The 114,438-nt window shown below is 44.6% G+C and overlaps 5 protein-coding genes, 1 long non-coding RNA gene and 7 other non-coding genes across 13 annotated transcripts; 6 read left to right on the top strand and 7 right to left on the bottom strand.

Annotated features, from left to right (window-relative positions):
• The first annotated feature begins 20,114 nt into the window (after nucleotides 1–20,114).
• Nucleotides 20,115–53,948, top strand: OSBP (oxysterol binding protein). The gene is made up of 14 exons (XM_026012805.2): nucleotides 20,115–20,617; nucleotides 24,957–25,165; nucleotides 27,212–27,462; nucleotides 32,384–32,582; nucleotides 32,797–32,899; nucleotides 33,220–33,274; nucleotides 33,459–33,590; nucleotides 38,427–38,672; nucleotides 38,946–39,066; nucleotides 47,215–47,318; nucleotides 49,168–49,263; nucleotides 50,031–50,212; nucleotides 51,300–51,520; nucleotides 51,617–53,948. The coding sequence occupies exons 1-14, from the start codon at nucleotides 20,235–20,237 to the stop codon at nucleotides 51,757–51,759; spliced, it is 2,445 nt and encodes an 814-aa protein (XP_025868590.2). The 5' UTR covers nucleotides 20,115–20,234; the 3' UTR covers nucleotides 51,760–53,948.
• A 3,785-nt stretch (nucleotides 53,949–57,733) lies between these two features.
• On the top strand, nucleotides 57,734–57,806 carry TRNAF-GAA (transfer RNA phenylalanine (anticodon GAA)). Its single transcript has one exon. It is a non-coding gene; the product is annotated as a tRNA-Phe (tRNA).
• A 3,619-nt stretch (nucleotides 57,807–61,425) lies between these two features.
• Nucleotides 61,426–61,498, top strand: TRNAK-UUU (transfer RNA lysine (anticodon UUU)). Its single transcript has one exon. It is a non-coding gene; the product is annotated as a tRNA-Lys (tRNA).
• Nucleotides 61,499–63,616: 2,118 nt separating this feature from the next.
• Nucleotides 63,617–63,689, top strand: TRNAF-GAA (transfer RNA phenylalanine (anticodon GAA)). Its single transcript has one exon. It is a non-coding gene; the product is annotated as a tRNA-Phe (tRNA).
• A 984-nt stretch (nucleotides 63,690–64,673) lies between these two features.
• On the bottom strand, nucleotides 64,674–64,746 carry TRNAK-UUU (transfer RNA lysine (anticodon UUU)). The gene has a single exon. It is a non-coding gene; the product is annotated as a tRNA-Lys (tRNA).
• Nucleotides 64,747–67,813: 3,067 nt separating this feature from the next.
• On the bottom strand, nucleotides 67,814–67,896 carry TRNAL-UAA (transfer RNA leucine (anticodon UAA)). The gene has a single exon. It is a non-coding gene; the product is annotated as a tRNA-Leu (tRNA).
• A 361-nt stretch (nucleotides 67,897–68,257) lies between these two features.
• TRNAR-UCU (transfer RNA arginine (anticodon UCU)) lies at nucleotides 68,258–68,343 on the bottom strand. The gene is given in 2 exon segments: nucleotides 68,258–68,293; nucleotides 68,307–68,343. It is a non-coding gene; the product is annotated as a tRNA-Arg (tRNA).
• Nucleotides 68,344–68,616: 273 nt separating this feature from the next.
• TRNAV-UAC (transfer RNA valine (anticodon UAC)) lies at nucleotides 68,617–68,689 on the top strand. The gene has a single exon. It is a non-coding gene; the product is annotated as a tRNA-Val (tRNA).
• Nucleotides 68,690–68,971: 282 nt separating this feature from the next.
• Nucleotides 68,972–70,026, top strand: LOC140598929 (uncharacterized). The gene is made up of 3 exons (XR_012001454.1): nucleotides 68,972–69,081; nucleotides 69,253–69,326; nucleotides 69,590–70,026. It is a non-coding gene; the product is annotated as an uncharacterized lncRNA (long non-coding RNA).
• A 7,235-nt stretch (nucleotides 70,027–77,261) lies between these two features.
• Nucleotides 77,262–78,197, bottom strand: LOC112930624 (olfactory receptor 4D9-like). The gene has a single exon (XM_026012965.2). It carries the CDS (start codon nucleotides 78,195–78,197, stop codon nucleotides 77,262–77,264), a length of 936 nt encoding a protein of 311 aa, XP_025868750.1.
• Nucleotides 78,198–87,562: 9,365 nt separating this feature from the next.
• LOC112930627 (olfactory receptor 4D9) lies at nucleotides 87,563–88,498 on the bottom strand. Its single transcript, XM_026012968.1, has one exon. The coding sequence runs from the start codon at nucleotides 88,496–88,498 to the stop codon at nucleotides 87,563–87,565; it is 936 nt and encodes a 311-aa protein (XP_025868753.1).
• A 9,314-nt stretch (nucleotides 88,499–97,812) lies between these two features.
• On the bottom strand, nucleotides 97,813–98,748 carry LOC112930512 (olfactory receptor 4D11). Its single transcript, XM_026012864.2, has one exon. It carries the CDS (start codon nucleotides 98,746–98,748, stop codon nucleotides 97,813–97,815), a length of 936 nt encoding a protein of 311 aa, XP_025868649.1.
• A 13,212-nt stretch (nucleotides 98,749–111,960) lies between these two features.
• Nucleotides 111,961–112,896, bottom strand: OR4D10 (olfactory receptor family 4 subfamily D member 10). Its single transcript, XM_026012967.1, has one exon. The coding sequence runs from the start codon at nucleotides 112,894–112,896 to the stop codon at nucleotides 111,961–111,963; it is 936 nt and encodes a 311-aa protein (XP_025868752.1).
• Nucleotides 112,897–114,438: the final 1,542 nt, after the last annotated feature.

The following is a 114,438-nucleotide window of genomic DNA, read 5'->3' as shown; positions in this document are numbered from 1 at the left end:
CTGACGCACTCCAGGTCAGAGATGCGGCCCTCTGCCCTCACTCTGTCCTCGTGGTGTGTGCACCTGACTCTTCCTTGCCACATCTCCTGAGACTTGCAGGATCAAGCAATTTCTGGCCAAAAAATAACAATCATCCCATTCCTCAGTGGGTTGGAATGGAAAGTAGTACTAAAAATTTTCCGAGAGATCCTCTCCGTCTCCAACTGCTCCTCCCCTACTCTCTCCCAAATAAATCTTAAAAAAAGAATCCGTGAATATAATCCTCTAAGAAGGGATATTAAGTAGTAACAGACTTGTGAATAATAATTTTTAAAAAGGGAAATGCAAATGAATAAAACTAAGTTCACCCTCACCCATAATAGAGAAGTAACAAGATACTTTTGTACCTATGAAATTAACAAAATCTTTAAAAATAACGCAAGTGAGAAGAGGCTGCCACTCGAACTGGTAGGAGAAACTACATTTCTGGAAGTGCTGTGGAAGTATTCACAGCCTCTAATTGGGCTTTAGAAATCTAAGGAAAGTCTAAAGGAATGATAACTACCACGATATTTTAATAGAAAAATTACAAGGAACCTAAATACCCAGTCTTGCAATAATGGTTATGTAGATGATCAGCCATGTGTCACAAGAAAGCAGAATATTTAATCATGGAAAGATACCAGATGGGGGAAAAGCGTAAAGTATATATGCTTTTAATCCAATCTTTTTTATAAGATTTTATTCATTCATGAGACACAGGCAGAGGGAGAAGCAGGCTCCCAGCAGGGAGCCCGATGCGGGACTCGATCCCAGGACCCCGGGGTCACACCCTGAGCCAAAGGTAGATGCTCAACCACTGAGCCACCCAGGTGCCTGAACCCAATTATTTTTTAAAGAAAATGCATATACAATGGAAAAAAAATACCTCGGGAGGGGAGGGTATGTTCTGAATGGTTACTGATGTCTGTTTCCAGCTGTGGGAACACAGGAAACAAGTTTTGCTTTTCATTATTTTCTGTAGAGAAAATGCTTTGCTTATATCCTTGGGAGAATTTTTTTTTTTAAGATTTTTTTATTTATTTGAGAGAGAGCAGGGGGAGGAGGAGAGGAGAGGGAAAAGAAGCAGACTCCTTGCTGAGCAGGGAGCTCAATGCGGGGCTCCATCCCAGAACCCTGAGATCATGACGTGACCCGAAAGCAGACATGTAATCCACTGAGCCACCCAGGCGCCCTGGGAGAAATTTTTTTTTTTTTCGGGAGAAATATTTTTAAGAAAAAATCGCTTTTGAAGAGTAACTTTGCCACAGGAAAATACTAAGAATACAGTGTTAAGTGTAAAATAGGTTCTGTATGTGTATGTGTGTGACTTAATATGTATGGAGGGGGGAAAATGGGGAAAAATGCCATCGAAGGTGACAATGTAGCAGTGGTGGCCTTTAAGGAGATGTTTGCAGAGGATCGTGTGCAGGGGTGATTATTCCTTTTTCCATATTTTCCAAATTGTCTTCAGTGACCATGTATTGCTATTCTAGCCAAAAGGGTGCTTCGATTCCTCTCTAAGAACTAAAAATACGAGTAGTCTTCTCTTCCTAGTGAGAAAATAAGTTACAGCAGGGCATCTGATGCGGTCGTGCTGGACTTCAGAGCCAAAGCGTTTGACGTTGCAGCAGCGGATCAATGTGGCCCGGGTCTGAAACCGTTGTGTGAGAGCGAGGTGGTCACCCTGAGAAACGCCGTCATCTCCCTCTAAGAAGGCCTACCATACCAGAGCGTCCACGTGTCCAAGCTGGATCTTCCAGAAGCTTCCTGGTTAAGTGGCACTGGTTTCCAAACTAGCACTGGTTTTCCAAACTAGCACTGGTTTTCCAAACTAGCACTAGGCACTGGTTTCCAAACTTCCAAATCAGGAAGAATCCCGGCTCCATCTCCAGAAAGATGAAGTGTCAGCCAGCTGGCTTGCCCCGAAGTTGCCCGTCTGTCACAAGGAAGACGTGACTCTCTGAATCTGATATGGAGAACTGGCCACCTTCTGCCATCTGCTTGTGGAGGGCAGAGGAGTCCACCGTGGGGGGAGGGCCAGCGGGGAGCTGAAGGCAACTTCTCTTCCTCTAGGCCCAGCTACATTTGAAGTATATGAATGTCGTGACCTTTGGGAGACTACCATGAGGGTGTGTAGGAAGCAGGTCTTTAATCTGAGGAACCAGCATCTGAAAATCACCCAACAGCATGGTTTTGACCCTTCTCCTTCCTGCAGAAGCACAGCTGTGAATCGTTTGTGGGTCTCATAACAGCTTCTGCTTTGCTTTTTGTTTTGCGAATGCTGCACATGAGGCTGTTGGAGTAGCTTGTCTTTATTATTGTCTGTGACTCTGCAAGCTCCCACCTTAGCCACCTTCATTCTCCAAGGCAATGTTACCCTCACTCAGACCTGAGGGCCACGAAACTTCCAGAAGGAAGCTAGGTAATCATTGATGTTTGTCCTTGGCCAGTTGTGAATACAACGCTCTTAAATTGCTTAGATGTTAAGCCAATCTAAAGAAACAGAGAAATCCGGGAAAGTATCTCAGATTCCACCCTCCCCCCAGAAAACATACCACTAACAGTTTAGTATATCATCCTCCAAGTGACTTCTCTATGCATATACATGCATAGTCAGAATTACAAATTTTTTTACCTTGTTTTCTCTCCATAATATATCATGGACATCTTTCTATGTCACTATGTAAGAGCTCCCTTGTTTTGTTTTTTTAAGATTTTTTTTTTAAAGTAATCTCTACACCCAATGTGGGGCTTGAACTCACGACTCTAAGACCAAGCGTCCCATGCTCCACCGACTGAGCCAGGTGGGTGCCCCAGCCACCCTGGCTTTCCAACAGTTGTGTAGTGTTGTGCGTGCCATTGAACCATCATTTATTTAACTGTTCCCCTATTAACAGGATTCAGTCATCAGATACTCTTCATCGTTGTTCATCCAGCAGCACACAAACGTAAACCCACAATGTCACCTGACAGCTATTTTGTAGTGTACAAACAACACTCACACTCATCTTCTTGTCGGTCCTCCCTACAACCTTTTGGAGTGGGATGGGCTATTCTAAGGGTCCCCTGCCAAACTTGTAGCACAGAAGACCATCCAGCAGGTAAGGGTTGACACTGGGATTTAAACTTTACGTTCTAGGCTGCACATCTAGTGTCCTGGCCACTAGAAGGCTCCTGTGCCTAATCCATGCTTTATATAGGAGCAGCTGAAAAGCTACAAGCATTAAGGACACATCTGCAAAGTCTTCTGAGGGGATTTTAACGCCTTCATTCTCAGGCAAACCAAGCAGTTGCCTCTCAGCAACATCAAAAAATGGGGCAACTGAGGTGGTCATTATGGGGCCAGCTGCATTATATAAGGATGAGAGGTACAGCTGTCAGGCATCTGCATGGTCCTTTACTGGAAACAATCGGTCTGCCTGTGTGATGCCTGCTTCAAACTACATTGTCACTCACTTTATCACCACAACCCCTAGGTCAGGAACAATCTGGCAACAAAGGAAGGCCCTGCTCTGGTGCAGCCTGTGATCTCAGGAGGGTACTTACAGGTAATGATGGGTTGCCCAGAGAACAAAGGGCAATGGAGTGGAGTAATGAGAGGATTGGTACTTTGTTGGTGGTGTTTTTTTTTTTTTTTTAAGATTTCATTTATTTATTTGAGAGCCCAAGAGAGAGCACAGGCAGGTGGAGCAGCAGAGGGAGAGGGAGAAGCAGGCTCCTCGCCGAGCAGGGAGCCCGATGTGGGGCTCCATCCAGGACCCCGGGATCGTGACCTGAGCAGAAGGCAGATGCTCAGCCGACTGAGCCACCCAGGTGCCCCGATTGGTACTTTAGATAGTGGTCAGGAAAGGCTTTGCTGAGCAGGCACCATGTGAGTAATGACAAGAGGACAGCCGTGTGAAGGGCTCGGAAGGGCATCCCCAGGCAAAAGGAAGATCGCCAAGGCCCTGAGGAGGATGAGGACCTCAAGGACCACAGAAGGCTGAGGTTGCTGGAATGAAGGGGGGACAGAGTGACCACACAGGGCCTTGGAGGGATTCGCTTTCATTGCAAGGGGAAGCCTCTGCAGAGTGTTTAAGGAAAAAGCACAAAACAAAACAGAATCTGATTTATGCTTTTGAAAATCATTGCAGAGTGGAGCTGGCCACAGGCACAGAGGAGGGGCCGCTTAGAAGAGGGCCTCATAGCACTATTCTGGTCTGCAGAAGACTGAGCCTTAGAAGGCTGTGACCGAGAGAATCTTTTTTTTTTTTTTTTTTTTTTAATTAGATTGAAGACAGCCCTTACCTTTGGGAGTTTAGGGGAATGGGATTCAGATGAAGATGTAGGAAATTGGCTGTTTTGTATTTATGTTGGGTGGTGGATTGGCGGGTACTCATTTCACTCTTGTGTTTCACAGCTTTTGTGTATCATATACATTCTGCGTCTGTTGGGGCCGGATTGTGTCTGTCAAAACTCACATGTTGGAGTCCTAACCCCCAGGGCCTCAGAACGTGGCTGTATTTGGAGATGGCATCTTCAAAGTAAAGAGGTTAAGTGAAAATGAGGCCATTCCAACGCGCACATGAGAAAATGCTCTGCATCACTTGCCACCAGGGAAATACAAATCAAAACCACAATGAGATACCATCTCACACCAGTGAGAATGGGGAAAATGAACAAGGCAGGAAACAACGAATGTTGGAGACGATGTGGAGAAAGGGGAACCCTCTTGCACTGTTGGTGGGAATGTGAACTGGTGCAGCCACTCTGGAAAACTGTGTGGAGGTTCCTCAAAGAGTTAAAAATAGACCTGCCCTATGACCCAGCAATTGCACTGTTGGGGATTTACCCCAAAGATACAGATGCAGTGAAACGCCGGGACACGTGCACCCCGATGTTTCTAGCAGCAATGTCCACAATAGCCAAACTGTGGAAGGAGCCTCGGTGTCCATCTAAAGATGATGGATGAAGAAGATGTGGTTTATGTATACAATGGAATATTACTCAGCCATTAGAAACGATGAATACCCACCATTTTCTTCGACGTGGATGGAACTGGAGGGTATTATGCTGAGTGAAGTAAGTCAATCGGAGAAGGACAAACATTATATGGTCTCATTCATTTGGGGAATATAAATAATAGTGAAAGGGAACAGAAGGGAAGGGAGAAGAAATGGGTAGGAAATATCAGAAAGGGAGACAAAACATGAGAGACTCCTAACTCTGGGAAACGAACAAGGGGTAGTGGAAGGGGAAGTGGGCAGGGGGTGGGGGTGACTGGGTGACGGGCACTGAGGGGGGCACTTGACAGGATGAGCCCTGGGTGTTATGCTATATGTTGGCAAATTGAACGCCAATAAAAAATAAATTAAAAAATAAAAAATAAAATGAAATAGAAAAAAAAAAAGAAAATGAGGCCATTAGGCTGGGCTTGAACCCAGTGTGACCTCAGGACACAGGCACAGAGAGAAGGGCCATGTAAAAGGGAAGGGGAGATCTCAGGAGCCAATCCTGTCCACACCTGCCACTTGATCTCAAACTTCTAGCCTCTAGAATCATAAGAAAATAAATTTCTGGGGCACCTGGGTGGCTCAGTCGGTTAAGAGTCTGCCTTTGGTTCAAGTCGTGATCTCAGGGTCCTGGGATTGAGTCCCACATCAGGCTCCCTGCTCAGCAGGGCATCATCTTCTCTCTCTTCCTCTGCAGCTCCCCCTGCTTATGCTCTCTCTCTCTCTCCTTCTCTTTCTCTCTAAAAAAAGAAAAAAAAACTAAAAAAAAAAAACAGTCACTTCTTAAGAAATGATATGGTTTGGTCAACTTACAATAATCAAACTTTGATAGTGCTGTAAAATTATTTTAAAAAAAAAAGGAGGGGGAAGAAAAGACATTTCCTTTGTTTAAGCCTCCCCCATCTGTGGTCTTTGTTATCATAGCCCTGAAAAACTAGTAAGTAGAGGTGTCAAATATTTTAATATCTTTACAATTTTTAAATTATTTTTTTAAAAAAACATAAGATTGTAGAAGAATACGTATCAAACTGTTAACAATGGTCATCTCTGAAAGGTGTGATGATGGGGGATTTTCATTTTCTGTATTTCCATTTCTGAACCTTTCATATCTTTTATAATGAATATATAATAGGTTTGTTCTCGAAGGAGAAAAAAGAGAGCATGGATATGACTTGGTCAAGGATGCAGTGAGTGGAGGGTCAGAGAAAGAAAACCTGAATTACATATACAACCATCTCCCATTGCTTCTCCATTAACAGAGAAGTAAGCAGGCATGTTGTGTGGGATATCCAAAAATTGCTCCTTGGAAGAGAACCTTTTTCCGCTCCTTCCCTCTTCTCGCTGCCTAGAATGCAGTTATGATGGCTGGAGCTCCAGGAGCCAGCTTGAGGCAAAAGCTAATGTCAACATCAGAAACAATTCACAGTGGAGGAAAAAGAAGTCTGTGTCCATGAAGACTTCAGTGACTCCACCAGCCTGAGCTGCCTATCTCTGGATTTCTTTCATATGTGAGAATAAACTCGTATGTGTTTAAACCCACACAAATGGAGTCCCTGTTACTTGCAAATAAACCAAATCCTAATTATTACACAGTTTTTCAGCCTTTTGGTATTAGAGTTAAGTGCCCCTGGGCGGGGAGGAGAGCAGTTTTTAAAAATATATTTTTTATTTATTTGAGAGAGGGAGAGCACAAATGGTAGGAATGGGCAGAGGAAAAGAGAGAAGCTGACTCCCTGCTGAGCAGGGAGCCCAATGTGGTGCTCAGTCCCAGGACCCTGAGATCAGGACCTGAGCCGAAGGCAGCTGCTCAACCAACTGAGCCACCCAGGTGCCCTGAGAAAAGCAGTTTTGAATAATCTTTTTTAAAGTTATTATAAATTTGAGGGATGGCAAAAATGATATCTTTCCTGGGAGGAACAACAGCAGGGGCAGGCTGGTGATACTTTTTAAAAATAAACGAAACTATGTTTATTTTCTGGTATCAAAAGGAAACCAAATGTCATGTCCTTGTGTTGAGGACACCTGCTGTAACTGTTTGAATCCTTTAAGGTCTCAGAAGAGAAAAAGGTTTTAAAGTCCCTGTTTTGGGGATCCCTGGGTGGCTCAGCAGTTTAGTGCCTGCCTTTGGCCCAGGGCAGGAATCCTGGAGTCCCAGGATCAAGTCCCACATCGGGCTCCCTGCGTGGAGCCTGCTTCTCCCTCTGCCTGTGTCTCCACCTCTCTCTCTGTCTTTGTGTCTCTCATGAATAAATAAATAAAATCTTAAAAAAAAAAAGTCCCTGTTGAATAAAGGACAGCCCCCTTCAGCTGCGAGCCTATTCAAATCTACGGGTGCCGGCTTTGCCCGAACCAGTTACCTATTTGTTTTAAGTCTATTTCCTCATCTGTAAAAGAGATTAAAACAACTGGGGTTGTGACAAAGAATAAGTGCGATTATATCTGTGTGTGAGTGTGCTAGACAATTAGTAAAAGCTGATTCACTTTAGTAAAGTTTCACAATATGCACACACTTCTGCATTATATAAAGTCCCAGTATTTCTAGGCTTCATGATGGCGTGTGTAATACTCCCAGGGAAGTCTTGGGTCCCACTTGGGTTGGCTCTGCTGGGCCAAGATAGTCTTGCATAATTAATAATCACTCACTGATCATTTACTATGTGACAGGCAGATTTCATCCAGGCCTTTTCATTGTATCCTTCTCCCCAAATCTTGAGAAATAGATGTTATCATAGGGTCATAAGGAAACCAGTGAGAGGTTAAGTAAGTAAATCACCCAAGAGCACATTGGCTCAGCTCAAGCAGACAGCAAACCCCAGCGATCAGGGGCCTGAGCCCAACTCATGGCCGTGCTCTAGAGCCCGGGAGCCAATGATGCCTCCCGCCAGCGCGTGAGGGGGTCTCCCGGGCGGTAGGCAGGGTCAGACCATTATTCCCCATGCGATCGTCTGCCCAGTACGTGCAGAATGTGGTCCTGCTTTCCAGGCCCCAAAGCAGAGGTTGCATGGCCTCCGCTGAGTCTGCTGAAGGCCCTGTCCCAGTGCCTCCTGCCCCCGTGGTTCCCACCTCACCTCGGCGTCTCCTGGGTTCAGGCGAGTCCCACCAGTCGGCTGCACACATGCGGTGGAAGTGGAAGAAGAACGGGCCAGGATGAAGTGCTTGCTTCTGGAAAAGTGACAGCAGGTCGGGGGCACCGGGGGACCACCCCTCGGTAGCCTCGGAGAAAACCATTCCCCCTTTCCACGCTCAGCGCAGCACCCAAACTACTGGGCCTAAGGAATCGTGGGGGCAAAGGGCTAACAGGTGACGCAATCACAGTGACAGGCGAACGCCCTGTGCAGGATCTGCAGGTGAGGGGACCGCGTCACCCAGCCCTGACCCCTTGGCCAGGCAGCCTGGCCTCTCCTGCAGGTGAGGGGACCCCATCATCCAAGCCCTGACTCCTTGGCCAGGCGGCCTGGCCTCCTTTCCTGCAGGCGAGGGGACCTCGTCACCCAAGCCCTGACCTCCACCTGGCAGCCTGGCCTCGTTCCCTGCAGGTGAGGGGACCACATCACCCAGCCCTGACCCCTTGACCAGGCCACCTGGCCTTCCCTGCAGGTGAGGGGACTGTGTCACCCAGCCCTGACCCCTTGGCCAGGCAGCTTGGCCTCCTCTCCTGCAGGTGAGGGGACCCCGTCACCCAAGCTCTGACCCCTCTGCCAGGCGGCCTGGCCTCCTCTCCTGCAGGTGAGGGCACCACACCACTCAAGCCCTGACTGTGGGGAATGGTTTTGGGCTGTAGCGGGTGCCTGGGACGTGGCCCCTGTAGGCGCAGGCTGTAGGCGCAGGCTGCAGGCCCGCCTGCTGACCGTCGGAGGCTCGGGGCTCTGGGCTGGGCCTGTCTCCCCCTGGGAGCCGCCCTCACCCCAGGGACATGCAGGGCCCCTTCTTGGGTGCAGCCTGCGGCGGATGGCGGCCCGGGCTGTGCAGCCAGTGCCCAGCCGGTGTCCCGGGGCCCAGGGTGTGCACCCAGCTCCGGCGCTGGTCACTGGGGGCCCCGCGTCCCCTCGGCCCGGCTTCTGGTGCCCACCCGCCCTGAGCCTCTGCACCGGGTCCACTCGCCGCCACCCTCCTCTCGGGCTCCAACGTCTCTTCTAGAAACCTGCATGCGCCCCCCCACTGCTGGCTCTTCTCCCCTCTTGTGACCCCACTAAGACTATTTTAAACAAACATGAGGGTCACTTTAATCTCTAATGGCTGCCATGGCTTCCCATTGGACCTGGAACAGAACCCAAACCCCTCAGGAAGCCCTGCAGGCCTTGTAAGTGTGTGCTGCCCACCCTTCACCCCTCCATCCCACCCCTCCTCCGCTCCCCTCCTCTCCTCCTCAGGACTCCACACAAGAGTGACTATCTCCAGGGCCAGGCCGTGGCTCAATCCAAGGAGCATGTGACTCTTCATCTCAGAGTTGTGAGTTCAAGCCCCATGTTGGAGGTAGAGATTAGTTAAAAATAAAACATCTTTAAAAAAAGAAAGAGACTATCTCTGGGAAGGTAGAGATGACTTAAAAATGAAAAATTAAAAAAAACAAAAAGACTTTCCTCCATTCCCAGATCTCTTAAAGTGAGTTCATCCCTATTTGAATCAGATTACACCTGCTATTCTCTTTCATAGCACCCTGGTTGACCTTCACATTACTGTATGTTTGCCTAGGGTTACATATTTTCTCCATGAAAATACTATATACATATTCATTTCTGTTTCTTATTTAATACCTACCTCTTCCCAAGATCCTCTATGTTCCATGGGAACTAGAATCTATCTGTACATTCACTGCCCTGTCCCCAACACTTGGCTCAAGCTTGCAGATGGTATCGTAGATGCTCAGTAAATATTTGTTACATGGGTGAATAGGCGAGGCTGTGTGCTAACCATCATGAGGGAGCCGAAGATGGCAGATACGCATCCACCGATCACGTGCCAGAGGAACTCTGCCTATAGTAGCTGTGCTATGTCGGGAACACAAATGACTTAAGGCGAGACAACGAATGTCACAGCCAATTCTTCAAGTACTGAGGAGGGAGCATTACCTCTAGGCAGGGAAATTAGAGGAGAGGCTGCGTGGGAATATTGTGCCGGGCATTGAAAGAGGGGAAAGCCTACTCAAAGGCACCAATGTGGGAGAGTGAGGGATGAATGTGCAAAAAGACGTGTGGACCAATTTAATTGGAGCATGGAATACATCAAAACAGAAGACAAGAGACTGGCTGAAAAAGTGACACTGGATTGCCGAGTCACCGAACCTCGTTTGCCAGCCTAAGAGGGGGGCTGTGTTCTGGAGGCAGTGATGGCAGACAATGACTCAACCCAGCCTTTGAAAACATGGGAAAAAAAAACATTTCTTTTCAGATATGCAATAAAGGAAGAAATAATAGTACAATAAACACCCCTACACTTGCCACCAACATTCAACAATTAACATTGGGCCTTATTGCTTTACATAGAGATATATAGATACATAGAATAGAGATGTAGATATAACTGTGTGTGTGTGTGTGCATTTCAAAATATGTATTACTTTTTCTTGGCTCACTCTTTCTTTTTTAATATTTCTTTCCTTTTCTGAACCACTTCAAAGGAAGTTACAGACATTAGGACTCTTTACTCTCAATCATTTCTCCAAATATTAAAGGTGTTTTTCCTTCCTAGTCATCATATCAGTATCACATTGAACAAATCTAATAATTGCCTAACATCATCTACTACCAATCCATTTTCAGATTTCCCCAGTTTTCCCCCAAATGTCTAAAAAGCTATTTTTGTTGTCTTTATTTTCCCCAGAACCAGAACCTAATCAAGCATGTGGTTTTGTCCTTTAAGCTTTTTAAAATTTAGGACCATCATCCACCTGGCCCTTTTTTAATGACATCAATTTCCCTTGATCTTTAAGTCTTGTCTTCTAGAAAACCAGTTGTCTTGTAGAATGCCTCACATTCTTGGTTTATCTGATGGTCTCCTTGGGGGTGTTGTTTGACCAGTTCCTCCAGCTTCTATAAACCGAAGGTTAGATTTGAAGGCTTGATTGTGTTCAGGAGTCAGCATTTACAGCAGGAAAACTTCGTTAGGCAATGCTGTGTGATTCATGCTGCAGCACACCAGGAACCTCATAACAGTATTGATAGTCCCAGGGTGGATGATGTGAAGCTGGATAACTGGGTTAAGGCGGGGACAGCCACATTTCCCTACTGTAAAAGTATCTCATTCTCCATTATCCTTGGCAAATAATCTGAGGGATTTGCTTGTCAATGCAAGTCACATTTTTGTAGCTGTTTAGTTTTAGCAAATATGTTCAAGTGCATTTAATCACAACAGCATCCTGGTACGGTTTTATTACTATTTAAGAGAAGTGAAAGCTGAGGCTTGGACTGATTGAATGACTTTCCCAAAGTCACCGAACCAAACTAAGCAGCAAAAGCAGGACTCAAGCATAAAAAGGGTTCACTTTAAATGTTTTATTTATTTATTTATTTATTTATTTATTTATTTACTTACTTACTTATTGCAAATAGGGCACCTGGGTGGCTCAGTGGGTTAAGCACCTGGCTTTGGCTCAGGTCTTGATCCCAGGGTCCTGGGATGGAGCCCCACGTCAAGGCTCTCTGCTCAGCAGGGAGCCTGCTTCTCCCTCTCCCTGTGCTGTTCCCTCTGCTTGTGCTCTCTCTCTAATAAATAATAAAATATTTTTAAAAACATCATCACAAATAGCCTACATCTAACTGCAGATTTTCCAAGTATATTCTGTCTCCATAATTCAATATTTCTCTCCTTTATAGCCACATTTTCTGAAAAATAGTATTCTTTACGTTCTTGATACCAGAGAGCACAATGCCAAGGAAAAGCAATTTGTTTTACGAGCTTTAACAGGGCTTTCTGTTGTGGGTTTTAAACTAGCAAAATGTAACAGGTGACTGGATTGCCCAAAGCTTGGTTTGTAACAAGAGTTCACACCATCTACTTGTTCAATGAGCTATGAATCTGTGACTTTCACAAACGTGTGAACAAAGTCAATAATGCTAAAGCCATGCCAAAGGACCCTTAGGTCGGGAAGAGACACCCACCTGTAGAAGCACACATATAGGCAGGGCTCTTGAGTCTACGTTCTCCTCACAGCGGGGCCAGCAACTCGTGGGACAGGGTGAGGAGTGTTTGCCACATGGACTGGGAAGACCCGGGCCCTGAAGCCTCCACCTGGCCCATCCCAGGGACGTCCCTGGAGGCTCTTGATCTCACCACAAGAAGGAACTCAAGGACAGACCAGACACAGGGGATGAGCAGTGCAAGCAGGGAAGTTTATTCAAAGTGCACATTTCACTCTGGAGATGTGTGAGCAGGTGGGCTCAAGCACTCTGGGGGTTTGGGTTTCCTTTATTGACAGCTGTTAGCCCAGGGGGTGGAATGTTACTGGAGGCAGAGATTTCTTAGAAGCAGGAATTCGTACCTTTTATTCCTTGTTTGGTCAGGGGTTTCTGGCCTTCTTTGTCAACCAGCTTGGTTTGATCTGGTTTCTTGTGGGTTTGGGAGTGCTGCCAGGACAGGCCTCTGACTTCTTTAATAATGGAACTGGCCACGACTTCCCCTTTTCTGGTCTCCAGGTAACCTGTTAGAACCTAGCTAGCTGCCTAGACTAACACTTTTCACCTCAAGGACTCTGGGCCCTTAAAATATTTTAAATGAACATGAGTGATGATGCAAAGTGCAACATGCTGGTACGGGACATTGGGGAGTCTGCTGGAGGGTTCCAGAAGTCCTTGCTGTCTAAATTTTAGGAAACCTGGATGAATGGTGGGTAGTAGAAGGAAGTCACAGGCTTGGTGCAGAAGGTATTGATAGGTTTCATCTTCACAGAGGATGGGTTGGAATCCCTGGGGCACTATCACTTGTAAATAAAGTTGTGGGGAGTCTGGGAAAGACAAATTTGACAGGAAAATTAAACAAACAAGATCCAAAAAAGCAAAAGTAATAATATAGATGCTAGTGGTCCTAAGAATGGCAAGAGCCAGGTTACGGAGGGAAAGGTCTCATGTACAGCATTCCAAATATCATGAGCGGTGGCAGCCCCTTTGACCCTTGGACGTAGCCATTAGGGTCATATAATTTTGTGATGTTTTCTTCCCCCTGTTCAGTGGTATAGATGTAAGTACGTGTTCTGTTAACGACAACACATACCCCACCTTGTTCAGCCAATAAATAATCTAAAACCAGCCTGTCGTCTACTACCCTGTTGGCTAAAGATGGATAGGACTTGGGAGAGATCAGAGAAATGCGATGCAGTGGGGAAAGCTAGCCTACTATTAGATCTTGCAGGGTGGTGTCGGAATATGCAAGTCGCCAAGGAGCTAAGGCTGCTATTCCAGCCAATAGAACTTCTAGTGCCTTCTGCTTCTCGTGTGGGGGTGGGCAGAGTTGTATACTTAGGCTCCAGGGAGCAAGCGCCCCGATGTTTTAGGTTATCAGCGCATTGAAACTTTCGGGCCAAGGAGGACAAAGTAAAGATTGGCCTCTATAGATTGTGAGAAGAACGACAGATAAGGAGATAGTTGGGAGGGGCACATAGGCTATGGACTCATTTGCTGTTCCCAGTTCCTGGAGCTGTTGGGCCCATCTGGGAGAGTTATTATGCGTGCAGTTGGGGAATTGAGGCCCCCCACCGGCCCCCCCACCTGTATCCTAGGGAACTAGAAAGTGTGGTTGTGAAGGGAGAAATTAAACAGTAATGCTGAGTGGTGACCAGCTAGGCCATGATCCACACCACAGATATACTAGGGATTTATTTGAAAGGGTGGAATTGGCACACACCCATCCTAAGCAGGCTAAGCGTGCCACATTCCATGCTTGGAACTGAGATGAGACACTGGAAAATTGTCTGATGGTCCAAGGGTCATTGGCAACGTGAGGTCCACAGACTACCGCTAGAGGTGATACTGTTGGGCAGCTGGTCATCTTTTAGGTCTGTTTTTATGGGTTGAATCATTGGAGTTATCTGGAAGTGTGGCCTTGGAGCTTAGGAATAATTGGGATCCAATACCTGAAAATATTGGGGTGGTGAGGATAGATAGGCCAACATAGATCCAATTAGGGCTGATGAGACTCCCTTCTAGGGAAGGGGAACTTGGTCCAGTATAGTTTTTTTGATGGAGAGTTATATTAGGAGAATGAGCAGGATAAAACAAGGGGTAAGAAGAGTCTTCCTGGGGATGTAAGTGACAAATCCAGCAGTTGGAAAAGTGATTTCCCTGGGAGATGATGTTGAACCCCTCCGTGGACCTGCCTAGGTTAGAGCAGTAATGAGAATGAGAAAAAATAAGATTTTAAGGGTCATGTCTGAGTGTTAGACTTAATAGGAAAGATGTGTTTTGGTTGGTTTTGTTTGAAGGAGGGGAGTGGTTCAAGGGTGGTGAGAAAAACAATTCAGAGATCCAAGGAGGCAAAGGTTTGCAAGGAGGAGAAACAGTGTAAAGAAAATCCAGATGATAGCTAACAGTATGAACCAAATATTCATAGTAGGATGTCGGTCACTTATCTCTACAAAGACATAGTATAGATTTCCCACAGGCTTCAAAGGAAGAGGACGGAATGTCCTCAGTCTTCAACTGTGACTACTCTGAAGCCACTAGTTTTATTCTAGACAAATGAACCCAGCTAGTTTTATGCCTTAAAGCTTAGCTACTGTTGGGGTGCTAAGAAGAACCTGGTAGGGTCTCTGCCATTTGAGGTCTAATTGATCTGAAGGTAAACCCCTCCTTCTGGGTCTTTAATAAAACCATGTCTGGGCAGGGACAGGTTCTTTCTTGGACACGGGTAAATTTGTATTGCCATAGTTTATGATAACTTGATTACCTGTCCTAGACTGATTAAATGCTTCATAAATTCATGGGTTTCGGGAATCCTTGGGTGGCTCAGCAGTTTAGCGCCTGCCTTCCACCCAGGGCGTAATCCTGGAGTCCCAGGATTGAGTCCCACGTTGGGCTCCCTGCATGGAGCCTGCTTCTTCCTTTGCCTCTCTCTGTGTGTCTTTCATGAAAAAATAAAATCTTTTAAAAAAATTCATGGGTTTCTGAATCAAACAGCAGATCTGCTATTAAGAAAGGCCTCTTACATAGCATTTCAAAGGGGCTGAGTTGGAGAGGTTCCTTGTGGGGCCATTCTCATTTTCAAGAGGGCATGAGTTTTGTCCAGGGTTCTGAGGTTTCCTGACAAAGTTTGGCAAAGATTTTTTTTAAAGATTTTATTTATTCATGAGAGACATAGAGAGGCAGAGAAACAGGCAGAGGGAGAAGCAAGGCTCCCTGTGCGGAGCCCGACGTGGGACTCGACGTGGGACTCGATCCTGGGTCTCCAGAATCAGGCCCTGGGCTGAAGGTGGCGCTAAACTGCTGAGCCACCCGGGGCTGCCCAATTTTTTTTTTAAGGGTTTGATAAACCCTCTTGACTTTCCCGGAGGATTGGGGTCTCCAGGCAGCATGAAGGTGATAATGAAATAATTCCCAATGCAGAAGACACGGCTCGAATCACCCTTGCAATAAAGGATGGGCTGTTATCATTCTGGAGAGACTTTGGAAGCCCAAAGCATAGGATAATTTCCTTTAATAGAGCTTTAATTAGCTCCTGAGCTTTTTCTGTTCAAGCAGGATGAGCCTCTATCCAACCAGTGAAGGTGTCCGCAAAGACCAGGAGGTATTTCTATCCCTGAGATGGGGGCATCTGAGTGACGTCTATCTGCCAATCCTCTCCAGGGTATGTGCCTTGTGTTTGGATGGGCTGGAGAAGTGGAAGTGGTCTAAGCCCTCCCCCAGAGGGGTTCTTATGACATAGGTCACAGGTCCTGGTGGCTTTCTTGATCACCCATGACAGGACAATTCCTGACAAGACTCTATTAAACTAGGTTAATGTGTCTCTTCCAAATGAGAGAATCCCTTGATGATTTTCCATTGGGATGCCTGAGGATACACCATCTTCTGATCCTGTGTCCGCCATCCCTTGGTATATAGTTCGTAGTCTTTCTGCTGACTCCAATTTATTTTCCTTTTTGTATATTGGGGCCTTTGTTGGAAGATTGGCCCATGAAGAAGTAAAGCTGTATTGGGAGTTTGGAGTCCTAAAGGCATCTTTTGGAGTTTTCTACGAATATCTGGAGCTGCCTGGTTTATGAGGTCCCTGGACCAACCAGCCCTTTGGGGTATCTGGATCTACACTGGTGAACTTTCATAGCCTTTCTACCAGATGGGACTAAAAGAATAGGATTGTCATCAGGTCCTTGGGTGATCTCCCTCACCTTATCATAGTTTACTAGCTTGATGATACATCTCTTCATGCTCTTCAGGAGGCATAGTACCATGTGATCCCCGAAGGCTAATCCCTGCTACCCAGGCTGATAATTACAATTAGGGTCTATCTGAGGTACGGTGGTCATTCCAACTGGATATATGTTAGGCTGGGTAGCATGAAGGGCATATACAGGGGTTCTTCTTCTGCCCAGATGTGGAATTGCTCCTCCTCCTCCATATGGCAGCAATGAGAGAGAATGCCCAGAAGGTCATTCCAGGTTAGATCAAAAGATTGGAGTCGGGCTCCTGTATTCCTTAATAAAATTTGCTAAGATCCTCAGAAAATTGGCCTAAGTACTCATGGCACTGTCTGAGGTCTGACATCAAAAAGCGAACATGGCTCTCTGTGGTCCCCTGAGGTCTACCCACCACCTGCTGGAGGGGGCAGAGGAACATTTTCTTCTTGCCTGAGTCCAGTAAAGGAGGGTAGATCAAAAAAAAAAAAAAAAAAAAAGGAGGGTAGACGATTGGAGGGTGGGGGATTGGTTGTTTGGGCTGGAGCCAATGGTGTTGGGGTGTTTCCTGAGGGGAGCTATTGCAAGAATTTCTTTCTGGGGCCAAGGCCTAAATGACCCCTTCCCACTGTTCATGTTTTACATTGTCAGGGTCATTCAGAGAGCCATAAAGGCTTGGATGTAAGGGATCTCTACCTACTTTTCTGTCTCTTATGGAAGAGATGGACTTACAATATGGTTTTATAGTTAAGGCTATCATTTTCTGATCAGACCTCACCTCTAGCTTATATGGTGGCCAAGCAATGTTATGAAAGAAAATAAGCATTTTCGTATTTAGGTTCCTAATGGGAGTTGATCCCAGTGTCTCAAAATACTGGGCTCCTTTGAGGGAAGCCTTTGAGGATGGAGGTGGAATTTCCCATTGTCTTCAGGGAGAGTTGACTCCTATAACAAGTAAAGGAGCAACTAAACCAGGGTTCCTATTTTCAGAAGCCTGGAGTCTTATTTCCCTGAGGAAAGTTAGCTCTCTCTAAGGAAACTGACAGCTCAAATGGGTACTCTTCTAGAGAGTTCCAATGGCAAGTGGACTGTGGGCATTCCCAAACTGCTGTCCATTCACCTCTGTAATCATACCTGTGGCCAGCATGCTCTGTGATGACCCAGCAGCCCTGGCTTCCCTGGAGCCCAAGCCTTTTTCCCACACCTGCAATCCCAGGAGTGACAGCCTTCCTGAAGACTCCAATAGAGACTATGCCTGATAATTAACCCAGATGTCCCAGGATGGATCCCTCTGGAACAGGCATCATTGTGATTTCAAGATCTCTGAAAACCCCACTTCTCTTGTTCTGAGAGGCCTCTTAACTGTTGGTGGCAAACAATAGTCACCAGGGATGGGGGGTCCCTTTGACTGTCTAAATATTTCCTGTCTGACCTGTTGGTTTCTCCCACTTTGTGGTCAGTAATGGTGAAACTAGCCTCTACTTTCCAGTTCTCTTTGCATCCCTGAATTATTGGGGTAGGGTCACATTTAATTAATTGGTGGGTAAGGCATACCCTCAGGGAGAGATCTCGATGAGTGGGGTCCTCTGCCAGGTAGTAAATGACTTGTGGCTATTTTATGGTGATCACTGTCTGAGTTGGCAGTCATGCGGGACCTCTGCGATAGGGGACAGACTGTCTCATAGGTATCCGTCCCCCACCAAGAGCGGAGAGTGCAGAAGTAGGTCCAAGAGGAAGCAGCTGGAGCTAGGCAAGATGGACCGAGAGGCAGATTCCTGCAGAGTCGGCCTAGGAATACCAGACAGTCGTCCAGGGACCAGTGTAGAAGCTCGCGGTGTGCTGTTTGTGTCACTTGCATGAGTGACCATGAAGCACGCTCTTAAATATCTCCATTTCTTCTGCTGGAAGTCTAAGACAATCAGAGGGCTCGGAGCATGGAGGGTCTGCCCTGTGTACATACCCAGATGAGCCAAAGTTTTAATGACCAGTAAGAGGGAAAGCCCCTCCGGGCTGCTGCACGTTCTGGGAAATACTCTCTGACACGTCCATGCAACTTTTGGTCACTTAAGAGTGCCTTTCAACTGCAAGGAGCAAGTGTCCCTTTATTCTTCAGCGCTGAGGAGGAGTCTCTCATAAATGCTAGCAGACCATCGGGTTCCCAGGTAGACCAGAGCGACAGTAGAGCCGAGGAGGAATGGTGATGGACCAAGCAGCTCTCCAGCACAACGGCAGGCGGGCGCTGGGGACTCACCGGTGGAGAGGGTCGCTGGGCGCCGTCACCTCCGCCCGCCTGGCTCCCCCAGACTGCGCCGCCGGTGCACTGGGGAGCCCGGGGCCCTGAGGCCTCAGCCCGGCCCGCTGCAAGGACGCCCCTGGAGGCTCTTGGTCTCATTGCAAGAAAGAATTCAAGGACAGACCAGACACGGTGGATGGGCCGTGCAGGCAGCAAAGTTTACCCGATTGCAAGCACGCTCCGCGGCTGGGAGAGCAGGCGGGCTGGAGGCAGGACCGACGCCGGGGCTTGGGTTTCTACCATTTATTGACAGTTAACGAGGCGGGGATTTCTTGAAAGCAGGGTTTCACGCCTTTTCTTCTGTATTTGCTCGGGCGGGGGTGACAGCGGGGCCGGGGTGGGGGGGTCCAGCCTTCTTTGTCAGCCAGCCGGGGCCAGTCTGGTTTGATCCGGTTTCCTGTGGCTTTGTTTTGGGAGTGCGGCCGGAAGCGGCTCTGCCTTTCCTACAGCTGCGCTGGCCGCGACTTCCCCTTTTCTGGCCTCCAGGTACCTGTTAGAACCCAACCGGCTCTAACAAGAGCCTGCGGACAGTCTAGGGCCCGGAGGGAAGGGGTGTGGTGCGCTGATGAGCAAACCCGGGAAGGGAGTCAGGTGCATCCTGGATCCAGGGGGGAACCGGGGAAGCTGACGGTGGACCCCGCAGGAATCCGGGCCTCCAGCTCCCAGCCGGCTGCCCGGAGGCGGCCCTACACAGGCCGCGGCTAACTGCCGAGAGTCCCTCTTCCAAACAGGAAACCACCGAGGAGTCTTAACTTTGGAGCAGCGACCCCAACACCGCCGCCTACGGGAAAAATCGCTTTGGGGCACAGGACTCGCTTTCGACCTACCCAGACAAGCTGGGAGCGAGCGGGCACGCCCCCTGGCGGGCTTCCCGGATTCTATTGGTTGCCTCCAGCCAGCTCCTCTCTGCTATTGGTCAGCAGCGCCAAGCTCGGTGGTTACAGACAGTATCCGGAACCAATCGTCTCCCAACCCCGTCCGGGCTCTCCGCCAACGTGTGAGTGACGTGCACGCCAACCAATGAGAAAGGCAAGTGAGGCTGTGGCAGCGAGACGCCTTCCCTTTTTCCTCAGCTCGTCCAGCAAATGGCAGCAAAGGCTGAGCGGCTGACACCAACCAACCACCAATCCGTAAGGGCGGAAACAGGGACGCAGCGCAGAGCGACGGGAGGGGGTGACGTGGCAGTGACGGGGTCACAAACTGAAATGAGTGGCGGAAGCCCTGGCCAATGGGTGACCGAATTGGCCGGACACTCTGCGGTCTCGGCTGCGGGAAACCACCAATGGGCTCGCACGCGAGTCTGATTGGCCTTCGCCGAAGCCAATCAGCGGCGCGCCTGGAGGACGCGTCCCACCCCGGGCTCTGACTGGGCGGCGTGCGCTGACAGGCCCGAGAGAAGTGCCAATGTCCTGGGGGCCCTCCGCAAGTGACGCTCAGCGGCGCCAATCGGCTGCCTCCTTCCCGGCGGCCGAGCCCTCCTCCCGCGGCGGGCCTGGCGGGGCGGGGACGCTGTGCGGCCGCGGCTGATGCGCTAGCCGTGTGGGGCGCTCCGGGCGGCGACGGCGGCTCTCGTAGGCGGTTCCGGTCCTGTGTCTCGGGGCGGCGGCGGCTCATGGCGGCGACGGAGCTGAGAGGGGTGGTGGGGCCGGGCCCGGCGGCCATCGCGGCTCCGGGCGGCGGCGGCACCGGTCCCCCCGTGGTGGGAGGCGGCGGCGGCGGCCGCGGAGACTCGGGGCCGGGCTCCGGGGCCGCGCTGGGCACGGTGACCGCGGCGGCGGCGGCGGCGGCGGCGGCGGCGGGCGGCCCGGGCCCGGGCGCCGGGGGAGTGGCGGCTGCGGGCCCGGCCCCTGCGCCGCCGGCGGGGGGCTCCGGCGGCTCGGGCGCCGGGGGCTCGGGCTCGGCTCGAGAGGGCTGGCTCTTCAAATGGACCAATTACATCAAAGGCTACCAGCGGCGGTGGTTCGTGCTGAGCAACGGGCTCCTGAGCTACTACAGGTAACTGCTTCCGGGGCGCCGACCCCACCGCAGCCCCCGGAGCCGGCCCGCCGCCGAGTCGCCCCAGGCCCCTCCGCCACCTGCGCGCGTTGACAGCCGGCGACGCGAGCCCACCCTCGCGACAGCGAACGCCTTGGGCCTTCCCCCTCGGCTGGGTTACCCGCCCTCGGTGCAGTACCTTCCCCTCGATCCCTGGCCTTTCCGATTGTTCGGAGAGCGTCTCCCCTTCCATTGTGTTCCACCGGCACCGCGGTGCAGTGATGAGTTCTGCGAGGAAGGCGCTGTTGTGGGTGCGAAGGGGCGCGTGGAGGAGAGCAAAGCCCAGGCGTGGCTCTCAAGGAACTTAACTGTGAAAAGTCCCAAGCCTTAGCTGTCTCTGCCCAGGCTCCAGAATTCAAGGTTATCAGCAGCCCTTGATGTACCCGCCGTTGCTCTCTCCACCACGTTCAGGCACAAGGACGCCAGGCACAGGGTGGCCTCGGTATCCACCCCTTGTCTCCCTTATCTCTCCCAGACTTGGCATCTGCTTTCACCTTCTGGCCAGCCCGGAGTGGAGATGTGCACTCTAGTGCCGCTTTTATTTACGCTGATCCCACCTCCCCGCCCGTGGGAATGATTTCAGTGGTCTATCCAGTTATTTCTGGAGTCGCTTGGGTGGGTTAGGTTTAAGTTTTATTAAAAGAAGAAGCCGTGTCTTTGGTGTAGTGACTTCTGTTCTACGGTGTTTGTTTTGGAATGTTTCGTATATATTTATGGTGACTCACAGTCTTGCCCTAACTGGAGCATGCTTTTTGGCTACTCGTGTTCCTAGAGACAGGATACAGGGTTTGGGGACAGGACATAAACATTTCCCATGTGCTGGACAGTGTGGATGGTTGCATTGACTCCAAAGGATAATCCTGGGAGTCAGGAGACATTCCCATCTTACTGATGAGGAAACCGAGACCTAGCTGAGCAGCTTCTCCCAAGGATTTGAAACTAGTTCTCTTCACACCAACATAACCTAAAACCCAGGTTAGTGTTACATGAATCAATCAGATAATAGAGATCATTGCCCGCCTATAGCAAGTAAGTTTCTAGATCACATTTACAATGTGTACTTTATGCAAAATGTATAAAAGTCTCCTTTAAGAGAGACGTCTTAATATCATGGCATTCTCTTTGAAGTCTTTTTGTAAAGACCATTCCGTTTGAGACCCCAAACGCTGGTAAGAACACCTCACTCTATTTCTCCTCTTCTGCAGGTAGTTACCGCCGGGAGAGTTAGGGTGAATGGATCTCTTCCATCAACTCCATCGAATCAGCTCTTAGAGAATTTTGAGGGGAAATTGAAGGTGGGAGTTGGAGGGAGTTGAAGTAAGAACACATTCTTATCTAGTCTCTGACAGTGGAAAACGCCTTAGCACGTCCTCACAGCTTCAGCCACATTGTGAACAGTTGTATCATTTACATTATTATATTCAGAACTGATTTTAATTTTAACCTTTCTAAGTACTCATCCAGGATGATCAGTTTAAGATTAGATCACAAATCTAATCTAATCTAATATTTTTAGTGTATTCCAAAGTTTTCCGCTACCTAAGTTCCTGTTTTCCTGTTACACTGACCATCATTCTAATGTTCAATTGATTCATATCCTAACTTATCTTGTAACTCACTATTAACATTGATTGCTTATCTTTAGAAGTTGTGTATCAGCTGAGGGCCTTACTTGTGTGGTCATATTTCCTCATTCAAGTTCTTACCAGGTCCACTTCAGGCCAGTTGATTCTTTGATCAGTACCAGTCTTAATCAATATTGATCTTGGCTGGACATTAAGAACTTGCATGTTGCCATCTCTTCATGTATTTGTAACCACTTTCAACTTCTCTCTTACAAGAGCTAGTGGTACCTGTCTGACTACAGATCAAGCTCCTTCTAAAGCATACCAAACCACATGTTGGGAAATGTGCATAGGCCTGTCTTTGCCAGCTGGGATGGTTCCACCCACAAACCAACCAGGCAACAGGAAACAGTTATCAAATCTGTGTACTACCTTCAAAATCACATCAAAGTACTTCCTACCAACTCTATTGGTAGTTTATTCTTCTTAACAGAATTATTCAGGTCCCCATCTCCTTAGGGCTATTTAGCTAAATTGTCATTCCTCCTGCCTTTCATGCCTCCAAAACCTGTTGTCATATCCTCCATTCACCTTTTACAAAATACTATTTTCTTTTTAACTGACATCCTGTACTTCCAAGACCCATTATCCTGTGATGAATTGTCCTGATGGGCTTTGGCGGGCCACTTCCCTCTTTTTACCCATCCTAGTCTTCCTTATGTACACAGTTACATGGATATCCCATTACTTAAAAACCATATGTACAATTCCAGCTTTCCCAGATGCATAGTGACAGAGCCCTAGCATTCGTTTTCCTGACTAGCTTTCGGAGACTGAGTTATTAATTTGGCTGGCCTTTTAAGGGTGCTTTCTAGTCAGAAAGTACCACTTAATTAATACTGTAGTGCCTGAAGAGCTTACCTTGCACTCTGAAAATCATACCTTTCCAGCCCGTACACTAATCATTTATAAACATAGGTGTATCTGCCCGAACCCAAGAGCCCCTGAGTCAAGCGTGCCTTACTTCTAGGGTTCCTTGGTATTTCTAAAACTGCTACGGACTTTATGTGATTTGAGAAGCTCCTTGGGTTCACGAAGATAACCCAGGCAGAAGAGATTCCCTAGGAAGTGGCTTGTGAAAAGTACCAACAGATTGTGAGGAATGTGGTACAAAGTCCAAGTAGCACCTTTGGAGGAGAAAGCCTGGGTGAGCTGGCCTGTCAGCTGCGGATCTGAAATTCGGCCTGCATTATTCATAATGTAACTGAAGCTTGGGGATGGGGGGGAGGGGAGGTAAGAATAGAAAAAAAAACAGGGATTCACATTACAGTGTGGCAGGTGCAGACGGTAGAAAATGGCTCAGGCCATTGAGGACCCCCCCCCCCCCCCCCGGCCATCCCATACTGCTCATTTGTGCATTTGGGGAAGAAAAACCAGTTTCATGTGACACACTGAACAATAGCAAATCTGTCTTCCTAAGCATAGTAAACACTTTCTCAAACATACCAAGTCTTAGTTTCTGGAGATGGGGTGTGTGTCATTTCTGGCATGCAGGAATTCTGGATGTGCCAGGTGTGTTGGGCCACTTGGCTCCAGTGAAAGGGAAATGGCTCTGCTCTGCACTTTGGCAGTTGGCAAAGGACTTTGACCTCTTTATGGTCCAAGTTGGTCAGGGAAAACTGTGGTCTCAACATGCAGGTTTCTGGGTATAACCAGCAGGTAGTGGGAAAATCAGCTCAGTTTGCAAGGTATACTCAATTGTGCTAACAGCTTGGTGTTTTATGTGAAGTAGCTTGTTGCCACCAAGTAGTGATGCAAAGTTCAAAAGTTAGTCTATTAATAGAACTGTCAGTAGAGATGGGGAAAATTTTTACACCCAATCCTCTGAGAACAGATTTGCTGAATCTTTCTTAGCTATTAATAGGATGGCTTAGGAGTCCCTACCAATAGAGGTCAGTGGATCTTTGGAAAGAACATATTCCCAAAAGATTATACTACCTGGTGACTCTTCTATGATTATTTTTTCTTAACTCCCCCAGAAGGCTAGTTTTTCCTCTTTCATATCATTTGTGCTGTAGTCAATATTTAGTACCCTGAGCATCTCAGTGCTCTTTATGCTTATGCAATATAATTCTAAGCGTAGTGTGACAGTTCTCATTTGGGCTGAGTTGTAGTTAGGGAGGGGGGGGGCAGTGGTTCAGTGTGTGTAAAATGGAGCTATTCTTCCTCTGAGGGGGTGAGATTGTTATAAAAAATTATGTTGCATGAGTTTATAAACCTCTATTTTATAATTATAACTTGCTAAATAAGAAGTAATCCCTGACTACAAAAGGGCACGAGGGAACTTTATGGCATGATGGACATGTTCTATATCTTGGTTGTGGAGGTGGTGACACAATTGTATACATTTGTCAAAACTCACTGCTTTATACACTTAAAATTGCTGAATTAACATTGTATGTCGTTAAACTTCTGTGAAGGCTATTTCTAAAAAGCCGAGGGTGAGAGGAACAGCAGAGCAATACAGTCTGACTCAGAAACCCCACTTAATGTCTGTGAAAGGAAATCCCAACTGGTCGTTTCTGGAACTTTAGGGAGCTGTGTGAGGGAAATCGTAGAGCTTGCTGTTTCCCAAGGCTGCTGTATTTTCGGAAGGCTTAGAGCTACGAGAAGACAAGGAAGGATAAACCACCCATCCACTTTCCACTTGGCTTGCCTTTGTCTCGTTATTGCAGGTCAAAGGCTGAAATGAGACACACCTGCCGGGGTACCATCAACCTCGCCACAGCCAACATCACCGTGGAAGACTCGTGCAACTTCATCATCTCCAACGGGGGCGCTCAGACCTACCATCTGAAGGCCAGCTCGGAAGTGGAGCGGCAGCGCTGGGTCACCGCCCTGGAACTGGCCAAGGCGAAGGCTGTGAAGATGCTGGCAGAATCGGGTAGGGAGCTTCCTATTTGCCCCTCCTAGACACTATCACCATCTCCTAGATGACTCAGGCTTCTCCTCATTATGCAGCATTTCTCCTGGGTTGGTGGTATGCACCTGGGGCCAGTTCTACCCTGCAGGGGTCATCAGGCAGTGTCTGGAGGTGTTTTTGTGGTCATAGCTGAGGGACGGTGGTACTCTGGGCTTCCAGTGAGTGGAAAGGGGAGGCTGCTAAGCCTCCTCCAGTGCCCAGGACAGCCCTCACAACAAAGAGTTATCTGGGCCCAAATGTCAGTCGTACCGAATTTGAGAAACTCTGTCCTAGAGCCATGATGGCTGTCCTTTTGGCTAATGCCATTTGACTATCTTAACATTTCGAGAAAGAAATATTTTATTGCTAGGGCCATCTTATGATTATTACAACTCGTGGTTTGGTTCTATCTTTACTTCTTTTTCTCATGGTGTTTTCTTACTTAAGGATCTTTTAATGGAGTTGAAACAGACAGTCTTTGTAGATTGCGAGAAACATTATATGGGATTCTTTCCATGAAAACTCTTCATTTTGCTACCTTAATTTCACGAAAAAGAGCGATCTAACCAGGTTTTGATTTTTCTTCAAGGAAAATCGTAGGATTTCCCATGCCCCACTTATTGATAGTTTAATCACATTGAGCTCATCCACTCAGCTGACCAGGGTGATTACCTGCAGGTTTTTGTTCATCTCTTGTTTTCTTATCCCCTGTCCTCTCCCACACCGTATTTAGTATCTATTAAACAGTGAAAGGAAAATTCACTGCTTTGTGAGTTTTTTTTTGTAATGGGTTGTATTTTGACTTTAATCCTGCCTCTTGGACTAGCAGATAGGGAAGGCCTTTTCTTCTTTCTTTTGTTTTGGTTTGAGTGCCGATGTTAGCTCCCCCAAAGGAAGTGACATTGCTAGAAAAGCATTTTGCAGTTGCAGAGTGTTGGGTATAAACGTAATAGCGAGAAGTACAACATAGCTCTCTATTTGACATACTGCTTGGAAGGTCCTTTCATAGAAGACCTTGCATTGCTTTCAATGCAGGGGTGGCTTTAGTGTCAAATGAACTCATCACAATGTTCCTGAGGTCTCCTTTGGAGAAGGTAAATTTACTGAGTCTTTTGGTGATGTGGACATTATTTACAAAGCCAGACTGCGATTCTCAACCCACTTCATACAGGGCTTGCCCATCACCCAGTGGATGGTGGTGGATTTGGAAGTAATAATCAGCTTGGACCAGATTGGAATCCTCAGACTTGAGTTACAAGGCTCATTTGTTCATTTCCAATCCCAGGAGCCATTTAGCTTCTCCATTCTGTCTTGCAGGGATCATTGGTTGTCAAACATCAGTGTGCATTGGAATGGCCTGGGCAGCTTATTCAAAATGCAGGTTCCTGGGCCTTGCTTCACATCAGCCAAGTCAATTTCTGGGGTGGGGCCAGAGCCTTGGCACCTTGAAGAAGATCCCCAGGGGTGGGGGATGGGGAAATTGAATGTAGGTGGACAGACTTTTAGTTATAAGTAAATATTGGGGATGTAACATACAACATGATGACTACAGTTAACACTATATGGTATATTTGGTAGTTGCTAAGAGAGTACATTGTAGAAGTTCTTATCACAAGGAAAAAAACATTTTTTCCTTTTTTTGTGTGTCTATATGACAAGATGGATGCTAGTAAATTTTTTGTGGTCATCATTTGGCAATATATGTTGGTCAAATCATTATGCTTATACAGTGCTGTATGTCAGTTATGACTCAATAAAACTGGAAGGAAAAAGAAAAGCATGAGTGAAATACATGCTTGCACTTGTGTGCTCTGGAGGACAAAAAGGAAGGACCACCCTGGGTGTTTGTGGTACAGGTGGGCTGTGGACCACATCCTAGTCATGTTGTCTGGTGACAGCAAGCTCTCAGGTGATCAGAATGCACAGCACGAGGCCTGCTGGTTTAGTTGTGGACAGAGCTGGCAGGATCTGACTCTTAGCTCTGGAGTCACAAAAGGAGCCTTATCACTCACCTTTTGGCTCCTACAGATGAGTCAGGAGATGAAGAGTCTGTCTCACAAACGGACAAGACGGAGCTCCAGAATACCCTCCGGACGCTGTCCAGCAAAGTGGAGGACTTGACCACATGCAACGACCTGATAGCCAAGCACGGCACGGCGCTGCAGCGCTCCCTCAGCGAGCTGGAGGCCCTGCGGTTGCCTGCCGAGAGCAACGAGAAGATCAAGCAGGTCAACGAACGGGCCACGCTCTTTAGGATAACCTCCAATGCCATGATCAACGTAAGTGCAGATGGCGCTTGTGTGGCCTTTTCATTCTTTCCCTCTTACAAGGGTAATTCTCCCCGGATGCCAGGGAAAATTGTCATTGACAAAGCACAGAACAGTAGGTTCTGCTTCACTGCTCAGGGGATTCGAGCCACATTTCTTGTTGCATGAAATAGAACAGGCTGCACCAACGGAATGACTTTCACACTCTGCTCTGACAGTCCACGCCAGCCTGGGAATGAGTGAGGAGTCCGGAGGTTTAGCCTTACTTTTGCAGCCAGCAGGACCTCTGATAGTGATGGGAGTAGAGTCCCCTAACCTCTGTGGGTTGTGGTTTTATTTATTTGTTCTTATCTAACTTGATTTGTTGGATGTGAGTGATCTCCATGGATCCTTTCCACTGCGGTGTGTGAGCTGCAGGTACTTTGCTAGTGCATTCTGGCCTACAGTGTGGTAACTGGGGCCAGCCAGGTTATTAGGGAGAACTTTATAATACTAGTTAGTCCCATCTCTGGTCCTTGATTTCAGAGGTAGTTCTGGGTCCTAGACAAAGTGCTCAAATTTGGGTACTTTGCTTTCAACAAGAAGGGACCGGTGGTTCTGCCTCCTTATGACTCCAGCTTCGGGTGGCTGTTGGTGGCGTGTGGAATGCTTCAGTTGCTTGAGCACTGGGCTCTAGGTAAACTCAGAGCACTGCGGGCATCTGGGATATATTTCAGATACTGGCTGATAGGTATGAAGTGAATACATAGTTTATTTATTTATTTATTTGTTTGTTTGTTTATTTATTTATTTTTGTGAATACATAGTTTAATAAAACACTACTGTCTCAGGGTACCTGAGTGCCTTAGTCAGTTGAGTGTCTGCCTTTGGCTCAGATCATGATTCCGGGATCCTGGGATGGAACCCTTGTCAGGCTCCCTGCTTAGTGAGGAGTCTGCTTCTCTCTCTCCCTCCACCCCTCCTCTTCTGCTTGTACTCTGTCTCTCACTTTCTCTCTCTCTAAAATAAATTAAAAATCTTTTTAAAAAATTAAAATAAGATAAACAGCACTGTTTCTTCTCTACTGGTGACTGATTCTCACCTGGCAAGTTGTTTCAGTTAACTTGCACACAAAAACACCAGAGGATGTGTCCTAAGGCAAGTGAGAAGAGTATTCTGAGAAAGGAGTTATGCTGGATTTTCCCCCTGTCCAATTAAATGGGATGATATTACTTCACTGGGTCCAGATTTTCCCTTGTTCAGGAAGTGATACTAAGACGTCTGCTTGAAACTAGTTTAGTCCACGTGGCTTCTAGAGATCAAAGGTCTTTTCTTGTGACAAGGGGAAAATTCATTTTTTCACACTTAAAACCCCTTTGTTACTCAATAGAAAGTTGTGATGACCTTGACTTTCATATCATTTGCTGAAATGTTGAATGTTTTCTTCAGTGCTCTGATTCACACACCAGGTAGAAGAGACTAATCATTTTTGTCCACTTAAGGAAGCTCACCTATCGCCCAGGACTGGTCTGCCGATCAGCACAACTGCTGGTGTTTCTAATGCCTAATCATGTGCTCTTTTTCCAAATTGTCCCACTTAACTTCCCAGTGACTGTGTGCCTGTTTTTCAGGTCCTCTTATGATCAGGAAAACCTCATAAATCAGACAGGTCAATTGACCAATAGTAAATAAAGGTACTTTTTAAATCGAACAGCTCAGGAGACAACAGTCTCCTGACACTGGATGTTGCCTTTATCCCTGCTTCATGGCAGTTCCTATTCTTCTCTGATGTGGAAAAATTAACTAACTCAAACATCTCTTGATTAAAAAATTTCTCATAAAACTGAAACTCAGTCTGGATTTTTCTTTCAAAGAAAGTTCCATCTTTGTTCCTTGGGGAGTTGTTCTTCCCCGTGTTGTAAATGTTTAGAGTTTGTGTCCAAGATAACGATCCTTGGGCAGCCCCGGTGGTGCAGTGGTTTGGCACCGCCTGCGGCCTGGGGTGTGATCCTGGAGACCTGGAATTGAGTCCCACGTCGGGCTCCCAGCGTGGAGCCTGCTTCTCCCTCTGCCTGTGTCTCTGCCTCTCTCTCTCTGTCTATGAATAAATAAATAAAATCTTTAAAAAAAAAAAAGAGAGATAACGATCCTTCGGAAATCGGAGGTAAGTTCTGTTTTTTTCATTCTCTTCTCTCCAGTGCACTGCCTTTGCCTCCTTCAGAGCTGGTTGCTGCTTGAAATGCATTTTTTATCCTTGTGTTGTTTCCTTGATATCTTTTAGGTGATAGTGCCAAGGCCTCAATGTTAACATGCTAACTTCACCTCTCAAAACAGGCAGTTTTATCAAAGAAGGAATACATTTCACTCAATTTCTTGATTGCCCAGGACATAGCTGTTCTTACTACTAAGAAGAATCTAAGAGTCTAACCAGGGAAATAAATTTGATACTGTTAGTGTACCTATTTGCTTATTCAGCAAACATCTGTTGAGCACCATTTCTGTTCTAGGCACTGTGTGAGGGGATAGAAAGCAAATGTGGCTGTGGCCCTTGCCCTCCAGGAGATTATTCTCTAGCGAAGGGCCAGAGAAGTAAACGGACCATTATAGAGTGTGCCAAGTGCCATGATAGAAAGGAGCACAGGCTGTGATGATGTGGTACATTGGAGGTATTGATCTCAGACCAGGCAGATTAGAGAAGGTTACTCCTCCTCTAAGTTCTGAAAGACAAGAGTCTTCCTATGGAAGAAGACAATGTAGAGCTTGAGGCCCTGAAGTCCAGCTGCCTTAGCTAACTATCTACATAACGAGCTTCCTCTGTGAACTCAATTCCTTTTCTATAAATGGTGATGATACCAGTAGTTGCTCAAAGGATTGTTGAAAGGCTTCTATTAGACAATTACTGTAAAGGGTTCAGCAAAGTGCCTAACGTATCATTGTCTTTTGTCTTTCACTAAACTTTAGTTACGGTCAGTATCCGGTCAGCATCCGTAAAAGAAATGAAGGAGAAGAATTGATCTAGGTAGAGGTGTGGCTTATGTGGATCCCTTTCCTCTCTCCCAAAGTCTGGAAGTGACTAATTGAGGGTTAGAACAAGGAAGTAGCTAGAGATAAGGCTGGCAGGGATTAAGTGTGGGGGAGGGGATGGGGTACAGATCCTACTAAATGGGCTTGGTAGAGTGGATTAGAAGAGGATAAGACCGATTTTGATGCAGGCTTAATTATAATAGCTAACACCTTATTGAACGCTTACTGTGAGCCTCAGATTTCTAAGTGCTTTACACATAAAGCGACAACTCTTTGAGATAGTTGCCATCATTTTTTATTTACAGATGAGGCACAGATGAGTTAAATAAATAACTTGCCCCAAATTCCATAGCTAGATAGTTGGTTGGAGCTGTGATGACAGCCCCAACACCAGCAGAACTCCTCTGGGTGTGGAGGATGGAAAGAAGTGTACACAGACCCCAGAAATATTAAAGAAGAATCAATAAGACTTGATAATCCGAAGTGGGGAGGGAAGAAAAATTAAGAATCCAGGGTGCCTCCTAGTTTACTTGCTTGGGCAGGGGAAAGGGCCCTGGTACTGTTCCTGGCATGGAGAGTAAACACCCAAGGGAGAAGCAGAGTCCGAAAAGGAACGTGGTGAGTTCACTCTGGGATCCAGTGATTTTGAGATCACCTCGAGCCATTGGACAGACAGTTGGATATTCTGCCTCCGTGAATGCAGAGCTGGAATTACTGATTTTGTAATCATTAGCCTATCGGCAAAGGTTGAAACCATGGGAGTAGATAATTGTTTATCTTTTAGTTTCTCCATAACAGGGCATACATAGACTTTTAAGCTTATGTTGCCTCCTTCATTATTAAGCAGATTTTGTCAGGCTCCTAGTATGTACAGAGCAACTAAGTTCAGATTTGGAGAGATGTATATAATTAGGGTATAAATGGTATCTTCAAGTCCCTCATAATCCACCTGGAGAGACAAAATCAGTCACAATGCTGCTGTGGATGATTTAAAACAGAAGTGTACACAAAGTGCTATGGAAATGCACAGGAGAGATTGGCAGCTTACGAAATCATCGAAGAAGTAACATTTGCCATAGATCTTAAAGAATGGAGAGGACTTGGCCAAGTTGAGGAAGTGGGTAGGAAAGGGCATTCCTGGCAACACAACTAGCATATGCGTGCAGTAGCAGGCCCAAAAGAACTGTGTGTCCAGGAGATGGCGAGCCGGTCAGTGTGGCTCCACCATCAGGTGCAGGGGTAGGTCTGGCTGCCTGAGGAGGAGGATCCAAGGCAAGTGGTGGCCACCTGAAGGGCCCTGGACGTTCAACCCAATAGTTAGGTTCTCAGTGGGGAGCCAGTGAAGGGGATAATGTGATCAGGTCTGTGTTTTGTCTGTAGATCCCTTCTTTGATGCCTCAGGTAGGCTTCTAGTTTTTAAGGTTACCTGTTTCTCTTCAAAAATAAAAACCAGTTACTTTTCCCCATTTTGATCTAATTCAAGGCTGACTCCCTGTTCTCAGCATCTGAATTCATCAACTTTGTGACCTGAGTGTGGTCAGGAATATACTGAAAGCAGTTACCCTTTGCTTCTCCTCATCTTTTCCTTTAGTTAGTATTGCTTCTTTTGGTTCAGTTCACATAGTTGTCCTTTGCGATGTTGCCACAAATACTTTGTTTAGGTTTGCTGCTCACTTGGCATTTGTTTAGTCCCATGACCAGGAATATATAAAAGAACCATGACAACCATGTTCAGTTTTTTTTTTTTTTTCCTGCGGTTGACCTTGATTTCATCACGGAGCTGGCTGTCCCTGATACTGTGGAATAACAAGGAGTCTTTTACTGTAATTTGCTAAAATTCCTAGAACAAGGTTACTTAATGGGCTGATAGAGGCCTGAGGGAAATCTCTGACTAGCTGCGTTGAGCTGACACAACCCTTTCTCCACACAGGCCTGTAGAGATTTCCTCATGTTAGCCCAGACCCATAGTAAGAAATGGCAGAAGTCCCTTCAGTATGAAAGAGACCAGCGTATCCGGCTGGAAGAGACCTTGGAGCAACTGGCAAAGCAACACAATCACCTGGAGAGGGCCTTCCGGGGGGCCACTGTGCTGCCGGCAAACACTCCTGGCAGTGCTGGTTCTGGAAAAGGTAGGTCACTATGAGCCAGGTGGTTTTCTGCTGTTGATAGAAGAACTGCAAACTCTCCAGGATGGGTGACCTGTGCCAGGGAATTAGAGCTGTTTATTTCTGGTTCTACCATGTGTTGCCATGTTGGTAGTCAGCATGGTAAAGATCCAAAGTGTTGGATCTCTGTTTTGGTAAACAGAGCCAAAGTAAACAAGTGGTTTTCCTCTCCTTGCAGATCAGTGCTGTTCTGGCAAAGGAGACATGAGTGATGAAGATGATGAGAATGAGTTTTTTGATGCTCCTGAGATCATCACCATGCCTGAAAACTTGGGCCACAAGTAAGTTGTCCGTGACTCACCCCAGAATGAACACATCTTGACCATCAAAGTTGAGAAATGTTTCAGTGGGATTGTTGAAGTTGTCAATGTTAACCAAGATCTGGACCCTTCCTTAAATGAGTGGAAAACTGCCAACTTGTTTACATGAGCAGGTTCTCCAGAGATGTTTAAATTCATGTATATTCTAAGTGTTGTCATTTAGTCACCCGTTCCGAAGTTTGCACAACGTGCTTTGCGTTCCGCTTTGTAGAGACCTGGCGAGGACCCAACTATAGTTCTTGATCTTTGTTCTGATTCTCACATGTTTCCCACCTGTGTAGACGTACTGGCAGCAATATCAGTGGGGCCAGCAGTGACATCAGCCTGGATGAACAGGTGACTCTCATTTGGGTGCCATCGGGTGAGGGACGTGGGTGTGATTCCCAAGGATTTGCTTATAAGGCACTGTGAGATACTGATTCTTTTTTTAATACGGGGGGTGGGGGGTGGGAGGGAAGGTTATAAATACTGGGTATTCTGTTCCTTGTGGATGATTGAATGGCTCTGTTTTTGCCCTTAGTACAAGCATCAGCTGGAAGAGACCAAGAAGGAAAAGAGAACTAGAATACCATACAAGCCAAACTATAGCCTCAATTTATGGAGCATCATGAAGAACTGCATTGGAAAAGAACTCTCAAAGATCCCCATGCCGGTGAGGTTCCTGCACATCTGGGCCTGCCCAGAGAGCCTCTCAGGCCTCTTGGGCCTCAGTGGGAAGAGTGCTGCCGTGACGGTCCCACGCACTTGAGAGGCGGTTTGTGCGTGGCATGGCCTTTGTTACCCTTATAATCATAAACTGTGCCTGAAAATCAGCTGCTTTAATGTAGTCCGTAGATCTGGTGTGTTTCCAGATCACTTAGAATCAGATGCATTTGTTTAATGGCAGTTATATATGAGCAGATTCCTAAGCTCAGTGTGCTGGCGGCATGCACAAATAAATCTAGCACAGTTTTTGTTTTTCTAAAAGCATGTAGCTGAAAACAGAAGTGCAAACAGGTACAGAATTTTACTCTCTATGGTAGCACTAATGGGAAGTGCTGGCCATACACAGCTTGGGAAAGCACAGAAGCATAGAAGCAAAAAACCGTCCGTTCACTATGGGAAGATGAGGACCATCTCCATGATGAAGTTGGTGTTTGGACTGACCTCCTTGCCTCCCGTCTTGCCCTCCTCCAGTCTGTCCACACTGCTGCCAAAAAGACCTTTTTAAAATTACAAACGTAGTCATGTTACTCCTTTGCCTAAAATCCTTAACTGGATCCTTTTTGGCTTTGAGAGTAGTCCAGATTCCTTAGTGGGCCTGGTACTTCCTCCCTTGGACCGGGCTCCACCTACACTGGTGATCTAGTCATTCAGAGTCACGTTCAGGTATGCGGAGGCATCTTGGTTTTTCTCCCCCTTAGGGCATTTGCACAGACTGCTCTTTCTGCCCAAACTTTCATCAGCTCCCCACTCACCCTTGCCGCTTCTCTTTTCCTGTGGCTAATAGCCTTCAGGCTTCAGCTCTACCATTATCTCTTTAGCAAGCTTTCACCCATGCATCCGGTCAGGGTGAGTTGGCTCTGCCTTGTGTTCCAACAGGTTGTGTTCCAACATTGCTCACTCATTACATTAGCATTTACTGAGTGCCTACCGTCTGCCTGGTGTTGTACCAGTGTGTCTGTTACACATAGGATCAATTTAAAGAAGCAAAGCCAAAATCTGTTTGTCTAAACCCAGGGTTTGCAAACTGTGGGCCTCAAGGCCAAATCTGGCTGCTATCTATGCAGTCCGCAAACTAAGAAGGGTTTTTGTATTTTTAAATATTTCAAAAGAATGGAAAAGAGGACATGATGTGAAAATTACCTGAAATTTAGATGTTAGTGCCCCTCAAGTTGTGTTGATAAACGGTGACTGTCGTTCATGCACTTTATTGTCTGTGGCTGCTTTCATCCTATAGCAGTGTTGAGAAGCTATGACAGAGACCATATGGCAGTGTCATATGGGATAGTAAATATTTAGGCTTTGAGGGCCATACAAATATTTACTATCTAACCTTTCACAGAAAAAGCTGGCCAACCCCTGCTTTAAACAAATACTAGCTTAACTCATTCTCATGTTAAAGTCCAGAAGTTGGGGATCCAGGGCTGGTACCATTCTCTACACTCTCAGGACTGGGCTTCTTTCTATCCTGTTGCTCTGCTATCTGTGCCCTCAGTTTCTAAGTCTGAAGTGGCTGCTCCAGCTGGAACCATCAGCGTCTCATTCCAGTCAGCAAAAAGAAGGGAAGAGAAGGGCATGCCCTGTCTTTTACGAGTGCTTCCTGAAAGTTGCATGAACTAGTTTCACTTCAGTCTCTGGCCAGAACTTAGTTATATGGCCACAGCTAGCTGGAAAGGAAGATTCCTACTGTCAGTGGCATGGCCTAGTTAAACATCGGGGGATTCTGTTTTCTTGCAGAAGAAGGAAAGAATGGGGGGGGGGGTAGCATACAGAAAGTATTCTCCTCCCCTCCTGGGTCTCAGGGACCAACGTGGGCTTCTGCCTCTCCACAGACTGCGTTCCTCATGGGTTGGGATTGTGTCTTACTGGTCTTCATATCTTTTTTTAAAAAGATTTTATTTATTTATTCATGAGAGACACACACACACACAGAGGCAGAGACACAGGCAGAGGGAGAAGCAGGCTCCATGCAGGGAGCCCGACGTGGGACCCGATCCCAGGTCTCCAGGATCACACCCTGGGCTGCAGGCGGCGCTAAACCGCTGTGCCACTGGGGCTGCCCTGGTCTTCATATCTTTGATGCTTAGCCAGTGCCTGGCACATATATACTATTTAGCAAATGTTGAAGTAATTAATTAACTGGGTCTTAGAAAACAAATAGATTTATACGGAAGTGTGTAGGACTTTTGTTAGAAAACTGTTAACAAGAAAAGGCCATGAGTTAGCACCCTATAGACACATAAAAGCATTGGTTTACTGGGGGCCTAAAAAGAAGCCCCACTTTCCTGGTGTCTTACAAAAAGTAGTGGGGAGGTGAGTGGGAAAGGCAGTTCCTGCTCAGAAATAGCTTCTGAATATGGGTGACCTCGCTGTCTCCTTTACCACTAGTTCCTTGTTGACATTGCCATGGCAGGTGTGCGGTTCTCTGCCTGTTTGCCCAAAGCTCTAGTCCTCGCCCTCTGCCTGCACTGCGATGCGTCACGGGAGAGCTGGTTCCTCTAGGCTATTTCTCAGGCTTCCGTGCTTTGGCACCTGGCTGGGCTCCATCAGGGTGAGGTGCCAGTAGGAGTTTGCGGGGGACCCTGGCCATGCCTTCTCTCCTGGGCAGTGCTTTGGCAATGGCTGTGTGGCTTTGGTTTCCTTTGGACAGGCCCCCTGAGGCTTCAGCTACTGCCGAGTGCCTCTGGCCTCTGCACCATGGTTCTACCACTGCCTCTCTTTGTTCCTCCAGCCCCGTGCTCATGGCCTCCTGCTGTTGTGATCTCCAAATTGTCTTCCTCGGCCGGCTAAGTCTCCATCAGCCGTGTAATGAATTCCTTCCTTCCTTCTGCTTTAATTCGCGGATTCATTTGTTTCCCTATTGGGCCTCTGGGTGATAAAATGACCAATATGAAAAGCTTGGTGCCTTTAGAGAAACTTGGGTTCCTGAAACAGTTGTTGGTGGCCAGGGCAGTGTGTGAGTGTGTGTGTGAGAGTGTGTGTGTGTGTGTGTGTGTGTGTGTGAGTGTGAAGAAGAGCTAGGGCTTACGGATGCACTGATTGTAGGCCCAGGCTGTGCCCATATGTCTTGTAGCCACCCGTGGAGCACATACCCATCCCATTTTCCTCAACATGCATGCAAGCGTTACTTCACGTGGCCTGAAACTCTGCCAATGAGAGGTTTTGTTGGCGTAGTTTCTAAGTACCTTCCGTAAAAAGACTCTTGAGGATTTGAGCCGTATTAGTCCATTACCCCTCTGTATGCATTTTTTCTTCTACTGTTCTTCTCTAAGTATCTCTCAGTATTGAGAGGGATTTTGTAGTGTGACCCCGTTTTAGTTGAAGCAGGGTAGGTCCTAATGTTGTGTTCTAATGTTGGTGCAGTGGCTCTGCATTCACTGGGAAATTTCTCATGGAGAAATGCTGGGTGTGTTTCTCAGAGAAAAAGCAGACTCTAGCCTGTTTTTTATTTTTTAAATGTATAAATGCATAGAAACAAACATGAAAATATAATGGTTATCTTTGGGTAATGGCATCTCAGATAAATTTTTTCCTTTATACTTTGTAAAGTTTGTTATAGTGGAAATTACAAGATACTTCACAATTGAGAGGGCAGTGAACACTGCGGGGTAGTATGTGGTTCAGGGATTGGTGGGTAGAGGTTGGACAAAAATGCAGAAAAAGAGGTGGGATCGTAGGAAAGAGAAGTGTTTTTGTTTGTTTGTTTTTGCTGAAATATTGCTCTAGGCCAGCTCTATTCAATAGAAAGGGAATTGTTTTCCTCCATCCTCTGTTCTCTGGATACAGGACTCAGGCTAATGATATGCAGGCTTGTTCAGCGAGATTGTTGTATTGTAAAGCTAAAGTAAGCTTTGTGGGCTAGCCTGGGAACCTAACCTGTTTTTACAGTAATTTTTTAAGTAGTAAAGTCATCTTAAATTTCAAATAGGCAATTTAGAAGCTAACTCTTTTTGGAGGGAGTTGGAGAGACAGTGTCTCTTATGTTCACATCTCTTTATACCCAGTGGGTAGTATAGGGTCTGGCACACATGAGGGCTCAATTAAGGGTATAAATGAACATCTTCTCCCCAACAGAAGCACACACACACATACTTGCTTTATCCTGCAGTTGAAAGCCTTAAGTTGGCTTTGAAATGTGAAAGGCAGAAACACTCACAGCCCTAAGTTAACCCCTGTCATGAGCACTCCAGTCCAGAACACAACTGTCCAGCCTCAGAGAAGAAACCAGAATCCTGCCCTGATAGAGATCTGAAATAATCATTAGCAATCATCTTGTCTAGGAATAGAAGCTAACTTTTGTAATGTTTTCTTTTCACCAGTCAGGAAAAGCCTCTACTTATAACTTATTATCCTTTATTTTCTTCCTCAAGAATTTTAAATGCCTCACTCCCTCTCTGGGTATACTTGTGCTAAAATACATTTCTTCTTTTATTTCATTCTTTCTATACCTATTCGATGCTAGTTTCCTATGGGTAAAGCATCGATGGCTCTCAAACATGCAGTGACGAACAAAGAGGCACGGTTCTGATCTCAAAGAGCTTACACTTAGTGAAATAAATGAAAACTGATTTATACTGCTCATTGACATGGACAGTTGGCCAGGGAGAGTGTGTTACTTATAGGTTAGATCTTAGAGGTGGTCTCCTGAGCAAAGCAAAGGCCTCTTTTCTTCCCAGTGATTTGCTTTATCATCTCAACATCTTGATATATCTCTCCACCTGCAGATATTCAGCTGTCTCTTATAGATGTGTGGGCAAAGTTTTTAAATCTGTTCTTTTCCTGACAGGTGAACTTTAATGAGCCCTTATCCATGCTTCAGCGCCTTACTGAAGATCTGGAATACCACGAGCTGTTAGACCGAGCTGCAAAATGTGAGAACTCTCTAGAACAGCTCTGTTATGTTGCAGCTTTCACCGTGTCCTCCTACTCCACTACTGTCTTCCGTACCAGCAAGCCATTCAACCCACTCCTTGGGGAGACCTTTGAGCTAGACCGCTTAGAGGAAAATGGGTACCGTTCCCTCTGTGAGCAGGTAAAGGAGCCTCGGGACTGTGACACATTTACTATTTAAAGAAAGGGATGTCTTTTTGGTTGTTACCCCCGGGGGTTACCGTTTGTAGAAATTCCATGCCTGTCACCCCAGACTGCCTTCTTTTCCTTTAGGGCTTCAACACTGGAGGCCCTGGTACTCACCTACTGTTGTGAATATAAAAATGTCAAGTGTGCACTTTGGGTGTTTATCACCAATTCAGAGGCAGTATCTTTTCCTTCTTCTGTCTGAATCTGAACCACTGATTTCTTCAAGGTGAGTCATCATCCCCCTGCTGCTGCACACCATGCCGAGTCCAAAAATGGCTGGACATTGCGACAGGAAATAAAAATCACCAGCAAGTTCCGAGGCAAATACCTCTCCATCATGCCCCTCGGTAAGGCCTCCGTCTTTTATGAATGAAAGATCTTGATCTTCTGGCATGAAAAAAGTGGTCACTGGGTTAGCAATCAAGGGACTGGAAGTCTGATTGGGGCACTGAACTGTACTTGCTAGCTTGGGGCAGGTCATTTCACTTCTCAGCTCTCAAATGAATGAGGAGGCCTGAGAGTCTTTAAGGAGCCTTTCAGTCATAAATGCTTCTTGTTAGCTATCTCTAATAAATCTCTAAGTGTGATTTTAGAATAGAAAATCTAGCATGCTTAAAACTCTTACTCCTAGCTGGTGGTGTTATCCCCATTACTCGAGCTATCAGTTTCACTCCATGAATCACAGCTCTTGTGACTGCAAGGTTAGGTCTCTTGGACAGTCCCTCCCCTTTTTCTCTCCTTTCTTCCCTCTCTCTTCCACCACTGGGAAGGGTGAGGTATCATTTATATAATGGCTGAACTCCAGGTAAATTGAAACTTCATTTTAAAAGATTTTGTTGCATGACAAGTTAATTGTGCACCAAGATCAAAAAGATCAGGCCTGGGAATAGGAATTCTAATATGCAGTGTTAGAGAGTCTGTACTTTAAGGGAAATGAGATTATTCGCCAAGTGTAGTAGAGATCTCAAGGCTCTCTTGAACCAGAGCAGCCACATTTGGCCATGTGTGTCTAGAAGAGTAATTGCTGAAAAACACAAAGCAGACAGAGAGAAACTCAGTAGCTCCCTAGAGACAGAACCGACAGTAACTGCCTAAGCCCCTGGTGGTGTTCCATTTCCCATTTTAGTCTATCATGAGGCAGCCATAGTGCTGGGCTGGAGTCCTTGTCTTTAGTAAACTCTCCTTTCTCTCAGAAATATAAAATGTAGCAGGTATAGAAATGGGAAATTGTCTAGAAAACAGAAATTAGCCAGAAAACAAATGCAGGAATGTTTGTAATATATGAAAGGAAGAAAAGAAATGAGAGTGTTAGCTCTACTGCCTCGTGGCTAATATGCAAAAGGCTCTTAGATGAAAAGGTGACTGAGTGATTTTGGTCTTGATATTTACTGAGGACCTTAGAAAAGACTCAAATTGCTTAACTGTCTTTGATGATAACGATTTCAGAAGTATTAGGTTAAAAGTAGTAAATCCTGGGATGTTCTCACCTAATTTGCAGAACTAGGATGTTAGTGGTCATATTACAATATGACTTTCATCCATGGAAACATTTCGGAGGCTCCCTGAGGCTCTCCAAAGGGATGGGTTATTTTTAATTCTAAAGAGGGTTGTAGGATGCCTGGGTGGCTCAGCAGTTGAGCATCTGCCTTCAGCTCGGCTTGTGATCCCACAGTTCTGGGATCAAATCCCACATCAGGCTCCCTGCATGGAGCCTGCTCTTCTCCCTCTGCCTCTGTCTCCCCCCCCACCCCGCTCTCTCTTTCTCTCTGTCTTTATAGTTCTCATGAATAAATAAATAAAATCTCTTAAAAAAAAAAAGAGGGTTGTATACATTTTAAAAGTAACGATAAATCTAATAAATAGCAATAAAATAGCAGTAAATCTGTCAGTGATAAGCTATACATTTTCTCTGTGATTTGATGAATCTAGAGTTCCTTAAGGGGCAAGTAACTATATGAACATGATATATGTGGTAGATCTAACTTTTTAGAGTTAAAAAATTATCTTTGATAGGATTCTATTCCTATGGTTATTTAAGGATTCAGGTCACCAGGATGTGTTGTCTTAAGTCCCTCAATCCATTAAATACCAAGTACCTGCCATGTACCAGGCAGGAAGTATAAGTTAACAAAACAAAGATCCCAGCTTTCATAGGGAGATTGAACAAAGAATTAACATAGTGACAGGAAACTGATGTACAGAGAATGGGATTTCCGGGCACTGGTCCTGCAGATGGCTGTATTTAATAGTTTGGATCAGTGACATGGAAGGAGAATCCTGCAGTGAAATTTTCACATTTGCAAGGGCACTCTACTCTCTTAGGGTAAATTGGTAAAACAATAGATGTCACTGAAGAATGATTTATGGACAGGATTGTGAGTAAGCAGATAGTTTTTGGAGGTGGTATAACAAGGAGTCTGAGTCTCCATATAAAATAGACTAGAAAAGTTAGAACCCCTGCAATCTAGAAAGAAGAGTGCTTCTAGAAAACATAATGGAAGTGTGCAAAATGAAAACAGTGGCAGAGAATGCATGTGAATTTGCTCATCAAGTTCCAGGGCACTAGAACCAGGTGGTAGTGCAAAAGGTGAAAGAGACAATTTAAGGCAACTGGGTGGCTCAGTAGGTTAAGCATCTGACTCTTGATTTTGGTTCAAATCATGATCTCAGGGTCATGAAATTGAGTCCTGCATCAGGCTCCTTGCTAAGCATGGAACCTACTTAGGATTCTCAGATTTTCTTTCTCCCTCTCCCTCAGCCCTCTCTTTGCCCTCCTCCACCACTTTACCCTTGTACCTGCTCTCTCTTTTTCTAAATAAAAAAAAGAGACACATTCATATATACAGGTATTTATTTATCTGTTTTAAGGTTTTTAAGTAATAATCTAAATTTCTCTGCACCGATTGTGGGGCTCCAACTCATAGCCAAGAGCCTTATGCTCTATCAGCTGAGCCAGTCAGGTTCCCTAAAGAGACACATTTAAAGGGATATTGTTTTATAGTTTTGGAGCTCTCTAACCCAAGAATCACAAATTGGGAATATGAATGAAACAACCAGTCAGCCTGATGATCTCTGTCAGTGACACTACTGGGTTCCAGGGACCTTGAATTTGCTCCAGTGTGGCATTTTAGTAAAAAAATTCCCCTTACATATTTTATTCATTCTTCCAGTTTCTACTTCTTCATTAGTGATTACTTATAACTAATATAATTACTGATTAGTTACAATTTACATTTGCTATTTTTGCTTTTTGGGGTTTTTTTCTGTATATCTTTTTGTTGTTGTTGTTCCTCTATTAGTTCCTTCTTTTGTATTAGATATTTTTCTAGTTTACCATTTTAATACCCTTGTTATCTCTTTTTACTATATTTTTGAAGGATTGCTTCTCAGCCTTTTGGCTGGATCAAGATCAAGTGTATTTTCGAAGGTATTTTTTTTAGTGGTTATCCCAGGTCATACAATTAATATCTAAGCTTCTTGTTCAGATTAATACCAATTTAGGGGCACTCTGGGTGGCTCAGCAGTTTAGTGCCACTTTTAGCCCAGGGCCTGATCCTGGAGACCCAGGACCGAGTCCCACGTTGGGCTGCTTGCATGGAGCCTGCTTCTCCCTCTGCCTGTGTCTCTGCCTCTCTCTCTCTCTGTCTCTCATGAATAAATAAACTATTAAAAAAAAAGATTAATACCAATTTAATTTCAATAGTATGTAAAAACTTTGCAGATATATGTATCCTGTACTTCTTTCCTCCTTTGTGCTTTTTATCTTTGTGTAAATTATATTTTTATACATTATAATCCCATCAACATAGTTTTATAACTGTTGCTTTATATGAGTGTCTTTTAAATCATGTAGCAGAAAAAAAAGCTGCAAGTAAAAAATACATTAATACTGTTGTTTTATTTTATTATTTTTTTAATACTGTTGTTTTATAGTTTTATAGTTTAATTATAGTTATCTTTACTGGTCTCTTCTTTTTTTTTTTTTAATTTAATGATAGTCACAGAGAGAGAGAGAGGCAGAGACATAGGCAGAGGGAGAAGCAGGCTCCATGCACCGGGAGCCCGATGTGGGACTCGATCCCGGGTCTCCAGGATTGCGCCCTGGGCCAAAGGCAGGCGCCAAACCGCTGTGCCACCCAGGGATCCCTTTACTGGTCTCTTCTAATGTAGATTTAAGTTGCTGTCCACTGTCCTTTCATTTCAGCCCAAAAGACTTCCTTTGGTATATTTCTTGAAGGAAAGATCTAATAGCTATGAATTCTTTCAGTTTTTGTTTGCCTGGAAATGTCTTACGTTTTTTGTTTATGAAGGATAGTTTTGTTGGATATAGAATTCTTGGTTTGATCATTTTTTTCTTTCAGTATTATTGGATATGTCATCCCACTGCCTTCTGGCCTCTGAAGTTTCTGATAATCTTATTGAGGATCATTTATCTTGATGCATCACTTTTCTCTTTACTGCTTCAAGATTCTCTCTTTGTTTTTCGGTATTTTGACTATGATGGGTTCCAGTGTGGTGCTCTTTGAGTTTATCCTATTGGAGTTACACCTCTTGGATATGTAGGTTAATGTTTTTCATCAAATTTGGAATTTGAAGCCATAATATATTTAACTGCTCCAATTGGAGCAGTTGTTTTTGTTTTTTTGTTTTGTTTTGTTTTGTTTTAGAGCGAGAAAGAGAGCAAGCGGGGGGGGGGGGGGGGAGAGGAAAAGAGAGGATTCCAAATCGGCTCCACACTCAGTGTAGAGCCCAACACAGGGCTAATCTCACGACCCTGAGATCGTGACCAGAGCCATAACAAGAAGTCGGACACTCAACCAACTGAGTCACCTCGGGGCCCCCTTAACTGCTCCAGTTATGAACACCACCTCAGGCAGCTGCTATGTTAAACAATTGCCATTGGTGTTTTGCTTGTCACCCCTGGGAAAAGGCTGTTTGAGATGAGCAGGTACTGAGTCAAGTCAAATAAAGGCAAGCCTTGTGATTGGGAACCACCAAATCGGTCAGATAATGACAGTTCCTTGGAGATTGGGCTTTTGGGGAGCTTCATATCGTCTGCTTCCTCCAGTGTTTGCTAAGCTGCTTGCTGCTTTTCACATCTACGGTGATTGTGAAATTGCTGGTTCTCAAGGCTACTGCCAAGCTGGGGAAAGGAAGATGGAAGTACGGCAAGTTAAAATGCCACAAAACTCATTTTTCTTATGCTCAGGATGAAGCAAGAGTTTTGAGTGACACTAGGAGACCACAGAATGGACAATGCAGGTGGCCTCTGGTAGCTGGAAAAGGCAAGAAAGTGGGCCTCCTGTAGACCCTTCAGAGGGAACATAGGCCTTTTGACACCTTGATTTTAGATTTCTGACTTCCAGAAATGTAGCAGTTGAGTAACCACCGTGTTTTAAGCCATAGAGTTTGTGGAAGTTGGTTCCAGCAGCAATAGAAACAAATACAGGGGTAATAGTGCCCGCAGTTGAGGTATCACTAGGTATTTGAGTGCCTACTGTATGCTGGAAACTGTTTTTGGTGCTGTGGGTATGTAATGGTGGACAAAAACCACTTTGCCCTCACTTAGCTTGCATTCTTTTCTTTTAGAGAGTGTGTGTGTGAGCAGGGGAAGAGGGGTGCAGGGAGAGAGAGAGAATCTTAAGCAGGCTTCATGCCCAGCATGGAGCCCAATACAGAGCTCTATCTGACAACCCTGAGATCATGACCTGAGCTGAAATCAAGAGTCGGTGCTTAACTAACTGAGCCACCTGGCGCCCCAGCTTGCATTCTTTTCTTAAGCAGACAAAAAAGTAAACAAACACTTAAATATTATTTTTTGTCTATATTTATTTAATTTTAGACAGTGGTAGTTCTATGAAGAACTAGAGCAAGCAGAGATGGGGTGAATGGTGGAGAAGCGAGTGTGTTAGTGGTTCCTCGGACACGGAAATTCTCTCTGGCGAGGTTACATTTGAGCAGACACCTAACTAATAAAAAGAACCAATCAGAAGATCTGGAGAAGAATGTCCCAGCAGAGACGCCCTTATAGATAAAGGCCCCGAGAGGGGAATAAGCACAGCATGTTTGCTCAAGGAGCACAAAGGCCACAGCTGCTTTCGAGCACAATCCGAGGAGTTGGCCAAGACCAGATCTTTTCCTTTTTTTTTTTTTTTTTAAGATTTTATTTATTTATTCATGAGAGACACACAGAGAGAGGCAGAGACATAGGCAAAGAAAGAAGCAGAGAGAGAAGCAGGCTCCATGCAGGGAGCCCGATTTGGGACTCAATCCTGGGACTCCAGGACCATGCCCTTGGCCGAAGGCAGATGCTTAACTGCTGAGCCACCCAGACATCCCAAGGGCCGGATCTTGTAGGGTTTTGTACATGAGGGAAAGGAGTTGGGTTTGGTTTTCATTGCAGTGGGAAGAAACTAGAGATTTTACACAGTGTGGTAAGTTGACATGACATGTTTTAAACATCACTTTGACTAGAGACTTGAAGGTGACTATGGTGGAAGTGGGACCGAAACAATGTTGTTCACTTCAGGCAAGAGAGGACGGTGGCTTTAGACAGCAGTGGTGGTAGAAGAAGTATTGAGCAGGAGACTTAGCATGTGTGTAGATGGCACAGGTATTTGAAAGGGTGTTGTGAAGATTAAATGAGCTAATAGATGAGGAGAGTGTAGCACGGTACCTAGGACACAACAGGTGCTGTCAGCAGAGCTGTTCCTTTTGTCCTGGGTGTCATTGTCATCACTGCTGCTGCAGCCAACAGGGCTAGTTTAGTCTCATGTACAAGAAAGACACATAATTAGTCTTCTGTTCATTAGTGGTTGCAGAGAGAGCTTAGACTTATACCAGTACTGTAACTGACTGTATTAGTCAACATGTATATAAGGATATACATATAGGGTGTATATATGGATGGCTCTGTCGGTTAAGTGTCTGACTCTTGATTCTGGCTCAGGTCATGATCTCGGTCATGAATTTGAGCCTTGCGTCGGGCTCCACGTGGAGCATGGAGTTTGCTTGGGGTTCTCTCTCCCTCTCCCTCTGCTCCTCTAGCTCACACTTGCATGCTCGCTCTCTTTCTCTGTCTCTCAAAAAAATAAAATCTTTTTTCTAAAAAGATATACATATGTATGTTTATCTTTAAATTTTTTTTATTATTTTGAATCCCTAGGCACTTCTCTTCACCTCACTTTTGGTTTGATATGCAAGATGAACTCACAGGGACAAGAGAAGACTGTATCTCTTGAGCACCCATTATGTTTCAGGCATTGTACTGGCAGATAAACAGTACTGCGTGACAAGGTGTGCTTATCCCAAGTCTACAGATGATAAAGCTGAGACCTAGGGAGATCACAGCATATGCAGGATCTGGTACTCTAGTGCAGTTCTGTTGCTAACCAGCCAGATTCATGCAGACCACATAAGTTAAGGACACCGGCTCCAATAAGACTGCTCTCACCTCAGATGCCAGCTACCAATTTGGGGGGCCCCAGACCCTATGTACTTCTGACGCACTGGCTTTAGTTTAGATAATTTGCTAGGATGACTCATAGAACCCAGGAAAGAACTATCCTCACTATCATAGTTTTATTATAAAAGGTACAAATCAGTACCAGCCAAATGAAGAGATGCATAGAGCAAGGTCTGCAAGTGTCCTGGACGTAGAACTTCTATGACTTCTCCCATGGTATCAGGGCACATTGAGGTGTTCATCAACCAGGAAGCTGCACTAAGCTCCGTCGTCCACAGATTTTATTAGGATTTGATTAGGTGGGCATGATGGAAACATTGGCCACTGAACTGAATTCAGTTTTCAGGCCTCCTTCTTCCCTGGAGGTCCCCTCTGGGACCTCTCACTTGGGAGATTCCAGGGGTTTAGAGGTCCCCTCTCAGGAACCATGGAGAAATACCAGACCAATTCCTTATTACACAATCCAAGGTCACACTTCTAACAAGTGTTGGAGCCAGGATTCAGTCTAGTTCTGCCCTATTCACTACTATGTTATCGTTAAGGCCCTTAGAAAAGCAGGTTACTTAAGGTCATGTGGCTACTTACTAACAAGAGGGCCTCGCCACTGCCATCCTGACTGCCAGCATGTGCTCTTTTCCACAATTCAATTTTATTTTTTTATGTGGGGCAAATTTGACCTGTTCCTGTAAATTTTGCAACTCGCGTGGCAGGCACACTTGGTGAAAAGATTGGAGCTTTTGCTTTCTTTTTTCTCTAATTGCAGAATATCGCTTCCTAGCTAAGCTTTATCAGTTGTCAGTGTTGGTCATCATTTAGTTACAGTTTATTCATAAATTTAAAAATAAGTGAAGAAAAAAATTCAATCAGAGCTTCCAGCATTTAAGAAGATTATAAATCCTTTTTGGTTTATTGTTTTCCTTTTAAAAGTAAGAGATATTGATAGAAGAAAATCAATCCATTGTTATTTGTAGCTAATGTGATGCTGTTGTCCTAATATTTGGCTTGTTTGTGTACCTGTCTCTGTTTCCAGGTAGCATTCACTGTATTTTCCATGCAACTGGGCACCACTACACTTGGAAGAAGGTTACCACCACAGTGCACAACATTATTGTGGGCAAGCTGTGGATAGATCAGGTAAGCAGAGGTGCCCAAAGTGTTCTGAAGTGCAGAAGAAGTATGTTCGTAAGTCCGTCTCTGCAGTATCAAGGGCATGAGAACTGGCCCCAGACAGTTGTTACTGATTTTTCTCATGAATTGCTCTCAGGCAGTAGCGCCCCCCCCAATCCCCGAGTTTCTATCTATCTATTTATTTATTTATTTATTTATTTATTTATTTATTTATTTTTTAAAGATTTTATTTATTTATTCATAGAGACGCAGAGAGAGAGAGAGGCAGAGACACAGGCAGAGGGAGAAGCAGGCACCGTGCAGAAAGCCTGACATGGGACTCAATCCAGGGTCTCCAGGATCATGCCCTGGGCTGCAGGCGGTGCTAAACTGCTGCGCCACCAGGGCTGCCCCTGAGTTTCTATCTATCTATCTATCTATCTATCTATCTATCTATCTATCTATCCATTCATTCATTCATTCATTCATTCATTCATTCATGAGAGACACAAAAGAGAGAGGCAGAGACATAGGCAGAAGGAGAAGCAGGTTCCACGCAGGGAGCCCAATGTGGGACTCAGTCCCGGGACTCCAGGATCATGACCTGGGCCGAAGGCAGGTGCTCAAACGCTGAGCCACCCAGGCGTCCCCTGAGTTTCTATACCACGAATTATTATTTGTAAATGACCAATTTGTAACATTCATTCAGTGACTACTCTCCCAGGACCGTGTTGGCTATTATGAAAGTACAACAAAATAATAAACGTGGCTCCTAGTCTTCCACCTTTCATTATTCATCAGACTTGACTGCTAGGCAGAACACAAAGTCTTGGGGATAAAAAACTAGATAAGACATTGTTCTGCAAAGAGTTATTGTATCATTGGAGATAACATGACAAATATGTATAGATTCAAAAGTATTTAACAAAATACACTAGCATAAGAGCTGTACTAAGATAACATCTAATTAATTATCAGTTGGCTCTTAAGACAATGGTTATAATAAATTTAGAAAAGAAAGGGAGAGTGCCTGGGTGGTTCAGTCGATTAAGTGTCTGCTTTGGTCACAGGTACTGATCCTGGAGTCTCAAGGTCGAGTCCTGAGTCATGTTCCTGGCTCAGCGGGGTATCTGTTGCTCCCTCTCCTCTTCCCCTGACTTGTGCTCTCTCTCTCACTCACTCTCTCAAATAAATAACTAATCTTTAAAAAAGGGGGGAATACTGTCTTGACAAGTCAGGAAAACCTTCACAGTAGATGTGTTAATTAAGCTGAGTCTTTTTTTTTTCTTAAGATTTTATTTATTTATTTATTTATTAGAGAGAGAGAGAGAGTATGAGCAATGGAGGGGTAGAGAGGAAGGGAGAGAATCTCAAGCAGACTCCACAATGAGCACAGAGCCCCATGAGGGACTTGATTTCACGACCTGAACCAAAAACCAAAAGTTGGAGATCATGACCGGAGCCGAAATCAAAAATTGGATGGTTAACCAACTGAGCCACCCATGTGCTCTAAGCTGAGTCTTCAAGTGCTTTGGGATTTAGAAGATAGAAAGAAAATGAAATAAAGTATAGAAAGTTCCGCCATGTATAACCTTGTAATTGTGAGTAGAGTACTTTGATTTAAGCACAGAGTTCATGAAGGGTATGAGTGGGGTGGAAAGATAAATTATTATGTGAATATCAACATATGTGCTGAAAGGCAAATCATGCCGCCTACCAAGGTTTTGAAGGAATTTCATGGCTTCTCAGGGTTGGCTGAGACCAGAACCCTTAAGCAAGGAAGTCTGAGAGTGTACGATGGAAAAGTATAGGGCATGGGGTCTGGCACATATTCAAGTCCTCCAGTCTTAATAAAATGATGCTTTTTATTTTGTAGTCTGGTGAAATCGATATTGTGAACCACAAGACAGGAGACAAGTGCAATCTTAAATTTGTCCCTTACAGCTACTTCTCTCGTGATGTAGCAAGAAAGGTAAGAGAAGTTGGAGTTTTAAATGTTTTTCCTTAGTGTGTATCCCTTAGAAAGCCTACTCTTTAAAAAAAAAAAAAAAAAAAAAGAGAGAAAAGAAAAGAAAAAAAGAAAGCCTACTCTTTGGGGGCTGGTGTGAATGATAGATGAATAGATAGTCTAAATGTATATATCTCCTAAATATTTATGTGGTGATTTGGGGGGGGGGTGGGGAAGGAGAGGTAAAGGAAAAAGTCAGCAGGAAAGGGGACTTAGATTTTGCATTACTAAACCAAATCATTGTCTTTTCTGATCAAAACAATAAGAAAGTGAAAGTCAAGAGCAAGGAGAGATTGCAAATGGGAAACACAGAGGAAGGACCAATAAAAGGATTTCAGGAAGAAGGATGGGTAGTTTGACTGCCGTGAAGTCTAAGTGTGAGTCCTGTATCAATTGCACCATGAGTTTGATGTCAAGTGAAAAAGAGTTGGAGATTCAAATCTGTTTGTGGCTGTCTCTAACTTCCAGAGAGAAGAAAATGCCATAATTCTGAGTACCAGTCGGATCTTTACCCCTCATGTATCATTGCAACAAAAAACCCTATGTAACAAAATGATGAAACTCCAACTTGTGGCTCATTTATTTTAAGCAGCTCAAAAAAATATACCAGAATAATATGGGTGGTTCTATGGTGTTTATTGTAGCAGGATTTAACCAGTATTTACTGTAGGACTTTGGTTTCCAGAGTAGTCAGGTAAGCTAACCCAAAACCCTGCTCTCCGTCCTTGTAGGTGACAGGGGAAGTGACAGATCCATCAGGAAAAGTTCACTTTGCTCTTCTGGGGACATGGGATGAGAAAATGGATTGTTTCAAAGTACAGCCAGTCGTTGGGGAAAATGGGGGTGATGCTCGGCAGAGAGGCCATGAGGCAGAGGAAAGCAGGGTCATGCTGTGGAAAAGGAACCCTTTACCGTGAGTATCAGTATGTATGTTGTCTGTAACACTTTGACCCCAACCTTGGAGCAGTACTGATGGCATTGCTGCCTTCCTTCCCACTTAGGCACGTGAGGAATCAAGCCAGGGAAATCAGAACCTTTGGAGAGATTACCAGAAGGCTGTCACCATATGATTTGAGTTATAATGTGCATTTGCCAAGAAAAATGAAACTAATCAAGTCACATCTGCCAAAAATATTCATTATTTATTTATTTTTAAAGATTTTATTTATGTATTCATGAGAGACACAGAGAGGCGGAGACACAAGTAGAGGCAGAAGCAGGCTTCCCTGCGGGGAGCCTGATGCAGGACTCAATCCCAAGACCCCGTGATCACGACCTGAGCCAAAGGCAGATGCTCAGTCGCTCAGCCACCCAGGTGCCCCAAAATATTCATAATTTAAAGCAAAATGATTCAGGGGTTGATTCCCACATCAGGCTCCCTGTGTGGAGCCTGCTTCTCCCTCTGCCTATGTCTCTGCCTCTCTCTATATGTCTCTCATGAATATGTAACTAAAATCTTTAAAAATAAAAAAAATAATAATAATAAAGCAAAACCATTCAGAAGCAGCTGGACAAGAAACATGCTGACCACCTGTTTACAACTTAGCTTGAGACCCAGCGGCAATATAAAGGTCTCTGAGGTCAAGCAAAGGAATTCCGAAATGAGATGGAGGCTGTTTTTCTCCTGTCCTCTCATATGTTTAGTCTATAGTAACAGCCAAGATTATCCCAGAAAGAGGATAAAGAGAAAGCAAAGGAAATAGGAATAAGGAATTTTCATTTAGTAGAATGTTTCACTCTTCGTAATGAATTCCTTCCTAATCTCCGCAGAGTACAGTACATACCCAGCAAACTCCCGGAGTGAGTGATGCCAGGGGAGGGGCTGGAGAGTGGTCTGGTCTGGGTGTCTTCATGAGGGGACCGTGACCTGGTCCTCGGGTCTGTCCATCTGTAGAACAGCTTTGCAGAGGCCATGTTTTGGCAGTGTGCTTGGCGGTTGTTCCGTAACAAGGGACTGGGCACTGATATCACCCTTCGTCTTTCTCATCCTTGACTTGTAGGAAGAATGCTGAGAACATGTACTACTTCTCTGAGCTTGCCCTGACACTCAACGCCTGGGAAAGTGGCACCGCGCCCACAGACAGCCGATTGCGGCCCGACCAGAGACTGATGGAGAATGGGCGCTGGGATGAAGCCAATGCTGAGAAGCAGCGCCTGGAGGAAAAGCAGAGACTTTCCAGAAAGAAGAGAGAAGCAGAAGCAATGAAAGCCACGGAGGATGGTAATGAACCTGCCTTCCACTCTCTTGATGCGTGGAGAATCATTTTGTGTGTTTCTGGCACTCATTCTGTGTTTCTTAACCCGCCTTCCCCTTTAGGCACACCCTATGATCCCTATAAGGCGCTGTGGTTTGAGCGGAAGAAGGATCCTGTTACCAAGGAGCTAACCCATATTTATAGGGGAGGATACTGGGAGTGTAAAGAAAAACAGGACTGGACCTCATGCCCGGACATTTTCTGAAATGGCAGCAACAAAAAGGAGGAGGATCCAAAGGAGAAGAGGACAGAGGATGTGCGGGAAAGCTAGCGTTTGGGATTCTGACCCAGCGCTTTCCTCCAGTTTGTCTGTCTTAACCAATCATTTTGTCCAAATCAATCACCAGAAGCAGACACCAGTGGTGGTGATTGGCTGGTTGCCTTAGCTGATTGAAACTGAAATCGACTTACTAGGTCCCTGTGTTTGTGGCCGGAAGGTAGCACTGCTCCACCTCTGCACAGCCACGTGTCCTCGGCTCTCTTCGCCCTCCGCCCCCACTTTCAGATGATGTCATTCACCCTCCCCTGTAGCATCCTGCTCGGCCAAGGTCTGTGAGGTCATGATTCCGGGCCATTTTGGTGCTGATCAGGGCGAGAGCTGAATTTAGAGGCTCCTGGAAAGAGCACAGAAGACTTGACCAATGGAGGCATCGTGAATGACTGCGGTGGAGCTTAGGCATGGCTCCCGAAATGGGGTCACACATGGGATCGGTCTCATGGGGCATCGGCCCGGAGATAACTATAGTATCGGAAAAACTGCGAGGGGCCTGTTCTGTAAGATTGGAATACTCAGACTTATGTTTCTTAGAAGTTTGTATGTGCGTTTGCCTATAGACCCCTTGTGCTGTCCTCCTTTGACAGCAACCCAAGCCACTCTGGTGGTCGGTAGGAGGCTTTGTTATCCTTGCAGGGGAATTTTACGGACTTCCTCGGAACGCCGGGGAACTTCTGAGAACAAAAGGCAGGATGGAAAAGACTGCTAGCCACTTTGCTTTCCCAGTTCTTCCTCACCCCATTCTTCATTGCCTTTCTTGCTCCTCCCCGTCTTCCCTCCCCCTTCTCTCTCTCTCCCTCTCCATCTCTCTCTCTCTCAGCGCAATACCTGTTTGGGTCTGTGCCCCAGTGTGGAGCAAAGCATTACCTGTCCCATTCTGATAGACTTCAGAATTTGAGAGAAGGAGTTAATTTTAAACAAAAGTTTCCACCATCTCTCAAGCCCCATGGACTGGAGCCACCTCTCGAATAATGTGTTAAATATCTGTATATTATATATATGTAGAGAAAAATCTAATTTTTTTGGTTTGATTTTCCTTCTTCCCATTCAGAATCTTGTTTTTTTGATATCTTTTGTCTCCCTGGAACTCTCTCTCGGACACACTGATGTGGACTGGAGCCTCCTCTGTTTTCCACCTTTGAGGGGCAGACAGATTCAAAACCTGAGCAGGATCACGTCCAGCAGTTCCTGAACAGGGGCTTGATCCTGGGTCTGTATCATGGAGTGCCCACTGCTGTCGAAATTCCGCTCTCCTAATTACCTGAGTCTCGAGAATGAAATCCTCTTTTTCCCTCTTTTGTTAGGCAGAGTATGGGTAGAGTGTCAGGACAGTAGTTTCCAGTTTAATTCTGCGTCTGCCCAAATGACAGCACATACAGCTAATTCCCAAAAGAAACTTCTTCCTAGGATGTGGAGCTGAAAGTGCCGTCATGTAGGGTGGGTAAGAGAACTGCTCCTGTTGGGCCCTGGCTTCCTTCATTGTGTGTTCCGTATGTGTTTCAGTTGTCTTGTTTAGAAATCTGCCCCTGCGCAGCCCGCCCTTGGTTGAGGATCACAAATTGAGGTGCCTTCCTTGTATGCTTTTTGTTACTGTTTTTCATTTCTGTTCCTTAACTGCTGAGCCTCAGCCAGTGTGGGTCCTGGGGGAAATATCATTCCAGAGGAAGCCATCCCTGCCTGGAAATTGGATTTATACTGGGTAAATTAGTAGTATTCCTTCCTCACCACCCCCCTTCCTAGCTGTGGTGCATTTGAGAGATGGGCATCCACTGGGGAGTTTCCTCTAAGACCCCAATTGCCACCTTAAGTGTGGGATTGTGCTGGGGCTTCTTTCAAGGAGGCCCGGAAAGGCTGTGACCTAATCAGGGGGCTTTAACCAGAGCAGGAATTCCTCAACCAAACAGAACGTCTCTGCTTTATCCCCCACCTTTCTTCCTCCACCATCTGCACTACATTTCCAGCCTGATCCCCAGTCTGATTCCTGCTAATGGAGAAGCTTTGAGTCCTTCAGGTGAAATGAAGTCACATCAAAACAAAATTATATATATTTTCGTTTTTCTTTGCCTTATTGTTTTTTTTTTCCAAGAAAACTACTAAATTAAATAATTTTTAAAAAGTCATATCATTTGTCTGATTCACTTGTACTCCTACTAGGTAAGAAGTGGTGGTGGGAGGAGCTGGAGAACTGACTGGTTTGTTCTAGGGAATCAGGCAGCTGCTCTTGGTGAGAAATTGAAAGAAAAACTGGGCATGGGTTTCCAGATGTTTCCACTACTTGACAGCATTCTAAAGGGCCTGTGGACAGAAGAGTAGTTTTAAGGCCCCTTCTGCTTTAATGGAACATAATTGTCAGTGTCCCACCTTGGCATAGGGGAGTCATTTGTAGTGTTTTTGATGTTGGGCCTGTTTTACCTCAAAAAATAAAATTTTTCTTGAATTCAGTTTCTCTTGCCCATTTAGATTCTCAGATTCTTAGCTGTCTCATGTAGGGATTCAAATTCTGTAGTTTGAAACATAAGTGTTTGTTTGTTTTTAAGATTTTTAAAAATTTATTCAGGAGAGACACAGAGAAGCAAAGACATAGAGTTCCAGGCTCCTCACAGGGAGCCTGATGCCAGACTCCATCCTGGACCCTGGGATCACACTCTGAGCTGAAAGCAGATGCTCAACCACTGAACCACCCAGGCATTCCAACAATTAAGTATTGATTTGGAGGGCTTAGAATTAAGGACTGTGAAGATGCTTGTTGAGGTTTCTACTATAGAGTTCAGGGAGGGGAGGAGATGGGCAAAGGAGTCCAAGGAACCCGGGGAGGGGGAGAGGCTGCACATCAGAGCAAGCACAGGTCCTGCCCTGCGGCTGACCATCTGCTTCTGCGTCCAACATGCTAAGTGTGGAATTCTGAGCGCCGTCTGGCTTATACTTGGACAGTTTTTAAGAGGTAAATGTTAAAGTCATGTGGAATACAAAGGCATTGGAAAAAAACCCTAATTTAAATAAATTCACTAAGGTCACAGCCAGTTGGTTAGTCATGGTGTTGGAATTCAAAGCTGGGTTTGTTTGACCCCCAGAGTGTGTGACCTCTACAACCTTGTGTTCTGAGAGAAACTGGGTTGGAAGGCAGCTGACAGTGAAGTCATTTCCTGCTGGGTGAGGTCACATCGTGCAGTAAGGCACATTTCTGTTTCCAGGGGCTTAGTGATGTGGATAGCGCCCCTTTGGAAGTCCACCCGAAGAAGGAGCATCCTTGAAGGCCAGCCTCCAGGCTCCTTGATTTCTCAGGGCTCTTGTGTCCATAGAATTAGCCACGTTGCCAGATTGTTTTCTTCTAGCCTGGTTCTTGGGAAGGCCTTATTTTTTCTAGCCTGGTTCTTGGGAAAGCCAGTCATCTGTTCAAGTCATTTGCCTGATTTGTATTGCTGGGTTCGTTGGTAAGTATCAGCCCCTGAAGGGTTTTTTGGTTTTTTGGTTTATTGCTTTTTGGCAAGCTAAAAATCATCGCAGTGGACACTTGCCATTTGCAGAGAGCTGCATCTGGCATCTTGACCTGCCCTGTGCCATATAATTTCCTCCGATAGAGGACAGTCAAATGTACCTGAAACATTTTAACAATCCCTCCTTTAGCCCTTTCATGGGCCGCTATGACCCAATGGGTTATGATGTGGATCCCCAAGGGCCTGCCACACTTACTCATGATTCAAAATGATGACCCAGCAAAATTATAATTTAGAACACTTGTCAGGAACTCTCTGAAGTCCCACCAAAATAGTAAACCTTTAAATCTCAGGGCCTACTCTACTTTCAACAAGATAAATGAAAAATAACCCTAAAAAGGAGGTGTAGAAAAATCTTTAGAAGTTATTCACCATAAAGTGTATACTTTGTGAAACTCGTAGGATTGTCATCAAAATGTAGAGCTTGCTTCTCAAAGTGATACAGCTTTTTGTTCCATGATCGGCCCTGCCCCGTGGGAAGCATTCCAAGCCTCTCCTGGCTTTTCCTTCCACGCTCAGACAATAATGTGTAGTTATACTCTCCTCGGGCATTCCTACTAGCTTTTCAGTTCACGCTGATCCCTCAGAGGAAGGATGCAGAGTGGTCTCGTGAGGTATCTTTAAAGGCAAGAACTAAAGACCTTGAGTCGTCTCTAAATAGCCTTGCAGATGTCACATTTGAGTTTAACCAGGTGATTTTATTTTATTTTTTAAGACTTTATTTATTTACTTGAGAGACAGCATGGGGTGAGCAACAGAGGGACAAGAGGGAGAAGCAGGCTCCCCGCTGAGCAGAGAGCCCACTGTGAGGCTCTGTCCCAGGCCCCGGGGATCATGACCTGAGCCAAAGGCAAACGCCCAACTGACTGAGCCACCCAGATGCTCCAACCAGGTGATTTTAAAAGTTAGTACAGAACCAGTTGGCCCAGAGATAGGTTTTCTCTCTCTCTCTCTCTTCTTTGCTTTCTCTCCTTTCTCTCTTTCAACATTGACCCCAGTCTGTTATGTAACATACACAAGTGATACAAAGGACAAGAAAGAGCTCTGATACGTAATTACAGTCTGGTTTGGTGAGTGGTGTGAAGGCACTGGAGAGGGGCAACCAGTCTATGGGGGTGGGGAGGGGTGGGATAGAGACAGGTCAGAGAGGGCTTCTAGAACTAGGAGAATGTATCTGAGTTGAGAGTTGTGTGTTTACTAGGGGCTATGGGGAAGCGCAGTGTATGGGAAGCGGCACGGACAAAGACGCAGAGCCAAGTCTAGGAAAGCCTCCCGGGTTTGGGTGGCTGCGTGAATGGCTGGAGTTCAGAGTCCAGGAGAGACCACTGCACCCGTGCTGCTGAGAGGAAGGGCCCAGGTTATGAGAGTCTATAGCCCATACACAGATAGCAGTCTTGGTGTCTGCTCTGTTAGGGAGCCCGTGAAGGATTTTTAAGCAAGGTGATGGATGCCAGTGTGGATTCCCAGGTAGGAAGACCAAAGAAGAAGTTGGGGAAGATTTAAGAGTGAAGAGAAGTGAAGGATTCCAGAAATACTGAACTGGAATGAACAGCACTTGAGTCTGATGGTAGGTGGAGGGCAGAAGGAGGGAGGGAGGAAATGGTGTTTTTCTGCCTTGGGAAACTTAGATGGAAAGTCGTAGCAAATTTAGAGGGAAAGACGGGTTCATTTTTGGACATTCTGAGCTGGACAGGCCCATGAAGAGATTGAGTAAGCAATTTAAAACATGGGGCTCTTGGTTATAGCTACATTTTGGGGAGACTCAGGAATGGGATGCCGAGAGTGGCTACATGTTAAACTCCCCTGGTCAATTCACAAAACATGCAATCGGGAGCCCCACCTGCAGAGATCTTGATTCAGTTAGGGCTAGGGCTGGTTCAATCGCATATATATGAATGCAAGAGATGCAGAATTATGAAATAGGAGAAGGTGGGATAAAAGCAACCTGTTAAAGGGATATCACTAAACTACAGTCTGCTCCTCAGAGTTTGAGAGAGGTCTCAGCCAACCCCACTTTTTGACAGTGGTCTGTATATTTGAAAGTTTAAAAATGCCAAGGTGGGGGTTATGAAAGTCGAAGTATAGTTTAAAGACTTTGGTTTAGCAAAAAGTGCTTTTAACCTACAAGAGGCAGTGACTCCATCACACCTCCCCTGGAGGTCACATTGAAAAGCCACATCTGAAGCCTTTTGCAAATGGCCTTCCCGTTGGATTCCATACGTTTCTCGAGTCCAGACAACTGAGAAAAGTAAAATTATTTGTCATTTCTAGCTTGTAAACAGAGGCTTGGCTTAGGCATCTTTATGATGTTTGCTGAACGCTTACCTCCAGCTGCACTCGCCCTGACCTCGTGCTACAACCGACCTAGTACTATTTCATTACAGAAATGCGGAAAGCAATGCTCGTGAGCAGCCGAAATAGCTCAGTTGGGAGAGCGTTAGACTGAAGATCTAAAGGTCCCTGGTTCGATCCCGGGTTTCGGCAGTGGTTTTAGATGTCACCACCTGTGCGGTACCATGTCGGCCTCATCATGACAAGAGGGCCCAGCCCCGCTCCGCTGGCTGACCGCCCTCGGGTCACGCTCGGGGTAGACGCGGACGCACCGCTCCCTTTCTTTTTTTCCCCCTCACATCTGGGGAAAAAAGGATTTATGTCGTCGCTTTTCCCGTGCTCAGGATGAAGTCAGGCTCCCTGTCCCTGCGCCTGGCCGAGACCACTCGCGCCCCAGCGCGCGCCGCTCGCTTGCTTCGGGATCGCTCCTCCCGGTTCCCTGTCTCCCACCGCGGTCCAGGAGCCGGGGCGCCGGCACCTGCCTCCGCGGGTCGCGGTCCTGCCCCACCCCCCGGGCTCCGCAGAGCGTGAGGATGCCCCGCAGCCTTCACCTGCGGAGGGCGGGGCGGGGGGGGGCGCAGCCCGGGCCCCCTCTCGGCCGGAGAACCCCTCGACTTCGGTTTGCTCCAGCTGGTTTACCGGTAACAGAGATCTGGCTATAGGACAGCTGGTGAGTATGGAAAGCCCTGTCTGGTTCACGTCTACACCCGGGTTACCGGATCAAACACCGGACGCTCAGTTAAATTAGGATTTCCAAGAAACAACGATTTTCTTTTCTTTCTTTCTTTCTTTCTTTCTTTCTTTCTTTCTTTGTTTCTTTTTCTTTCTTTCTTTGTTTCTTTCTTTGTTTCTTTTTCTTTCTTTTTTTCTTTTTTTCTTTCTTTCTTTCTTTCTTTCTTTCTTTCTTTCTTTCTTTCTTCTTCTTATTTTTTTGGGGGTATAAGTACGTCTCAAATTATTGCGTGCAACATACAAAGCACACGCTCGTTGTTTTTCAGAGATTTAACTGAATTTTTATTTGCCAAATCGCAAGCCACCGTTGTGTATGCATGTATACGTCCCTGCGCTCCGAGCGCGATGCGCCCCCGGCCACACTGCGCCCCAGCAAACACACTGGGAAACTACCGTCAGGACGATCCGGATTCCAGAACAGACTGATCGTTTCTTGTTCGCCAAGTACAAAACGCGTTTGCGTCCATCAGCACCGGAGCAGACCATGGCACAGACCCCCAGGGACCCCGCATCCCACCTGGTCCGGGCTTCCAGAGCTGTTTATACTGGTCTGGGCTGGGGGGGCTGGGGGGTGGACGACAGGGGAATCTGGAGGCTCTGGGGTGGATCCTAACAGTAATAATAACAAGTATTATTATTACTACTTTATTGTTATAACAGTAATAGGTATAATAATACTTATATATTATACAACATATATTTATATTATTATATATAGATAATATATCAAATATAATCTATAACATTATATATTAATATTACACTTATGTATTTATATTCTATTTATGTTATATAAGTAACATGATCTATAACATATATAATATTGCATAATATATTTGTTATATTATTATATAAATAATACATTATCAGAACATATACTCTATATTATACATAATAATATAAAGGAGATAATAATACTTATTATTATTATACTTATTACTTGTTAAGATGAATCGCTCTATCAAGGTAGTGCAAAGGAACAACACACACTTGGGGATGCCCTTTTATTGGCTGGACACCAGGCTGGGACATGGGAAGAGAGAAAAGAAATTCTCAGTCCTCACATTCTAAAAACCTTAGGTGTGGTGAAAGACAAAATGGAGAAATACTGCTTTGGGACCTATTTATATGCCCTCCCCTTTCTGTTCCTCTGTGCCAATACACTAGCTAAAGAAGTGTCCCCCCAAATCTTTGGGTTCTTGGGTAGAGGGATGAATTCCGATGAAATGTGAAGATGGTCAAAAGGAAGGAAAATGATGTACTACTAAATTGGGCAGTTCAAAGTCTGCATGATGTATGCCAGCATGTGTGACAGGGAATTTTATAGGTCACCTTGGCTAGGCCGTGGTGCGGTGCCCAGTTGTTTAATCAAACACCAGTCTAGATGCTGCTGTGAAGGTGTTTAGTAGATGTGATGAAGGTGTAAATCATAGACTTTGAGTGAAGCATATTATCCTCTGTAATGTGGCTGGGCCTCATCCAAGCATCTGAAGGTTTGAGAGCAAAGACTGGGGTTTCCTGATGAAGAAGGAATTCTCCTCAAAGATGGTAAACAGAAGATCTGCCTAGTCTCCAGCTTGCTGCCTCACTGAAGTTGAACTCTTACCTGAATGTTGTCTGTCGGTCTGCCCGACAGACTTCAAATTTGCCAGCTCCCACAACTGTGAGCCAATTCCTTAAAATCTCACTCTCAGACTCATAACTCTGGGAAACGAACTAGGGGTGGTGGAAGGGGAGGTGGGGGGGGGGTGGGGGTGACTGGGTGACGGGCACTTGATGGGATGAGCACTGGGTGTTATTCTATATGTTGGCAAATTGAACACCAATAAAAAATAAATTTATATATTAAAAAAATCTCACTCTCAGTGTTGGGCTTTCTCAGTTTGCAGCCTGAAGAAAAAGGGGAGAATTCCCAAGGGAAGCACTTGGGGTACAAGCAAGAAGCTTGGAGAAGATGGGGTGTCTCTGCCTCAATCACCATTCTTGCCCCCGTGACACACACCTACTCAGTTTTCAGTCTTTTTTTTCTCTGCCAGGTTCTACTCGGCCCGCCTTCTAGTATTCATATTGTCCTTAGAGCCCCGAGTGCGAGGCTCTCGGAGGTTGGCCCCCCGCATGCTTGCCTTCGGGACCTGTAGCAGATCCTCAGTGCAGGGGAGCTGAGGACCAGGGACCCTGTGGTCACCAGGAGGTACCTCCCAGGCTGGATGGCGGGTCAACTGAGTTCCCAAAGGTGCTGGGGACGGGCGATGGGGGAGGAGGGGGGGGAGGTGAGACGCCTGTTAGAGGGGACAGCCTGTGTAAAGGCCCGGAGGACCGAAAGGCAGGAGGGGATCTGCAACGTGCGGATGGGGTGTCCCTGAGGGAGGCGGGGGGAGGCGGGGTCGCCCTCGCAGGAGGGAGGGATTGCGCGTGCGCGGAGGCCCGGCCAGCGGGGGCGTGGCGGGGGCGTGGCGGGGGGCGTGGCGAGGGGCGTGGCGGGCGGGAGGGGCCGTGCTCTCACGGCGCAGCCCGGGGGCCGAGGCGGCTTCCAGCGCAGCAGGCCGGAGCCCGCGTCGTCTCGTTTAGCTAATCCGCTTCGCACGTCTTTTACGGTGGACACCTGAGATGGCACCAGAAGTGGTGCTTCTCGGCAGAAGGGGCACCTGACCTGCGGTCTCCGCCCCTGTGCTCTTTGCTTTTAGAGCAAAGATAGGCGTGGCGGGCCGGGGGGCGGGGGGAGACCGTGAGTAAACGCCTTCTCCTCCTGCAGGCTTTTGCAGAGCTCAATATTCACGCTTGCCAAGGAGTTTCGTTATTAGTTATTTAGAAAAATAACTTTCTGAATAAAAGGGGGCGCGTTTTATTTTGTTGCTTTGTTTAAGGAATCTGCATGGGGCTGCCGAAGGACGACCTGACACCTTCCCCGCAGGGTCCGTGGGTCGGAACGGGTCAAAGCACACTCGGAGGAGGAGTCGGGAGCCCGCCCGGCGCGGAGCTGTTAGCTCACAGCGCACACAGGACGAGGCCTTCAGCCACCGGAGGGAAGCGCTGCCTGCGAGCCCGGATAGCTCAGTCGGTAGAGCATCAGACTTTTAATCTGAGGGTCCAGGGTTCAAGTCCCTGTTCGGGCGGCGCTTCCCCTTTTTTCCTAAATAATTTAAAAATGAGAACAGCTTTCATAATCGGGTGCCTGTAGAGACGGCAGTAAAGTCGTGGAGCGTGTAGGCTGCGAGTCCAGCCGCTGTCTCTGAAAAGCCTGGTCCCCGCGACGACGGACACTACGAACCTTTGTGCAAAGGCCCCGGGAAAACTTGCGGTGCGTTGCTCGGGGGAGTTCAAGGGGCTGCTTTATTCTGCAACCTCGGGCCGGGCCCGGGGTCCCAACTGCTGACGGCTGCATTCACAGCAAGGGGAACGGTTGCTTCGAGGCACCGCCCCCATCCATCACTGTTCTAGGCTGACCCTCCCTCTGGGGTTCCCTTCCCGCCAAGTGTCTGCGGACATGCCGTGGGTCCTGCACCTACACGCCACCTTCCTTTACCTCCAAAGGATATTTTTGCATTCTGAAACAGAAGACAGGACCGTCTAGAAATCCATGCACCAGACAGAGTGCATGGAGTGATACGGTTCCCTCTATGGGGAAGTCTTCTCTCTACCCTCCCGCCCCCAAAGTGTGACCCTGAACACAGGGAGGTGTTGAGGCCGAGATGGCAGCTTCTGCTATGGGAGGAAGAGGGTTGTATTGGACAGAGTGCCTTCAAGGGGCTGGAATGGGACAAGTCCTGGTGTTGGAAAAACAGTAGTCAGCTGGCACCGACTACTGACAAGGGAAGGATTCAGCTCCTGAAAGATACTGCCGAAGCCGGGTTGTGGAGCCAAGAGCAGCTTAGGCTGCGGTTCACTAAGACTAAAACTAATTTCCTTGGGAGATAGAGGGAAGGTGCATCCTGGTTTCACTAGAGATTGAGCCTTCCTTGCTTCCGTCAGGCAACAAAGGAGGGGGGATCCTGATCTCCTTAGCAGGATGGAGGTGGAGGTTGACTGAGGCAGCCGCCCTCTTAGCTGATGGACTGTGGTACCCAGGGAGTCCGGATTAGTGGGGCCCGGCAGGGCCAGGCTGGAGGGAGCACTCAAGCCGGAGCCTAGGCCTTCATCCTCCACGCTGGAGTGCCTTACCCTGGGTCTACACAGACCCACAATCACCTCCAACTCTCCAAAGCGCAGCTTCCTCAGCAGGAGAAAGGGGATGCGGGCAATAGCATCCATCTTATGAACTTGTGATTTAATGAGGTCGTAAGGCATGCACAGTGCTTAGTGGGGTTTTGCCCCAAGGTAAACATTCAACACATTGTAGCAATGACCATTATTACTATTATTCAATATTCAGCAAAATTGTGATTATTTTCAATCTGGGAAGGAAACAAAAAACCTTTCGAAACAGGTAAGGAACCATTCTGGAGAAACATACTCCCAACATGCCCAAGATCAGAAGCCTGTCCACATTCATGTGACTGTGTCAGTTGGTATACTGCTGAAGGGTCAGCCCTGGTCACGATCCACGTGAGGGCGCAGGGCACTGGGGGGGTGGGGTGGGGTGGGGCAGTCAGGCTTCTTTGAAGACAGCGAATTGAGGGGCTCAGATGGCACCCCAGGGAGAGAAACAAGGTGGCAATTTTTCTTCTCTCTGGGGGAGTCCTTTGGAAAGTGATCAAGTGCACCTTTGGCAACCTTGAAAAGTGAAGTGTCTTTGAAGGAGCAGAGTGAGCTGGGACGTGGAGAGGAGGACGGAGTGGAGATCATGGAGGCCTCCTACTTCCTCCCTCCTCACCCCGAGGTCACTCCCTCTGTCTTTCATCAAAGGGGGAAAAGAGGGAAAAAAAACCAACAACCCAAAAAACCCTATGCCTGTCTTGACCAACATTTCTGGACTTTGGGGCCGGAGGGCTCTGGTTCAATTCTGGATGATTTGAGATGCACCAGGTATTTCATTTAGAAATTATCATATGAACATCCTCACGGCAGGGGTGAGGCGGGTGGGGATCGAGTGAGACCAAGTGGGTCATGTGCTGGGCGCACAGCAGGCCCTCGGTAAGAGGCTGTCTTTATCAGGGAGGTTCCTGGGGAGAGGTGGAGAAAGCATGAGGATGGATAAACATGCTCAATTTTCCTCACATAGTTTTCTGGGGCTTTTTTTTTCTTGCTTTCTTTTAAAAAATTTCCTTAACTGGGTAGCACCAGCTCTCGTCTTCGCCGAAATAGCTCAGTTGGGAGAGCGTTAGACTGAAGATCTAAAGGTCCCTGGTTCGATCCCGGGTTTCGGCAGGGTTTTTGCCGACACGCACCCCACAACCAAGAGTGCCTCCCCGCCCAGTGCGCCTGCGCAGCGGCCGCGCGGGTCTCTTGGTGCGCGTGCGCAGCGGCCTGGGTGGATGGGCGGTAGGTGCCTGTCTCCTATCGCGTGGACCCTCTCCCGCGCGTGCGCAGCGGCAGCGCAGGGGGGGCTCTCGGCTCCCGTACCCTCCTGTGCGCGTGCGCGACCGGGAGGAGGGTCCCGGGAGGGCTGCATCCCCGCTGGGAGCTCCGGAGCCTCGGGGCGCCCGGCGCCCAGTCCCACGGCGGCGCGCTAGGTTCCCTGAGCGGTCAGCTCGCCGGGCTCGCATGTTTTTCTCGTGGGCGACAGACGTGCAGACCCACAGCCTTAAATATTGTCTCTACAGCCAGAACCGAAAGCCCGGGCCCGTCGGCGGGTCAGAAACCGGGTAAAGGATGGTTCCCAGCCGGAGATGTGACTCATAAGCGCCCGGGTCGATCCGAGAGCCCTTGGGAGCTGTTTTCTCACCGCGCCTTTTTTTTTTTTTTTCAGTTTTTTAATTTTTGGCTTCTGGGGCTCACCGCGCTTTTAATACATGGGGCGCACTAACCGCCAGGAGCATCACTATCGCGACTGACGGGGTCGGGGGGCGGCTTTCTTGGTTATGGGTCTTTTGATGTTCCGGATGTAAAAGGAAGTTTCAAGGAAAAAAAAAAACCCATCTCCGGGCAAAGTGACATTCCAAAGTTGGAAGAGAAAGTGCTGGGCTTGGAAGGCTCGCTGGTAGGCGCTCTGCGCATGCGCAGAGCCCCCGTGGGGGCTGGGGTCCAGGTGGGAACCCGCGCCTACCCAGCGCTGGACCCCGTGTGCTGCGCGGGTCGGGTCGCCCCCCCCCCCAGGGGGCCCCGTCCCCCGTCCCCCATGTCTTCCTCCTGCTGCTAGTCAAGAGAGGTGAACAAAGTGTCAAATTTATCCTTGGAGCTTAAAATAACCTCCGCCCGAACAGGGACTTGAACCCTGGACCCTCAGATTAAAAGTCTGATGCTCTACCGACTGAGCTATCCGGGCTCGCAAGAGGGGCCTCTTCCCGGCCCTATCCGCGGTGAAATAGGCCACGTGGCCGCTGTCTTTTTAACGTTCTGAGTCTTTTTTACTGATTCCCCGGGAGGTGAAACGGCAAAATGAAGATCTAGTGGGTGTCTGGCAGAATGCAGCCCGTTCTCTCCCATCAGAGACTGTAAAGAAAATCCCTGCCTGCCTTAGCTCCTCGCAGCTGGACAGCAACCCCCCTCCCCGCGAAGTGCTAGCACCCTAAGGGGAGCATCCCCAGGGGAATCCTCAGGTTTAGGACCTCTGGGCGTGCTTCTGGGTGAGCAGCGGGGTTTTTAATGCCAGCGTTGGACGTTGAAGAGCCCCGGAGCGTGTCGTGGGTGGGAATTATGAATAATTGATTAGGTTTCCAATAATCTATTCAACAGACATTCACCCAGTGGATGCCGCTCTTCAGCATTTAAGCAAACTTAGGCTGCGAAGACCCAGTCCCGGTCCTCGGGGCTGCGACAAGGCACACTTCCAGAAGCACCCAGTGTGGCGCTTTGGCGGTGGGAAGCTGGCTTTTGCAGCGTCACCTGGCTGACCCCAGAAGTAAGGGGCAGACAAGGCTTCCAGGAGCTGGTGAAGCCTGAACTGAGCCGTGAATGGTGACTGCCGAGGCCCCCGTAGACTTGGAAAGCAGAGGGAAGAGCTAACAGAACGCACGTTCTCCAGGGAATCTCAACATTTTGCTGGAGCTCCCATTGAAAGATTTTGATCAGGTGGGATTTTATATCTTTTGGCAGTCCTGTTTACCCTGACACCTGTGTCCCGGACACAGTTAATCTTTTCCTAAATTCTGCTCCCTGGTTGCCATGTCATTCCTTGAGGCATTGGGTAGGATCCCTTGAAAGGAAGGGAATCCTATGAGGTGGAACCTCACAATAGTTTTAGCCCTCCTTGGAGTTCAGAGACATTGCACCAAGGGGTCCCGGGAGGAATTGAGGCCTGCATTCTTTGATGAAATGTATATGATCGGGAATGTATCAGGAATGAAATGTATCGGGGAAGTAGGAGCAAAGTTTAAATAGGTAACACCTGTAATGGAAAGATATCCATGTTATGGGAAGCAAAAACACAAGGCGCTAAACAATACTTATGGGATAATATTTGTGGAAAACTGCAAGGGTCTTTATATGAATATATATTCTTTAATTATACATTTTGTATATTTGGGGTTTGCATGGTCATAAGAGATGCTTAAGGATAGAAAACAATTCAATAAAACAGCTACTTTTTGGGGAATGGCAAGGAGGTGTCTAAGAGAAGGCTCTTACCACTTCCTTTAGGTACGTCTGTTACTGGATTTAAAAAATGTGTTTTCATAATAAAATAAAGGAAGAAAAAAATGTAATGTGTTACACGAGTCCACCCTTTTGGGATCACACAGGCAACCCTTCAGATCAAAGCATCCCTGATCCTGTGTTTTCTACAGATCCCAGCAGAGAGCAGTTAAAAGCACAAATTTTCTTTCCAGTGTGTGTGTGTGGGGGGTGTTCCCTCTACGTTTCATGGTTTGGGAGGAGAATTGCTTATTAGTATTGAAAAATCACAAATGAATAAGGTACAGTTTTCACAAAAGAAGATGTGGATTCCCTATGAATCAGATGGCATGTCTAGGTTCCACCAAGAAAACTAAAACCAGCCCCCCCCCCCCCCCCCCCCGGAGCTGCCTGGGCCACGAAGTCAGTCCTGGGGGAGTTAGTGAGCCTCCAGCCTCACAACAACAGAACCAGGGTCATGGCGCCTGCTGAGTGCGGGACAACACGAGGATTTGTTTCCTGTTCTCCTAGGACAAGACTAAATTGACAGGTACCAAAGACTGAGAACCAAAGTCTCAAACTGTATACAATCAAGTGGTTTTTTTTTTTTTTTCCAATCAAGTGTTAACTGACTTAATCAGCATAGAGAGAGTTCACTGCAGCTGTTTATATTTAGTGCTTTTTTCCCAATGGTTCTCCACCCCCCCCCAACGACCCCCCTCCCATCCCCTCCTCTTGAAATGCCGTCCTCTTCCCACTTTCCAAGTTTGTTTGGTTTGGGAAGTGCCCTGTGATCTTTAAAGACAGGGATGAGGACCTGCCCCAGAGATCCCGGCTTGATCCTCTCGGGATGGGGTTAGGTACTGGGCCTCTGAACCTGTCATTATTGCTCTGCCTGCCACAACATCCCTCTGGCTCCTGCATAATGGGTGTGTCTTTCCTCCTAGAACGTGTCTGCAGCGAGGCCGATAGACCCTCTATGTCCCCAATGCCTGGTCAGTGGCTGGCACAGATCAAGCTCTCAAAAACTGCTGTGAAATGAATGAGGGCCATGGGTCAGGGAAAGCTTTGAGTGAAGGCTCAGACAGCAGAATTGGTTCTTTGGACAAAGTTTTATTTGGCAGAGAGAGGAGAACACTCCTGTCACGATGAATGATTTCCACAAAAGGGATCAATTTGCCCTGAAAACGTTCTATGCCACTCTGTTGTGCCACCCTGTATAATTTACTTTATAGCACTTAATTGCCACCAGAAATTCAGTTTATTTGCTTGTTAATAAACCATCTCTTCTCTCTGTCACTGTGATTTAAGTGCTGCTGGTGAGGACCTTGTCTTTTTTCTCGTCCTTATTTGTTTACTTTTTCTTAAAAAAAAAAAAAAAAGTTTGCATTCCCATAACCGCAGCATTTAGAACAGTCCACCGCACGTAGCGGGATCTTAATTAACTGTTGCAAAGAGTGAAGGTTTCTATTGCAGAAATGCACACCCCCCCAACCCCCCAGGTAGTATAGTTTTACACAGACCTTTTCTTTCAGTTTTCTAAACCATCAGTTCTTAATTTGTGGCTACACGTTCTGTGGCGAAAATACTAACATTCAGATTAAAATGCCATTGCCAAGTAACCCTTCAAGCTGTCTCGGTTCTCGGTTGCTCTCATCCATCATCCTGTCTCAGCCTAAAATTGCAAAAACACCCAGCCTAAAATTGCAAAATTACCGTTCACCATCGCTCAGAGAAGGGTTTCTTTTTATTTTCATTTTTTGGAAAGGCAGAAAAGTCTTTACCAGAAGTGGGGTTCGAACCCACGAGGATATGAATCCATTGGATCTTAAGTCCAACGCCTTAACCACTCGGCCATTCTGGTATCCCGCGGGCTTCCGCTCACTTTTAGACAACGTGAACAACACCGAGCTGCTGAAGTCTAGGGTTTGTTTTTTTTTTTTTTTTTCCTGCTAACGTCAAAGCGATATGGGGGAGGAGGGGAAACCCCAGTGACTTCTCGCACCTCCCGCGTCTCATCACAGACCCTGGGGCCCCGAAGGCGACGGAGAACCAGGCTCAGGTGGCGGGACTCCCAACAGCGTCGAGCGAGAGGGCACAGCCGGGGGTTGGCGTGAGCTTCTTCCCTTCCCCCCAGTGGGGCGGGGGGGGGGGGGGGATGCGGACTTTGAAAGGGGGTCAGGTGTTTGCTTTCCGTTGCCTGCTGTCCCTTACCAAAACAAAAGCGACTCTGGTGGGACTCGAACCCACAACCTTTGAATGCCTCCATCTGTCTAGAAGTCCAATGCGCTATCCATTGCGCCACAGAGCCAGGCACTGGCGCCCCCTCCGCGCTGCTTACATCAAGGCAGGCGCCGCGCCGACCCGGACGCTGGCGGGGGCCCAGGCCGCGGCCGCCTGCGGGGAGCGCTGGGTGCGGCCGCCGAGCGGGGGCGCGCGGGGGGCGTGCGCGGGGGGCGCGCCGGGCAGCCGGGGGCCTGGGCAAGGCCTCCCCTGGGCCCTCGCGGAGAGCAGCCCGCTCCGGGCGCGGCGGGCGGGGCCTGCGTGTGCACTTCCTCCGCCCCGGAGGCCCGCCGCTGCGCGCGGTTCCATAGTGTAGCGGTTAGCACGTCTGCTTTACGCGCAGAAGGTCCTGGGTTCGAGCCCCAGTGGAACCAGGGGGCCGCGGCTCTGCCTTTTTGCTTCGGGTTTCCCCTTTGCCAGCCAGACGCGGAGTTCCGCTGGGGCGGGCGAGGGGCGCCGCGGGCGGGCGAGGGCCTCCGCACCCGGCTCCGCGCTCCGCCCCCCGCCCCCCGCCCCGCCGGCCGCGTGGGCCCCAGTCCCGCCGGCGCCTGCGCACCTCGGCCGGCGACGCTGCCCCCGTGTGGCGGCTCTGCGGAGGTGCAGGCGGCCCGCCCGGCTCGGGTCGCGGCGGCGTCTCTCCGCTCGGAGGCGGTTCTTCTGTGACCCTCGGGCGGGGGCGGGGGCGGGGGCGGCTTTGCATCCTCCAGTACAGATGCTCATTCCCTTTATTGGCCACTTAGGATTTTTGTGCAAAAGATAGCGTACGGTAGGTACGCCCCCCCGCCCCCCCCCCCGCCCCAACGATATTCTGGAGATCTTGGTCTCCCGGCAAGTGCGCGCATCCTTTCGCTCCCCTTGCCGGGATGTATCGCGGCGGTTAATGGGCGCTGCCTGGTGACCTTGTGTCCCATCAGTGACCTTGTGTCCCATCTTACAGGCCATGCCGTGGTGGATTCCTTCGGACTTGGCTGTGGGGTGGATCCGCATAAGGAGCAAGCACAGCAACTCCCCGTAGGTGTTGCCTAGGTGCCGGGGCGGGGTCGTGCTGGCGCGGGGAGCGCGCAAGGTCGCTGATGCTCTGGACCACCTGGACCCGGGAAGACGCGCAGGCAGGCCAGGTGGCCGCCAGGGCCACGCCCGCAGGGCACAGCAGTCTCAACCTCCGCAGCCTTTTTTGCCTTAGAGAAGGGATTGCTAGGTATATATATATATATATATATATATATATATATATATATATATATATATTTTTTTTTTTTTTTTCCTCCTTCTAGGAATATTGCGACTTTCACCTCCAAAGAGCTCGGTCGATGCTATACTCCCACCAGCAGCACGCTGCTTGCTTCCCTTCAGTCTCTCAGATAAAATGCATTAACAGGCTTTGGGGTCTCTTTGCCTTTTGAAAGGGGAAAAATGTTTTAATTCATATGTCTTTTATCAGAGTAAGGTTGAATATTTTTTCATATACTTACAAAACATTCTCTTTCCTCCCTATCGTCCTTTCTTCCCTCCCACCCTACTATCTTTTCAATCTTTTTGTCCGAATTTCTATTATATTGGTAATGTTTCCTTATTGATTTTTAGGTGCTTTTCATAAATACCGATTTAGAGATGTTTTGCGAATGTATTTCCCAGACTTACCGTTTGCCCCTTTTCTTTTGAGATTTTTGTGTTATGCAGAAATGTAAAACTTTTAATGTCGTCAAATTGATTATCCGTTTGTTTATTTTTGAGGAGGGGCTTTAAAATTTCTTGCTTAGAAAATGTTTCTCTATTCTGAGATTATATTCCAAAAATGATGCTATATTTTCTCCAGATTATTATTTACTTAAAATTTATCTGTTACATTTTTGGTCTTTTTGAAATCTAACTGGGTGCTATGTTCTGAATGTTTTTGTTTATTTTTATTTATTTATTTTTTAATATATATTTTTTAAATTTTCCTTTATTTATGATAGTCACACAGAGAGAGAGGGAGAGAGGCAGAGACACAGGCAGAGGGAGAAGCAGGCTCCATGCACCGGGAGCCCGACGTGGGATTTGATCCTGGGTCTCCAGGATTGCGCCCTGGGCCAAAGGCAGGTGCCAAACCGCTGCGCCACCCAGGGATCCCTTTTTGTTTTTTTTTTTTTTTTAAAGATTTTATTTATTTATTTATTTATTTATTTATTTATTTATTTGACACACACACACACACACACACACACACACACACAGAGGCAGAGACATAGGCAGGAGGAGAGGAAGGCTCCCTGTGAGGAGCCTGATGCAGACTTAATCCCAGAATCTAGGGATTGGGACCTGAGTTGAAGGCAGATGCTTAACCACTGAGCTACCCTGGTGCCCCTGAAGTTAAGGTATTTCTAAGGAAAGGGCCTTTAGAATAGTGGCATTTTAAATTTTTGCTTTTCTTGTGAGTTAAATTTAATTCGGTTTCCTTTGTAACTTTTCCATCAAAGAGGAAGCTCAGCCTTTTTTGGAGTTTGTCTCTCAAGGTTTTTAAATAGAGCACCCACCTTGCAGGGGAATGTCTTGTCATAAATCACCATATTTCAAGCTTCAAAAAGATAGGTTTTTTTTATAGGCCTGAAACTGTCAAGTATTTTTTTCTGGAAAATATAAGAGAAAATCTTTGTGACTACTGTTTAGGCAAAAAAAATTCTTAAATAGGCCATGAAAAGTGTCCCTAAGACTAACAATAAATTTAACCCCCAAACTTCTACTTGTCTAAAAATACTCTTAAAGGAAAAGACTTGTCACAGATTGGGAGAAAAATATTTGCCAAAATCTTATCTGATAATTCTTGTATTCGGAATTTGTTAAAAACAAAAACAAAAACAAAAAACCTCTTATGTTGCAATAATAAGAAAACAAACAACCTAATACAAAACTGGTTACAGATCTGAACAGACATTTTCCCAAAGAAGAAATACAAATGGCAGGCAAGTACATAGAAAGATACTCAACATTATTAGCCATTCGGAAAATGCATTGTAAAATTATACTACACACCTGTTAGAATGCTTAAAAAACAAAATCTTAATGCTAACAATACGAAGTGCTGACAGGGATGAGACGTAACCAAGAACTCCCGTATGTTGCTGGTGGGAATGCACATGGTATCACCACTTAGGAAAAGAGTTTAGAAATTTCTGTAAAAGTAAACACACTTATTTTGCCAGCAACCCAATTTTTAGGTATTTGTCCAAGAGATGCGAAAACACACGTTTACCCAGAGATCTACGTGTAAATGTTCATAGCAACATTAGTCATCATCTCCAAAAACTGGAAGCAAGCGAAATGTCCTTGACTGGTGAGTGGGGGAAGCAGCCAAGCCATGGAAAACCATCAACATGAGGAAGGAATGAGCTCCTGATGCCCCTGGGAACAGGGTACATTTCAGAAGTGTCATGTGGAGTGGCATAAGCCATATGGGGAGATAGCCTTATGGCTTTCTGGAAAAGGGAAAACTGTAAGCACAGAAGACAGACCAGAGACAGCATTCTGGGAGCCTGAGAGGACTTCACATGATGCCCCAAGATCTCACATCACTGAGGACATTTTGCCTGTGGAGGTAGAGAGCAGTGTGGGTGCAAAGTGGCACAAGGGAACTTTCCGAGGTGATGGAAATACTCAAAATCTTGATTATAATGGTGGTTACATGACTTTATGCCTTAGTCAAGTCTCATAGGACTATATACCTTACAACGGTGAATATCACTGTATATAAATTATACCTCAATAGATAAAAAAGGTCAGGTTTCTAGCACAGTGCAGGCTTTCAGTAATGGAAACGGAATTAACCATCAAACATAAAAAAGTACTTATTGGAGGAATGATAGAATGGAGTGGAGACTGGAATTCAGATTGAGATCATTAACAGTTTTATGTGAACTCTGGATAATTTTTTTTTGCAGTCTTTTTCCATTTCTTGGGGGATAGTGGGCTAATAGAAGCTGAGTGATAGAGCAGGCTAAGTCGCAGGTGTGTCAAACCTCCAGATCCAGAAAGAGGTCTCTATGTGATTGTGTCTAAAGACACAGAGGAAATTTTTTTTTTTTTTGTAATTTTAAGGAAAAAAAATTAACTTCGCAGGGGATAAGGAGAAGGAATGGGTTCAAGGCATCAGAAGCTCCACATCATTTTTCAAACTATTAATGGGAAGCGAGAAGTGAAAGACAGGTTAATGAAGTGAGAATTGTAGGGCCACTTAGGGGCTGCCCTAAGTACCCTAACTTGAGAGCAAGCAGAGTTTGGAGACCACACTAGTCCCCTCCTCATCCTGAGTCAGGGGTGAGCAGGGAGACGCACGCAGAGGAGAAATTTTAGAAGAAATCAGACACGAAAAAAAGGATGAGGGGGAGAGAAGAGAGAAACAGTGGGAGCCTAGAGAAGGAAAAGAAGATGGAGGAAGAGGAGGAAGGCAGGAAGGGAAGAAAGAAGGCAAAAAGAAGGAAATGAAGAAGGGAGATGTCACCGTAAAGGGAAGTGTTGAGTGTCCTCTGCAGTTACTTCTGGTGTCACCCATTGTACCAGTTTTTAACAAACTTGCCTCTGAGGTCTTGGTCTTCAGGGTTGATGTTTCTTTTGACAAGTTCTATGTTAAAAAGGATGTAAACAATAACTGCTTTAACATGGTCTGGTGCACATTTTCATTTCTTTAGCAAAGGTGCGTGTTGCCTTGGATGTCAGTTCTTTCTCAAAGGCATGGGATTTTTGCAAAGTGATTTTTCAGTGTTGTGAGGTTGGTCCAGCATGTGGGGCTGAGGAGGATGGGAGACCCTCCACCTTTTGGGACCCCTACCGTTGCCCACTTCTGTGGACTTTCAGCCTTCTAGAATTTCCTGGTTTATTCAGACAGGCCCACTGACCTTCAGGATTCAGAACATGTCTCCTCCTGTCACCTGTTCCCTGCGTGCTGACATTGGGCAGCGGTGGGAAAGGGACTGGAGCCGAGCTCAAGGCCTGCTGTTCCATATTGATGGGTCTGAGGGTTTGGTAACTGGAACTGATGGTTTGGGGGCTTCACAAAGTCCACGCAGACAGTACGCCCTGCCCAGTGGTTTTCAAGCTTTTTTTCACTGAAGCACCTGCAAATAACTATGTTTTATTTACATCAAGACCACTATACTCAAGGACATATCCGAAATAACATTTTGAGGAAACAATGCTTTTTTACTATTTGAAGAATTCTATGCTCTTTTATTCTCCCCTTGACTATTCAATTTCATTAAAAAAAAATGCATGTGCAGACCTACTAATGACATCACACCCCTTAGAGTTGCTGTAGTCCGTGTGGTGAGACAGAGGCCCTTCACACCAGGGCCGCCCAGAAGTGGGTGCGGATTCCTGGTATCCGTGACAACTCTTGGATCTCCTGGAGATGGTGCCTGGGATGTTTGCATTTTAACTTAACAGCTCAGTGATTCGATGCCCACTGAAGTTGCAGAACCACTGGCTCCGGGGAGCACACAGGCTGCTCCTCGCAGAGATTTCCAACTCTTATCTGTGGAGCCCTGAAGATGACTGCGGATGAACTCAGGGGGACATCTACAGAGCTGCTCCTCTTGATCTGTGCAAGAGTTCACGTGCAACATCGTTTCTGTTTTCAGATCAACTCGGATCTCAGAAAGATCTGAGATTTGGGGGAAAGAAAATACATGTGATAAAGGTTTTGAGACTTCATCTCGGGAAATAAGAATCTCAGTTAAGTTCTGTCTACCAAAGGGAGAGTCACAGAAATGGAAGGACTCCCTTTAGGGGTAAGGAAACATAGAACATTTTGCTTCATAGACACTCATCCTAAATCAAGAGGAGCTTCTTTAGAAATACAGCTTCCCAATGTGGGAGATATTGAACAATTTAGCAAAAACTTAAATGTTTTACATTAGAATCCACATGTTAAAAAATTGTTGTCAAGCAAAACATGCTCATCACCTTGAAGGAAAAGAAACATATTTTCTTGGGAAAGGGATTTTAATATATTCCACTTGACTCTAAAGTACTATAGTCCTTTTTTCTTTTTTTTTTTTTTTAAGATTTTATTTATTTAGGGCAGCCTGGGTGGCTCAGTAGTTTAGCGCCGCCTTCAGCCCAGGGCATGATCCTGGAGACCCTGGATCGAGTCCCATGTTGGGCTCCCTGCTTGGAGCCTGCTTCTCCCTCTACCTGTGTCTCTGCCTCTCTCTCTCTCTCTCTCTCTCTGTGTGTCTCTCATGAATAAATAAATAAAATTTAAAAAAAAAAAAAGCTTGAGTTAAAAAAACTCCTTAAAAAAAAGATTTTATTTATTCGTTTGTTTAGAGAGTATGCAGGAGTGGGGCAGAGGGAGAGGGAGAGAGAGAATATCAAGCAGAAACTGTGCTCAATATGGAGCCGGATGTGGCGCTTGATCTCAAAACCCTGAGGTCATGACCTGAGCCTAAATCAAGAGTTGGACACTTAACCAGCTGAGCCCCCTGGGCGTCCCTAAAGTATCATAGTCTTGGGATGCTGACTGGCTCAGTCAGAAGAGCATATGACTCTTGATTTCCAGGTTGTGAGTATGAGCCTTACATTGGGGGTAACGATTATTTAAATAAATAAATGAATCTTAAAAAAAAAAAAGTACCATAGTCTTGAGAACACTACAATCAATAGTCTCTTAAAAGTAAGTGTGTGTGTTTTAACATTAACAACATGCTACATGTTGTTTTCTTGTACTAAACAGTCTATATGTAAACACACATGTGTACATACAGGACATACACATATATACGTTTTGTTTTGTTTTTTTTTTTTTTTTTGTCTTGTGAATCCTCAATTCATTATTTGCCTCTGGAAGGTAAAGACTAAATGCTAAAAAAAATATACAAGGAAGGGAAAGTTTAATTTTTAAGAAAAGTATTTCTTTTTTGTAATAAAAAATGATTTATAAGGGCAGGGAGGAGGATGAGCAAGCTTCCAGTTATAGAGTGAATACGTCACCGAGATGAAAAGTGTAGTGTAGGGCATAGAGTCACTAATACTGTAGTAACTTTTTATGGTGACAGATGGTGAGGACACTTCTTGTGGTGAGCATTGCTTGATGTACAGAATTGTAGAATCACTAGTTGGTGCCCCTGTAACTATTATAACATTGTATATCCACCATACTTAAATAAAAGTTTTGAAAAATGCTTTGCAAGGAAGTCATATGTTCTTATCCAGAGTAGATAAGAACATATGACTTCGGGCACAGTGTGATTCTGTATTCTGGTTCAAAGGGAAGTTTGAACTGTCCTTGCCGTTTCTGTTATGTCAGTGATTAGATACCAAAGTCAAAGCTGAAGTCAAAAGTGAGGTGAATGATTTTACTTCTAGGCAGGAAGTCACAACCACCCCAAAGAAGCAAATGCAAATTTTCAAAAGATCTTCCAAGTCTTCACACTTTAATAAAGCACCATGCGTCGAGGATCTGGTATAAACGAATGTGAATTTTGTTCATCGTGTCCGCCTTGCTGTGTTGTGCTGAAATGTTCCATCCTTCCAAACCTGGGTCTGTCGGGCTACCTTTGACAGCCTGGGCTTGGACTCACCTCCTCACATGCACCCAACGCAGCTTTCCTGTTCTACATCTCCTTTATTCTAGGAGGACACCTGGTGCCTTTGACTAGTCCATAGAGATACCACTGAGAATAGACTCAGAGCTGCTCCCTCTCCACCATCACCACCAGCAGATTGCCACAGCCCTCCAGAGATATATCTAACTTCTGAAGTTGTGGTGTTCTATCTAGCTTGTCTCTCATGAACTGTGTCTCACTTATGAAATAAGTGAGATTTTGGGCAGGGATTTGGGGCCAGCATCAAGGGAGGACTATGAAGTGGTGATAGAGATGTTTGGGATGGGCTATATTTTGGAGCAGGTTTCCCTTGCTTGTGTTTTTCTTAGAATCAGGCTATGTAAGTGACTCTTTGCTTCCCTTACTTCATGCATCCGTTAGAGATTGCGTGGGAGAAAAGATTGGGATCCAAATGCAATCCAAATTTTAGTTGACTACCAATTTCATCTATTTGCTTGACAAATTAATAGGTTGCCAGGAGACCAACTCAAATATAATATTGCATTCTATTCTCTTAAAGAGGAGGTCTAGATGATGAAAAGTCTATTTATTCTTCAGCCTTTGCTCCCTGTGGACTTGAGTCAGGCACATTCTAGCAATGCATACAGGATAGGGTTCCTTCCTCTGGAAGGGTGGCTGGGAATGAATGGCTGAAAAATGATGTTGAAATTCTTAGAGGGGCCTGAAGCTTTAAAGTATCTACTCCTTGGTCAGATAAAGACAAGCAAGCACCTTTTGTAATACTACAATAGAGGAGAAATTTTTGTGGATGAGCTTGTTTCAGACCCTATCAAATCCAGAATGAAGCAGCAGGAGTAGTAAAACATGCACTTAACTGAGGCTCAGATATCTCAGAGCCTGAGATAAAACATGGAACTTAGCTCCTGCAAAGGAAACTCAGAGGCTTCCCTAGAAAGATGCAACCTGGATCCTCCACGGTTCACAATGGAAAATGATTTCCTCAGAGGGAGGGGTGGCTGGGCTTTCCAGCCTGGACTCCTGCTCCCTGGATATCATTTTACTAATTACTGATTAGGCAACAACAACCACAACTCAAGAACTGAGAGGTAACTTTCTCTCAGGCCTTATTTCCTCACCTGTAAACCTCACCTGAGGTGTTTGGGCCATGTAAGCTTTGGAGTCTCATTAAGAGCTAACAATTTATGGATCCGAGACCCTTAGTGATCAACAATCTCTCCAGAGAAAACCTTTCAGAGAAGATTGTTTTGGACCACCACCCTTTTCGGGGACACTGCTGTAGGACAAAGGGAGAACTTTGGCCAAGATGGCCTATGGATCGGGGTCTTCTACTCTGTGTTGAGAAAATACTTTTCAGTTCTGACTTTCAGTCTGGACTTCATAGGATCTATTCTTTTTTAGAAGGTCCAAGTCTTCTCTTCAGTCTCCTCATGGCTGACTTCATCTCCTGGTTCCTCAGGGTGTAGATCATGGGGTTCAGAACAGGGATGATGACTGTGAAGGTGATGGAAACAGCTCTGTCCATGGGGAGGGCAGTGAAAGGCCGGGCATAGACATAGATGCAGGGCACAAAGTGAAGGGTCACCACAGTGATGTGGGAAGTGCAGGTGGAGATGGCTTTCCTCCTGCCCTCCCCAGCATGAGACCTCAGCATCGTCAGAATGACTGTGTAGGACACGAGGAGGAAGACAAACCATAGTGTAGAGATTAAGCCATTATTGGAAATCATTAAGACCTCAAGAACCAAGGTGTCAGTGCAGGCAAGTTTGAGGACCTGGGGGACATCACAGTAGAAGCCATCAACAACATTAGGCCCACAGAAGGGGAGGGGCAGCAACAGGGAAATCTGCACGATGGAGTGGACAAAGCCCCCCACCCAGGAGGCCACAATGAGGGCAGTGCATCGCCCCCTACTCATGATGGTCACGTAGTGCAAGGGTTTGGAGATGGCCATGTAGCGGTCAAAGGCCATCACAGAGAGAGAAAAAATGTCTGCCCCACCGAGAAGGTGGAAGAAGAACATCTGAGTGATGCAACCATTGAAGGAGATGGTCTTTGTCCTTGACAGAAGGTCCACGAGGACCTTGGGAGCAGTGATGGAGGAGAAGCAGATGTCCAAGACTGAGAGGTTGCGGAGCAGGAAGTACATGGGGGTGTGAAGGCGGGACTCACAGGTCACAGTGACCATGATGAGGAGGTTTCCCATCACAGTTGATGTGTACACCAAAAATAAAAAAAGAAATAAGACCAAGCTCAGCTCTTGAGACTGGGTCAGTCCTTGAAAAATAAATTCTTTCACTCTGGTATAATTTCCCTGCTCCATTGTGTCATGTGTTTTCTCCTTCAACTACCTGGGGAAAAAATAGAAGATAGAAAGTATATCATTAAAAACAAAAGGAACGTGAGTTATAGAACTGGAGTGTCTCGGGGGTTATTTTTACAATTATTTTCCTTTTGGGGAGGGATGCCTGCAATTCAGTGAGTTATCCCCAGTAGTGGGGTTTTTTAAGTTCTTTCAGAGCAAACCAAAGAGTGGATTTCCAATGGATGCTTAATCGAAGCACCTAAATCAGTATGCTATTAAATTCTTAGAGGATCATAAGGGAAGGGAAGTAAAATGGAATGGAAAGTCATCAGAGAGGGAGAAAAGCTATGAGAGACTCTTAACTCTAGGAAACAAACTGAGGGTTGAAGGAGGGGAGGTGGGGGTGGGTGGGGTAACTGGGTAATGGGCATTAAGGGGGGCACGTGATGTGATGAGCACTGGGAGTCCTATGCAACTGATAAATCATTGAACACTACATGTGAAACTAAGTGTGTACTTAATGTTGGCTAATTAAATTGAAATAAAAACATTTTTTTACACTTGCATAATTTTACATATTCTATATCCCCTCTTGAAAAGTCACTAGATGGTCTGAAAAGTGAGGAGAATAGTTTTGTTTTGCAACAAATACTCCTGTATCTAATCATTAGGAAGTGGGAAACACACAGGGGAGAGGTATAAAACAGCCTGTGGCTCTCATGGAAGCTTAGAGAGGCTTCTCTCATCATCTTCCACAGCAGACAATCTGTTGGGCATAGTCTGTGCAAAATTTCATGGTACTTGATGATCAGCACTGAGGTAAGGTCAGAAAAAGCCGTTTCCTGTGTGCCCCCCCCCCCCCAGGACAAACAGGTTTGCAGTAGCTAATACAGTTCAAGCATATGCTGCTTTTGCTCTCAGTTTTTCTTCTCTTTGGTGTCTTGTTCTCTTTTGTCCATGGGACTTGGCAAGTGGTAGCTATCGTCCCTGCTCTGGGTGATGCTCTTGGCAAACACTTCATCGCCCAGCACACCAGACAAATGGCTGTCTTTTCTTGGGCTCCCTCCCTTTGCATCACCTACATTTGGATGACGCTTCCCCTCATCTCACTATTTGTAGAGGTTTCAGTTTTGTGCAAAAAGCACAGATTTTGGAACCGGTAGATCTGAATTTGAATATAAATTCAGTATTAATTGAGCAAGTGGCTCAATTAGTAGATGACTCTGAGCTTGTGTCTCATCAGTAGAAGTGGGTATAATCATGTTTGTGTCATAAGGTTGTGAAGTTTGAATGGACTTGTTTCATTCTTAAATCTGAGTCCCCACAGACTACATGTTCCCTCATATAGAAGCTCCTGGCATTTTGCAGGGCCGGTCTTCTCTACAACATTATCTGGGAGATGCTGTTACACTTTCCCTATAAAAGAGAGTTTTTTGAAATAATTGCAACAATGATCAAATGCAGCATTTAAAAAGCAGATACATTCCATACAATGGAATATTATTCAGTTATAATAAGAAATGAGCTATCGAGGCCCTGATGAGAATACAAAGAGGGTCCTTAAATGCATATTGCTAAGTGAAAGAAGGTCATCTGAAAAGGTACACACTGTATGACTCCAACTCTATGTCATTCTGGAAAAGGCCAAATTGTAGTAGAAAGATTAGTGGTTGCCAGGGGCTGAGGTGTGCAGGTAGGGAAGGATGAGAAGGGGAGGCATAGGGGATATTTGGAGATTTTTAAATCATGGATACGTGGCATTATGCATTTGTTAAATCTACAGAATGCACAACACTCAGACTGAACACTGATGCATACTAAGGACTTTAGTCAATAAACGTTTCCAGCTTGGTCCCTCCGTTGTTGATGAATGTAGCACACACGCATGCAAGGTGTTAATAATGGAGAAACTGCTGGGAATAGGGAATGTGCAGAGCTCTCTGTACTTCCCTGTTTAATGTTTCTGTAAACCTAAACTGCTCTAAGAACTAAAATCTATTAGTTTCTTAAAAAGCAGATAAAACTTGAGAACATTTACATTTTGTAAAGAAACACATTTTTGGAAAATCTTTTATTACCAAGCTTCACTTTCTGTAAATGCGAATTCAATGCTTTCCTCTTGCTTCCCAGCCTGTTGTAAAGAGAACATCTACAATAAGTACTGCTTTGGGTGGTTGGTGACAGGCATCTGGCTTTTGTGATTTTATCAACCGTTTACAATAAAATCTCCCTTTGCAACTCTTTCTCTTAAAAAAAAAAGCTCTTTCTCTTAAAAAGAAAAAGAAAATCAGGTTTGTTACAGTGTAACTTGCATGTGAGAAGGTGCATACATTTAAGGGCACAAGGTGATGCCTTTTGACGTATCAGACCTGGAAGCCATCCCTACAATCAGGATAAGGAACATTTCATCTGCCCCCCAAAAGCCTCCCGTGCCCTAGAGAGCCGTGGAACTCTTGGTGCGGAATGACTCTGCCCAGAGCTCTGCACTGAGACAGGACCCACGTCTATCAGGGCCCCGGGAGCAGACGAACGTGTCCCTAGGATGGCCCCAGCCCCCCGGTAAGATGCCAGCCTGGGAGCCCAGAGTGCCAGGAGCATTTGCTGTGCTGCAGGGCACACATGCCCTAGGCCCCTGAGAGCACTTTCTCGGTGCACTTACTAAAAAGGGCTTGCAGTGGTGCACATGGATTTCTTGCAATGCAGTTTTTCTCAATGCAGTTTTTCCTGAGAACTGTTCCCCTGAACGTGAACACCGGGCAGGACGGCCTCTGTCTCTCTGTCTGTGTGCGAGGTCCCCCGAAGCCTGACTTCCCTGATGGCCGGCCAGCAGCGACCAGAGCAGGCCTCGTCTCTGTGACGCTGACCAGCCCTCTTGCCATCTCCTGGGATACTCTCCTCTGCTCAGGGCCCGGTCCTCTCTGTTAAAATCAGGATGCAACTCCTCTTCCCCACTGCCAGCACTTACTGGACAGTCCTTGTCCCCAGTGGAAGGAATGTCGGGGCGGATACCCTTTCGTGTCACTGGCACTCCCTCCCTCCGTGTTGGGTCCTCACTGGAAGCCAGCGCGGGCCTGCCAGGCTCTGCAGGGCCCTCTGACCGCTCTGTACTCGCTCGCTCATTTTCTCATTGCAACAGAACATCCTCCTCACCAGCTTCGCCTTCTCTTTCCTTTGAAGCCCAAGCCACAGAAGTTAATGGTCTAGGCTTCCTGCCACTGATCTGTGGCCCCATCCATCACTCTCAGACAGTTTCATTGCCTTCAAACCTTTTTCATTTTTAAAGGGGTCAGACATTTCCTTCTGAGTAAAGATTAAAAAAAAAATTAGAGATAAAATGATTAGAACACATGCAGTGTGTTAGATAATGCACGGAGGATTTTGTTTTGTTTGTATTTTGAATGATGGCAGGAAGCACTATGGTGCAAAGGAAAGACGCCAGCTTGGGGGACAGGAGCTCTGGTGCCTTCAGAGAGACGGTGGAATCTTTGAAGACAGGAAACCCCCGGAAGGTCAGTCTTTTCATCAGTGAAATGGGAGCATTTGCTGCCTTCAGTCCTTTTGAAAGTAGGCGAGGTCTGCATGGCACAGAGCAATATTAAGGGGACTCATTGATGTGGGCGATTTCTAGGCCTTTGGAGCTTGAATGCTGAATTGGTTTAAATAATATTGCCTCAATTGCCTTATGACTAGTCAAGCCTGGGTACTGCTCATTGCCTACCAGCAGTCAAATCTCAATAAACCTCAGGTTGTTTCTTGATATTTAACTCTAAGGTGATGGGTGGTGGTTAGAAAAATGGTTGACATCCAGAATTCCCAGGGGCCATTTGTCATAGGGGTCGAGAGAATGGGCTTTGAAACTCATGTGGATGGGGTTCTATGCAGAAATTAGTCACGAATGTGACCAAGTCACCCAGACCACCAAGAAAGACCCAAAATGGTGCTCTTCTGGGCACAAAAGGGATGTGCAACTAGGAAAGTAAAACACAGAGGCTAAAAGAGAGTCCTTTTGTATCAACGTGTCTGTTTGGAACAAAAAAGAAGGAAAACAGACAAGTATCGTTTATGAGTTGGCCTTTGGTTTTGTTTCTGGCCAGAACAAACTCAAGATCCCGAGCACTTCTTCAGAAACATGTCTGGGTAGACAGGCTTGTTGAGCTTCACAGAATCCTCAGCTGAGGGAAACCCCAGCCTAACTGCCCAGCATGCAGGTGTCACCCCATCTCTTTGCAAGCTGATTTCCCGGTATGCTCTTCAAGTCACCTTCCTAATGTTGAAGAATGAGTTCCCCTTCTTAGCATGACTTCTAGCTTTCATATACATAATTATCAGTATTCAGAACACTTCTGTAATTCATGGTGATGTTTCAAAATTGGCTGTGCATGGGCACACAGGCACAGACTCACAGTCAGATATATGAGCACACACCAAAGAGCCCTCATAACAGAATTACCTCATTAAAGGTCCCAAACTCAAGTCCCTACCTGAGAAGTAGAGCTGGCCATTTGGTTGCATATACTGACCTTAGGAGACACTGGCACTGGTTATCAAGGAATATTCTCTTTTAAGGCAGACATGCATCTGAGGATGGGTTGGGTCAGTTTCTTCTTTCCTACTGTCAGAGGCAAAGGGCAGTTCCAAGAATTGCCTCCGCATCTTCCCACCACAGTCCTATCACGCTGCTCTGTGGTGTCCCTGACATGAAGCAGTCTCCCAGCCTCAGACCCACAGAAGCTCACCGAAGGGAATTATTTTTGGCTGTGACTGCTCACTCGAGTAGCCAGACTTTCCTTTTGGGATGAAGCTCCCTTGAGTGTTATTAAGAAGTCATGCAGTGGAGGATGTATGCAAACACACACACTTTGGCTTTGTAGTTTTCCTAATGTAGGAGAGGAGGTGAATCCTCCTAGACCTTGGGCTTAGAGCCCAAATATCTTTGCCTGAAGGGCTCATAGGGGACAAACAGGAGTCTTCCTCTTTAAGATGTAGGAACTCAGGGAAAATGAACAGAACTCCCGGTAGAGTGTGTTTCAGACCATTCCAATTTTTTCTTTCTAGGCAGATGGTTTGCTTGTTGTCCTATTGATATGCATCATCAGAATCATCATAAAGTTTGGGAAATGCATTTTCTCCTTGTTTCCCACCAAACTTCTCATACCAAGAGGGAATATAAGCAGATAGAAGATATGTTGGTACTATCATTCATCAAATATCCAATTGCAAAGTATTTTGTGAGCATCTACCATGTTCCAGGCCCTATGATTCCAGATCCTGAAAGCGGAGAGTTGCAGGTTGCTCCTCATCTCGTTCCCTGTATCATTTTTGAAACCTTGTCTCTCACCATCGATCTAAGGATGGTCTCACTTGACTATTGCATACCTCCAACTTAAAATGTCTATAGTAGCAGGTCCTGGCTGGTTCAGTTGGTAAAGCATGTGACTCTTGATCTTGGGGTTGTGAGTTAAAGCCTCATGTTGGGTGTAGGGATTACTTAAAAATAAAATCTTTTAAAAAAGTTGATCCGAGGTGTGCCTGGTTGGCTCAGTCAGAGGAGCATGCAATTCTTGATCTTGGGGTCATGAGTTTGAGCCTTGCATTGGTATAAAGATTACTTAAATACTTAAAATTTTAAAACAAATAAAAAAGTTGATCTAGTCTGATATTTTGATCTGATCATTATTATTAATAAATAATTCTCTTGCTGTCTCTGGCACTATTATTCTGCTTGTCATAAGGGCCCAATACATCTGAATTACCTTGGACATTTCTTACTACCCACTTTTTTTGGTCCTTTGTAGCCTTCTCTGAACAAATTAATTTTAGGTTTCTTTCATAATTTGCAATAATTGTTCATAATTTACTTCTAGAACTTGCCAGTCCTGGACCTGATATTCATGCTCCTGTGCAATCCCCTCCTTTTGTGTGTGGACTGAATTTAGTGACTTGCTTCTAATGAATAGAGTACAGCAAATGTGATAGGATGTCACTTCCAAGATTAGGCTATAAAAGACTGACTTCTATTTTGCTGCACATTCTTTTGCCTTGATTTTTCACTCTGATGAAGGAAGCTGCCATGCTGGAGAGGTTCACATGGCAAGGACCTGAGGGTGGCCTCCAGCAGCAGCCAGTAGGGAACTGAAGCCCTCAGTCCAATAGCTCATGGTTCTGGCCAGCAATCATGTGAGTGAAGTTGGAAGCAGATCCTTCCCTAGTTGAGCCTTGAGATGAGACAGCAGCTCTCAGCTGACACATTGATTGTCATCTTGTGAGAGACCCTGAAGCAGAAGACTTAGTTAAGCCATGCCTGGTTCCCAACATACACAAATGTGTTGTTTTAAGCCACTAAGTTTTGGAGTAATAGATTACTAACACAGTACTGAACTAATAGTCTTCTTTATTGAATAAGAGCTATGTTGACAACTCTTCCAAACTTGAAAGAGTTTGAGTTTCTCAAAGAAGTCCACAATGGCAGGATCACTCCTAAACCAGCTGGTTTGTATATATATAGATATGTTTATTTGTTTAAAAAATACTGTGGAAATTTAAAATCAACCTTCCTTATATAGAAAAAAGTCACAGGTGGTAGAACCAAGTATACATGACCTGCGTAGGATAAGATAGAATCAGTTTATATGTAATAGTTACCTAAGGACATGTCTCTACCTGGAGAAAAATATAGATTAATCCTAGTAATTATGTAATGCCATATTGCAAGGAAATAAATTTAATGCTGTTTTCTTGAATTCAAATGCTTTTCCTCACTGTGTGTGATCGGGTTGTTTTGCATGTGTAAACAGTCCGAGGCAGCTTCATGGGCACCTTTTGCTGGGTTGCTGTCATCTGGGAACACAAACTCTGTACACATCTTTGGTTACCTGAAATTCCACCTAGTCAAAGGTTTTGCTCAAGGTAGAGTCAATATAGAGGTAGGAAAAAAAAAAAGGTGTCATTGTGAAAAGTACCTAAAATCTGGAGAACAATGATACCAAAGCAAAGATGGAGCCAGGTAGTAAATGGTCACTTGGTCTGCAGATGGATCTAGCCAAAGACAAATTTATGCCTTTATTGGAATTTTAATGCTTGGGGAAATATGTCTAATATTGGAAAATGATTCAGAACATATTTTGAGTGGTGGGAATAGAACAGAATATAGGAAAGGACGATCAACAAAGAAAAAAGATACTCATCTCTGTAGGAGCTTCTGGATTAATAAAAGTTGTTTACAATTACCCGATGGCAACTACAGGGGTAAGTGAGGGTTGTCTTCTATAAAGGGTGTCTACCAGGCCAATCTTTTTTGGGGACTTTACTCCAGCATTTTATCTTTTGGGATCTGACCTTCCAGTTTACTGTTACTCTAACTCCCACTATTACCTTGATCACCTTCCCCTTCCTTTACATTTCCTTTCCACAAATTTCCTTCATTTCAGTTTGGCTTTCTGTGCATTCCAGCAGTATTTCCAGCACATCTATACATTAAGAGGATCCTTTGGAGACAAAGTCTTAGTCTTTGTAATCTCATCCAGTTGTGATTTCTTAGCAACGAACCATAGATGTAGAAGAGATCATTAGAGTTCACAATTTTTCATGTTCTCCTTTTCTTTCTGGGAATAGAAGTAGATTACATTCTCCAGATTCCCTTGCAGTAAATTGGGATTATATGAACAAGGGCTGGCCAATGGAATATGATCAGAAGTGGAACATACCACTTTCAGGATTGGCCAGTAATGGCCCTTCCCCTCTCCCCATAATTCTCTAAATTTTTTAAAAAAGATTTATTTATTTAAGAGAGAGAGAGAGAGAGAGAGAGAGAGAGAGAGAGATCACACGTGTGCATGAGTAGGGGGAAGGGCAGAGGGAGAGAGAGGGAGGGGAAGCAGAATCCCTGCTGAGCATGAAGCCCTGAGTGGGGCTCAATCTCATGACTCTGAGATCACAACCCCAGCTGAAACCAAGTGTCAGACACTCAACCAACTGAGCCACCCAGGTGCACCCCCATCTCCATGATTCTTAATCCTCTATTCCTTTCTCCATTTGTTAGATGAATGGAGAGATTCTAAGGACCTTGAAAAAGGTGGACCTAAAGGTGGAAGAAACCTGCATGGAACAGCCCTTTCTAAAGACCAGCATTGGCCCATGCTATGAGCAGGAAATAAATTTTTACTCTGCTCATTAAGTTCTTTGGTTTTGGATATTTTGTCACAGTGTTTGATCTACTTTGATTAACAGATGAGTGCCAGCTTCTGTGGCTTGAGCTTTATCATGAAGAGAAACACAGTCTAATAAAATCAATAGATACCAGCAAAACATCAGTTGGATTGCTAGGTAAACCTCCTAGTATCATTCTCATCCCTTTCACTGCAAAGACTAGCAAATTCCCAAATCCAATGATTAAACCTTCATGCTTTTTATGACCCTTCCTTTACCTTTTAATGGACAGAGTGGAAAGTGTTAAAGAGTTGTGGGGTCCATTTATGCAGATACAATGAAGAATTTGGGGCTGACTCATCTGTGATTGAGATAATCCTACTATGCAATGAGTAGTCAGTTTTTCTCCCAGGGGAGTGCTTAGCATCTCTATTTGCTTAAGCCTTGCACAGATCCAGGTGAGCTGTCTACAGCCTTTACCTATCTCTGTTATTTCTTGATGAACGCTTCCACTCACCACATTACCTCCTTCTGTCTAGGGGGAAACTGGCCTCAAAGTGATTTGAAGATTTTCTCTTCCCAATAGAAATCATGGATTTGCATTTCTTCAGAGGCCACAAATGGAGTTCTGCTTTCATGACTTTCCTTATAAATGTTAACTGGTGGTATTCAGTCCATGAGTGCGCTACTTCATGGCTACATTGAGCTCACCATTGCATTTGTGCAGCGTGGTGTGTTCTTACACCATTCTCTCCATTTGTAATACTGGTTTCTTTCCTTGGGTTTTTTTTTCCATCTTTTCCCCTTGAAAATATCTATTCACTGTAAAGTGCCTTTTGAAGCTCTTAGGTAAAGTGCCTACCATATTTCCACAGCACTTTGCTCATATTGTTATTAGAACATTTTGGGGTATGGCTCTAGGGAAGTGAATCTATTTAATCTTTTTGCAGCTATCTGAATCCTAGCACTGTCAGGCATATAATGCATGCTCTGTAAAATATTTGCAGAGTGAATAATTGAAAGTAAGTAATAGAAGTGATGAATGAGCTTCACCTTAGAGCAGTGTCACCTATAGGTCCTTAGCACATACTATACTACAGAACCAACTTCTTCAAGGACTCTGTGACATCCGTAGATGCCTCTTTGTTTTTGGCATTAAAGTGATCTCTTCCCATTTTGAGAAAGTGAAATTTAATGGCTATATTTACCTCTTTGGGGCTATTTCATTCTCAAAGAATTTAAATCCTTTCTGAATGCCCTAGTCGTTTCTTTAATCTCCTCATGGCTGACTTCATTTCCTGGTTCCTCAGGGTGTAGATCATAGGATTGAGCAAAGGGGAGATGACCGTGAAGGTGACAGAGATGGCTTTATCTGTGGGGAGGGCAGTAAAGGGCCGGGCATAGACATAGATACAGGGCACAAAGTGCAGGGTTACCACAGTGATGTGGGAGGTGCAGGTCGAGATGGCTTTCCTCCTTCCCTCCCCAGCATGAGACCTCAGCATCATCAGAATGACTGTGTAAGATATGAGGAGAAAGAAGAAAATAAACCAACTGACTAATCCATTATTAGAAATCATCAGGATCTCCAGAGAGATGGTGTCTGTACAGGCGAGCTTGAGGACCTGGGGGACATCGCAGTAGAAAGTATCAAGAACATTGGGTCCACAGAAGGGGAGTGGAAGCAACAGGGAAATCTGCACAATGGAGTGGACAAAGCCCCCCACCCAGGAGGCCAGCACCAGGCTAGTACATCGTTCCTTACTCATGATTGTCATATAGTGAAGGGGTCTTGAGATGGCCACGTAGCGATCAAAGGCCATCACAGAGAGAGAAAAAACATCTGCTCCTCCCAGAAGGTGGAAGAAAAACATTTGAGTGACACAGCCATTGAAGGAGATGGTTTTTCTTTTTGATAGAAGATCAACTAGGACCTTGGGAGCAGTGATGGAGGAGAAGCAGATGTCCAAGACAGAGAGGTTGCGGAGCAGGAAGTACATGGGGGTGTGAAGGTGAGACTCAAAGGTCACAGTGACCATGATGAGGAGGTTTCCCAGCAGAGTTGTCATATACACCGTAAACAAGAAGACAAACAAGACCCAGCTCAGCTCTCGAGACTGAGTAATACCCAGGAAAAGAAATTCTTTCACTCTCGTATAATTTCCCTGATCCATTGGGTCACAGATCCTTTTTCAAGTATATCTTTGGAAGAAATAACAAAGTAGTTAAAGAATGTGTTATAAAATCTACTGTTGTCTTTTCCGTGCCTTGAGTTATGGTGTTTGCCTTGGGAGGAAGCTCTTTTCCTATGCGTGCGCTGTGCCTGCAATTCAGCATGCCACCGGTAGGTGAAAAATTATCTGGGTTTTTGACTCAGTTATCCAAGCAGATAGGTTCTATCACTGTGGACACTGAAATACAGGTGACAGGTCTGTGAACTTATTCAATTGTACTTTCACTATACAACATGACACTTAAAATAATAAATAATAAACATGAATTCAACTACATGAATAATTTTGTTCACAAAATATATCATCACAAGAATTAAAAGATAACTCACAAATGGGATGAGGTATTTACAATATATATATCTGAAAAAATATTCGTGTCCAGAATAAGTAAAAACTACAAATCAGTAAAGGAAAGAGATGACAACTGAATCAGAAAGTGGTGAAGACATGAACCAAAACTGCACAAAAGAGAATATCCAAATACCAATTCAATGTCATTAGTTATCAGGGAAATGCAAATTAAAATTACAGGAAGAAACTACTACACACACATGAATGTGGCTAAATTGATGAGAAATACCAAGAGATGGTGAAGATGTGGGACAACTGGAACCCTCACACACTGTGGGAGGGTGTGTGAAATTGGCCCAGACACTTTGCTATTGGGTTATATCTGCTAATGCTGTATACGTATCACACAGGATGGACATATATATGTAAGAACATCTATTCCACTCCTAGGAAATCTGTACACATGTCCCATCCACCACAAGACATATCCTAAATGTTCATAGCAGCTCCGTTTGTAATTGCTTCAAACTGGAGGATGACACAAATGCCCATTAACAGTAGGAAAGATAAATCATGTTAAATCCACACAGTACATCAGTGGGAATGATCTGCAGAATGTGGAATAGTATAAATGAACCTCGTTATGTTTATAACATTGAGCCAAATAATCCAGGCACAAATGAGTGCACACTCTCTTATTTTGTTCATACAAAGGACAAAAAGATACAAAACTAAAGGAAATGAGGGAGGTTTTTGAGATGTTGATGATGCTCTCTCTATTTCTTGATCAAGGTGATTGTTAAAAGCATATTCATTGTGTGTGAAAATTCATTGAGCCGTACCCTCATGGGCATTTTTTGTATGTATGTACATTGGTACTTCCATAAAATGTAAAAAAATAATAAATATGTGGTGATTATAACATTTTAATCTTGTGCCTAAAGAATTAATTTCATTGAAAGTGACATTAAATGGACTACTCATTTTCATAATGGTTACTTTTAGAGTTTTGTAGTTGTAAGCCTTTACTAGCTACAACCTGAGAGTTGCCTTTTATTTTTTTCTCCCTTAGGGACTTTAGGTCCTCTCAAATCCTTGTGTTATGCAGGCTGCCCTATAGTTCTTTCTCTGATTCTGGTTTTAATTTCTGCATTTCTTTTTTATTTTGCTCTTCTAATCTTAGGAAAAAAATCCTTAAATGGCCACAGCTCTCCCTGTAGTACTCTCCTTTTTGCTTCCATTGAAACATAAGAGCTCTCTCCCCATTCTATTATCATTTGTTCTGATTCATCTCAGTCTCCCTGTCTTGGGGGTTTAGTATGACATGGAATGACAAGAATAAATGTTCAGAATAATGATTGCAGGAGACTTCAGGTTTCCAGGATCCCAGAACTAAGAATTCCCCCTCACTGTACTCACCATGGCTAGAAGGTGGGGAAATCATTTCAGAGTGGAGTGTCATCCACCTGGAATGCAGAAACATATTTTAATGGACGACAGCAAGCCACTCTAGAATCTTTCTTTTGGATACTGGAATGCTAAGTTAACAGATTTCAGATCTGCTAAAAAAATCACTGCAACAAGCCTAAGAACTTTCTGTGCTCTTGTCTTCTCGCTCCCTCCCATTCTTCTTTCTCTCTCCTGTCCTGTTTTTCTTTACCATATCCATTTTCTTCCTTATCTACCATTTCCATGACTGTATTAGGATTCTCCTAATCCATATAAATGTGTGTGTGTGTGTGTGTGTGTGGATATATATATATATATATATATAATGTACATGTAAAGCACATATTGTACCTAGATATATAGAAATAAAAGGACAATTACTATGAAGAATTGGCTGACACTATTATGGAGGCTGAGAAGTCCCATGATCTGTGGTCTGTAAGCTGCAGACCCAGGAAAAGTGTTGGCATGATTCAGTCCTAGTCTGATGGCCTGAAAACCAGGGAACCAATGGTATAAATGATGAGATGAGATGAGATGTTCTGACTCAAGCAGGGAGGCAGTAGAAAAGGAACAAATTTCTCCTTCCTCCACCTTTTGTCAAACTGTTCAGGCTCCCAAAAGATTGAAAGACATCCACCTTAACTGGGAAGGGCAATTCATCTGCTCTACTGAGTCCATCGATTCAAAAACTAATCTCATCTGGAAACACTCTCAGAGATACACTCAGAAATAATGTTTAATTTGGGCACCCTGTGGCCAGTCAAGTAGACACATAAAATTAACCATTATGATTACATTTAGATGATTTCTTTTTAGAGAAGGAGCACATATACATGAGGTAGGAGGGACGGGCAGAGGGAGAGGGAGAAGGAGAATCTTAAGCAGGCTCCATGACCAGTGTGGACCCTGACTGGGGCTTGATCTTATGACCCTGAGATCATGACCTGAGCTGAAATAAAAATTCCTAGATGCCTTTTTAAAAAAAGATTTTAATTTATTTATTCATGAGAGACACAGAGAAAGAGGCAGAGAGACACAGGCAGAGGGAGAAGCAGGCTCCACGCAGGGAGCCTGATGTGGGACTCGATCCTGAGACCCCAGAATCACGACCTGAGCCAAAGGCAGATAGATGCTTAACCACTGAGCTACCAGGTGTCCCAAGAGTCAGATGCTTAATCAAGTGAGCCACCCAGGCGCCCTTGAGATGATCTTTTTGAGGGAAAAGTAACTCAAGTATCGGTCCTTTCTTTAAGAAGTTTACAGTTAACACAGTAAGACTGTTGTAGCTTGTGGAATCAGTGGAAAGAAAAGTAAAGGGGTATGAAATCATGGGGGGCAAACAAAAATCATGGGGGGAGCATACACAAAAACCTGTCTCATTTGGGCATGTAATGTTTGTAAACCCTGTCTAGAGTTCAGCTGAACAGTATTGCCCCACACTTGCATTTGGGGTACTCATGGGTGAATCATCTGGAACACTCATGCAGTTTGGGTTTTACCACTTCCTAGCTGGTGTGGCCTTTGGCAAGTTACTTATTAATAGTACCAGACTCATGACAAATATATGTGAGATTCACAGGGCATTAGAGTTAGTTCTTGGCCTGCACCATTACAATGCAACATGATGATAATAAGACCTACCTCATACGCAGGCTCCTTCTAAGGAGGCGGTGAGATTATATGTCTGTTTTGGAAACTGAAAGCAGCTGAGGAAGCTGATTCTGCCAATGGCTACTCAGTGTCTCCAGCCTCAGGTGAGTGCTTTTTCCTTACACATGCCAGGTCCATCTGTGGGGGCTTGTCTGAGAGTGGCTCATGTTGCTATTGGTTCAAAGTCCTCTTCCCAGCATTTTGGTGTAAATGTAAAATGCAATCTCTCCTGTAGTGATATTATTCTTTTTTTCTTAGAGATTTGAGCTAAGGTGTATATACAAAAAATTCAGAATATTGGGTCAGTAGCCCGGGTGGCTCAGCAGTTTAGTGCTGCCTTCAGCCCAGGTCCTGAACCTGGAGATCTGGGATCGAGTCCCACATCAGGCTCCCTGAATGGAGCCTGCTTCTCCCTCTGCCTCTCTCTGTGTCTCTCAAGAATAAATAAATAAAATATTTAAAAATAATTCAGAGTATTGTATCATGTATCTGCCTATAAACACCAATACATTTATATTTGTATGCAGTTGTAAATATAGACATTCATATAAAAAAACTCCTAGGTACAAAATGAACTATAATCCTCAATTGGAAAGGCAGTCATTTGGGTATCGGGCTCTGTAGGCAGGGGATGGGGTGGTGGTAGGGGTCCATGCAACTTTCAAGGTCTTCACATTATGGAAATGTGAGCAGAGTAACGGAACTCTACTCTGCTGGTTTTTTGCTTGCTTTTAGCAAATATTAATGGAGTGATTCTTATGTGTTATACCAACTGCTTCATTTAATCTCTTCCAAACCTTATAGTATCCACATGAAGTAGATATTATCTTGATTTCACAGATGAGGAAACTGAGGCACAGAAAGACTAAGTAACTTGCTTAAGGTCTCACAGATGGTACAGCCACATCTCAAACTAAGATTTGTCTTATTGCAAAGACTGACGCTCTTAACTACTGCAACTATTTTTCTTCCCAGTGTTGATCAGCCCTACCCAGGAAATGCTGCAAAGAAAAAATAATCTTTCCAAATCAAGCAAAAGTAGTATGTGGGTGTTAGGAGATTGCACATCCTCTCCTGTGAAAGGATGTCAGGGTGACTGAGGTAAAAAAAGCAGAGTTTGAAAGAGCAGACTTTGCAGGCTTCAGAGGCACCCTCTCCAAGAACCTCCATCAACTGCATCCTCTGCTCTGGTCCAAAATGCTCCAGTGCAAGGTGCAGAAACGAGGTCTGAGTAGCATTACCTTAAATATAAACTTCTCTTGGAAATAATGGATCTAGTGGGTTACAATGGATGCTGTCTTTTTACAAAGAGTTGGGAAGGATAAGAGCACCTCGGTGGTTCAGGAGTTGAGTGTCTGCCTTTGGCTCAGGTCGTGATCCTGGGGTTCTGAGATCGAGTCTTGCATTGGGCTCCCTGCAGGGAGTCTGTTTCTCCCTCTGCCTATGTCTCTGCTTCTCTCTCTCCGTGTCTCTCATGAATAAATAAGTAAAAATCTTTAAAAAAGTGAGAAGGATACTTTGAAAATATAGAATTATGCATATTGTATTGAAATACATACATAATACAGAGTGTAGGTGGGGAATGGACAAAGAAATGCAATCTTATGTGTCTTTGCAAGGTCAAGATAGAGAGCACAAGAATTTCTTAGAAATCATCCCTAAGGAGGCCGTCCTTAGGAAACAAAGTCATCAAACACGTTGGACAGAGCCTAAAGCCAGAAGTTTACCCTTGTACTCCGGCTTCCCACTGAGCAAATGCTGCCCCATTCTCTACAAGGAGTTAAATATCTCATGTCACAGTTTTCTCTTTCCCAAATATTGAAAAGCCTCTACTCTTAATTGAATCCCTAAATGTTTTAGAAGCATGATTCATATTTGTTAGCACCTGAGGGTATAGATAAGCTAGCCATTAAAACACCTTACTCAAAGCCCCCAAACTTTCGTTCCCAGCCAGGAAACGTACACTGGATTCAGAAATTGTTGTTTTGGTGATGTTTTTCGAGGCAGTCACCCTCCTGAGATATGTGGATATCCTGGGATAGTCACAGCTTCTTGACTACCTTCAACACTTTGAATCTCAATATCCCACCGAGTACAATACAACACATCCCTGAAGCCAACTCACCTTCTTGTATTCTGTAAACTCTACTTCCCCTTTTCCTAAGAGTGAAAAAAAACACCACTTTAATTTGCTTCACTAGAGTTTTGCTTTCAATAGGAACATTCTATATACTTGTAGAATTTCTGAAAAATCAAAACTAACAGCTTTTCATTTTCAGAAGTTCACACATACCAACACTAACTGACTTCAGTCTCCAAGTGGGAAATTGATCTTATGATGCTCCAACTGCATCTTAGAAGAAGTAGGTTCTGGGGAAATTCTCTGTTTAATGGAAAGCCTACCTCAGGATTAGCAATTTTGTTATTTTCTTCCTTCAAATGGGAAAAGGCAGCCTCAGGGAATCACATCCTACTGACTCTTCAACTTTGCCTTACAGTTTCTCGGCCCCGTCGATTAGTCCCTCAGCCACAAACCCAATATAGGAATGAGCAAAGGGAATATTGTTGGTTATGAACATGGAACCTAAGTGGCCAATTCAGTGGAGTTCCTGTGGGAGTCATTAAAATGTCACCAAGCCCTTCTCCTTTCTCTCTCCCTCATCTCCTCTCTGCCCCCATTTCACACATAATGCAGAGGTCCCAGTGCACATTTAGGACCCTTTTCTCTGGAGGAAGCCTGTGAGACAGTGCATTATCCTCTTTGACTCAACAAGAAAGCATTGTGTTCAACCACATCAAGGACTGTGCAGTCTTCCTCCTGACCAAAATCAATCTACTTGCAATCAGCTGGGAAATAAAACTTAAGTAAAAGAGTACCAATGGAAAAATCAAAGCCCTGTGGCTACTGATAGGGCAGCTCTCAGAGACTGAACAGTGTAGATTTATCTGTGCAGTTTCTGTTTAATGCAATATGTATGTTGCCCCTATACAATTACTTATTTTTTATTTTATTTTTTAAAAACTGTTTTAATTTTAAGTAATCTCTATACCCAACGTGGGGCTCAAACTCGTGAGCCCAAGATTAAGAGTCATATGCTCCTCCAAGTGAGCCAGCCAGGCACCCCCTGCTCCCCACCATGCAATTACCTTAATCTACTCTATCTCTGAGATCCATAGTTCACTTAAAACCTAGGGAGGTAGCACATTGACAGTTCTTGATTCTCATCAATTTAATTACTTCAGCATTATTTTATATTATTTGGTTGATGGGTACCTAGAGATGATAAATCACTAAAGTGTTTGATTCAGGGAGCAATGCAAGAAAGGGTAATTTGAAAGCTATATATATATGCCCAGAGTCGGTTAAATTTTCTATGGTTCTTAGCAGCAAAACTTAAAAAATAATAAACACTGATTTAAATGGGGAAAAATGCAGTCCAAGTTGTGATTTGATGTCATCTAGATAAATGATGTATGTTCGTGGAATCAGGTACTATTGCTTTCCCCTTCCCTTGAATTATCAATCAGGTTATATTGTGCATTTAGAATTGGTTTGAGCTGGTGTCAGGAGCAGAGGTTTCTGGGTTCTTGCCCTTTGGGAATATACTTCTGCAATACAATGATTCAGACCCCATGTATCTTTGGTGCCATCCAATTCTGACATAGAGATAACAATCTGATTTCAGTGAGTCATCAGAGATACGAAGGAAAGGAAAGTACACATTTGCATGAAATGGACTATAAAGTGGCTTATGGTGTGTATCTTTTATAGCAAATTTCATAAAGAAAAGCCTAAGGACTGTTGAGACCAAAGCTACCTGAGTAATGTAGCAGGACTCTATGAATGGTGATTTGACAAGTATGAATTATTCTCAGAATTTTCATGCTAGAGGAGATAGGTTAGTACTGTAAAAAGTTAGAATTGATTGATCAAGTGACAGGCAATGGCAAATAATTGAGCCAGTTAGTTCATGAATGCTTATGGGGCCAGTCTAGATCTGATGATAGATATAACTAAAGTTTGTCCTCATATGCTTTCACTGATACATGGAATATAAGAAATAGTGAAAGGGATCATAAGGGAAAGGGGGGGAACTGAGTGGGAAAAATTAGAGAGGGAGACAAATCATGAGAGACTCCTAACTCTGGGAACAAAGGGTTGTGGAAGGGGAGGTGGGTGGGGGAATGGGGTAACTGGGTGATGGGGACTGAGGAGGGCACTTGATGGGATGAGCACTGGGTGTTATACTATATGTTGGCAAGTTGAATTTAAATAAAAAAAATTAATTAAAAAACCCAATAAAGTTTGTCCTCAACATTCAACACCCTTTGGCTAACTCTCCTTGGGCTCTCTTCTATCTTACTGAGTCTGACTTTTTGGTCTGCTCCTTTATCTCATTCTCAAAGCTAGAGTCTTTGACTCATTATCTTCTTTTGATAGGAAACCCTCCTGTGCTATAGCTTATCAGCTGCACGGTATCTCTTTAAGCTGTATAAATAGCAAGCAAACCTATTGTCATGTTTTAATGACAGAAAGCTAGAAATTTTAATACGATAGATGCTTTGAATTCAATGTACATTCATTTGCTTTTTATCCCATTAGGTTTTTTCCCCCCTAATAAGGAGGAATATGGGCCATGTTAAGAGAAGAATGTAACAGGCTAATGAGGGATTGAATGTGTGTTAGGCAGAGCAGTAAGGGTGACATTGAGAATAACATATTCCTTGCACTGAATGTTTACTATCTGCTGGGCATTGTATGTTTCACACATACCTTTTAACCTCATTAATGACTCCATGAGATGCATAGTATAAGTATTTTGTATGGTGAACTATAGCCTGTAGAGAGATAAAATAATTTGCTCAAGATCACACAGCTAATGGATAGCAGAGATTAGGATTTGGATTCAGGTCACAGTGCTTTACTTTATACTTTACGTTTTTTTACCAGGATTTCCCAGATAAAACCCTAATCTGTACCGCCTCTTCCCAAATATCAACAGATTGAAAAACAGACTGATTAGAATTTTCCCTTCTTTAACACTTCCTCTCTTCCTTTCTGGTGGGAAGAATTTATATCCTCAATGGTGAAGCTAATCTGAGACTGGAAAATCAGTTCTTCAGTAGTGAAAATGGATTACTCTTCATGTAGCATGATCCCTGAGGTTCTGCCTTTTTCTAAATTTATCTTGAGGATGTGAATCTGGCATGTCTGGTTCTGCATGAGATAAACCCTTTTAGGCCATATGGGGAGATTTTCCTAAGATTCTTCATTACTGATAGGAATCCAGGAGGACAACCATTATGTACTATTGAGGTTCTCAAAATTGGTCATGAGCTTGTATGGAATTTAACGAGGCTGGGAAAATCTCTTAATCTGTGATAGGCCATATGTACCCATATATGTGTGCTACAGAAGCACTGATCATAAGATCTTTTCTAGAGCAAGATTACAGTTTGGTATGGACAGTTCTGGTAATATAACACATTACATACATATGGAGGAAGAGTAATAAATTAGGTGTCTGAAGACTTATTTCTGCAATTCACTTGATATATTGAGCAAATCACTCATATCTAAGCTTTATTAACTTCCTCTTGAGAAACAATTCATCTCTTTACCTGCCATATAGTTGTCCTTGAATAGGACTACATCAATTAGTTCAATCCTATAATACTAGTTACTTCATGCTCACCAGAAGCTTGAGTTATTAGTAATCTATTAACTTAAATAGGAAAATAAATTGTTATCTATTAAGTATATTTGGTTTATTGACAATATATTCAAGAATATAAATAGGACGCTATGGAAAAAATAATGGAAGGAGTCCTTGGTGATGAAGTGGTTGGAGATTCTTACACTATTCCATCACAAAGGGTGTGAGTCTTCTGCTCAATCTCCTCATGGCTGATTTCATCTCCTGGTTCCTCAGGGTGTAGATCATGGGGTTCAGCAGTGGGGAGATGACTGTGAAGGTGACAGAGATGGCTTTATCTGTGGGGAGGGCAGTGAAGGGCCGGGCATAGACATAGATACAGGGCACAAAATGCAGGGTCACCACAGTGATGTGGGAGGTGCAGGTGGAGATGGCTTTCCTCCTGCCCTCCCCTGCCTGAGACCTCAGCATTGTCAAGATGACTGTGTAGGACACCAGGAGGAAAATAAACCACAAAGTAGTGACTAAGCCATTGTTGGAAATCATCAGGAGCTCAAGTGCAAAGGTGTCAGTGCAGGCAAGTTTGAGGACCTGGGGGACATCGCAGTAGAAAGTGTCAAGAACATTGGGGCCACAGAAGGGGAGGGGCAGCAACAGGGAAATCTGCACAATGGAGTGGACAAAGCCCCCCACCCAGGAGGCCACAATGAGGGCAGTGCATCGCCCCCTACTCATGATGGTCACATAGTGCAAGGGCTTGGAGATGGCCATGTAGCGGTCAAAGGCCATCACAGAGAGAGAAAAAATGTCTGCCCCACCGAGAAGGTGGAAGAAGAACATCTGTGTCATGCAGCTTGTATAGGAGATGGTCTTTATCTTTGACAGAAGGTCTATGAGAACCTTGGGAGCAGTGATGGAGGAGAAGCAGATGTCAAGGACGGCTAGGTTGCGGAGCAGGAAGTACATGGGGGTGTGAAGGCGGGACTCACAGGTCACAGTGACCATGATGAGGAGGTTTCCCAGAAGAGTTATCACGTACACCAAACACAAGGAAAGAAATAAGATCAAGCTCAGGTCATGGGACTGAGTAAGCCCCAGAAATATAAATTCTTTTATCCTTGTGCTATTTCCCAACTCCATTGAATCATGTTTCCTCTTCTTTGTGTAGCTTGCAAAAATGAAAAATATTATTTCAGAAATGTTCATTGTCCCTTAATGTATCAGACAGAGTCAGGTATCAGGTCTAAAAACTAGTCAGCTGCTATTAGTACATGAAAAACTGTTCTGAGGTTATTGCTAACGTGTAGAAAACGACATCTGATTAACACAAGCATGCATCTAGTTATTCTTCTGTAAATTAGATATATTTTAAATGTGGCATAAAAATGTTCTAAGTATAGAAATTGTAAGCATCCAAGATAAACAGCTGGATGTTAAATATTCAGAAAGAGTCTGTTGGGGCATGAGGGATGTAAAAATGAGGTCAGTTTGGTGTGTGTGTAAGGCAATGTGTCTGTTTTTTTTTTTTTTCCACATTGCATGCTCCATTTAAATGATTTAAGAACCCCTATCTGCAAAATGGTCCTCTTTGGACTGAATTCCATAGAAACATTCCTCCCTTTTTTAAATTGCAAATTTAATTCTATGAAAAATGAGAAAAATTTAAAGCCATGAAGTTCTTCTCTATTTGGTCTACTCTCACTTAACAAGACTTCTTTATTTCTACCTTTATTTTTATAGGTACAAAAGCCCTCTGTGTTGAAAATCTTCTCTTCTGCCCATTGTTCTAGTTTGTTTCTTAAAAATTATTAGCATTTTTAATAAGAGCTATCATTGACATACAATAGACTCACGTAGTTGAAGTGTATACTTCGGTGTTTGGACATGATCATATACCCATGACATTACTATATTTAAGATAGTTACCCTATCTATCACCCCAGAAGTGTTTGTTACCCTTTGTTATATGTCCCTTTTGCCCCTCTTTCTTCAGGCAACCACTGATTTGCTTTCTGTCACTCTACTTTAGTATGTATTTTTTGGAATTTTCTCTATATTGAATCCTATAATATAGACTTCCTTTGTGTTTCTTTTTTCACTCATAAAATTTATCCATGTTTTTGTGTGCACCAATATTTTCTTCCTTTTAATTGTATGGCTATACCACAGTTTGTTTATCCATTCACTTGTTGATGAACATTTGGATTGCTTTTGGGTTTTTGGCTATTACACATTAAAGCATCAGAGAGGAAGTCAAACCACGAGAGACTCTTAACTCTGGGAAACGAACAAGGGTTGGGGAAGAGGAGGTGGGGGGGGGATGGGGTAACTGGGTGATGGGCACTGAGGAGGGCACTTGATGGGATGAGCACTGGGTGTTATACTATATGTTGGCAAATCGAACTTCAATAAAAAACAAATGAAAAAAATAAATATTACACATTAAAGCTGCTATAAATATTCATTTACAAGTCTTTATGTGGACATATGTTTTTACTTCTCTTGGATAAGTACCCAGGAGTAGAGTGGCTGTAACTCTTAAAATTCAATAATAAGAAAACAAACAGCCCAAATAACACATAAAGGGATAAATGGTTTGAACAGGCACTTCAACAAGAAGATACAGGGATAGCAAATAAAAACATGAGAAGATGCTCAGCATCATTTATCAGTGCGGAAATGTAAATTAAAATCATAGCACACACCTATTAGAATAGCTAACATAACAAAGACAGATGTATCAAGAATAGGCAAAAATGGAGAGGCATTTTTTGGGGGAACATAAAATGGCACGACCAAAGTGTGAAAACAGCTTGGCGGTTTCTTAAAATGTGAAGTGTATACTTACCGTATAATCTTACTGCTTTTGAATTCCTTTCTTTTTCTTTCACGAATCCTTGAAATGGGCCTTAATTTCTTTCTTTGAAGTTTATCTCCTTTTTCTTACCATAATCAGAAACAAAAGAAAGGTAAACACCACCTCTCTCTCACTTTTTTGGGTGTGTTTTTCAGTTCCAGTGAAGATATTTTTCACTTAGCTCACATTCCCATCAAGTTTTATTTCATCTGTGTGTGATTTTGTCCAAAGTCTATTTAATACAGAAAGCTGAAAAAGCTATAAGAGGTATTGTAGCATACAGTGGGTACCTGGGGGACTCTGGCACCACCTGCCAGTTCAAATCCCAACCGGGCACTTATTGGTTACTCGAACGTGGGCAATTTACTTCACCCCTTTGGCCTCAGTCTCTGCATCAGTATTTGGAAACAATAGTATCTCCCTCATATGATTTTTGTGAAGATTACATGAACTAATCTTTGCAAAAGCATCAATACTTCGAGTATTACCTAATCCATAATTCATAAGTTGTGATCATATGTTTGTTATCTTAAAGAAAAACTCTGGGTCAATTACTCTCACAGACACACAGCATCTTTAAATAGTCCGACAATCTTTTCATCCTTTTCCCAGAACATGTATTCTAAAACAGCTTCATCAGAACATACTGTTTTGAGGAAAATAGGAGATGTTTCTTGTTCAGTGGTAGTAAGAATGGCCCAGAGCATGGTGACAGTATATGAAGGCAAGAAGAGAGCTTGCTTGATCGGGCTTCTTGTCTGACATCATCTTAGCAAACCAGGGAAGTCCAGTGCATGGTCTCTGCAGTGAGAGCTTTCTGGGCTCAAGTCCTGGCTTTGTGATTTGGGCAAGTGAGAGGCTTCACTTCTGCATCCATGGAATAAGGCTTATGATACTCAACTTATAGGGAGGCTATAAGGATTAGGTGAACTAACACATTCAGAGGTATCAGCATACAGGTTGGTTATCTGTTACAATTTTTACTATGTTGGGTAACCTTAATACTGGAAGATCATCGGCAAATGGGGTATGTTGAGCTAACTGATAGCTAAGCTATCAATCCTGACTAGTTTAAAGAGAGAGAAAAAATGATCATCAGAATATCCCAACCCAGTCGTTGTTGAGGAGATCCATCCTAGTTGTGAATGTCTTCCACAGGGACTCCTGTGTCAATAATAGACCATCTACACAAAAGGGGAGAAGGTACCTCAAACCCCAAGAAGGCCTGTTAGAAAGGAATATGTCTTATATTCATTCACAAACTACTTTTGGTGATTTGGATAATGTCCACCAGCTTCTCCTTCTTTCTCCTATTTTTATTTTTAAAGATTTACATATTTATTTCAGAGAGAAAAAGCGCATGTACAAGAGTGCACATGCCTGAGTGTGTGTGTGTGGGGGGAGGAGTAGTGGGAGGGGCGGTGAGAGGATCTCAAGAAGACTCTCCACTGAGCTCAGAGCCTGAGGCGGGGCTCAATCCTATGACCCTAAGATCATGACCTGAGCTGAAATCAAGAGTCAGAGGCTCAACCGACTGAGCCACCCAGGTGCCCCCATCATTTTCCTATTTTTAATCCATTCAGTTGTTTAGCAAATATTGATGGGAAATTGGCAGACTTCTAGGTTATCTGAGAGAAAGAAAATACAACCAGTGGGAAAAGAAGTCTGATAGTAATATGGGAGTGATAATGACAGATAAGCTGCATGAAAGAAAAGGATGATTTCTCACCAGAAGCTACAAGAAATCTGCATGGAGAAAGTGACATTTATGTTTGTGGCACATAGGAATGGAGAACCAGAGAGCTCTAGCTTTAGGGGATCACTGGACTATATAAAAGTTGCTTGTAAGGGCCCCTGGGTGGCTCAGTCAGTTAAGTATCTGCCTTCATCTGAGGCCATGATTTTGGGGTTCTGGGAGCCCATATTGGGCTCCCTGCTTAGTGAGTAATCTGCTTCTCCCTCTCCCTCTGCTGTTCCTGCCGCCTGTGTGCATACTCTCTCTCTGTCTCTCAAATAAATAAATTTTTTAAAAAAAAGTTGCTTATAGCTGGGAAGATTGGCTGGAAAAAATGGATGCAAGCATGAAGGCATGGAAAGAAAATCAGTGCTAGAAAATTTTTATATTTTAGTAAGCCTGAGGAAGGGAATGTAGGTGTTTATTGTACAACTCTCAACTATTCTGAAGGTCTGAAATATTTTATTTTTCCCTCTAGTTTTAAATTTAATATAAGAAATACCTCTATAGATTTCAGGCTGAGGAGATCCAAGTAGGGGAAATAGGGACTGTGAGAAATCTCTCTGCAATTCAAGGGGTCCCAGAAAACAAAAATGCCTTTTTCTCTGATTCTAAACTGAACTCATTTCTCTGTGTCTCATATCACAGTGCCTTTTGTTGTTGACATTCCTTATCTGTGCTGTCACTGAAGGTTAACCTTGAAATGCAGCACCTTCTGTACCCATCATATTACTTTCAGTCAAATGTTTTTGTGAGTACATTTCACAAATAGATTTATATTTTCCTCACTCTCACTTGTCCCTCCTATCTGTAGACATTCAGACACTACAGGTGCACACTCATGTAGAATTATACTTCTTACCTAAAATCTCCAACCTTCTTTCAAGGATGCCATCTTAAATTGTGTTCACATGAACCTTGAGAACTATTCAGCTTCAGGAAATTGTGTTACATACCCTTCTAAAGGCCAGTGATTTCAATGGCTCCTCTTCTGTCTTTATGTGGAAAAGGGCAGACTCAGGGAGTAGTATTTTCTTGTCTCTTCCATGCTGATTCACAGCGCCCTAACCTATTTACCAATTCCTTAATCCCAAAACTGGTGTGGGAATTATCAGAGGGGTTATAGTTGGATGTAGCTGTGGAAAAGTCTGCTGATGGTAAGGTTGTTTCCGTGGGAGTAATTAGGACATGATTAGATATACACAGTTGGGAACACACATTTTTGTGAGGGCCTAAAATTTTCTAGCAGTGAGAAAGATTCTGTCCTTGGCCAAACTCTACTCAGGCTCCCCTGAACCTTTTTTTTTTTTTTAAAGATTTATTTATTTTTAAAGGATTTTATTTATTTATTAATAAGAGAGAGAGAGAGAGAGAGAGAGAGAGAGAGAGGCAGAGACATAAGCAGGCTCCATGCAAGGAGTCCAACATGGGACTCGATCCCAGGTCTCCAGGATCATGCCCTAGGCTGAAGGTGGCACTAAACTGCTGAACCACATGGGCTGCCCTTCCCTGAACTTTTAAAGCAGGACTTGACTTTTGGGCCTCCATGTCTATCTCTGCATTGTTCAATTTTAGTAACAATCCTGCAAAGTCAGGTTAGCCAGGATCCTCCACCCTCCATGTCTTATCACCTCAGCAAGAATCCCCTTATGTTGGTTTAGCCAGAATTGCCCTTTAACCCTAGTGTTTTCTTTAATAACTTTCCTGTTGGAAAATAAATATCTATTCTTAGGGATTCTGAACAACTTCCTCAGGCAGTGTCACCCATGCAGGGGGAGTCTTGACATAAGACATACAAGTATTATTGGAGTTGATGGGGTTATTAGGCGGGAGTGAAGGAGCTGATGGGCTCATGACCAAGCTGGATGACCAAATTCTCATAGGATACTCATGTAGCCAGGGAGTACACATTGGATCTACTGGCAAATCCTCTTTTCTCAACCTTCAGAGTTTTTCCAACTTCTCACCAACTCCACCCTTACTACCTTAAGTCATGTCTTTATAATTTCTAATGTAGCAACCTCTTAATTGGTCTCCTTGCTTTTGTCCTTATTCCTTTTCAGTCTATTCATCGGAGTGGCCCCAGTAATTCTGTTAAAACATCAGGGATCCCTGAGTGGCACAGCGGTTTGGCGCCTGCCTTTGGCCCAGGGCGCGATCCTGGAGACCCGGGATCGAATCCCACATCGGGCTCCTGGTGCATGGAGCCTGCTTCTCCCTCTGCCTGTGTCTCTGCCTCTCTCTCTCTCTCTCTCTGTGACTATCATAAATAAATAAAAAAAAATTAAAAAAAAAAACATCATTATTCTGCTCTTTGACACCCTTTATCTTACTTACTGGGAAAGTCAAAATCCTTACAATGATCTAAAAGGTCCTAATGCTGGGTCTTGGGGCCTCATGATCCCTCTGACCTCAATTGTTACCTTGTTCCTTCTTGCTTCCTCTCATCTAGTTACAAAGTCTTCTTGGCTGTTTTTTAGATGCTCTGCGTCTGGGAAAATCTCTGCCTCAGGGTCTTTGAACATCTGATTTGTGGACTGAGATTTATATTATGATATGAACATTTTTCTAAATTTTCTCAAAAAATTTAAGATCTAAGCTCTAAAAAAAACTTCCAGCAGCTCTACATAGCATAATGAGTAAACCAATACGTACTGAGTTAATGTTAAATAATGTGTTCTACTTCATTCCAGTCTTTTTGATATATATGCATGATCTGAAGCAGCTTTGTAGGTTTCTATCAATTTTAGGGAGTCATGTTATCTGAGAGTAAAAATGAATTGGTGGTTTTTTAACCATATCCTCCAATGATTTGAAGAGCAGAAATGATTGAGAAACAATGTGAAATCATTGAGTTGTTTTAATTCAACAATTTTTAATGCCTATTTACTATATTTTGCTTGATGCTGATGCCGAGGATACGGTAATAAGTGAACTGTAAACCTAGTGGGGAAGATAGGAAGAAAGAGAAGAGGGGATAGGACACAGGACCTTGAGTTCTGGCTTGAGCTAAGCACCAGGTGCCCAACAGGCCTGAGGTTCAGAGGAAAGTCACGGTAAGGACCTTGCACAGGTCACAGAACTCATAATTGATGAGGTTCATAGTCTAATTCAAGCTGGACTAATTTCAAGGCACCAACTCTCAACCACTGGAATGTGAACTTTAGGTGGAACGACCTTCTGGTAATAGTTAACTTATCAACATTATAGAGTCAAAGGATTAACTTAATTCAGACATGTTTACTTTAGAAAGATGTGATTACCTCATGAAAGATATTATAGAAAGAACTCCAGTGCCAAGATGCATTATGTCTCTAGTATGTGTCTCAGCAACCTACCTGGTAAGAGGGCAGGAATATAGTGGGAATCTGAGTACATACGTAGACAGGCGTTTTTTAAAAAAAGATTTTATTTATTTAATTGAAAAAATTTTTTTAGACAATTGTACATTCACATGTAGTTGTAGGAAATAACAGATCCTACATTAATGCAGTCTCCCCCTATGACCATTTACATATATCAAAACATTGAGTTGTACACATTTTAGTATGTGCCATTTTTTTACAGGGATTTTTTAAAAGATTTTATTTATTTATTCATGAGAGACACACACAGAGAGAGAGAGAGAGAGAGAGAGAGAGAGAGAGAGAGAGGCAGAGACACAGGCAGAGGGAGAAGCAGGCTCCATGCAGGGAGCCTGATGTGGGACTCCATTCTGGGTCTCCAGGATCACACCCTGGGCTGAAGGTGGCACTAAACGGCTGAGCCACCCGGGCTGCCCTATATGTGCCATTTTTGTCAATTGTTGATCTCAAAAACCAAAGGAGCTATTTTTTTTTTCTGAGCAAAATGAGTTTATTTGGGAATAGCAGAGGAATTAAAATTTGGGACTAGCAAATTATGGTGAACAATAAGGAAGTCTGGGGAACAGAGGGGAGGGGCTTGCTTTTATAGGGAAGAAGAGAAAGCTGGGAGGGGCTGTTTTCATTGAATTCTCATTGGCTGGGCTGTTGCTGGGCAAGGAGAAATTCTTCCTTTCTCCTGTTGGGGTATATACACATTCTTCATGGAAATAACAGCAAGATAGTTTCCTTTAGCTTCCAGGGAATCAATTTTGGGATACCCAGGGATCTTGATAATGGCTAAAGTAACTGGTAAGAGTATGGCATCTAATAATTCCTGGACATAAAAACCATTTAAAATTTTGTCCCTGTTGGGAGTGAGGAGGTCTCACTCTCTCCACAGCGTCCCAAAGTCCTGAGCTACTCCAAAGGCTTACCTACTATTAGTATAGATATTTGCAGTTTTGTCCTTGGCTAAAAATGCAGGCCTGAGCAAGAGTGTACAATTCAGCCCATTCAGTCAAGGTAGCCAAGAGCAAAGGTACCACCTCAAAAGGAGTTACAGGAGCATACTCAGCATAATATTTACTATTTTCATTTCTTAAATAAGAACCATTGGTAAACCATGAAAAGTCAGTGTTATACAAAAGAGTTTCCTGTATCATCACAGGGGATCAGGAGATTTGTCAGAGTTAGTCATGAGGAGCATCATCTGTAGGGAAGGGAAGAAGGGTGGCAGGGTTAAGATAATTACAGCAAGAATTATATGCGGCACAGTTAGCAAGAAGATTTCATAGGTGAGACAGTTGGCTTAAAAGTGTTGAGTGTAATAGGCATTCAGGAGGGTTTCAACTCCTTGGGGATACAAAGTTTTAGAGAGGATCCCATGGCTATATCTTCAGAGGTCTTGGCTAAAAGGGTGTTGGCAGGAATGGCTCTGAGGCAAGGGTGGATGTCCTTGTGCCACAGGGTCTAGCTGTTGGCTATAATAACCTATGGGTCGATGGTGGGGCCCATGTTTTGGGTAAGTACAGTAAGGGTGTTCCCTTTCTCGTCAAATACAAAAATGAAAAAAAAATTGATAATTGGGATGTCCAAGGACAGGGGGACTCACCAAACTTTCCTTTAGGGCTTTAAAGACTAAGTCATCCTGATCTTCCCAAATAATAGGGTTGGGTGGTTGTTTTTAAATAAAATATATAGGGGGGAATAAAATAAAATATGATTGGGCCATAAAAGAATTTGGAGACTAATTTTGTCAATAGCCAGCTAGCTCAAGAAAACTTTGTGACTGGCATTTAGTTTTGGGTTTGGGAAGTTCAAGATGCCATGGAGCTTATTTGGATCTAAGGGTAACCCTTGTTATGAAATCAGGTACCCCAAGTATCAAACCTGAGTTCAAGCAAACTGAAGTTTCTCCTTGGAGATTTTGTGTTCCACTAAGGCTGAAAGTTTTGCTTATTTATTTTAAAGATTTATTTATTTATTCATGAGAGACAGAGGCAGAGACACAGGCAGAGGTAGAAGCAGGCTCCCCACAGGGAGCCTGATGTAGGACTCAATCCCAGATCCTGGGATCATGCCCTGAGCCGAAGGCAGGTGACCAACTGCTGAGCCACCCAGGTGTCCAAAGGCTCAAAGTTTTAACAAGTGGTTGCTGTCTTGCAGTGAAGAAGCCTCAGAAATGGAGCAGGGAAGCAAGTCATCTATGTGTTATCACAAAGTAGAACCTCTGGGTAACTTTATATCATCCAAATTTGTTTTTAAGGTTTGGGAGAAGTAGGAAATACTTTAGGCAAAACCCCAAGGCATTTCTGTCCAGGCATATAGCTTTCCTCCCCAAGTGGATGCAGAGATACTAACTAGCCTCGTCCATAGGGATACTAAAGAAGGTGCTATATAAATCAATCACAATGAAAATTTGCTTTCAATGGGGACTCAGGCTAATAATGTATCGGGGCTAGAACAACAGGGTGATGAGGGATAACAATATTGTTCAGGGCTCAGAGACCCCAGACTTATCTTTATCTGCAGGCTTTGGATTTCCTCGCAGGCAACATAGAAATATCACGGGGACTAGAGTAGGGGATGAGGAGGTCCTGATCTTTATGATCTTTTATTATGGACTTGATACCTTCCAGAGCCTCTTTGTTTATAGGGTATTGATTACTTCTAGGGAGAAAAGGGTGAATAACTCTTAGGAGGCTTAGCCCGAGGGAGATAGGTTTAGAGATAGGAACCTGTTGAGGTCTGAGACCCCCTCATTTGAACCATCTCAGTACCCAAGGCAGGAGTTTAACAGCAGCAGGGTTGAAAATAAATACAGGAAACCTCCTTTAAAATGGAGTGGGGAAGAGTGTCTCTAGTGTCAGTAAGATCAGGGAGAGATTCGTTTTCTTTCTTTCTAAAAGGTTTTATTTACTTATTCATGACAGAGAGAGAGAAGCAGGCTTCATGCAGGGAGCCTGACATGAGACTTGATCCTGGGTCTCCAGGATCACACCCTGGGCTGAAGGCAGTGCTAAACCACTGGGCCACCAGGGCTGCCTAGAGATTTTTTTTTTTCATTCTGAGAGTTGTTTCTCCAAGCTGGTTAAAAGAAGGATTGGGGAAAGCCCTTGTAGTTCCTCAGAGTCCTGTGGGAGGCCTTTGGAAAAGCTGGTCAGAGGGCTGAAAACATGGGGAGCATGTTTACTGCAATCTTTCTTGCAATGTCTTGGCTTTTCCCAATAATGGCAGAGGCCAGGAAGGGGTTTTGTTTAGAGGACTTCACTTGTTGGAACTGAAAACTAAGGATCTTACAGTGGTCTTCCTTTTAGTTGGGGGTCTCAATGACACAGGTGAGCTGATTTGCTAAATTAACTAAATCTAGAGTGGATATAGTTTCTCATTCCATCCTGCTCCTTTAAAAAAATTATTTACTTATTTATTTGAGAGAGAGAGAGAGAGAATGAAGGAGGAGTAGAGGGAGAGGAAGAAGCAGACTCCCCACTGAGCAGGAAAGCCTGACTTGGGGCTCAATCCCAGGACCTATAATCATGACCTGAGCCAAAGGCAGATGCCTAACCAACTGAGCCATCCAGGTGCCCCATCCTTTTAACTGGAAGGGAAAGGTCCGAGTTCAGCCTTTCAATGAACACAGAGCTGAAGGCTACCTGCACGAATTCAACATCCATAGGAAGGCCAACATTTTCCTTAAGACCAGTTTGTAGTTGATAGTAATAATCTCGCACTGGTTCCCTGGGTTTCTGAGCCCAAGCCTGAATTTTAAGTCAGTAGGTTTGGGGAAAGCCTAAGGATTACCAGCTGAAGTCATTTAGTGATTGTTGAGCTTGGTCACTTAAGAAGGCAGGGGCTTGGCCTCTTTGCAGTTCTGGAGATTTCAGGATCATCCCAATTAGTTGCTTTCATCCAGGGTTGGGCTTGGCAGGGAGCATGTGAACTAGCTGGTATTGGTTGGTAAGTTTGAACCACTGTTAAACTCCTTGGCCGATCTATGAGGATCTTTAGTAACTCTAGGAAAATCCTTGACTACAGCTCAGAGTTCAGCCTTAGTCTAGGAAACACAGGAAATTATGGGCTTACTGTTTAGGATCCTCAGAGGGTCTAATTTTATTTTAATATATTCTATTCTTTTAAAAGATTTTATTTATTTTAGAGAGAGAGAGAGAGAGCGAGCGAGCACAAGCGCAAGTGGGGTCAGGAGGAGAGAGAGAAGGATAAGCAGACTCTGTGCGGAGCCTAACCCATGGGGCTCAATCGCACCTGAGATCATGACTTAAGCTGAAATGGAGTTGCTTAATTGACTGGGCCACCTAGGCGCCTCCAGGGGATCTAATCTTAAAGGGACAGATTCTAATGGGTTCAGAGGAGGAGGAAGCAGGGAGAGGTTTGGAGAAAATGGGAAGTTCAGTTAGAGACGTGGAGGGGATGAAAGTGGGGATGGAAATAAAGAAGATGGGGGAGGGGAGAATGAGTCCTCAAAAGCTTGTCTTTTTTCAATTGCTTGTTTGCCTCCATTACCTTAGAAATGTCATTTTGTAGAGATTTTAGAGTCCTGAACACACTTGGAAACCTCAAGATACCAGCCGAAATAGGCATCCCATTTCATTTGTGTGTTTTTTTTTTTTTTTTTTAAAAGCTGTGGTCTTCTAAGAAAATCAAGTTTGGGGAGATCAAAAGTTTCCCCTACTGGCCATTGGAGTTCTACATTAGTTTTGGTTAAGTTGGTCCAATTAGTTTAAAATGCTCCTGAGGAGGGACCATAGTTTTTATTTTTTAAAAGACTTTTTAAATTTATTAAACAGGGAGAGAAAGAGAGAGAGAGAGGCAGAGACACAGACAGACGGAGAAACAGGCCCCATGCAGGGAGCCCGAGGTGGGATTCGATCCTGGGTTTCCAGGATCACGCCCTGGGCTGAAGGCAGCACTAAACCGCTGAGCCACCCGGGCTGCCCGGGACCATAGTGTTGTTTTTTTTTTAAATTTATTTATGATAGTCATGAGAGAGAGAGAGAGAGAGAGAGAGAGAGAGAGAGAGAGAGGCAGAGACATAGGCAGACTCCATGCACCAGGAGCCCAACGTGGGATTCGATCCCGGGTCTCCAGGATCGCACCCTGGGCCAAAGGCAGGTGCCAAACCGCAGCGCCACCCAGGGATCCCCGGGACCATAGTTTTTAAACATAAAACCAGACTGGGCTCTAGAAGGGGGACCTTCCTGAGAGAATTTAGTGGATTCACATGCCATTATTCAAAACCAAAAATTTGGTAAACAGAAGAGTAGTCACCAGAAGAGGCAGTGCCTTCGTTAAAAAAAAAAAAAGTGTGTGTGCATATATATATATATATATATATATATATATATATATATATACAAAGCCAGATTCCAGATATCCTTCTGACTGAGTTGTGGAGCTCAGCCAGAAGGAGGGAACCCTGATCTAAGAGGAGACTTTTGGAACCAAAAGGGAAAAGACAATTCAGGGAAACAGAGAGCACAGGGGCTCAATTTGCGTACCTCACATGGTTCTGGGGGCTATTAATTCCTTAGGGATTCATCTCTTTCAGGTTCCTTTGTGGTCACCATGCAATACTGGCCTTAGAAACCAAGAGCCAGTTATTTTACCAGCAAAATGAGTTTATTTGGGAATGATTGAGGAACTGCTATTTAGAATAAACCAACCATGGCCATCCATAGGCAAGTGGGGAGAAGGGGCTTGCTTTTATTTATTTATTTATTTATTTTTTATTTTTTTGGTGTTTGGAAGATTAATTTAATAATAGCAATAATAAGGATTTAAGATTGAGAAATAAATATAGGAATCTGTAAATCCTTACAATATTCTGGAACTAGGCATTAGATATAAAACAGGTGATGGCAAGGAGAATAAGAGGAGGAAGCTGGAAGAGGCTGTTTTTGCTAATTTCTCAATAGCTGCCCTGTTGCTGGGCAAGGAGAAATTCTTCCCTCCTCCTGCTGGGGTAGTATAGGCTTCTCCCTGCTGGGGGAATGCCAGGTATACCTCTTACAGCCAGTGGTAGTGTGAAAGCTCTCCCTTCAGGGCTTCCCCACTCCATTTTAAATGAGGTTTCCTGTATTTATTTTCACACAGTTACACCTCAATACAGTTGAAAATTCTAAATTGATAAAACTGTTTGAGTATACCTTGATTCCGTTTTCCTTATTTCTTCAAGGGTGTATTGCAAAAGCAACATGCATCTCCCTGGCTAACAATTTGACTTCTTTTGTAACATGGAACCCATATTTTGACATTATTATTGCATGCTGAGCAGAATCTTTGAAGGTCCTCTGTATCTTAGTAGAAATATAAAAATTAATTAGGAATCCTTGACTAAATACAGTTTATTTCATGGACAAACATTTTCCAAGGGTGATGAGAAGGAGTGAACTACCCATCTATTCCCTGTCAGAAGGCATGAGTCTTCTCTTCAATCTCCTCATGGCTGACTTCATCTCCTGGTTCCTCAGAGTATAGATCAAGGGGTTCAGCAGAGGAGAGATGACCGTGAAGGTGACAGAGATGGCTTTATCTGTGGGGAGAGCAGTGAAGGGTCGGGCATAGACATAGATGCAGGGCACAAAGTGCAGGGTCACTACAGTGATGTGGGAAGTGCAGGTGGAGATGGCTTTCCTCCTGCCCTCCCCCGCCTGAGACTTTACTACTACTAATATGACCATATATGATACCAGAAGGAAGAAAAACCACAGTGTGGTGAGCAGCCCATTATTGGAAATCATCAGCAACTCAAGCATAAAAATGTCTGTACAGGCGAGCTTGAGGACCTGCGGGACGTCGCAGTAGAAAGTGTCAAGAACATTGGGCCCACAGAAGGGGAGCGGAAGCAACAGGGAAATCTGTACAATGGAGTGGGTAAAGCCTCCCACCCAGGAGGCCACTATTAATCCAATGCAACGGCCTCTACTCATAATGGTCACATAGTGCAGGGGCTTGGAGATGGCCACATATCGATCCAGTGCCATCACTGACAAAGAAAATACATCCACCCCTCCAACAAGGTGGAAAAAAAACATCTGGGTGAAGCAGCCATTAAAGGAGATTGTCTTTCTTTGTGACAGAAGGTCCATCAGAACCTTGGGAGCTGTGATGGAGGAAAAGCAGATGTCGGCAACAGATAAATTACGGAGCAGGAAGTACATGGGGGTGTGAAGACGGGACTCACAGGTCACAGTGACCATGATGAGGAGGTTTCCCAGCAGAGTTGTCACATATACCAGAAGCAGGAAAAGAAATAAGACCAAGCTCAGTCCTTGATTCTGGGTTAGGCCAAGAAAAGCAAATTCTTTCACCCTGGTGCAGTTTTTCAGCTCCATTGAGTCATTTTGTTTTTCTCTTTTGTTTCAAGCTACTTCCCATGAAAGTACTCAGCAATTTATTTTGTTTTTCCTCCTAAGCACTGAGACTGCAATTCAGAATCCTGCCCATGTGGCTGTAGTGTTTGCAATTTGTTGAGCTGCCCAATTTTTTAAGATTGTAGTCAGTTTGGTGATCAAATGAAATCATCACATGTGAAGTCATTCAATAATTCTTTTCCTATAAAACTCATGTCAGAAAGAATAAGCATGTATGTTAAGTAGTGACCTCTATATAGCATATTTTACAAATTTTGGCTTTTAAATTTTATTTTTTTTCATTCTGCACAAATTGATTGAATATAAGGAACTGTCTGAATAAAAAGTAAGATGTGTTTTCCAGCCATTGTAGATTTATAGTCTACAATTTTTTGAATAAATTTATTTTTTATTGGTGTTCAATTTGTCAACATACAGAATAACACCCAGTGCTCATCCCATCAAGTGCCCACCTCAGTGCCCGCCACCCAGTCACCTCCACCCCCCGCCCACCTCCCCTTCCACTACCCCTAGTTCGTTTCCCAGAGTTAGGAGTCTTTCATGTTCTGTCTCCTTTTCTGATATTTCCCACTCATTTTTTCTCCTTTCCCCTTTATTCCCTTTCACTATTTTTTATATTCCCCAAATGAATGAGACCATATAATTTTTGTCTTTCTCCGATTGACTTATTTCACTCAGCATAATACCCTCCAGTTCCATCCACGTCGAAGCAAATGGTGGGTATTTATCGTTTCTAATGGCTGAGGAATATTCCGTTGTATACATAGACCGCAGCTTCTTTATCCATTCATCTTTCGATGTTCTACAAATTTAATGTTCATATTGGCACATATTCTGTTGACTTCAGGAGGGTCTCGTCTTGCTACAAAAGGATGTCCTTCTGTTTATTTTCTTTATATTTATTTGGCAGAGAGAGAGAGAGAGACAGAAAGGGAGATAGAGAGCACACACCAGTAGGGGGAGGGGCAGAAGGAGAGGGAGAAGCAGGCTCCCCACTGAGGAGAGAGCCCAGTGCGAAGGCAGACACTTCACTAACTGAGCCACCCAGGAACCTCTATCGTTCTGTTTCTTATGGCAGTGTTGCTGTGGCATGAGTCACTTTCCTTGCACTTGGCTGTTTTGGGTCGAATTTCTTAAATCTGTAGCCTGTTATTTCATGTAGGTAACTTGTTACTGAGAATATAACTTTATACTAATCAGATTATTTGTTTAAAAATTATTTTAAAATATTTAAAAATTGCTATTGGAAAACAGATTGAGACAGCATATAAATCTAAATCTCCAAGAATCACATTAATTTTTTTTTATTGTGGTAAAAACCCTTAAACATGAGAGCTACCCCCTTAACAAATTTTTAGGTGCACAGTGTTGTACAGCAGTTTTCTAGAACTTCTTCATCTTCTATAAGTGATGTGGTCCTTGCTTGAGTGTAGGGGAGAAGAATAAGGACAATGACCTGATTTTGAGAGGAATGATCTACTCTTTTTTGGATCAAAGCTAAGA

This window comes from Vulpes vulpes, chromosome 5 (genome assembly GCF_048418805.1).
Source record: "Vulpes vulpes isolate BD-2025 chromosome 5, VulVul3, whole genome shotgun sequence".
Classification (NCBI taxonomy): Eukaryota; Metazoa; Chordata; class Mammalia; order Carnivora; family Canidae; genus Vulpes; species Vulpes vulpes.
The sequence above is the reverse complement of the archived record's forward strand: the minus strand, read 5'-3'. Positions and strand labels throughout refer to the sequence as shown.

Excerpts from the sequence above, each read along its gene's own strand:
- LOC112930627 (XM_026012968.1), bottom strand. The coding sequence starts at position 88,498 with ATGGATCAGGGAAATTATACGAGAGTGAAAGAATTTCTTTTCCTGGGT.
- LOC112930624 (XM_026012965.2), bottom strand. The coding sequence starts at position 78,197 with ATGGAGCAGGGAAATTATACCAGAGTGAAAGAATTTATTTTTCAAGGA.
- OR4D10 (XM_026012967.1), bottom strand. The coding sequence starts at position 112,896 with ATGGAGCTGAAAAACTGCACCAGGGTGAAAGAATTTGCTTTTCTTGGC.
- LOC112930512 (XM_026012864.2), bottom strand. The coding sequence starts at position 98,748 with ATGGAGTTGGGAAATAGCACAAGGATAAAAGAATTTATATTTCTGGGG.
- OSBP (XM_026012805.2), top strand. The coding sequence starts at position 20,235 with ATGGCGGCGACGGAGCTGAGAGGGGTGGTGGGGCCGGGCCCGGCGGCC. Across the intron at positions 27,463-32,383 it reads CCTCCAATGCCATGATCAAC|GCCTGTAGAGATTTCCTCAT; the intron begins GTAAGTGCAGAT and ends TTCTCCACACAG. Across the intron at positions 47,319-49,167 it reads GCAAGCTGTGGATAGATCAG|TCTGGTGAAATCGATATTGT; the intron begins GTAAGCAGAGGT and ends TTTATTTTGTAG.